Below are 106,734 nucleotides of genomic sequence, written 5' to 3'. Positions count from 1 at the left end.
GGATCCAGCGTTGCCATGATCTTTGTTGTAGGTCTCAGACACGTCTTGGATCCTACGTTGCTATGGCTGTGGTACAGGCCAGCGGCTGTAGCTCCGATTCATCCCTAACCTAACTTCCATATGCTGCAGGTGCGGCCCTAAAAAGTAAAAACAAACAAACAAACAAAACAAAACAAAAAAATGCAAATAGCCAATGCTGGAGAGAGTGTGGAGAAAAGGGAACCCTCCTACACTGTTAGTGGGAATATACATTGGTACAGCCACTATGGAAAACAGTATGGAGGTACCTCAGAAAACTAAAAATAGAATTGCCATATGATCTAGCAGTCCCACTCCTGGGCATATATCTAGACAAAACTACAATTCAAAAAGATACACGCATTCCTATGTTTACTGTAACGCTATTGACAATAGCCAAGACATGGAAACAACTGAAATATCCAGTGACAGATGAATGGATAAAGAAGATGTGATACATACACACAATGGAATACCACTCAGCCCCCCAAAAGAATGAAACAATGCCATTGACAGCAACATGGATGGAACTAGAGCTTCTCACACTAAGTGAAATAAGCCAGAAAGAGAAAGACAAAAATCATATGATATCAGTTATATGTGAAACCTAAAATATGGCACAAATGAACCTATCTCTGAAAGAGAAACAGACTTACAGACATAGAGAACAGTTGCCAGAGGGGAGGAGAGGTTGGGGAAGTTTGGGATTTGTAGATGTAAGCTATTATATTTACAATGGATGAACAACAGGGTCCTACTGCTTAGCACGGGGAACTATACTGACTATCTTGGAATAAAGTATAATGGAATAAAATATAAAAAATCATGTATATATGTATATAATGAGTCATGTTGCTATATAGCAGAAATTAACACAACATTGTAAATCAACTATACTACAATTACAATTTGTTTTAAATATCAGGTCTTTCTTATCAGCTTTGGTACCTGGGACAACTTTTCTGGGTGAGTTGCAAACACTTGGGGAAATCTTTTCACAAGTCAGTTTCTAAGAGCTGTTGAGTATTGAGTAGCCCCACCCTTCCCCACCTGTTTAACCACAGCTAAGCTTCCCCTGGCAACGAGTGATGGAGCTTTCAAGGCAGTGGTTTTAGACCCCCTTGTCCTAGGATCTTTCCAACATTCGCCCTGTTTTGTTCCATCTCTGCACAGTCGTTTGGACTTACGGCCCTTTTGGGCTTTCCTAGCTGTGATCATCTCATACTATCATTTATGACTTGCACCCACTGTCTTCTTCTTCTTACACCTGATTTCAGGTAACCATGCGCCTGGCTCATCTTCCAGCTCCAGCGGACCAAAGGGGATGTAGGATGCAGTAAAAAGAAATCCTTGACGGTCTTGAATCCAAACATCAACGATCCTTGGCCCACCATGGTTAACCATCATGTATACAAGTCTATGTTAAGGCAAACTGTAGGGATATGAACTTCTCAGGAATTGAAATGTATACGCATTTATGGTTGATAGCTGGTTAAATTTATTTTTTAAAGTATAGTTGATTTACAATGTTCTGTCAATTTTAGGTATACAGCAAAGTGACCCAGTCATACATATATATACACACATTCTTTTTCTTGTATTATCTTCCATCATGGTCCATCCCAAGACATGTTCCCTATGCTATACAGTGGGACCTCATTGTCAGCTGGTTAAATATTAAAGTATTTCCCTATCACTTGGTACTGCCATTGTCCCACTACCCTGACCATCTAGGCCTTTTCTCTGGATCTCCCTGGATCTTCCCCTAAACCTGCAGCTTCAGGGCAATGCCTGGCCAACCAGGGATGGTTGGGTTCCCTGATCAACATCTATTATGACTGGTCAATACCTGAGCCACATTAGTTGTTACATACCTCAAACATCAACCCTTTGCAAGTGAGCCACGGTCTTAAGAGATTTAAAAAATGAAGAAGAAAAAAGTCAGACAAGCGACAGCTGTGCCAGATACTCCCAGCCGTCAGCCTCATCTCTTCAAAGGCTGGCCCAGAGGTGTAAGGCTTGTTTGCAACAAGCAGATGATTTAGTAAATACTGCTTTTTGCCAAATCCCCTGAGGCCCTTGAATGTTGGGTGAAAATAAAGCTTAAGTTATTATTAGGCATGTGGTCTATGTAGGTCATTGCCAAGCGCTGGCAAAGAAAAGCAAAGAAAATGAGCTAACCCCAGCTAGAACATGGAAGAAAAATTGCAACCCTTTTCCAAATAGGAAACATGCCTACAATCTTCTTTGTCTCCAGAAGGACTTGGTTTCCTCACCTGTAAAACGAGGGTCGTATTAAGGACCCCCTTTACCAATGTCTCAGGATTTTGGACAAGAAATAGGTCTCTTTAGAAAAAAGTGGAGGAGTTCCCGTCATAGCTCAGTGGTTAATGAATCCAACTAGGAACCATGAGGTTGCAGGTTCGATCCCTGGCCTTGCTCAGTGGGTTAAGGATCCGGCGTTGCCGTGAGCTGTGGTGTAGGTCGCAGACGTGGCTTGGATCCCCCGTTGCTGTGTCTCTGGCGTAGGCCAATGGCTACAGCTCCAATTAGACCCCTAGTCTGGGAACCTCCATATGCCATGGGTGTGGCCCTAGAAAAGGCAAAAAGACAAAAAAAAAAAAAAAGAAAAGAAAAGAAAAGAAAAAGAAAAAAGTGAAGGAACCCACTGAGGAAGAGCTTGGGGAGATTCGGCTTCATCCTGTAGCTTTAGATCTTCCATCACTGCCACACTGCAGTGCTTGGCTTCTGTTTTACCTGGCAGCCCCAGCAAGGGAGCATGGCCATGAGTCGGGGCCGTCGGGGGCAGGAGCAGGAAACAGCTCCAGGAATTCAAGGTCTTGACTGAAGGAAACAGCAGATGTGTGCTTCCAGGTCTGCTTGGACACAGGCTTTTTTCCAGATGCTCACAGGAAGATGACTCGCATCAAGCTTTCAACCGTTTGGACAAAGTTCAGGATTGTTCTTCCTGAGCGATGAGGAACACACGCATTTCCCAAGCTTCCTGTTGGGCGGTGCTGTCCCCTCTTCATCAAGGCTCTCTGAGCTGGACACGCATCAGTGCAGGCAGGAGAGACAGCTGGAGGTGTCGGGGCCACATGTCTGGGTGAGGGAGGCGGGGTTGCAGGTGTCTCAGAGTATTGCTGGAACCTACCCTGGGGAGGAAGGGAAGGTAGGGCAGGCAAGGGGATGGTGTATCTGCCTGTGCTGATGTGACTTCTGACGGGAGCTTTCCAGGCTGAGTCATCCCTCCAGAACCTGGCAAAGAATGGGAAACCATTGGGAGAAAGAAGAACCACATTCAGGCCAAGCTGGCAGGAGTGGGCAGTATCTCGGGATTTCTGGGACAGTAACTAAGCCCTGAACATGCTCTCTTTTTTTTTTTAGACAAATTAAAACTCAGCTAATGTATGTATCCTCATGTTGTAAAGAACGTGTGAGTGAACCCTCATCTTTACTTTTATTTTTGGGCTAAATAAGCACTTGGAGCCCTTGTCCAGGGCCAGGCACTCTTCCAGAGTATGACAAATTTTAACTCATTTAGTCCCCAGGACAATCAGAGGTAGTATAATTATTCCCATTTTCCAGAGCAAGGAAACTGAGGCACGACAGAAAGGGGTGAGTGATCCTTCCCAGGCGAAGAGGCACCTGGGACTGGACTCCAGGTGGCCCGGCTTCCAAGTCCGTGCTTTCAACCCTTGAATTGATTTTTTTAATAGCCTTTATTTTTTTAGAACAGTTTCAGGTTTACAGAAAAATTTAAAAGATAGCACAGAGGGTTCCAATGCATCCCACAACCCATTTCCCCTGTAATAAACATCTTCCATTAAGATGGGATATTTGTTCCAATTAATGAACTAGGATCGATCACGATTATGAACCTAAGTCCCTCAGTTTATGTGGATTTCCTTCACTTATATTCAATGTCTTCTTCTGTTCCAGGATCCCATCCTTTTGTCTCCCCAGGCTCCTCTTGGCGGTGGCAGTCAGTTTCTCTGACTTGGTGTTTGATGACCTTGATGGTTTGGAGCAGTGCTGGTCAGGTGTTTGGGGAAGTGTCTGATGATTTTTGAATAATTAGCCTTGACTTTTGATGGTTATAGTAAGCTCTTGCAAGGCAGATGCCAACCTGACAGGGACATCTGCCATGATTTGGCAGAATGCCACACCAGGTTTTCTCTTTCCTTGTTTTTTTCGTACATATTTGTTTCTCTTCAGAAGGAAAAGGAGACTCCTGTTTTGTAGCTGTGCCACATCATCTGATTCCAAGTAAGAAGAGTCTTCACACCCCAGACTCTCTTGCTGGGGTAAAGCTTTCGGTCTACACTAGTTCCCATCATCCAGGGTTGCAGGGCGCGCTCAGTCTCTTCAGCCCTCCAGCCAGGGCCTGTCCATCCCTGTTAAGACTTAGACTGTGGCATAGAGAATGTCAAGGGACAGTTGGTCGGTCAGGGGCTTGGTCCTGGGGGGATCGCTTCCTGTTCCACTTGCTTCCTGTCAGCCAGCACTTCCTCATGCCTTGTCACTCCTCGCTCACTCCAGAGCCACAGCTCATGCCCCATGCATGGCCAGCTGCCTCCCAGCTGCCAAGTCTTGGCTCGGTCTCTGCAGCTCTCCAAACCCGCCATCTCTGGGAGGCATCTCCTCATCGAGCCCTGCACAGCTGAAAGAGCCCCCCCACTCCCCACGCCCCTCAGGTGCTGTCCTGGCAGATGGCCCCTCCTTCCTAGGCAACAGACCACACCATCAGACAGGCCCTGACAGTCCAGGCTGGGGACACATCCACTTGATCCTCCCAGGGAGAACTCTGATCATAGAGATATTTACACGAGGGATGTGCTTGAGATATGGTCATGAGATGATAAAAATACACGCAACCTTTTAAAACCATGGCAACACAAGAGGCAGCAACACAGCAAGTGAGAGTGCATTTAAAATGTGGCAACAGGCTGCAGGTTTGGAAAGAAAATGTATTAGGAAAACAACCAGAGGGAATAGAGTCCTGCCTTCATTCTCACTGTGTCCCAGCTCAGAGCCTCACCAAGTTCCAAAGCCAACCCCCAATAAATGCTGGTTGTGTGAATGAAGGGATCCAGGGTAGGCGTTTCCCAGCGGCCTCCAAAAGGTCACAGCCCGGGCTTCCAACCTCTTCCCTCCCCGCCTTTAGTCTGGACAGTCAGAGCGCTAACAGCTTCCCCACCCTCCTCATGCCAGGCTGAATTATTAGCCTCGATCCTGCTCACCTTCTGTGGCATCCACACCTTTTGCTGGTACCTTTGCAGATCCTCCCACAATCTGGGGAGGGAAACACTCCCCTGCCCCATGATTTGGGGCTCAGCTGGAGGATATGAGCAGATGTGACGCAGACAGTGGTTTAAAATGTGCGTGTGCGACTGGGTGTGTCCCCTTAAGGCCTCTCCCAGCACCCGGAGAACATGCCCCAGCGAGCTTGCCGGTCCCGGAAGGATGAGAGGCACGTGAAAGAGACCCGGCCCCAGACTGAGGCCTGGAACCCAACCCAGCTGATCCCAGCCAAGATCAGCCAAACCCCAGCTGAAATGTATGCGTGAGAAACAAATGCCCCTATGGTACGTTACCAAGTCACTGGCTACCAACAACAGCAGAAGGATACACGATTCCACCCTCCGACACTCCTGGAAACTGTGCAGGAGGAAGGTTCTTGGGAAGAGAAGCCTTCATATGAAATCTTGTCCCAGGAGGCCATTCCTTTCTTACATGAGTCTTGCTAGTGATGTCACAGCCACGGTGACTCACCTCTACCAGAAAGCCCTGGTGTGCTCGCAATGACAGTAATTAGCATTCACCTGGGGTTTTACAGGCAGGAGTTAGCTGCAGCATACAACCATCTTATGAGGTGGAGAGGCCCGGATGATCACATTCATTTTGCAAAGAGAAAATTAAGAACACAAGACGCGTTGGGTGACTCACCGGAACTGGACCAGAAGGCAGGCTGTCTGAAGGAAGAGTGACATAAGGAGCCCCTCCCACCCAGGGGGAAGGCACGGGCATGCACACACCTGCACCTTTTTGTAACCTTTTCACCATTAAGGGGATACACGCCAACTGTAGAGAAACAGGAAAATGCAGAAAGCATTAAAAAAAAATCCATTCTACCTAGTGATATTTTGACTTATCTCACTATTATTTTAAATGCATGTATACTTATGACGTATTTTTAGGTTACAAGTATACTGTATAAATAAGAACATTTCCCATGGCATTGAAAATTCTTTAACAGAGTAGTTTTTAATGCATAGTGTTAGTTCTATGACTTATTCTAATTTTTTGAAACATTCTCTTATTCTAAGAGTAGCATATTTCTAATTTTTTTGCCATTCAAAGCAATATCTTGGTGAACTCTTTGTGGGTACAGGAGATAATTTATGTGTTTAGTGCGTGGCACATGGTATGCACTTAATGAATGGTAGCTAGTATAAATCTTTGTCTAAATCCCTAATAATTTCTGAGAATCAACTTCCAGATGAACTTCTGGGTTAATGACAGTTTTTTTGGGGGGAGGGGTTGTTTGGTTTTTTATTTTTATTTTTTTACAGCTGCACCTGCAGCATATGGAAGTTTCCAGGCCAGGAGTTGAATCAGAGCTATAGCTGCTGCCCTACAGCACAGCCACAGCAACACCAGATCTGAGCCACGTCTGCAACCTACACCACAGCTCACGGCAACGCCAGATCCTTAACCCACTGAGTGAGGCCAGGGATGGAACCCATATCCTCAGAGACAACATCTGGTCCTTAAGCCACTGAGCCCCAAAGGGAACTCCAAATTTTAACATTTGAATAGTTTTTGATACATATTGTCAAACTGCTTCCCAGAAAGGCTGTCCTACTGCTACTGCCAATGATAGTGTTGTTAGTGCCCATCTCACAGCCTCCTCACTAACAGGAAGTATTTTCTTTAAGATAAAGCATTGCTAATTTGACAGATGAAAAATAATAGTTCACTGTCACATTTTTAATTTGTAGTGAGTCTCAAAATTCCCGCATAATTATTACTCATCAGGTTGGCTGTTCGATCCCTGGCCTTGCTCAATGGGTCAAGGATGCAGCATTGCCGTGAGCTGTGGTGTAGGTCGCAGATGCGGCTCGGATCTGATGTTGCTGTGGCTTGTGGAGTAGGCCAGCAGCTACAGCTCCGATTAGACCCCTGGCCTGGGAACCTCCATTTGCCACAGGTGTGGCCGTAAAAAGCAAAAAGCAAAATATACATTATTACTCATCAGAAACAGGATGACTGGGAGAAGGCAGCATTTGGGTTGGGCCTGGCCTAATAGTTTTGCCAGCAGTTTTGAATGAATGATCGGGGCAGGGGGCACTCTGCACAAGTAGAATTGCTAAGGACTGGAATTGTGGAGGCATTGACCATGTGGACAGGGATTTACTCCTGGTCCTTCCTTGATCAATTGAAAGTACTTTCAAACAGACAAAGTTGTGGGATAGAAATGAGGTTTGCAAGTGTCTTTTGGGGGATGGTACTGATTGCCAGGCTTTCAAACTGCCCCATCATCCAGCAAGAATGCTCATCAGGAAAAGGAGCCGGGAAGGCAGCTCCTGGTCAGGAAGTCGGGGTCTGGAGCTGCCAATGGTGGTTTCACATCTCCAGTCTCTCCTCTGCACCCCAAACACATACCTGTGCTTTTGGACTCCGAAGGCAATTCCATTTTCAGGGGGACACGAGAGCTGTGAGCTCCAGCTTTTCCATCTGACTGTGTCATGATATGACTCAGCCACTAGACGGGCTGAGCCGGATTAACCCCTTGCCCCACTGCAGTGTTTCTGTCCCTCCAGGCCTGACTGAGACCTCCTCCTTCCTGCCTGAGGCGGGAGCCCCACCCCAGCCCAGAGCACTCATGTCGTACCTATTACCCTGCACTGTAATTCTTCATTCACAAACCATATGCCTCTCCACGAAACAAACGAAACAAACTACCTGAGGGTGGAGACCAGATTTTATTACCTTTGTATCTTCAGCAGCTAAGAGTGTGGGAATGAATGAATGAATCAATGAATGCTCCAGGAGTACCCAGAGAACACCAAAAAAATAAACTAGGGCCTCAGAAACTAGTTGGGAGAAATAGCCAGAGATCAGTGTATTAATAAGTTCCATGATGGAAGGTTGTTGGATGGAGAACCTATCACTTGGCTCTTAGGCTCTGTGGTTGGTTGAGTTTTTTGTTTGTTTGTTTGTTTTTGTCTTTTTGCCTTTTCTAGGGCTGCTCCTGCAGCATGCGGAGGTTCCCAGGCCAGGGGTCTAATCGGAGCTATAGACTCCGGCCTACGCCAGAGCCACAGCAATGTGGGATCCGAGCCACGTCTGCAACCTACACCACAGCTCATGGCAACGCCGGCTCCTTGTCCCACTGAGCGAGGCCAGGGATCGAACCCGCAACCTCATGGTTCCTAGTTGGATTCGTTAACCACTGTGCCACGATGCAAACTCCAGTTGACTGAGTTTTGAACAGAGTCTACATCCCACATGCCTGGGCCCTGAAGTTTTCTGGTTTTGCTCTGATTTGACTTCATACTGACAGCCACGTCTCAGCAAAAGCAGGATTTTCTTTTTTTTTTTTTTAAACCATCTACACAGCTTTCTTCCAAAGCAGTGGTTCTCAAACCTCACTGGGTAGTAGAAACATCCGGAGTGCTTGTTAAACTACACAAAGCTGAGTTTCTGGTTTGGCATTTCTAACAGGTTCCCACTTGAGGCTGCTACAGGGGCCACACTTGGAGAACCACCAGTCGAAATGTTTTCATCTGGGTCCTGGACAAGATGTGCGACTGCATTATCCCAAGTCTAAGGAACTGGGTGTATAAAATGTTTGGTCCCTGAGCCAGGGCTCAGCTCTGTCCATCCTTGTGATAGTTTAAGCTGTCTTTTCTTGGCATAGGCAGATGGGACCATCCCAGGTGGTGTTCAAAGGCCACCAGGGCCTAAAAATGACTAACCTCATCAGTTCCAGAGAAGCACATGAAGCTTCAGGAAATGACATTTCACATCCTGGGAAAACCAGAAGCTCTGGGAAAAGGAACCAACCTTTGCAGAGCAGGCAGCAGCCAGGTGCCTCACCTGTCCCTGTTCAGAGGCAAAGCTCTTCAAGAGGAGACACCTGATGCCACCTGTGAGGGTCTCTGTGCCCTCTCTACCCTACCCAGTCTGTGTCTGTGCCCACATCCTACTTCTTTGCTGATCCTGACAGGCAAAGGTGGGAACCTGGGCTGAGATCTGCTTTCTAGCAGCTTTCCCATCACCACTCAAAAGCCAAGCTCCTGACCACGGGCTCAGCCCGCCTGGTACTCCAACCGCATCTCCCTTCTCTATAATGTGTTGGGTCCACTCTGACCTGTTGGCCTCCCCACCTGCCCCCAGACATCAACCTTGTTCCTACCTTGAGGTTCAGCTGCTGCCCTGCTTGTGAAGCTACGGCCGCACGTGGGCCAGGAGACTGGCTGTTCAGGCATCCCTTCTCCACAAAGAGCTTCCTGTTCACCCTCCATAAAGCAGCCCCACCTCCCACCTGGTCCTTTGGTCCCTGTCTTCAGAGTACTTGTTGCCATCTGTCATCATGCCCAGAATGGAATCCCCATGAAGGCTGGAAACTTGTCTGCCTTTTCCAGCTATGTCCCCCGTACCTGAAACATGCCTGGCACATTGTGCTTGTTCAATAAGGATTTCAGGAATGAATCTGTGGTTTCCACCAGGTAGGTACACCATGGAAGGCAGAACTGGGGTCTCCAATAGCAGAGCCCAGACCTGGGCTCTAAAATCCAGAATCTGGGAGTTCCCACTGTGGCTCAGTGGGTTAAGAACCCAAGTAGTATCCATGAGGATGCAGGTTCGATCCCTGGCTTCACTCGGTGGGTTAAGGATCCCGCACTGCCACAAGCTACAGCATAGGTCACAGATGTGGCTTGGATCTGGCGTGGCTGTGGCTGTGGTGTAGGCCAGTAGCTGCAGCTCCGATTTGACCCCTAGCCTGGGAACTTCCATATGCCACGGATGCAGCCAAAAGAAAAGTTTGGGGTCCACTTTCCAGCCATAGGAACAGTTGAGGGAAGATCTTAAAAAGCGATTTCAGTTGACTTCAGATAAGTGGCTCCACTGGAGAGATCTGAACCTCTCATGTGGCCTGCATGGAGTCCTCCATGGTTATCTGGCCTTCCATTTCTCACCTGGGTAGGGAATTAAAGGAGTAAAGTCCTTCTGGTGAAGCCCTTGCCAGATAACACTGGAGAAGAAAAATGCAGGATGACTAGTTCCACTTGAATTTCAGATCAGTGGCAAACAATGTTTTAATATAAGTGTATCCCACTAGATATTTGGGACATACTTATACCAAAAAAAAAATTATCATTTATCTCTGTGCCCTGTATTTTATCTGGCAAGGCCTGTTTTCATTGTCAAGTCTTAGGAATGGAAGGACAAGAAGGCTTGCATTTTTCCTGTTTTTCCCTACAAGTGAAAAAATTCTGCTATTAGTCTCCACTCACTCCAATCCCTTTTCCCTCCTTCCCAGCCAGTGGGTCATGGGCAACAGATGGACATGACCTTGAGTAACCCTGCCTGAGCTGCAGCTGAAATGCCGCCCACACAGCCACTTCCCTTGGCATCAGCAGGGCACTTACCAAAGCATGGATGCCAGAAAAATGCTCAAGTCCTAAAACAAACCAGGGCAGGAATGTTTTATAGCTGTTTGATTCTTAGATAAAGGGCCTTGAAGACAGGGAACACTTCCCTAAATGCAGAGCAAAATTCCTGTGTCAGCTTATTTATTTTGGTATTGTTAAATGCCACTTTTATTACTAATTATACCTCGCACTCATGTTGTGCTTTTCATCCAGGGATCACTAGGTACTATGCTGACATTAAGTAGCACAGCCTTGTAGCCCCTGGCTGATGTCATTTTACAGAGAACGTCCCTGTGGTGGAAACATTGAACCTTCATGGAACAGACTTGGACAGACGTTCAGAAGAGCTGGGTCCAAACCTGAGCTGGGTGATGGACATGAGGTATATATTCCCCACCCAACCCTATTACACTGTTAGCCTCTCAAGTATGAATCAGTGCTACCTCCTCCTCCTTTTTTTTAATCCCCTGCATTTAACACAATGACAGGCATGGCAAGTACTCAATAAATGTTTGCTGAATGACCAAACGAGTGATGAACAAGGAAATGAACCTGGAAGTAAACCTCGGGTTCCTTCCATTGCTTTCTTTTCCTGTGTGTGGGGTGTGTGCAGTGGCCGTCCATCCTGTGTTGATATCCCTCATATTGTGTAGCATTTCTGAGCGGGAGGTCTTTCCTGTAGCACCCGCATCCATGTCAGAGGATGGCCCACAGGCCACTGGGACAGCTTTGACTGTGTTCATCATATGTCCTGCCCCTGCAACCCTTAGTCAATCACGGAGGGGTGAAGGGCTATAAACTCTCCAACTCCCTCATCGACTTAGGTGTCTCCCTCACTGTGCCCCTGAGGGACTGTGCTGACAGTACCCTCTCAGGATGTAGCCTGACATCATATCCTTGTTTGTCCTCCTTCCCTTCCCAGTTCTGCTTTCCCACCCCACGGAGCATTTAGAACACCCGGAACACTTCCTAATGAGTCACCTTCTCTAGATTCTTCTCTCAGGGCCTGCTTCTGGGAGCCCAGCTTGATCCTGGAGCATTTTGGCTCATCTTCGCCATGATGCTCACTCTTTTTCTTGAATGAGGAAGGCGAAAACAATGATAGCAACAATAGCAACCAATCTTACTACTGGATGAGGAGCAAGAGAAGATGAAGAACAGTAAGGACTTGACATCCTCGAGGGCTGGAATATAGAATTTCAGCTTGGAATTTTCTTGAGCAAAGACAATAAAACTATGGGTCACTGCAAAGTAGGCTTCGAAAAAAAATTTTTTTAATGGCCACACCAGCACCATATGAAGTTCCAGGTCAGGAATTGAATCAGAGCTGCAGCTGTGACCTATCCTGCATGGAAATGCCAGACCCGTTAACCAGACCCTTTAACCCACTGCACCAGGCCAGGGATCGAACCTGCACCTCCACATCAACCCAAGCTACTACAGTCAGATTCTTAACCCTCTGCACCACAATGGGAACTCTGAGCAAGCTTTAAATTCTTATGTACACAGGCATGCAGCCCTCCCTACAGGCCTCCCACCTGGGGGCTACCTTCAGATAAAGCCTTGCAGGAGCCAGAAGTCAAGACCAGTGCTTACTAAATTATCAAGGCAGCTGCCTGTGATGGGAAGTCCTGCAGGCCTGGATCAGAATGTTTCTTTGCCTCTTTCCATTTAAATCAAAAGAGAACGGTAGCAAAATGGTAGGGGTGAGGAGACTGAGTAAATGTGATTAGTCAGTGGACCTGTGTCCTCAAAAAGACATTTTTAAGAGTAATTTCTGCAGAAGATCTAAATAGACATTTCTCCACAAACACAGATGGCCAAAATACACATGAAAAGATGCTCAACATCACTAAATATTAGAGAAATGCAAATAAAAACTACAATGAGGTATCACCTCACACCAGTCATAATGGCCACCATCAAAAAAGTCTACCAACAGTAAATGCTAGAGAGGGTGTGGAGAAAAGGGAACCCTCCTACAATGTTGGTGAAAATGTAAGTTGGTACAACCACTATAGAGAACAATAGAGGTTCCTCAAAAGACTAAATATAGAACGACCATATGATCCAGCAATTCTACTCCTGGGCATCTATCCAGAGAAAACAATAATTCAAAAAGATACCTGCACTCCAATATTCATGGCAGCACCATTCACCATAGCTAAGACCCAGAAGCAAACTAAGTATCTATCAACAGAGGAATGGATAAAGAAGACATGGTACCTACATACAATGGAATATTACTCTGCCATAAAAAGAATGAAATGACACCACTTGCAGCAACATGGATGCAACTAGAGACTCTCATACTAGGTGAAGTCAGACCGAAAGATAAACATCATATAAGATCAATTATATGGGGCATCAAAAAAATTGATACAAATGAACTCATCTACAAAACAAAAAAAGTCTCACAGGCTTAGAAACAAACTCATGGTTACCAAAGCGGACAGGTGGGGAAAGGGAGGGGTAGGTTGGGGGTTTGGGATTGGCATATGCACACTATAGTATATGAAGTGGATGGTCAACAAGGACCTGCTGCATAGCACAGGGAACTCTCCCCCATATTCTGTGATAACCTATATGGGAAAAGATTCTAAAAAAGAATGGATGCGTGTACATGTATAACTGAATCACTTTGTTGTACAGCAGAAACTATCACAACCTTGTAAATCAACTATATGTCAATAAAACTTTAAAAGAAGACAAAGAATCATTTCTGCATCCCCTGGGTCTTTCTGGTCCTAAGCCTTGTCATCTCTAGAAATCAAGTTCAGATATTTGGAGAGGTTATTTCTCTTTCTATCCAAGTGTTTCAGGCAGACAGGATGGGATAGCATTTAATAACTTTCTTACTGTATAAAGGGACAATGGCAGGTTAGGGGTCCCTGAGCTCCCTGAGATTTTTTTTTTTTTTTTTGGTTTGTTATATATTAAAGGGCTCTGGTGATACTGCCATAACCTATTTCGGAGGAAAACATTTATTATTAACATTGGTTTAACACTTAACTTTCTAGGGTATTTGCAGATGACATAGTCATACATCTGCCTTTTTATAGTGCTTCACAGCAGAGCACAAGACCTTCTGGCTGACACCTCATACATCACCAAAATTAAGACCTCCAGGCAAGCAGAAGAAAGTAGGACGTGGGTGGGGGTGGGGACAGCAACTGGGGAAGACGCTAATGGTTCCCGAGTTAACTTTCCTTTCGAGAGGGACCATTTCCATTAAGGAGCAAATTACTCTTAACATTAAAACATCCTTGTTTCCATGGAAACCCAAAACAACTTGAAAGAAATGGTCCTCTGTGGCCATACTGCAAGTGATGCTTCTGACCTGACTGGTGGCTGATGGAGATTAGCTCAGGGATAGAGGTCAGCCATCCAGGGGCCATCCTCCAAGTGCTGGGCATTCAACACCCCAGCTCTCCTGTGTGAAAGCCAGAAAATATCTGGAAATCAGCAAGCCAGGATGAGAGCCAGCCCCCTATCTTTTAGAAACATAACTGTATCATGATAATGTCAGAATCTTTGCTGGAGACTTTAAATGATATTAACAGACAACCATGAACAAAAGAGGAAATTAGATTTTTAAAAAATTATTATTGAACTTCCTTTTAAGGTCCAGCCCTGTCTGACCTTTTGGGGTCTCTTTTGCCTTTTTGTAAGAAGATGAGCAAGAGATCATCACTGTATGGTTTCATATGCACTTACACCCACGAGCCCCCTTGTCTCTCTCAAACTGGCCAGATGTGGCAACCCAGGAGGGAATTATTTTCACTGCTCTTTAGGAGAGATGAGATCTGTCCAACTTTATCTGGGCCACAAAACCTACTTTGTAACAAAGGATCCTGACCTTTATGCTAAAAGGGAGCAACAACTATTGTCCCTAAGCCCTGGAACCAGCAGCATTTGTGAGGAGGAAAAAAAAAGAGAACCAAGGAAAGGTAAATCCCCTGAGAAGTGAGTAAGAACCCTAAAATAGCCATTTACGGAATGCTCGCCTGACACAACAGAGGACCTTGCCTCTTTTCCACGGACACAGTGGGTGCTATTTGCTCTGGGCATCAGGAATGGCCTGCGTGGAGCATGAATTGTAACACTGATCCATCTGCCGGGATCCTTCTCTTGTCAACTGTGTGACATTCACAACACTGTATGACATTTGTGTCATGAATCAAATACACGCCTGATGATCTCCAAACAATACGTCCAGAGAGAAATAAAGCACTGCGACCTAAAAAAAGGACCCAGGAAATGAAAGCGGGCTCTGCTTCATGCTGCTGCAGGTCAGTAAAATTCCCCTAAAGGCACTGGGCATCAGCAAAGATGGGAAAAAGCAGAGAAAGGCTTCCGCATTCTGGGGAAGTAAAAAACCAACAGTGGAAAGAAACTGCAATGGCTGCTATGAGAAGGCTGGAAACAGCGCTTTAAGTCATAGCTTCCCTTCACCGATGTCCCTCCTCCAAGTCCACGCATCATCTGCAGGAGTCGCCATCCAGTTATGTTGTACACTCAGTCCCCCGTGTGGCGGGTTCCCCATCCCCAGATTCAAGGGAAGGAGAACCCATGGATACGGAGGACCCCAGTCTTACACCATTTTATAGAAGGGACTTGAGCATCCTTAGAGTTTGATGTCCTCGGGGGTCCTGGAACCAATCCTCGTGGATACTGAGGGTGGATTGCACTTTTTGGTTTTAATTCCTAAACAATGGGACATTCAAGTTTGTGTCTGTGGGAATGTTTATGGGAAAGACTGCAAACTGTGTATCAATGCACCGGATACAGAAGGCTTTTTTTTTTTTTTTTTTTTTTTTTTTGTCTTTTTAGGGCTGCACCCACGGCAAATGGAGGTTCCCAGGCTAGGGGTCAAATTGGAGCTACAGCTGCCGGCCACAGCCACAGCAACACAGGATCCAAGCCATGTCTTCAACCTACACCACAGCTCATGGCAACTCCAGATCTTTAACCCACTGAGCGAGGCCAGGGATCAAACCAGCAACCTCATGGTTCCTTGTTGGATTCGTTTCCGCTGTGCCACGACAGGAACTCTCAGAAGTCTTTATGGTGTGTGGGACTGGGGGTTTCTGCCCCATAACCTGCATGCTGAGAGAGCAGAGGCATGGCTCCCATCTGACATAACCCTGTTTGCATGACTAACCAGAGAGTAAATGCTACTTGGAAGCAAAGATAACAGACTTTGTTATAAAGATGACTGAACAGGACTAGATGGTTGGGTGATGATAAACCATTTCAGGCCAATCAATGTAAAATCACTGGACATCACGTGGCTCCCTCCATGTTTTGGGGACCTTGGGTGAAGTGCTATCTGATCCTGCACTTCCCTCCTCTGTGCGCCCTACCCCCAGCCCTCCATTCTGCTCCAGGACCCCCTGCCCCTGCCTTCTCCTAACGACACAAGCGCCACAGGGAGTTGTCACTTCCCTCCTCCCATCTGTCCTTCCTTCCTGCTGACGTCTGTAGGCCGGTGTTCCGAATGCCAAGGGCTTTTCCTTTGACCCAGTGAACCTGCTGGGCGACGCCTTTCCAGGCGGCGGGTGAGGAACACTTTGAGTCACACTGAGAAAGAGGAGGTGGTGAAGGGGCATGGTTTCTAAGAATGTGGCCTGGAAGTCACGTGTGTGCGTGTGTGTGTGTGTGTGTGTGTGTGTGTGTGTGTGTGTATGCACGCTTGCATGCACCATTTTCTAAAGGACAAGGAAAAGCAAGCCAAGGATTTCCTGGCTGGTTCCCACGCAAACTCCCCTACTCCCAAGTCCAACAACTGCTGGGAGAAAGAGGCTTCCTCCAATCCCCCTGCTGCCCTCTCCAACTTATCAGGACCCAGCAGATGCCAAGCCGTCCCACTGTGAACTGCATCCTCCATCATCTTTAAACATCACTAAGCCCCTTGATCAGGACTTGCACAAAGGTAACATTTTATAAAAGTAAAGTTGTGGATTGCCACTTGAATAGAAAGATGCCCTCCTGCCCCCAGCCCTGATACGGAGACCTGAATACAGACTCCGAAAGAGAAAGGTGTGACTCCCTCCAGGTCTCCCCTTGATTTATCCTGAGCAGCTGTTGAGCATAGGCAGGCCTTGGACTCCAGGGCCAGACTGCGCCTGCATCTCGGCTCTGCCAGTGGCATGTTCTGTGACCTTGGGCAAGTCATTTAGTCTCCCAGAGCCTCAAATTATTTTCTGAAAAGTATAAATAACTTACCTGCTGTGTGGGATTGTCAAGAGGGATTCAATGGATTCAAGCATACAAAGCATCCAGACCACGCCTGGCCGTTGCAGGCACACCACACCTTGCCTTAAATGCAGAAGGAAGAGCATGGTGTTATAAGAAAGACCAAGGAACACCTACCATGTTCCTCCATTTTCCTCCCTGTATTTATTTATTTATTTATTTTTGCCTTTCTGTCTTTTGTAGGGCCGCACCCGCGGCATATGGAGGTTCCCAGGCTAGGGGTTGAATCGGAGCTGTAGCCACTGGCCTACACCAGAGCCACAGCAATGCAGGATCCAAGCCACATCTGCAACCTACACCACAGCTCACCGCAATGCCGGATCCTCAACCTACTGAGCAAGGGCAGGGATCGAACCCTCAACCTCATGGGTCCTAGTCAGATTCGTTAACCACTGAGCCATGACGGGAACTCCTACCTCCCTGTATTGACCCTTTAACCTGAATAGAAAGAAAGAGCAAGAAAGAGCAACCATAGTTTCTTTTCTTTTCAGTCCTCCCCTACTCATCAGTAAGATGAGGGCAGAGAGTACTGGTAAAATGTATGCTTACCAAGAAGTGAAATAAGAACAGTCTGATGCCATATCCCCATTGTTCTGGTAGCGATGAACTAGAAATCCATGGATAAGTTGGGAAATAAGAATTGTGTCACTTTGGGGATTCCACATCGGAGTTAAAAGCTGTTCTGTGTGCATGTAAAACTGTCCTTGTATAATCTAAAGACAAAGGTTAAAAATCTTGCTAATAAAGAATTTTCATTCCTTCATTCATTTATACTTGCAACAGCATTACATAGCAAATAAAAAACACCATGACAAGTTAGAGAGAAACCAAAAAAGGTAAAAGTCCTTACTTATATTTTGGTACCTTTGATGACGCTTTTCCTGCTCTTTTGAACAAGGGGCCCCACATTTTCGTTTTGTACGGGGCCCTGTAAATTATGGGATGGGCTGTGCCCACAGGCCAACTCCTATGTGCTGCTTCTGATAAGCCCCTCCCCAGCCTGGTTTCTCTTACAGCTGGGAGAGCTGAAGGGAGATGGAGGGTGGGGGTGGCACACTGCTGGGGCCTGACTTCCCAGAGGCACCTAATGCCCCCAGAGGGTCCTTTGAGGTCCCTTGGCAACCTGCGGTCAGAGCTGTCAGCAATTGAGAGGATGGCATGGCACCTCCCACTCCCCAACCACAGCCTCCCCCCCCCCACTTCTGTGTTTGCCAGATGTCAGGTCTAAAGGCACCTTCAGCCAGAGGAAAGGGAAGGATATTCCACACCATGAACGGGGGTGCTGCCAGCCAGGCCTCAGGCCTGAGGGCCAGCCTGGTTCTTGGTTTTGAATGGCAGGAGCAGAGCAGGGCTGTCATTTCTCTTCCTGGGATCAGAATCAGACAAATCTCCTCTGTGGCTTACCAAGCAATAAGTGGGTAACGCCGATGAATGTCAGTGCAAATTACAGCTCCAGACTCCTGTCGTCAGCTTTGTGCTGCTTCTTGTCGCTTTAACGCAAAGAGACAGCCTGGAGCTGATAATAAGCCAGAAGGGTGGGGGAATCGGAGAGGGTGGCTCTGTCAGGGACAGGAAAAATGCATGTTGGAGAAACTTATTCAAGACAGTAAAACCCCACAGCAATGATTTCCTTGATTACCTGTTGGAAAGGGGGTATTTAAGGATGTTAGATGACTGGACAATGTCTCTCAGGTATTTACAAAACTGAACAGCTCTCTCACCCATACATTCACCCACCAATCCATCCATCCATCCATCTCCTCCATTAATAACAGCTGGACGGGGCCTCTTGGCACACTGGGATTATGAAGGACTAGTGGGACTCCATCGACTGCTTGCAGCCAGTTTCCTGGGGTTGTTTATAAGAAGAATTTTGGAGAGATCTTGGGAGGAAACACCCCCCTTCCTAGAAAAAAAAAGAGGAGGGGTGAATTTAGGGCCTTTTAAGCTGGAACAGCCCAGCTCAAAACTCCCATTCTACTCAATTAAATAGCATTTTCCAAGCTAGTGGATGAGTGTCGCTGTTTCAGAGACCTCCTTGGCTGATAGATGAGCTCTCCCTTCCAGCCGGCTGAAGGAAGAAGCCTCACATTTTCAAGTGCCAGAATTCAAATGTGTCCATCTGTCTTGAAGCCTGAAAGGGTCATTTCCTATTAACATGCAGCCTCACTGTATCTCTGCCCACATCACACATTTGAGGAAGCGATGCAGCCAAAACAAGAAGCCAAGCCTTCCTACAGCAGTGCTGGCAGGCTTGTATCTAAGGAATTCGAAAGGGGCCAAGAAGGTAGCCATGTGAGACACACACCTAGTATACCTTCTTAGGCTCCTCGGTGGCTATTCTCTCTCAGCTAGTGTCCCACCTGTCCCTGGATGGCATCCACTTTTGAATGTGGATGAAATTCCTCATGGGGGGCATGGAATCTGGCTTCCTGGACAGGTCGTCACGGCTGGATAATGCAAGGGATCTAACTCCCCGGGAGGTGAATGTTAACCTGGGAGGAAGAAAGTGGGAGGGCAGCTGATAAATTCCTCCACCATCCATTCTCCCATGAGTGACACTGGATGGCTGATTCCTTCTTGCAGCCTTTCTAGAGAAGCTCTGTGCTAAGTGAATCTGGTGCCCCTTCACTGCTCAGGGGGAGCTCACCACAGCAAAACAAGGTACCATATGACATGGTATCCCGTGACTTGTTTCCCTTACCTCCCTGGCCCTGGACCTGAACCTTCTAACCAAATCATCAGAACCTTACCCTTGCTTAAGGCCAGCTCTCTGGAGGACCTGGACTAAGGCAATACATAATATGTGTTCAACACCCGCTGTGTGCCCACAGGTGCCTTGAATACATTCAAAACCGATTATGGGAGTTCCTGCTGTGGCACAACAGGATCAGCAGCATCTCTGCAGCTCCAGGGCAGAAGCTCGATCCTGGCCCAGCACAGTGGGTTCAAGGATCCGGCATGGGTCACAACAGAGGTTTGGATCTGATTGCTGGCCTGGGAACTTCGTATGCTGCGGGGTGGCCAAAAAAGAAAACACAAACAAATGATTATGGAACTTGGAAAATTCATTCAGAGAGGAGGACATATATCCCAAGGTCACCTAGAAAATCAGAAGCAGATTGTGAGTGAAATTGTTGGAAGTGAGTAAAAAATAGCTGATGAGGAAAACAAGGAAAAGAGTTGGGGAGCTTAGCAGGGATGAGGTGACATCCGATCTGCTGAGGCCAAATGAAGAACAGAGGGGCTTCTGTATTCCTGGAGATTTCTGATCAAAATTCCAGGCCCCCAACTTGGTCCCCAAATGTCTGTAGAAGATGTAGCTTAGGCAGTACATTAGGGCTTTCTTCACAGCAGAAGTAATTAAAAGAGTGGAGGAGGGACAGCTTTCAGTACCATCACACTAGTTTTCCATCTCTGTGTAACTAACACATCATTGCAAAACCTAGTGATTTAAAATGACAGTACACATTGTCAGGGGTTTGATGGTAGCCACTGTGATGGATGTGTGGTGGAAACTCACTGTGCTTCTTGGCCTTGCCTTTTCCTCATGGGTGCTGATATGCAGCACCTTTTCATATACATATGCCCATTTGTTTATCCTTTTTGTGAAGTGCCTGGTCAAATCTTTTGTCCATTTTTTCCTGGTGGATTATATTTTTTATCAATGTACGGCCATAAGTTACACATCCTAGACAAGAGTCTTTTGTCAGATAAATCAATGGCAAATATGTACGCCCTCAAAAAAAAAAAAAACCCCAACAGTATAAAATTATTATCTCTCATAATTTCTGTGGGTCAGGAATTCAGGAGCAGCCTGGCTGGGTGGATCAGGCTACAATCTGTTGTGAAGTTCTAAAAACAAACAAAAAACACACAAAAAAAGGGAGTTCCCATCGTGGGGCGCAGCGGAAATGAATCTGACGAGGAACCATGAGGTTGCAGGTTCGATCCCTGGTGGGCTAAGGTTCTGGTGTTGCTGTGGCTGTGGTGTAGGCCCGCAGCTGTAGCTCCAATCAGAACCCTAGCCTGGGAAACCTCCATATGCCGTGGGTGTGGCCCTAAAAAAAAAAAAAAAAAAAAATCTGTTGCGAAGTTAAGTCAGATTGTGGCTGGGCTGCAGTCAAGTGAAGGTCTGACTCAAGCTGGAGGATCTGGTTCCAAGGTGGTTACTCACATGGCTGTTGGCAGGAGGCCTTAGCTCCTCTCCATGAGGACCTCTCCCCAGGGCCACTTGAGCTTCTTATGACATGGTGGCTAGCAATCTGAGAGACCAAAGCAGAAGCCACACTGCCCTTCATGACTTAGCTTCAGAAGTCATACACTGTTCCCTGCCTCCTGCTCTACTGGTCACACAGAAAGCCGGATTGCAAGCAGGCAGAGCATGTTCAAGGGCATAGATCCTAGGAGGCGAAGACTCTGTGGGGAAGAGGAGCATTTTGGAGGCCAGACCATCACAGAAGGCTGCAACCTCAAAGCTGGGAGAGTTCTTAGAGATCTTCTGTTTCAACAACGTTCAACAGCCGAGGAAGGCAAAGGTCAGGGACGTGGAGCGATGCACTGGAGGGTCGCATAGAGCATTACCTGTTCACACTAAACAGTGCCTGCAGGCAGCACACACTGCAAGGCCATGTAAGAATCACAGCCCAGGAGTTCCCACTGTGGTGCATCAAAAATGAATCTGACTAGGAACCATGAGGTTGCGGGTTCGATCCCTGGCCTTGCTCAGTGGCTTAATGATCTGGCATTGCCATGAGCTGTGGTGTAGGTTGCAGATGCAGCTCAGATCCTGCATTCCTGTGGCTGTGGCCTAGGCTGGCAGCTTTAGCTCCTATTCGATCCCTAGCCTGGGAACCTCCATATGCCACAGGTGTGGCCCTAAAAAGACAAAAAAAAAAAAAAAAAAAAAAAAACACAAAAAACCACAGCCCATGGTCAACCAGGGTCACTATGAGAATGAAGGCAGTCAGAGGTGGTACTTTAAGGGAGAGCTGCTGAATGAATCCAGTGCAAAGCTGATTACAGCAGTTCATTCATTCAAAAAAATATTTATTGAGTGCCTTTTTGATGCCTGGCACTGTTCCGGACATCAGCAAGGTAAGCAAAAACATGTTCCTGCTCTTACGGACCTTAGAGTGTAGGGAAGACAGACAAGCAATTGTGTAGCCCCAGAGATAATGGAAATATGACAACCATGGCAAGTGCTTTGAAGAGGAGGCTGAAGCACTGTGCAAACACAGAACACTGAGTTTGTTCCAGCCAGGGAGGCATCTCCAAAGAAGTGATGATTCAATTATCATTTGACAGCCTGAAAACTGAGTTTCACCATCAATGAGATGATGATTTTGGTTCACAATGTATTTGTTGTTTTTTTTTTCTCCACCTATTGTATTTTCCACCTCCAGATGTTCCATTTGGGGTTTTGTTTATATTTTTGATTTCTCTCGCAATTGAGTTCATGTTTTCCTTTAACATCCTTGAATATATAAGATTTATAATAATGATCTTAATAGCCTTGCCTGCTAGTTCCATCGTCTCTGCCATTTCTGGGCATAGCTACATTTTTTTTTCTCCCAGTTGCAAGTCATATTTTCCTGATGTTTTGCACGTCTCGTAATTTTCTGTTGAATGCTAGGTAAGGAGCACTTTACAGTATTAGGTCTCAGATTTTGTCTGACTCCTTGAAAGAGTGTTAGACTTTGCTCAGGCACACAAAGTTACTTGGACACAGTTTCATCTTTTCAGGGCTATTGCATTTCAACTTTGTTATGCTGCATCCAGAATAGCCTTTAGTCTAGGATCAATTTAGCTCTGTGATTAAGGCAATACCCTTCTGAGGACCCCTACCCATGTCTTACCAGGTCTGCACTTCAACTGGCGAGAATGCCAGCGATTTCCAGCCCTGTAAGAACTCCAGGAATTGTTCCATCTGCTCCTTGTAGGTGGTTCTTTTTCCTGACTCGAGGAATCTTTTCAATCCCAGGTGATGGTCAGAGATCAAAGACAAGGTTTCTATCCTGAAAATCTCTGGCGTTTTTCTCCATGTGTAGAACTCCCTTCTCTCTGGTACTCTTCCCTGAAAGTGGGAACTTCCTTGGTCTCCCACAACTCTGAACTTTGTCTCAAGTCCACAAGACTACCAGGTTCATCTGGGTTCTCTCTCAATGGTGAGCTGGTGCCAAGGCAAGACCCACTTTGCTTGTTTCCTTCACAATCCTGCCTTACGAATGTTGAAAGTTGTTGAACAATGTTGAAAGTTGCTGTTTCATTTTTTTTTCTTCTGATTTTATAGTTGTTTAAGGCAGGGATATATATCTAGTCCCTGTTGCTGCATCATGGCATATGTTTTCTTTAACTTTTCAAAAAGCTTTAATGAAGCATAACTGATATAATAAACTGCATACATTCAAAGTATAAAATAAACGTCTTGATGTATGAAACTATCACCACCATCAAGACAACAAACATATCCAACAGCCCCAAACTTTCTTCATGGTACTTCTGCAATCCATCCTTTTGGCTCCCTGGACCCTTCCTCCAAAGCAACCACTGACCTGCTTTTTATTCCTTTTTTTAGGGCCTCATGTGAGGGGTCAAATTGGAGATGCAGCTGCCAGCCTACACCACCACCATCACAGCAATACAGGATCCAAGCCACATCTGCAACTTACACCACAGCTCACCCACCGAGCGAGGCCAGGTATTGAACCCACATCCTCATGGACACTAGTTGGTTCATTACTGCTGAGCCACAACAGGAACTCCAACCACAGATGTGCTTTTAATCACAACGGATTAGTTTGCATGTTCTCAAGTTTTTTATATATTCCTTTTTGTCTGGCTTCTTTCACTCAGCATAATTATTTTGTTTCACTAGTTTCTCCTTTTTCGTGGCTGAGTAGTATTCCATTGAGTGGATATACCACAATCTGTGTGGTTATTTTGTTTGTGCCATATTTATTCATTATTGATGGACATTTGGATTGCTTCAATTTTAGCTAGTACATATAAAGCTGTTATGAACATTTATGTAAAAGTCTTTGTATGGACATGTGCTTTCTTTTTTTCTTGGATAAATACCTAAGGAATTGCACATATGGTGGGTGCATGTGTAACTTTTAAAGAAATTGTTTTCTAATGGCATTTGTTTTAAAGCCAGTTTTTGTTTGGTTTGGTTAGGGATCCATGTGGTGGTATGGTAAATCTGAGATGTTTGGTTATAAATGTTTGACTTCTCTTATGCTGAAGCAATGAGCAACTGTCATATTGATTAGTCTCAGCACCAACAGTTTGGAAAGCAGACTTTCACCACAAGATGGAAAAATAAGAGGAGAGAATATGAGGGGCTCCCAGCCTAGCTGACAGCAGTGGGAAAAGAAATAGAACTCCTGGATTTTTTTTTTTTTTTTTTGCTTTGAGGTATCTAAATGGAAATTGAAGTGAATTTGCTCTTTTTGGACAATTCATCCTTTTCTTGTGAATTTTGAAAATATAAAATGTTGGAGAACTGAGGTCAGAGCTGTTTTTTGAAGTTTGGGGCTCTTTCCTTGATGTTTGGACTTTGAAGCTCCTGTCTGTGAATAAATTCAGCCTTTGTTTCTCCTTCCCCTGCTGCACAATGCCACTGAGTTAGGAGACATCCAGTAGGGATAAGTCACCTTTCTTTGATCCATACACAAATGGAACTCCATTTAGCCAGCAGACGAATGGGATTCACAAACGCCTGTCTGGCTCTGAACCACACACCATGTTTAATAGAAGGGGCAGCGGCAGCACTGTCTATCTCTGCTCCCTCCCTCTTTCCCAAATGCCCAGCACAGATGGATCCTCTTAAAGGAGTTTCCTGGTGGCGGGCAATGCTGTTCTACTTCCATTAGTAGCCCATGCCATGTAAGACATCTGGCAACACTATTTCAGTGCAGAGACCCTGGGAATTTCATAGTTCCCCAGGGGTGGGGAAGGAACTCAGTGTGGATTGGGTGTCCAGCCTCCTCGGCCATCCTAACAATGCAGAATCAACTGCAGATCAAGAGTCCTCGTGTGCTGCCAAGGACCTCAAAGCAGGTGGCAGCAGGTGACTTCCTCTGACTCTGCAGCCAGCTCGGCTCACCGTGCAGCTTGAGGAAATCTGTTATAGAACATTCATGTCCATATTCCCAAACGTAGGACAGAAATGCTAAATGTTCCCCTTCTGGCCTTTTCTTAACCGGCTCTGGTAAATCTTTAGCTGTGTGATTTGGGCTTTAGCCAAGAACAGGGACCCTACTGATTATTCTGTTTCCCATTGTTGGTTTTAGGCTTTATGCTTAATAAAGATGCTGCTTCCTGGAGTTCCCGTCGTGGCGCAGTGGTTAACGAATCCGACTAGGAACCATGAGGTTGCAGGTTCGGTCCCTGCACTTGCTCAGTGGGTTAACGATCCGGCGTTGCCGTGAGCTGTGGTGTAGGTTGCAGACGCGGCTCGGATCCCGCGTTGCTGTGGCTCTGGCGTAGGCCGGTGGCTACAGCTCCGATTCAACCCCTAGCCTGGGAACCTCCATATGCCGCGGGAGCGGCCCAAGAAATAGCAACAACAACAACAACAACAACAAAAAAGACAAAAGACAAAAAAAAAAAAAAAAAAAGATGCTGCTTCCTGCGTTGTTATGTGGGGACCCACCTCCACCTTCCTGTCCACAAACATCATCTCGGTAACTTGTTTGCCCTGAGCCTTCCGGACCCTGCACCACCCAACCAATGCTGGCCGTGGCCCTGCCTATGCCTAGAGACAGAGACCAGTCATGCCAGACCAGGGCTGAGCCTCCTTACCTGGCCACGCAGCGGACTCCCAATGGCCATGGCAAGCTGGTCGATAGAGATGAAGAGTCAGACACTGAGTGCAGGTGACAGTGATGTCAAAATGGATGGCAGTTTGGAGACAGGAAGGCCAACCCCCACCAAGCATTCTAGTTCTCTAGCAGGTGACAAGCAGAGGACTGAAGGCATCTCCTTCTTGGCTTCCTCCTCCTTAGGGATACTGGTCATGCTGGGGAAATAAACACACAATTGATTTTGTTGTCTCCAAACCCCTGGTATTGTGGTTGAGTGGCTGTGGTTGTCATGGCAGCAAGTAACATTTTCATTATCATCTGTGGCCTTTTCCCCTCTCCTGGGAAATGTTTGACATGATTCTGGTTCTCCATGCTGGTTCTGTTCCTTGTCTTTTGGGGACAGATTCTTTCTCATCTCAGATTGGGGAGAATTTCTGTTGGTTTGGAGGGACAGGCTGATGTGTAGGAAAGATGGGGGCGGGGTGAGAGAGGGAATCGGAGGGGCAAAATTATGTGTATGAATAGGGGGAGACCAGAGCAAGGGGACAGGTTGTCACTGGGCAACAGAAGAGGGAGGGAGATGGGAACAAGAAGGGACACGGGGAGAGAAGTGATGCCGAACCCAAGTTCACTCTGCTTGCTGCACCACAGGCCAACAAATCAGGAGACAAGCTGTTGGGACAAAAGGAATAACAACTTTGATCAGAAAGCTAGCCAACCGAGAAGATGGCAGAATGGTGTCTCAAAAAATCCATCTTCCCTCAGTCCAAATTCAGGATCCTTTTATACAGAGGAAAGGGAGGGGGAGGAGCCAATGGTCACTCACTCACGGTTGCTAGCAGCGGGGGAGGGCCCACTGCAATGCCGACCCATGGCTGAGCAGGACCACTAAAGGTCACTCACTATGGGTTACTCGGTCACAGAAGCAGAGGGGGACAAAGGAAGAGGGACCCGTGCAGGGGAGGACACTCTGCCCTCAGAAGTCCCTTGCAGACATGCAGATCTGTGACCACTGTCAGCTCCCCTCCTGTCTGCCTGCCTGGGCTTGTTCAGTGTCCTCTGCCTGTTACCAGCCCACAAGCCTCTGGGAGGCAGCACAACTTTCTCCGCAGCCCCCACCCCACAGCCCCCACCGTGTGCCTCAAAATATCAGGCAATTCAATGCCAAATGAATAAATTCATGGATGGACATTCTAATGCTTTTTCAGATGGAAAACACTGAATAAGGCTTTGAAAGCGGACTGAAGGATGGGAATCAAAATCCTTAGAGACAGATGGTCAAACTCACCTGCCAGTTTGTGGGTTTATTCTGAGAAATGCAGCTTCAAAGAAGACTGGCGATAGATATTATATTGGCTAGAAAGAGGGCACTTTTCTCTGAGGAAAATTCCCCCTATTCTGAGCACCTGCCTGGGGCTATTTTGAATCACTGTTTGTGGCAGAAGAAAAGCAGGTGTCATTGGCTGATGTCTTCAGCTCCAAGCACCCCCACCCTGAGATGCTTCAGGCCCCTGCCCTCAGGACGGGGAGAGAGACTTGGAGAACGTGGCTTCTTATCACAGTTATTGTAGGGTGGCATCAGATAATGGCTGTGACCATGTTTGGAAGGGTATAAAGCCTTGTCCCCATTATGGTCCCAGGGCACCTTTTGGAGTAAGATCCTGACTGTTGTGGGCACAGGCCCTTCTTGCGGGATACTTGGAGGGGAGTGCTGATACAATGAGAAAGGAGAGAGGAAGGTGCCTCTGCATTTGCCTCTTGGGGATGCTCCATACAAAAGGCTGGACCTTTCTAATATGGTCAGAACTATGTGTGGCCTCATGCCCAAGACCAGATCTAGGAAGAGAGAAAGGTTTATAGTGGAAAACCCCAGCTTATGTCTACTGATAGCAGTTTCCAAACTATGGGAAAAAGCAGGGCAAACAGGGAGGCTGACACATACTGACCAAACTCACAGGGGACTGATGCATAAACCCAAATGCTACTTATTTGTGAGGCATTCTTCAAGTTCTTTGATATCTGAAAATCTGCCCTGTTTTTTTTTTTTAAAGCTTCTGTGTGACTAAGCACCTGACATTGTCTATAAAAGAAAAGAAGAAGGGTCCATTAAGTCTTATTCCCAAGAAAGGCAGGAAATGGGGCAAGGAACAAGTTTGTTGCTCTTTGCATTTATTAATCTTTCTTTTTGGACTCAAGCAAAGGAACTGCATTAGAGGGAAAGATAAATTTCCACTAAATGTCAACCCTAACACTTTTCTTTTGAATGTAACCCAGATATTAGCTACCTCCCCAACCTGGTAGAGATCCAAGTAAGGTTGGCTTGAGCCATCAGATCTGTGACCTTTAGAAACCTAGAGATTTCCCCAAGATTTCTGCACATCCTTGGGGGCCTGTGTGCTCATGGCTCCCTCTGTCTTTCCATGCCCTGCCCTGACTTCTGCTTGCCTGTATGTGGTCCTTTTTCTATACTGCTACAAGCCACAATGCTTGTCAAGTGTATCAAGATTCCCTCTCACACCAGGCATCTATGAGCTGAGCAGAATCCTCCAACTATTTCAGGAGTGAAAGGGCTAGAAGAAAAAACAAGGGCAAATTTCTATCATAAGGACACAACTACAAAATCCAATAGAAGAGCACCTCTGATGCTCAGGCAGCCTCTGGCCACCCCACACTGACATTCTCCCACTCTCTCCTGCCTCTCTTCATCTTGTCCTTTCCCTTGCTCCTTCTTCTTTTTTTCTTTCATTCTCTCCCCAACTCTCCTAGTGGCTAAAAAATTCCTCCTGTTTTATATATGGCAGAGTGGCTTCAACTTCAAGACCTCACATTCTACTTTAAGCATTTATTAAGGTCTTTTTTCCAAACAAAGTGCCTAAGAGGCACTCCCATACCATTAAACTAACAGCATCGCATCTCCTTTCCTAGACAAATCCTACTGAACTTCTCCATCTCAGTTTCCTTTAAGCACTCCAAGGGTTTAGCTATGATCAGCTCATCCCATTTCCTTTTAGGAAAGTCTGCAGACCAAACTCCTGTTTGTTACTTCCTAGCTGTTTGTGAGAGAAGCTGGCTATGGGATCTTGGACAAAGTAAATAAACCCTCTAATAAGCCTCCTTGGGGAAGGAAATGACAGGTAACATACAAAGCTATTGAAAAGATCAAGGGATGCATGTGAAAATGCTTTGTCAGCCACGGAACCCAGTAAGACTTATGACTGTTTACATATGGGACCATGCTAGCCAGGATACCAAGCAAGGCAGTCACTGGTTGTCTGAGTCTCTGTGTATCTTTCTTTCTCAGTGACAGCAGCTTGACTGATGCACTAGTCCAAACACCCTGGGGCTATTTTCTCATGTACAATAAGAGGCCATTTACTTGATGTGTATAAAGAGCACTAATGAGTATAGAACAATCTGTCCTACCAGAGGTGGAGCATCTTAGGATACAGAAAGTCTCTATTTGAGGGACAAAGAAATGCCTGCATGCCTACACACAATCCTTGCCCCTGAGCACCTTATAATTTAGAGCAAACATCACTTAAAAAATCTATTCCTCTTTCACTTCATTCCACAAACAATATATTTATTGTAGATTATTAGAAACAATGGTTGAAGAGAGAAAAAGATGGAGATTAATTCATCTGTGGCCTCCCTGCCTAGAGAAAACCACTACAACATTTTCATGTTTTTGCAGCCTGCATGTACTCGGTGTGAACTTCTCCATGATATTTGGGCACATGGTAGGTCATATGCCTTATTTTTACAATAAATTAAAACTATCTCAGTTGCCCAGCTTTTAGATCCATTCACTCTTTCAACAGGTATTTACTGAATGCTTATCATGCACCAGGCACACTTCCAGGTGCGGGGGAAATAGCAGTGAGAACAAAAATCTCTGTCATTGTCCAAGTGACATTCTAATTGAGGGAGAGAGACAATAAACAAAGAAAAATAGTACAACAGCTGGGCATAAACGCCATGAAAATATCACAACAGGGTAAGGGCTTTTGGAGGATTAGGCAGGCTGAAGTTTTAAATGGAGTGATCAGGGAAATACTGAAAGAAACAACCTGAAGAAGGCAAAGAACTGAGCCATCTGGAGACCAAAGGGAACGCATTCCGGCAGAGGGAACTGCATGTGCAAAAGCCCTGGGGTAGAAGTGTGCTTGGCATGTCATGGGAACAGCAGGGGGGTCAGCGTGGTTGGAAGAGTGGGTCATGTAGACAGGGTATAGGAGATGAGACAGGGAGGCACAAAGCCTTACTGTAGGGCCTTGAGGGCCAGTGAAAGGATCAGGCCATTCCCTGTTTAGTGATGGGACACTGCTGGTGTTTCCAGGATCGTAGCTCCACAGTCTGATTTAACATTACGAATGAGCTACTCAGGGGTCAAGCTAGGCACAGGGAACCTGTTAAGAGGCTACTGCAATAATCCAAGAAAGAGACGATGGTTATCTGGAGCAGGAGGGTCATCAGAGGTAGTGAGGTGAGATGGTGTCTTGATGTATTTGAAGACGGAACTGAAATGTAAGACGGGGGAGAAAGGTCAAAGATAACGCCAAGATTTGCCCTGAGGCATCTCAAGAATGGAGAGCAGGGGGGATGGGGGGGAGACTGTGGGAATACCGGGTGGAAGGTGGCTCAGACGTTGGTTTTTAACGTGTTAACTTTGAGATGATAAACGCCAAATGGGATATCCAGAAGGATGGTCTGCAGTTTGGGGAGAACCTGGAACTAGAGGTATAAATTTGAGTTCCAAAAGCAAAATGTTACTGCTTAAAGCCATAAGGTAGTATGGAAGGAAGTATCTGTAGACAACAGAAAGTATCCAGGAAGAGGCCTTAGATTAGCAAGAACCTCATCTCCCTCCTGGGGCTCCCCCAGATCCCTGGATAGTCCAAGAATAGACTCTGAGTTTATACCAAAATGGTCCCATTTCCAGTCTAAAGCAGGGAAAGCCATGACCCATAATGAGAGCCATGATTCACAGACATGGACAGCAGACTTGTGGTTGCCAATGTGGAGGGGGAGGGAGTGGGATGGACTGGGAGGTCGGGCTTAATAGATGCAAACTATTGCATTTGGAATGGATAAGCAATGAGGCCTGCTGTATAGCACAGGGAACTATATCCTATCACTTGTGATGGAACATGGTAAAAGATAACACAAAAAAGAAAATGTGTATAGATGTATGACTGGGTCACTTTGCTGTATAGCAGAAATTGACAGAACAGTGTAAATCAACTATAAATTAAAAAATTAAATAAACAAACAAAACAAAAAGAGGGCCCAGAATGTTGAGGTGTTTGAGGAGGGCTGGCGAGTAGCACTCGCTTTGTCACCTGCTCACTTGAGTGCTGAACTGAGAAACAAACAGGAAGAGTAAATCAGATGGAGACCAGAAGGTCACTTACACAGAGAAAGCTCATACTGGAGACAGAGGTTTGGATCAAACACTGAATCCCAGAAATAAACCATCTCACTCACCCCATTATGGCAGAGCTGGACCAAGAGGCCTGGCCTTCGAGATACAACATGGGAGAATAGACCCGAGAGGATTTGGGCTATTACTGCCCGGCTTCCCCTTCCAAACTCACCATCAGATTAAGTCGAACCCTCCACTCAGGGAGGGTGACAAGGATGGGGGGCTGGAGGGATGAGGAAAGTTCAGGGGTGTCGCACCAGGGGCACTGCCTCCACTTAGCTGGAAGCATTTTGGGGAAATAAGCTATCCCCACCCCCAGTCCCATCAACACACACACCTTTTGACAGACAAAAGGCCCCTGTAGAGCCCTTGGAGGAGGTGATTCACTCCTCCAATGGTGAACAAGGGGCTCTGCACAGTTCTTGACACCAAACCCCACGTCACGTGTAGACACTGCTATGCAGAGAGAGGTGTGTGCCTGTGTGCACACACACAGGATCATACCATATGATCATAGCTTATTTTACAACTGCTCCTTTCACTTAATAATATCCCAGGGCTTACAAATAACAAATGCTGGAGGGGGTGTGGAGAAAATGGAACCCTCCTGCACTGTTGGTGGGAATGTAAGCTGGTACAACCACTGTGGAGATCAGTATGGAGGTACCTTAGAAAATTATACATAGAAATACCATATGACCCAGCAATCCTGCTCTTGGGCATATATCTGGACAAAAGTTTCCTTGAAAAAGACACATGCACCCGCATGTTCATTGCAGCTCTATTCACAATAGCCGAGACATGGAAACAACCCAAATGTCCATCGACAGATGATTGGATTAGGAAGATGTGGTCTATATACACAATGGAATACTGCTCGGCCATAAAAAAGAACAAAATAATACCATTTGCAAGAACATGGATGGAACTAGAGACTCTATGCTGAGTGAAATAAGTCAGAAAGACAAATACCATATGATGTTACTTATAACTGGAATCTAATATACAGCACAAATGAACATCTCCTCAGAAAAGAAAATCATGGACTTGGAGAAGAGACTTGTCCTCCCAGGGGGAGAGGGAGGGAGTGGGAGGGATCGGGAGCTTGGGGCTATCCGATGCAACTTGGAATGGATTTACAATGAGATCCTGCTGAGTAGCATTGAGAACTACATCTAGATACTTTCAACAGAACGAAGCGTGGAAAAAAAGTGTGTACATGGAAGTGTAACTTGGTCCCCATGCTGTACAGCGGGGGAAAAAAAAAAATCATGGACTTGCAGAATAGACTTGCGGTTGCCAAGGGGAGGGGGAGGGAGTGGGGTGGTTGGGGAGCTTGGGGTTGACAGGTACAAACTATTGTCTTTGGAATGGATTAGCAATGAGATCCTGCTGGGAACTATGTCTAGTCACTTATGATGGAGCCTGATAATGTGAGAAAATAGAATGTGTACATGTATGCTTAACTGGGTCACCATGCTGTACAGTAGGAAAAAATTATATTGGGGAAATAACTATTAAAAAATAATAAAAAAATCTTATGAATAAACCCATAAAATCTTAGCCAGTTTTGGAAAATTTTTACATTTTACATTTCACTGCCTTTTGGGGAACTCATTATTTTTGGATATTATAATTCAAAGCAAATAAAATTCTCTTTTCATAAATAATAATAATATCCCAGGGCTCCACTTTCAGTAAATACACATTTACCAAAAAATTTTTTGGCCATACCTCCAGCATGTAGAAGTTTCCAGGCCACGGATCAAACCCGTGCCACAGCAGCCACGTGAGCCACAGCAGTGACAATGCCAGGTCCTTAACCCACTAGGCCACCTGGTAACTCTTATAAAATCATTTTAATGGCCAAATATTACTCTATCGTGTGGCATACCCATCTTTTGAAAACTAGGCCCCTATTGTTGGTCATCTCGCTTGTTTCCAATCCTTTGCTGCTATGGAAAATAAATTAAAAAAATTTTTTTAAATCATATGAACCATCTTGTAGCTAAATTGCTTCACATGCTTGATTATTTCCTAAAGCTAAATTCTTGAAATTGAACTTGCTGGGTTAAAGGGCAGGCATGTTTTTAACACTGTGGTTACATTTTGCAAAATTCTGTGCTACATGCCACTGACATTAATATGCAAAGGGAAAAAAAAAAAAGGCAGAAGAGTCCTTTTACCTTGCAAGCTTCGGCTCCCACACTGGACTTCCTGGGTCCCCCACGGGCCCCTGCCCCATGGTGGGTACCCCAGAACTTCAGCTCATTGTGCGCAGGCCCACAGGCTGAAGAGAACCCATGGAGGAGGTGGTAGGTCTGGGCCTTCCGTCCACAGCAAAGGCAAGTGCATTTTCAAGGGTGAGCAAGGGCACTCCTGGTTGCTAAAGGTGACATGATGGTTCCCAGGCCAGCCGCCCATACTCTTCCTCTGTGCCCGAGCTGATCTCAAATCAGAAAAGCAATGTCCTCTGGCTTCATTTGTCATGAGATTCTCCCAGATGACCTGGTCCCCAAACAGCTACTTGTGGGCTCAAGGACGGACATGGTGTTTGCTTTGTCCTCAGGTCTATGCCTGGAACCTTGACCCTCATGTGCCGTTTTCACCCTCGACGATTCCTGAGATGCTTGGGCCTCTTTGGATGGCATCTCTGAACAGTTGTTTCATTCATGGGCTAATATTTTCCGTGAAGCGCCTCCAAAGAAAACTTGAACACACACAGTTGCACAAAAAGAGCTGATTGCTGGTGCTCCTGGGTGCAGGAAAGCTGTGCTGGTGGCTGAGACTAGAAGCTGCTGAAAGAGTTTCAGTTTTCTGGAGACAGAACTGAGGGAGGGTCTCTCTGTGCCCAAGGAAGGTGGCCACCTGGAGCAGGGAGGTGGGCTCCATGAAGGAAGGAGCTTTGACCTTTCCCAGACCTCCCAAAGCATAGTGGAGGGCTTAGGAGTCGAACAGGTCTCTGTTCAAAGCCCAGTGCTGCACACCCTCAGAATAGGAATATGGGCAAGTGACCTGCCCTCCCTGGGCCTCAGTTTCCTTAGCTGGAAATAACAGGAGCAAAACTTTGCACCCAGGATTGTGTGAGGATCTAACTGTGTAACAACGTGCATATAAATTACATGGTAACTGCCCCCAAAGTGGTAGATGTTACTCTAGCATCAATACCACCAAGTGCATACAGAAAAGAAGCCAGACTAGGAGTTCCCGTTGTGTCGCCGCGGCAGAAACAAATCCAACTAGGAACCATGAGGTTGCAGGTTCGATCCCTGGACTCGCTCAGTGGGTTAAGGCTCTGGTGTTGCCGTGAGCTGTGGTGTAGGTTGCAGACGCGGCTCAGATGTGGCATTGCTGTTGCTCTGGCGTAGGCCGGCAGCTATAGCTCCAATTCGACCCCTAGCCTGGGAACCCCATATGCTGTGTGTACCACCCTAAAAAGAAAAAACGCAGCAGCAGCAGCCAGACTAGAATCCCCAAAAAATGGATAAAAGATCACTGGACAAGGAAGAGAAGAGGGGCAGAGGAAAGTTCAAATATGGGATTAAGAGATCCACGCTCCTGTGTATAAAACAGATAAGCATCAAGGATATATTGCAAAGCAGAGGGAATTATAACCATTATCTTGTAATGACTTTTAACAGTGTATAATCTGTAAAAATACTGAGTCACTCTGCTGTAATCTGAAACCCATACTGTAAATCAACTATACCTTAGTTGAAAAAAAAAGGCCATTGGACATCTCTCACATCATTATGGCCCCAGGGCAGGGCACCTAGTGAGCACTCAGTAAATATTTGATGAACTCGATGAATGAATATGTGCTAGGCCACGCCACCCATGGAGGTAGCAACAGCAGTGAGGAACTGGTCCCTGAAGAAGTTAAGGAGACAAGAATACTCTTCATAAAAGTAGCAGGTGATTATACAACACTTAGATGCCTGACTCTAAATCTCACATCACCCTTCTGAGGTGGTGCTTCACCTCCATTTCCAGGAGAGGAAACTGAGTCCCAGAAGCCACATAACTTGTCTCATGTTGGGCAGTTAAAGAGGGTGGAGCAGCATCCACGTCTAGATCCTGGGGCTGGGGACCCTTCGGGCTGGGGACCCTCCAGGCTGGGCAAGGAGAGTGAACTCAGCTCACGTGGAAGGCAAGGAGGACCACGGTTCAGAGTGATGGCACCTGCCCACCCAGGAAGGGCAGAATGGACTGTGACCATAGAGACAGGTGGCAGAATAGAGAAAAAACAAAAATGGGAGGAAGCTGTTTCATCTCTGAGCTGTAAGATAGGAGGACACCTTTGCTCGGGGCGCCCTGGGCCTGTTCTCAGGTCTTCATACATATTAACTCTCTCGATCCGCCCCGCCAGATGGACTGCGCTCAGGTTTGCTCAGCAGAACTGCAGTCGGTTTGCGTGATCTTTGTCATCCAGGTGATCCGTTTGAGCTCAAATTAACAACATGCAGCTTGAACTCCTCTACTGATGTTCCTATTGCAGACAAATGGCACGACTATTACAATCTCCAGCCCTTTTTCTTTTTCCTGTACCTTTTTTTCTTTCCTCTTTACACTTGTCTTTCTCCCCAAAGCCTTAGAGTACAACTTTGTTCATGTGAAGTTTCTTAGGGGCGTTTCTATCACCTCTACTTGAGGACAAACAGGAAAAACATCAGGACCAACAAATCCTCCCAACACAGCCAAAGGTGCTTAATGGGGAACCATCAAGGGGGCCTGGTAGGATCAATGGGCCCCATTTTGAGGGAGGAAAGCCATTTGCTCCATAATTTGCTTGGACTACGGCTGTGAGGGCCCAGCCAAGCCTTGGCCAGCTCCTAGGCTGCAGCCAGACTTGTCAGCCAGGATGTCAGCTAGTGTGTCCCAACCATCCTGAGGGAAGGCCGGGTGAAGAGCAACCCAAGGGAGCCTCGCCCATCATGGGTGGCTGACCCATGAACTGGGGAGGTCACTAGAGCTGAGCCAATCACATGGACCCCCCCCACCTAGGATGTGATTCAGAAGAGAGAGACTGGCCCACTGGGAGCAGCAGGACCTGCAGGGCCCCAAAGCTGCCAGGGGTTGAGGCTCCCTAGAGAATGGGCCTATTCTGGAATCATGGCCTTTGACAGTGATCAACCTTGCATCTGAGTCTTCAAGCTTCCCTAGTTCACAGCGAGGACGTGCCATACTCAGGCCCCTCAGTGTCACTTCCCAGAACATCTGGGCTGAATACCCCACTTCCTTCCCTCCCCTGTTCCATCCCTGGTCCCCTCTGGAGCAGGTGGGAGGGGTCCACAAGTGGGCAGTGTGCTCTGCGTCAGTGTCCAAAGAAACTTTCTGGGCCATAAAGGGACCACTTGTGGCTCATCATTCAGAAAACAGTTCTTCCTTCAAGAGTCTACTCAGAAACCTGGAGCACCTAGAGTCTTTCAGCAGCGAAAGATAAACTAATGCGTACAAGGTTTGCCTGTGCTGCCCTTGACCTGCCAATAAGCCCATGGGGATGGTTACAGAGCGGTGGCCAGCCCTTGCCCGAGTGCCATGGCCTCTCCCAGCCTCAGTGCTCAGCTCTGGGGTTGGGGCTCTGGTTTTGTCTCCAAAACCAGCACCTTGGAGCTTGTAGGAAATGCAGATTCCCAGGTCTTGTCCCAGATCTGCTAGGTCAGAATCTGCCCTTTAATAGGATCTTGGTTGGTCAGCATGCAGTGGAAAGTTTCAGAAGCCTTGGCCTACACCTGCCTGTTAGGATCACCCAGGGAGCTGTCATAGCATACCGCTGCCAGTCTCAGGTGGTGGAGGGTGGCGCCTGGGAATCTGTATTTTTAAAAAGCTCTACCACCCGATTCTGATGTGCAGCTACTGGCCCAGATGAAGGGGCAGTAGGAGAGAGGGACTTATTAGCAGCTTCCTTAAACAATCCCCCTCCTGGTTTCCCCCGGGACAACAGAATCAGAACTTCCTTCCCCTGCCTTTGTACTGTTCACTCTTGCCTTCCTTTACTCTGCTGATTGCTGGGGTTGTTTCTCCTTCTGCTCTGGGCAGAGTCAGGAGAAATTCCTTGGATATGGGGCTTGTTTTTGCCCTTCGGCCTTGGCCTGACTCTGGCCCACCCTACGCAGAGGCTCCCCCTGGATCTGACCTAAGTGCTCCCAGCCACAGAACATCTTGAGAAGGCCTGACTCAGACCCAGCAAAAGGCAGATCAGCCCAAAGTTCAGCCTGTGGTCGGACCAGCAACCCCACCACCCACACGCTGCCCCCTCCCCCCCTCCTTGTTTTCAGGCTGGGCCACTGTAGGAACCCTTCCTGGTCTCCATCTGGGACAAAGAGGTGGCAGTGAGGTCCCGCCAGGGCCTGGCCCATCCTCCCGCCAGGCTTTTAAGCCCCTTAGGGAGAAAAGGTCACATAGAAGCAAAGAGTAAACTTGCTAAGCACCAAGAAAAGGATCCTACCTACCCTCTTTCTCTGAAAGCAATGCAGGAGCTGGACAAGCCAATCCCAGAGTCTTTCATTGTTCTAATCAAGGTCAAAGCTAGAACATGAGCCAGAGGGACGTACAGGTGCCCTGAAGGGGGCAGGGGTGTGATGGGGCCCAGCTTTGGGTCACAGAGAGAAGGGCCTGGGTAGAGCCCTCGGGGAGGATGACCCCCAATCCCTGTGGCCGCTGGTACCTGTCCTGACCCCATCAATCAGCCAATCAATATTCATAGGTTCCGCCTGGGTCTGACCAAATCTGATCGCCCACTGTACCGGGCTGTCTCCTCCGGCCCAAGTCTCCTCATCATCCAGGACACTTTTCCACAGCTTGGGTTTTTCTCCTGAGCTTTCCCGTCTCTGAGCCCCTGGCGGAAGGATAAAGCAAGCCGTTCCTGCAACTGGTAAATAGATCTGTTGTGATTTGCAGGCAGCCAGAGACTTGAGACCTAATTTGCTGTAACTTCAAGCTGCTTCTCACTCACTGCCACAGTTGGCTCCAGAAAGAGGGCTTTGAATTCCCTGTTTTCACCATTTCTTTCAGCTCTTTCTCCTCTTCCTTAACTTTTCTGTCTCCCTCTTCCCTTCCTCTCTAATCACTTTCCTCCTGGAATCCCAGTCCTGCCTCAGTTTCCTTATGCCTGTGGGGCAAAGTGTTAGTAGACTCTCCCCGAGGGGAGGAGCCCAGCCTTGGCAGGTTACCTGTCACAAGGGTGAGCCTGAGGGCGGCTGTCACAGGGAACCCAGAGACCCTGGGCCAGGCAGACCCGGGTTAAACTTTCTCAGCTGTTCGACTTTGAGCTCCTTGTTTTCTTTTAATGGGCTCCAGTTGCCTGGTCTGTAAAGTGCATGCTAATCATCGTCTCCTGGGGTTGCTGTGGAAATTAAAGGAGATCCTAGCCCAAGGGCCAGCCGGGGTAGGTGCTCAGTCATCCACATGCTGTCCCCGAGTGCCTGCCTCTCCTGTCCCTGTGCCTGGAGTCTGTTCTTCCAGGAGGCCATTCAAAGGCCAGGCAGAAAATAGAAAAGTGTTTCTGCTGGAAGGCAGCCCTTCCTGCTGCCCCCCCACCCCCACCCCTGAGGATCCCAAACTCCTCTTTTATGTTATTTTTTATTTTTGAATTAAAGTATAGTTGGTTTACAGTGTTGTGCCAATTTCTGCTGTATAGCAGTAACCCAGTCATATGTATTATGTAATATACATATTCTCTTTTTCTTCTATTATCTTCCATCAAGGTCTCTCCCAAGAGAGTGGATATGGTTCCATGTGCTGTGCGGCAGGACGTCATTGCCAACTCCTCTTCTAGTTTTGTTCTCGCTTTTCAGTTTCCTTGGTGTGTCTTCCCCTCTGGCCCCACTAACTGTCTGTAAATGACAGACAAGGCCACCCACAGGGGGTCGGAGAATGGGGAGTACCTGTGCCCCTGTTCCAGCTCTTACCTTGAGGGCAGTGGTTTCATTCCCCGACAACCTAAGCAGGTATCGGGAATATAAATTCAGGCCCGGTCGTGGGGCTTCTGGGCAGAGGGGGCGCTGAATCAGACAATAGTGCCTGGAGCCAGGCTGACGTGTGGCCCCTAAACTCCATGACCGTAGGCAGTTCTTTATCTCCTGCAGTCCTTATCTATAATTGCTGGTGATAACCTCTTCCTTAAGGGATTGTTGAAAGTCCTGAAGGAGGTCACCTCTTCTGACCTATAGCACGTGTGCAATAAGGCTTCCCTCGGCCCATGTGATCTCCACAGCCTCACCAGCACCCTTCATAGCACAGCTCCCTGTGCTCTGTGCCCCAGGGTCTTCCTAGTGCCTGGCATCCCTTCTCACTTTGTGTTCCCATCATGACCCTAAGAGGTTGCACTTTTGAAGTGTTACAGCCTTTCTCCTCTTCCAGATAAGAAAAGAGAAGTAAAGTCACCTGCTCACAGTGACCCAGCAGGGAGTGACTGTCACTGCGGTGGGAGGGCCTTTGCAGCTTTATTTGCATGGGAAGTTTTCCCAGGGAACTTTGAGGGGGGTGGGAGTCCTACACCCCAAAGTAGACAGGGCTCCAGAACCTTCCGTGGCTCTCTTGCAAAACGAACCCGCAAGGAACGCAGGGGTCAAATGAGGCCAACAATTCAGGGACTTGGCAGGTGCTGCCGGATTTGTGGTCATCAGCCCCTGCTGGGCCTGCCTTCCTCCTCCATTTCCTGGGCCATCTTTTATCCAGGATGTCCCCTTTTCTCCAGAACGCCTTCCAGCAAATCCAATAAAAGCAGGGACCAGGTGAGCAGGAATAGCCTGGATGTCAGAGATCAACAGACATCTAGCCACAAAGCCCGAGCATATTTGCTTTGTAACCTGAAATTATTATTTTTGTTTCAAAGGCTTTAATTTAGGAAGATCTAGATGTTCATCAAGGCTCCAACTGCTGAGGAAAGTGTATTTTAAAGGCCAGCTGCAGAGGCAAACACACTTTGCCTTTGCCGTTCTGTTGGGGCTGCATCCAGCCTTGACATTAAAACAGTTCCGTTTCTGTGCTGACAGCGTATGTGGACACAGCCAGGATTTCCCGTGCCTCCACCCTGCCATTTCCTCTCTGCGTCTGAGCTGCTCTCCTCCTTTCCTCTCTCCCTCCCTCCCCACAACTTACTCAGATCTGTGAGTAAATGTTCAGGAATGTTCTGGAAAGTGGGATCATTTAGGCTCCAGACAGGCAGGGGTTCAAAGTCCAGCTCAACCATTTCTGGGCTATGCACACACACGGCCAGTTCACCTCTCTGAGTGTCAGATGTTCACCTGGAAACTGAGATCACATGAAGGTGGATTTGCCCGGAGCCTGGCACAAGGTAAAGGGGTAATAAATGGAATCAGGCAATATGCCTTTTGACCAGGAGTTCCCATAGTGGCTTGGTGGTAATGAACCCGACTAGAATCCATGAAGAGGCAGGTTTGATCCCTGGCCTTGCCCAGTGGGTTAAGGATCTGGCATTGCTGTGAGCTGTGGTGTAGGCCAATAGCTGTAGCTCTGATTTGACCCCTAGCCTGGGAACCTCCATAAGCTGTGGGTGGGGCCCTAAAAAAAAAAACCAAAAAAACCCTTTCAACCAAAGCCAAGTGTGAGTCTGGGGCACATGTGTCCTTAGCACTTTCGAAGGACCTGCTTCCCCTTTGTCTCTCTCCATAGCCTTGGCCTCAACCGCAGATGCCTCCTGCCTTCAAGTCTGCCTCTGAGATGACCTGCTCCACATGTCCATGGCTGCTTCTGTGACTCCCTCCATCCCAAGCAAAATGGATCTGTGCCACTCTCTGCCCAGCGTTCAGCTGGGCTGATGAACCAACCTTGGCTGACACTTCAACGGAGAGAGGCGATGTTTGACCAAGACCCAGAGACAAGGCATCAGGGAAGCAGAGGCTGCCAGTCACCCATATTTCCCAAATATCTGGGCCAGGAGCTCACTCTTGCCAATGCCACTAAGAACTATGAATGGTAACCATTTGGGCAGGTTGCAGACCTATGGCAGAAGGAAGATGTCCGTCTTTGAACTTGAGATCACACTGCTTAGGCAGCTGCTAGGCCAATCTCTGTCCATGATGCCTGCCTTTCCACAGCAAGCAGAGGGCCATGGAAAGTGAAAGAAGGATGCCCACATGCCCTCCCCCCACTCCCTCACTGCCAGGCGAGGAGAGACGCTGCGCCAGGGTCCAGAGATCAGGGCTTGGACATCACTCTGCTCATGACTCATGCACAACACAGGCAGGTCATTACCCACTGTTGTGGCTAAAAGGCTATAATAGCACTTGGCCTCTCCCTGCTTCATATCGGTGACTCGGAGGATTAATGAGGGAATGAGTGCTAAGCTTGGTAAATGCAGCTTTATTCCCCCACTGGTCCCTCTGATTACCCCACAAAGCTGATGGGAAATAGCAAAGGTCAAAGTTCGCTTTAGATGAGGTTGAGGTCCTCTCCCAGTGTGGTTCTGAGCTCTGCGTCTGTGTCACCCTCACCTGGGTGAGGCCCTGGGGTCAGACTTAGAAAGGGGTGGGATGGGAGGGGGAATATCCTCCAAGCTCTGGCCACAAGCCTGGGGCATTTCATATGGCAAGTCAGCCAAAGGAATGGATCTTACTGGGCCTTTTGGAAACTTCCAGTGGCAAAACCCACAGACGGGACAGCACCTGTCAAGGCTGGAGTGAGCAGGATGGAAGCTGCCTCTCCAGGATGCTGGCTTTCAGGGCTGGTCCCCCTTGCTCTCTACCTATATAATTTGATTCTGTGATCTTTCCTGGTGGACAACCTCTAAGACACTGGTGGCTGAGGTCAGAGGCCTAGAAGGTCAGGGGGAGGGAGAGAGGCCGATGGGATGCCTGGCTGTGGCCCTGCTTGATGGAGACAGCTAGGAGAGGCCACTTCCCACAGGGCTGTGGCTCTTTCCGCGCAAGATTTGGAGCTTTCTCGGGGAAAGGTCAAGACGGGACTAAACCAACTCTGCCAACTAAGGAATGCGGCTTGCCATCCAGCTCTACAAGGATTGAGTCATTTGCCTTTGCTATCACTGACCTTTAACACACACTGAAAGAGTTCAGGGCAGAGATCAGGAACACGGCACAGCACTCCAGGCTCTGGGAAAACTAGCAGAACAGGCCTTTCATTAGACATTTGCGGGAGAAAATTTTATGAATCCAAGTTCTCACATCTTCCTACACTTGGAAAAGCACTGAAATCATTAACCAAGATGACTGTTCCTCATGACAAGTAGTAACCTTCTACCGAGATGTGTGCTTGGTTGCATGTACCCTTTTCTAAATTCATAGATATGCTGACCTTCCCCCTTTCCCCCTTTGGGACAGTTTCTCAGAGCCTGTGAGAGACTGTCTTCTGTGCTACATTCCTCGCTAAGTCCCCAAATAAAACTGAAACTCACGACACTCACAAGTGTCTTCTTTTCTTTTTTGGCCGTGCCTATGGCACGTGGAAGTTCCCGGGCCAGGGATCAAACCTGAGCCAAAGCAGTGACAACACTGAGTCCTTAACTGCTAGGCCACCAGGGAACTCCACCTGTGCTTTTACTTCAGTCAACAATCCTCCAAAGAATCCATCTTGGGAGAGAGAAGATTCTTCCCAGTTTAACTTTGGTCTGATAGATAATAATTCACATGGTTCAAAATCAATATAAATTAGATACAATGGGAAATGGAGCTCCACCTCTGCCCTGGTTTACTGATTCTGCCCATGATGCCTGCTACTCTTACTGGTTTCTTATATATCCTTCTAGTATTTCTTTCTGTAAATTCAAATGTGTGTTTTCACTCTGCCTTCTCCCTCAAGTACACAAAAGTTAGCGCATGGTTGTGTCCTGGCATTGGTCAGGGTCTCCGTGGGAAGTAATTGGCAGCTGGATAACTGAGGAAGGGTTCATGAAAGACTGTGGACAGAGGTGTGGTCCGGCTGCAGGGAAAGCAATGGGAATGTGCACTTCGCCAGGGCTGAGGACCATGGGGAGCCCCAAGCCTGCAGAGATCAGGGACAGGAGATGCTAGGAGCCAGAGATGGGGAGGGGGAGGGAGAGAGGGAGAGAGAGGACACTTTACAGAGAGGCCTCAAGGAAGAGGGACAAGGCACTGCAGTGCAGGGAAGAAGCCAGAGACTCAAAAACCGCCCTCACTGCCCCCTGCTCTCTGGATCTTTTGTGGGGCCCCCACTGGCCCATCCCGGCCAGAAGTCTGGGACTAGAAGGTCTGTGGGTGTAGACTCTAGAAGCCAGCCTCCGAAGACAAAGATCAGGCTGAGAAGGGTGTGAGTGTCTGGGGTGGGAGGGGTGGCACGTGCACACCTGGAGAGCACGCAGGTCACCTGCCCAGGACCTTGCTCCCTACATCACCTGACAGCCAATCCTGGCACTGGTTCCGTTTTATTCGCTGATGTGGCTTCTAGCATTGCTTGGATGCACTTCCTCACCTTCCCTGCCAGCACTGCCACCAAACTTCTTAGCCGCCTGCTGCTCCGCTGTCCAGAAGGAATCACGACACCCAGTGTAACACCATGTAATGCAGCCTAGGGTCCAGGCACCAGCCAGCCTGCTGCAGTGATGCTTCCCTTCAAAACCAAACAAAAATCTTCAACCAGCATACACCTCCCCACCAGCAGCCCAGTGCTCTTGGGGACCCTGCCAAGGAGGTCTGGGTGCCTGACCCCTCACCCTGCCCCCCTGGCTCCTCACCTTCCTTCCTCGCCTCTGGCTCCCCAGGCCATTGTTGGCCCCTGACTGTCCCCATCCAGCCCTGCTGTCCAAGCAGGGACACAGCTTCCCTGGCCCCACACAGTCTGTCCTTGGGGCATGGGGACAGCAGAGGGGTATAAGGGCACAGATCAGGAACCCATTTAAAATGTATCACCAGGAGTTCCCATTGTGGCACAGCAGAAACTAATTCAACTAGGAACCATGAGGTTGCCAGTTCGATCCCTGGCCTTGATCAGTGGGTTAAGGATGCGGCGTTGCCATGACCTGTGGTATAGGTCGCAGACACAGCTTGGATCTGGCATTGCTGTGGCTGTGGTTAGGCTGGCGGCTAGAGCTCCCATTCAACCCTAGCCTGGGAACCTCCATATGCCGCGGGTGCGGCCCTACAAGGACAAAAGACAAAAATTAAAATAAAATAAAATGTATCACCAGACCTCAGTGCTGGCAGAACTCACTGCCGGCCCTGCCCCAGGGGCTCAGGGAGTCTTTCCTTGGCCATCTGTCTCCCTGGCCTCCTGCTACTGCCGAGTTCCTGAGCCTGCCTCCCACCCCTCTTCATTTCCTCTCTCCCCTGAGACAAGCCCCAGGCCGCCCTTGCCTGTTCACATCCTAGTCTGTCATTTTCCCTTCTCCTTTCTCACATGGAGCAGCTGGGCTCCATTTGCCTCCACGTCTCCCCCAAGCCTGAGTCCAATTACTTGTTCTCTCAAACCCAAGGGCTGTTTTCTCTCCAGCTGATTCCCACTGGATCAGTGTATCCAATACAAATAGAAAATGCACCCTACATAAAACGTTAAATTTCCCAGTAGCTACATTTAAGGAAAATTAAAAGAAACAAGTGACATTAATTTTAGGATGCTCCATTTCACCCCATACATCCAAAATATGATCAGTTCAACATGACTCGATATAAAATTATTAATGAGATGTTTTAATTCTGGCAAATAACGAGATATTTTAAATACGTCTTTGGCACTGACAGCACATATCAATTCAGACAAACCACTTTTCATGTGCTCAGTACCATATGCGGCTAGTGGTGACCGTGCTGGGCAGAAGAGCCCTAGAAAGACCTGCAACCACCTTTTAAAAAATAAAACCAGACTCCACCACTTAGTGAGTTCCATGAGTTCACATTAATGTAACAACCCCTGTTTCACTGCCCTGGCTTCTTTCACCAGGAACACTTCCAAGCCTCTTTGCAGCTCACTCAGGATTTTCTGGAGGGGAATCTCATGCTTTTCTTCCCCCAACTCCTGTGTCTTTGTATTCATTCATTCACACATGTAAGTACCTATGGGAAAACAGATTTGTTTGCAGGTTTGTTTTTTACGTAGCATATTGTACGTATTGTTCTGGAATTTTCTTCTCCACTGAACACATTTTAGAGATCTTTTCATATCGGCATGTCAGCATCTCAGTGTTTTCAACTGGGCCATGGAATCTCATGGTATTTACTGGACCATTCCCCTACTGAAAACCACTCAAGGTGCTTCTGATTTTCACATTTGCGACCCAAGTTGCAGGAAACCTGTCTGTGCACACAGGTGAGCCCAGCTGACCCTGAACAACATGAGTTTAAATCTGATTTTCACATTTGCGACCCAAGTTGCAGGAAACCTGTCTATGCACACAGGTGAGCCCAGCTGACCCTGAACAACATGAGTTTAAACTGCAGGTCCACTTACTGGTGGATTTTTTGCTATAGACATTATCTGAGGTTGCCTGAATCTGTGGATGCAGAACCGCTGATATGGGGGGCACAGAGGGTAGGGAGGACCAACTCTATGTTATCATCTGATTTTCCACTGTGGGCGGGTCAGCGCACCTCATCCTGGCTCCGTTAAGGGTCACCTATATTTCTCCAGGGTCCAGAACTAAAAAGGTAATGGTTAAAGGTTATGCACATTTAAATTTTAAAGATGATGTCAAGTCACCCTCCAAATGCTTATCAGTTTATACTCCCACCAGAAACATACAGAGAACTCACTGTCCTATACCCCCGACAGCTCTTGGAATCATCAAACTTTAAGTTCCTTGCTAACGGGAAGACAAAGGGAGCCAGAAAAGCAAACTAGAGCCAGCATCATAAAAGATAGGCACCAGAGTTCCCTCGGTAGCACAGTGAGTTAAGAATCTGATTGCAGCAGCTAGAGTCACTGCAGAGGCACAAGTTCCATCCCTGGGCCATCAAAGTGGGTTAAAGGATCCAGCGTTGGAATTCCTGTCGTGGCTCAGTGATAATGAACCCGACTTGCATCCATGAAGATACGGGTTTGATCCCTGGCCTCGCTCAGTGAGCTGTTGTGTAGTTTGAAGACGAAGCTCAGATCCCACGTGGCTGTGGTGCAGGCCAGCAGCTGTAGCTCCGATTCGACCCCTAGCCTGGGAATTTCCATATGCTGCGGGTGTGGCCCTAAAAAGACTAAATAAATAAATAAAAGAGCCAGCATTGCAGCAGCTGAGGCTAGGATTTGATCCCTGGCCCAGGAACTCCCATATGCTGTGGGTGGGGCCAAATGAATAAATAAATAAGAGATAGTGCACCTGGCCCCACATGGTTGCGCCCAACTGCCCAGGAAACAAGGTTAATAGAGCAAGTGTAAGGAAAAGTTATCATTTACAAGTGCAGTTACTTGCCCCAGAAGAACTGAAGAGGACATTACCTCCACACAAGAGCAGGCTGATGTGAAAATAGAAACAGAGATCATGAAAATAAAAGTTTGATTCTTAAAAAAATTCAACTCAAGCGTTTTAGTGGAATAGCTGAGGAGTAAGTTATTCCTTTTAAAATCTAGTCGAAGTTTTTATCAGAAAGGGCACACAAACGGGCCAAGATGTGGAAAGTACTGGAGGGGGAAATTAAGAGACACAGGTCTGGAGTTCCCACCGTGGTGCAGTGGTTAATGAATCCGACTAGGAACCATGAGGTGCTGGGTTCGATCCCTGGCCTTGCTCAGTGGGTTAAGGATCCGGCGTTGCCGTGAGCTATGGTGTAGGTTGCAGATGTGGCTCAGATCCTGCGTTGCTGTGGCTCTGGCGTAGGCCAGCAGTTACAGCTCCAACTGGATTCCTAGCCTGGGAACCTCCATATGCCGCAGGAGTGGCCCAAGAAATGGCAAAAAGACAAAAAAAAAGAGACACAAGTCTAAACTCACACAGTGTGGTAGGTCACTTATATGTCAAAAACAAATGCATGGATAGGGCAATCGGATCTATGGTTATCAGAAGTGGGGTGCAGTGAGGGGACTGGGGGATGGTGGTCAGAAGGGACAAAACGTCCAGTTATAAGATAAATAAGTACCAGGATGTCACATACAACAGGATATATGTAATTAACTTTGCTGGATGGTCTATGTGAAAGTTGTTAAGAGCAAGTCCTACCAGTTCTCATCACGAGGAAAAACATGTGTTTCCTATTTCTTTAATACTGTATCTCTGTGATTCACTAAAATTATTGTGATACTCATTTCATGATGTATAAGTCAACTCTGCATGCTGTACACCTGACATGGTACTGTAAATCCGTCATATCTCAATAAAACTGAAAGAAAAGACAGAAAAAATATGGGATGGGATCCTGGGGAAAAAAAGAGAGATGTAGGTGTACAAGTTTAAACATTCACCTAATAGGATTCTCAGAGGAGGAAAAGGAATAATCAAAGGAAACTTCCTGGGACTGAAGACACACTGGCAAGAAGAAACTAGACCCACACTTCAACACTGATCACTGATTCTTGTTCACTTGGAAATTTTCCTTTCTTTTTTTTTTTTTTTGGCTGCACCCGAGGCATGCTGAAGTTTCTGGTCCAGGGATTGAACCAGTGCCACAGCAGTGACCCAAGCTACAACAGGGACAACTCCAGCAACTCCAGATACATAACTCACTGAGTCACCAGGGGACTCCTGGAGATCTTCTTAGAATACAAATATCTACCTCATCCTTTTTGATGGTTCCATAGAAGTCAGTAATGTATGCATGTGGACATGATATACACACATGTGTGTGCACACACCCACCCCATAATTCTTTCTCTGTTAATGAACACTTACATGATTCAGTAGTCACTATTATTAAACAATGTCCTAATGAATATTTTGTCCCTATATCTTCATATGATGGCTGCAGAATGGATTCCTAGAAATGTAAGTGTTGAATTACATTTGAGGATTTCATAGCTGCTGCCAAGATGCTCCCTGGAAGGCTGTCACAAATGACATTCATGAAATTGCTGATATATCAAGACATCACCAACACCGGGTAATAGGGTGGCTTTCATGTAGGCCAATTGGATGGGTGCAAAGTATAATTTGCACTTCCCTGGTGATGTGTCAGATTCTGCTCTTTTCACCTGTTTACTAGCCATATTCATATTCTCTTCTGTGAATTACCTGTGCCCTTTACCCATTTTTCTATTAGATTGACTGTCTTTTTTTTTCACCTTGAGTTTTGGAAGTTGGCTTTGTATTCTTGCTCAGTTCTCAGTAGTTCCTCTTCTATCTGAAGTGTTTCTTTGGCTTGAGTACATTTTTTTCCTACAATATCTTTTTATTTCCTTCTCTCCATTCTCTGTTCTCTCCTCTGAAGCTCCTATAAGAAAGGAATATCAGTGTTTGATTCTATACTTCATAACACTTAAAAAAAAAAAAAGTGGTATCACGGAGTTCCCTGATGACCTAGCTCACTGCTATGGCTTGGGTTTGATCCCTGGCTTGGGAACTTCTGCATGCATGGTGCCAGCAGAGCCAAAAAGATACAAAAAACAAACAAACAAAAAAAAATGACATCTCTTTAATTTTTTTTTCCAGTACATTTTTGAAGAATCCTTTAGCTCAGAGTCCCTGTTGTGGCTCAGCAGAAACGAACCCATGAGGATGAGGGTTCGATTCCTGGCCTCGCTCAGTGAGCTAAGGATCTGGCATTGCCGTGAGCTGTGGTGTAGGTCACAGACATGGCTTGGTTCCCACTTTGCTGTGGCTTTGGTATAGGCTGGCAGCTACAACTCCAATTAGACCCCTAGCCTGGTAGCCTGGGAACCTCCATGTGCCACCACAGGTTCAGCCCTAAAGAGAAAAAAAAAAAAAAAAAAAAAAAAAAAAAAAAAATAGCATCTTTTAGCTCAGTCTTCCAGCTTACCAATTTGGTTTTCAGTTATCTATTTAGCACAGTTATGGAGTTTTTTAAAAAAAGCTTTGACAGCCATGGTTTTAATTCCCAAGAACTCTGCACCTTTTTCAGAGAGGCTTTATTTTTTAAGTGGGTGTGATATTCTCTTAACTCTCTCTGGGAGAGTCATTTGAATGCCTTCAAGTTTTCTTCTCTTTGGGGTATTCTGTTTTCTTGGAGGCCATTCTATTTGTGCGCCTCCCTCAGGCTCTGGTTTTTCTGAAATAACTGGCGACTCTTACATAGCTGTCAATATTGTAGACGATCGTTGGGGCTGAACGTTGTCAGCGGCCGGAGGACATTTCCTTGCCCCCATGAGACTCCCATTCCTCAGGAAGCACAGTTGCTGATAGAGGACCAGCCTCAGGGGAGTGTGTGTGCAGAGGAGCAGTTTGTGGGCAGTGGAAAGGAAGCACTCTCCACATCCCCACCGCCCGTCTTTAGCTCCCTTTTGCACCCAGGTCATGTTGCCTGGAGTTCTGCTGGGAGGAGTCACTCTGTGCTGACTGCACACTCAGCTCTGGGGCTTTAGCACTTGGTTTGAATTTCTTCACCAATTCGTTCTTACGTTTGTCTTCTATTTCCCAGAAATTCCTTCATCTTCTGGATGTTGATCTCATTCCTCCTGACTGCTCACAACCACTAGCACTCTTTTTATTTTCTGAATTTCTTCTGTCCTTTCAGTGGGATTTAGAGACGTGCGGTACACACCAGTGTGCTCAGCCATGGTGAACTCTGAGACACCTTTTCTGCCCTTAGAATCAGTTCCTGAAAATGGGTGTCAGAAGTGGGTTCGTTGGCTCCTGCATTGATGGTGGGAATGGAAACTGGTGTAGCCATTATGGAAAACAGGATGGAGGTTCCTAAAAAACTTAAAATAGAACAACCACAGGATCTAGCAATCCCGCTCCTGGGCATATATACCAGACAAATCTTCCATTCAGAAAGATATATGCACCTCTATGTTCATAGCAGCACTATTTATAACAGCCAAGACATGAAAACAACCTAAATGTCCATCGACAGATAAATTAAGAAGAAATGGTACTACATACCATGCAATACTACTCAGCCATAAAAAAAGAACCAAATAATGCCATTCGTAGCTACGTGGATGGACCTAGAGATGATCATACTAAGGAAAGTCAGAAAGAGAAAGACAAATACCATTTGACATCATTTATATGTGGAATCTAAAATATGACACACATGAACCTATCTGTGAAACAGAAACAGACTCACAGACATAGAGAACAGACTTGTGGTTGCCGAGGGGGAGAGGGAGGGAGTGGGATGGACAGGGAGTTTGGGGTTAGTAGATGAAAACCATTACATTTAGAAGCAATGAAGTCCTGCTGTGTAGCACAGAGGACAATATCCAGTCACTTGTGATACAGCATGATGTAAGATTATATGAGAAAAAGATATATATACATATATATATGTACATATACATGCATACATATAGGACCGAGTCACTTTGTTGTACAGCAGAAATTGACACAACAGGAGTTCCCGTGGTGGCTCAGTGATGAACGAACCCAACTAGTATCCATGAGGACTCGGGTTTGAACCCTGACCTCGCTCAGTGGTTTAAGGATCCAGCATTGCCTTGAGCCAGGGTGTAGATTGTGGATACGACTTGGATCCTGCATTGCTGTGGCTCTGGCGTAGGCTGGCAGCTGTAGCTCCGATTCAGCCTCTAGCCTGGGAACCTCCACATGCCATGGGTGCAGCTCTAAAAAGACAAAAAAAAGAAAAAAAGAAAAAAAAGAAAAGAAAAGAAATTGACACAACATTGAAAATCAACTATACTTGTATTTTAAAAATTAGAATGAAAAATAAATATGACACAAACTAATCTACAAAACAGAAGCAGACTCACAGAGAACAGACTTGTGGTTGCCAAGGGAGAGGGCTGGACTGGGAGTTTTGGATTAGCAGATGCAAACTAGTATATATAGAATGGATAAACAACAACGTCCTACTGTATAGCACAAGGAACTATATTCAATATCCTATGAAAAATAATAATGGAAAAGAAAAAAAAGAAGTGGGTTCGTTGGGTCAAAGAGCAGAAACATTTTTTGAGGTTGTCAATTCATAGCTAAAACTGCAAAAACTGCTCACTAGACTGAGGAGCAGAAGAGAAGGAAGGCCCCAGCTTTGGCAGAGAGAGAGCTTCCTTACAATCAGAGTTCCTTCACTTGCCAGCTGGGTAACCTGAGGGAGTTAGGGAACCTCTCTGAACCTTGGTTTCCTCATCAGTAAAATGGGCACAATAATGGTAGCAGCATTTAGCAATACTGTGAAGATGAACTATACAACGCATCTTCCCCAGAATCCAGCCTATAAAAGGTGTTCAATAAATGCTGCTAGTCAGCATTGTTTCAAATAAGTAGTTTGTCAGCATCAAAGAACTGTGGATTCGATTGGGTGCTTGGAAAAGCTGTCCCTTCTTGGTCACTGGCATCTCACACTCTCAGATAAATCATTTTCCAGCTTGGTGCCTCCATCTCCAAAGAGAGAAGCCTCCTTCCTACTGCCTCTCTGTGAAGGCTTCTGTAAAGCTTCCTGTTATTCAGAAAGCCCTATGAGATGCTCCAGTGAGAATCCCTGTGCATCCCTGAGGTTCTTTTCACTGGATGGGTCCTGAGCCCCTGCCTCCAGCTCCAGACTGAATCTCTATAAGACAGTTCCTCCTTCTGAGCTTGGTCAAGTGTAGCCTCCTGTGGAAGAAAATATCTGGCCCTCATTCTGGGCCAGCTTCCAGAAATGCAATTTCTTCCTCAGCTGGGACATTGGGTCTTAGGACTCCCTTTCCTATTTGACAACTTATTAATCAGAAATCCCCAGCAAACCTGCTCCAGGGAGGCAGGCTAAGCCCTCTCCATGGCCACATTCCAGTCCAGGCTCAGGATGCCAGTACCCAAGTGTTTATGCCCAGCCCAGAGGAAGGGACGGAGGCAGCTCTCCTTAGAACCTCTGAAGTCACTGGCCCAGGGGTGCAAAGGCTGGGGTGGGGGACAGGTGGGAGGAGTGTCAGAAAAAACCAGCTCAAGGGTAAAGAGAGAAAGAAGTCTATACTGTAGAACCAAGGCAGGCCCAGCACAGAGGTTGGCCAGGGCCAGCACACTGAAGGCCACCAGGGCAAGATTGCAACAGATCAGAACTGAGGCAAGGGGTGGGGGGTGAGGGGTGAGGGGAAGATAGGGCGGCAGCAGTGGGATGAGCTCATTTGAAGAATTAACTGGAAGGTTGGAGGGCAACCACAGTGTTTGCCAGGTTGTTTTTGTTTGGATTCAGTAAGCAGTAAACAAGCAGACAAATAAGGTGCAGGGCATGAACTTGACAGGGAGCTGGCCTTTGCGCAGAAAGAATTGTCACTATAAGAGTCTCTTCCTTTCTCCCCATTCGCGGCAGGGCTGGTGGCTACTACGCTAGAATGGGGCTAGATGGAGGCAGGTAGAGCCAGAGAAGATGCCTTCCAGAAGCTGAACAAATAGAAGGCAAGAAGGACATCAGGTACAGGTGAGCCCCTCAAGGAGGAGAGGTTCACTCCCCAAAGGGGCCTTCCTGCCCCATCCCTTTAGCCCTTCTCTCCACACAACTGGCCCTTCCCTTTGCTCCCTGAAGGGCTGTGTGCAGCCAACACATAAGTCCCATCTGGCAGCCTCTGCAGTAACAAGAGGACCATGATGGTGGCTAAATATGCCCCCTGACTTCCTCCTGGTGAGACAGGAAAGTAAGGCACAGAAAGGCTGAGTAACATGTTCAAGGTCACACAGCAAGGAGTAGGAAGCAGAAATCCAAACCAGGTGGTTTCTTCAGAGTATAGGTTAAATGATCCCATGGGGTTCCCGCAGAGGTGCAGTGGGTTAAGAATCCAACCACAGCAGCTCAGGTTGCTGCCGAAGTGCAGGTTTGATCCCCGGCCCAGCCAGCACTGCCACACTATGGTGTAGGTCGCAGCTGTGGCTCCAATTCAACCCCTGGCTCAGGAGCTTCTATGTGCCTCAGGTGCAGCCATAAAATGGAAAGAGAAAAGGAGAGGAGAGGAGAGGAGAGGAGGGGAGGGGAAGGGAGGGGAGGGAAGGGAAGGGAAGGGTAGGGAAGGGAAAGGGAAAGGGAAAGGGAAAGGGAAAGGGAAAGGAAAGGGAAAGGAAAGGAAAGGAAAGGAAAGGAAAGGAAAGGAAAGGAAAGGAAAGGAAAGGAAAGGAAATCCAACTGCAGTGGCTCAGTTCCTCTGTGTAGGCATGGGTTTGATCCCAGCCTGGCTCAGTGGATTAAAGGACCCAGTGCACAATAAGTTGCAGCTGTGGCTCAGATTCAGTCCTTGGCCTGGGAAGTTCCATATGCCGCTGGGGGCAGCCATTTAACAAAACAAAAGCAAAAACAAACGACCCCAGAACTCCAGGAGGAATAAATGGTAAGGTTCCCAGAAGCCGCCCCCCCAACCCCACCCCTGAGCACCCAGCATGCAGCTAGGGCAGCAAGTCCTAGCTAGGGCTGCTGGGAGAGCAGGGGAAGACTGAGAAAGTGAAGGTAGGAACAGCCCTTGGGGAATGAATTCTGGCTCAAATTATCTTCATATTTGGGGAGATTATAAGAGTGGAAAGAAGGAGAAGGAAGGATTCTTAAATGCTCTCTGGGCTCCCTCCTAGGTTGCAGCCTCTCTCCTGGGTCCCTGCCCAACGGAGGAGGGCACCCCCTCTCTCTTACTGACCGGCTTTCGCATCCAGGGTTTCTGGGCCTCCACGTATAACCTGCTCTGGGCGCAGATGTGCCCACCCTCCTGGAGATTCACCCTTCTTAGATCTGAATCCTCAACACAAGTACTTCTTTGGGAAAAATAGCTTGATTTCTTTCTCACTGCAAGTAAAATACCTGCCAAACACACACACACACACACAAATAGGAAATGCATGAACGTTAAAGGACCTTATGGATGGTACATTTACAGAATGAAGAGCTATCCAACCATAGAAAGACTGAAGACTTTCGTTATATCTCAACAGGGACAAGATTCCTAGTTGTGTGAGAAAAGTAAGGGCCTGGACAGTGAGGGGGTCCTCCACTTGTGTCACATTCTCCCAAAGGATTCTCAACCCGTGAGCGACACTAGTTGCCTCTAGAAGGAGAACTGGATGGCTTGCAGGCAATTTTTCACTAGAGAGTCTTTATTTCATTTTATCTTAATTTTATTTGGTTATATATATTATTTTTTTAAGTTTTTAAAAAATTTTTTTCCATTATAGTTGATTTAGTGTTGTCAATTTCTATTGTACAGCAAAGTGACCCAGGTTTATGTACATATATATATATATATATATACATACATACATATATATTCTTTCTCTCACATTATCCTCCATCATGTCCCATCACAAGTGACTAGATATAGTTCCCTGTGCTATATAGCAGGATCTCATTGCTTATCCACTCCAAATGCAATAGTTTGCATCTATTAACCCCAAACTCCCAGTCCATCTCAATCCCTCCCCCTCCCCCTTGGCAACCACAAGTCTGTTCTCCAAGTCCATGGGTTTCTTTTCTATGGAAAGGTTCATCTGTGCCATATATTAGATTCCAGATATAACAGATATCATATGGTATTTGCCTTTCTCTTTCTGACTTACTTCACTTAGTATTAGAGTCTTTAGTTCCATCCATAGAGAGTCTCTTAGAGCTTTTGATTTTTATGCCATGTGACTGTATTACTTTTGCAAAGATTAAATAAAAAATTGAAAAAGAGGATTTTATTCTGCAGCACTCAGTGAAAAATCACTTTCGATATGTATCCTTCCAAATTTTTCTTTCTGTACACACACAGACACATATACATGCATTTTGTTTATTTCTATAATATTGAGATGTTATAATGAATTATAATTGGCCTTATCCCTCATTTACTATATCGTGGATACATTTCCATAATAGTGTATATAAATCACATTGTTAATTTAAGTAGCTGCAGAGGAATTCATGGTATACTTTCACCACATTTTTAACTAACTCCCTATAATTTTTGTTTTATTGACATTCACATAGCATAAAATTCATCCACATTAACTGTATAATTCGGTGGGGTTTAGGATATAGTCACAGAATTATGCAAGCATCAGCACCATCTAATTTCAGGACATTTTCATCACCCAAAAAAGGAAAACCCATGCTTATTCTTCCCCCTCTCCCAACCCTAGGCAACCACTAATCTACCTGCTATCTCTATGGATTTGCCTACTCAGGACATTTCTTATAAATGGAATCATACAATACATGGCCTTTTGTGTCTGGCTTCTTTTACTTACTAACCTGTTTTCAGGGTACATCATGTTATAACATGAATCAGTATTTTACTCCTTTTTGTCGATGAATAATATTCCATTGTGTGGATATTTCACATTTTGTCCATTCATCAGTTGATGGATATTTGGTTTTTTCCCAGTTTTTTGGCTCTTATAAATAATGGTGCTATGAACCATTATTCATAATGCAAATTTTTGTGTGAACATGTTTTCAGTTCTCAATTATATGGAATGACTGGCCATATGGGATAATATGTTTACTTTTTGAGGACCTGCCAAACTGTTGTCCAAAGGGGCTACCTCATTTTACATTCTCACCTGAAATGAATGAGGGTTTCAGTTTCTCTTGTCTTTACCAACTCTTGTTAGTTTCAGTGGTTTTGATTATAGCTATTCTAGCGGATGTGAAGTCTATGTTATTATTATTATTATTATTTGTCTTTTTAGGGTCGCACCCGTGGCATATGGAAGGCTAGGGGTCAAATCAGAACTATAGCCGCTGGCCTAGGTCACAGCCACAGAACCGAGCCATGTCTGAGACCTACACCACACTCATGGCAATGCCAGATCCTTAACCCACTGAGCGAGGCCAGGGATCAAACCTGAGTCCTCGTGGATGCTAGTCAGACTCATTAAATGCAGAGCCACGATGGGAACTCGCCTTTGCTCAATTTAAAACTGGTTTGGGAGTTCCCGTCGTGGCGCAGTGGTTAACGAATCCGACTAGGAACCATGAGGTTGCGGGTTCGGTCCCTGCCCTTGCTCAGTGGGTTAACGATCCGGCGTTGCCGTGAGCTGTGGTGTAGGTTGCAGACGCGGCTCGGATCCCGCGTTGCTGTGGCTCTGGCGTAGGCCGGTGGCTACAGCTCCGATTCAACCCCTAGCCTGGGAACCTCCATATGCCGAGGGAGCGGCCCAAGAAATAGTAACAACAACAACAACAACAACAACAAAAAAGACAAAAGACAAAAAAAAAAAAAAAAATCTCAAAAAAAAAAATAAAATAAAATAAAATAAAACTAGTTTGCCTTTTTATGACCGAGTTATAAGAGTTCTTATATACTAAGGATACAAGTCCTTTATTAGATATGCAATTGGAAAATACTTTCTTCTGTTCTGTAGGTTGTCTTTGCCTTTCTTAATGGTATTGCTTGCAGGCATAAAAAAAAAAAGTTTTGATTTTAATGAAGTCTAACTGCTCTACCTTCCACTTTTATGAATTGTGCTTTTTGTGTCATGTCCAGCAGACCATTGTTTGGTTAAATGTTTGGTATAATTCACCGGTAAATCTATACGGACCAGGGCTTTTCTTTGAGGGAAATTTTAAAATGACTAATTCAGTATCTTTACTTATTATGAGTCTGTTTATAATGTCTATTATTTCTTGAGTTCATCTGTATAGTTTGTGTCTTTCTGAGAATTTATTCATTTCATCTTTGTTGTCTAATTTGATGGCATACAGTTATTCATAACATTCCCTTAAAACCCCTTTGTTTTTGTAAAGTCAACGGTGAAGTTCCACTTTCACACCTGACTTATGCTCTTCTTTTGTTCATGTTAGAGCCCCTGTCCATACTCTCTCCCTTTCCACTACCCTCGGTGTAGGACCTGGACTCTGGGAGCTTTCATTCCATTAATTGCCCTGTAAACTAATATAGCTAAGTGCCAGAGGAAAACTATCTTAGACCATCTCAGAAACGCATAAGCAAAACATCTTGGCACAACCAAGATATTGCAGCTTTAGCATCAGAGGTGCCACTAATTTGTACGGTTGCTTGCACAGACCCAGTTTCCTGTGGTGGCACCCTAACAGAAATCAGTTTTTCTGCCTCTGAATGCACGTTAGAGCCACTAATTCTGTCCATCCCACTGCAAGCTATTTGTTAGCTCTTTCCCTCTCTAAACTGAGAGAGTGGGAAGATAATCCAGATTGTCTCATGGGCACAGGACAGCCTGCAGCAGCCCTGCCCAGAGCCTGGACGCAATGCTCTATAGCTTTGGGGGGCTGTCTTTCCTTGAGTCACTGTGAGGACCTGCTAAATGTGAGGATCCATCGCAAGGTCTGTCACTGACCCTAGAGGAAGGGGGGTCATCCTGAGGCAGCCTTCCTGCTTCCTGCAGAATCAGCTTGGTCGACAGAGAGACAAGGGGTGGGACCAGCTGGCTTGAAATCCTGTCCAGCCCAGCCGCTTAGGCTAACCAATGAATATGCAGAACTTCCTTGGACATTCTGAGCCTGGGGAAACTCACTCTCCCCCAGGCAGCATTCCCTGGTTTCATCTTGAGAGTCAAGCGGCCTGAGCTAGTATCCCATTTTTATCTTCTCCTACAGGCTTGCGTGTGACCTTGGAGAAATGATTTGCTCTCTCTGTTCCTGGTGTTCTTTATAAAATGGAGACAACACAAGTACCTGCCTGGGGCAGTTGCTGGAGTGGTGGTGAATGAGATGACATAGAGAACACATACCTAGCCCTGCCGACTGTGCCTGGTAGCCAGTCTGCCCCTTTAAGCTTAGCCGTTGCTCCGAGGTCTGCCCTCTGCAGCAGTCATCTGTCCCAGCCGGAGAAATGAGCGGGGCTGCTATACAGACGAGGACTGTGCCAGGCTGCCCGCTGGCAGGAGGAGAAGGGCTGATGGGATCCCAAAGCGCTGCTCCTGAACTGTGTCGACGGAGGGGAGTTCAGACCCTACTGGAGTCCAGAACGCGGGTGCACTCTGCCACCTGCTCTGCATGAGCCCTCCCTGAGGGCGAGTTCCTCAACCTGGGACTGTCGATTTGTTCACCTTTTCAATGGAAGTAACATACCCACCACTGTGTCAGGGAAAGATGCAACTGCTAATACCTAAGACGTGATAAGCACACGGACTGGCACCTACTAAAGATTTATTTCAGATTATAAAAAGTTGCTATTTCTGCTCTTAACTTTTTTCTTTATTGTAAAGTGCTCCCCTTCCACGCCCACCACCCTGTTTCAAACAAAGAGCACACCAAAGTTTCTGTAAATCTGGTCCTGTTTGAACCCAAGCAGACGTGACTTTAATGTGATATCACAAAGGTTCAGACCAGGTCCTGTGTTACCCAAACTGCCTCCTTGTTGGCTGATCACATGACTGTCATTCCCTTCACATGCCCGGAGCTCAGGCTGCGAGCTAAAATCAGAATGAGCCAAAGGTTTCCGGTCAATTCAGCCTAAGATTCTTCCCCTTGTGACGACATCGGGGCCTCTGCATCATGAGCCGGGGTGCGGGGGAGGAGCCTGTGTGGTTGTACTGGTACCCCTCGCCCACCTCGCCCCTCTCCCCCCTCAGTGGCCCTGGGACCCAGGGCGTGAGAGAGGGAGAAGGTGTGCCAGTCCTCAGAGCCACCTGCAACCGCACAGACAGCACCCCCTACCCGACTCTATCCCCAGCCCAGGACCACTTTGCCTCCACAGAGATCCAGGCGTCTTCCTTAGTGCAACCGGGCCAGGGGCTGTGCCTCTGCCACTTCTCCAAGCTGGTGCCCAGTGGAATTGGCCAGGGATGCAGTGGCTCTGTTGGCAGCCCCGAGGGGCAGAGGGGCATTCTGTGCCATTTGGACAGAGTCACATTTCCAACTGGATTGAAAGTGGAATCTTTAATAATATATAGATTTTTCAGTGACTGAAGCCTTGCTCTTGCCAAATCCTAGCATAAAGCATATTTTTACAGCTGGGATGATAAATCCCTGAAAGACGGCACTTACCATGGAAACGCTGACACAGCCTTTCATTCCCTTCGCAGTGATTAAAATCCTCATTTCAATTTGTTTTCCTTTATTTTGAGCTGGAGTCATTTGCAAGTCCTAGGAATACATCTCCTGGTGGTGGTAGAAAACTAAATGCTGCCCTCTGTCAGAAATCAGAGGGAACTGCTCTTCACTCCCTGGAGTGGAGCAATGGCTTGGAGGATTATGGAAACCAGGAAAACAGGCCTTCTTACTAGGAATCTTACCAGGAGAGAAATTCCTGCAGGACTTAACCCAGTTTCCTAGGCAAAGGGAGGCAGGGAAGGGAAGGCAGCTAATAAAAGGCTTGTTAGCAAACCAGAGGCCACTAGGGGCAACTGGAGATTCGGCCCACCGGGGAATTCTCTAAGCCAGTATGGACTTAGCACCTCAGTCATCCTGCTGGAGAGGCAGGAGAGTTCCTCGTTGGTTGCGGGCTGCTGGCCATCAATTCTTAGGCACTTAGGGCCTGACGGCCTTCGCAGGTTCCAGGCAGAGATGCGGATCTTGGCAAATGGAGGGCCAGCCCTTGTCATGTTGAGGCCCCAGCAGATATGGGCAGCCTCCCATCTGTCTGCTGCACCCACTCTCCATTGCTCCTTTTATTCTCCTTTGGACCATTTCATTTGCAGGGATATTTTATGCCCTTGGAATTAAGGGGTGATGCCTTCTGTTTAGTCATGGCCTACAGTCTTTGCTGAACCAAACGCCCAGTGTCCTACCAACTAGATGCTTCAGGATGTTTTTCTTACTTTCCAGGTCCCTTAATTGATAATAAAATCTGTCATGGGCCTGACCACAGTTCTTAATCAACCAGTGAGACTGCAGCGGCGCCCCTGGTCTGAAAGCCCGACGCAGTCTCAGGTTTCTTCTTCTAAAAAGGCATCCCCATCATTCAGCTGTGCAGATCTCACGAGGATGCAGCCTAATGGGATTGGGATTGTTTCTCCAATTCTGCTCGCAGGCAGTGCTTGGGGGAGCAATTTTCCAAAATGTGTCCCACAGACACTCAGTGAACAGAGATACTCTTCACAAGAGGGCTTCAGAGATCGGTTACTGTTGGTAAAATTGCTAGAAACAGCCCCTTCTTAAAGGTCACACTACCTGCCAGCATCTTAAAGGCTCTGAGAGGTACTGCAGGGAGAAAAATCCAAATAGCTTTGCTTAACTCATTGTTTCCCAACTTATTTCATCACGAGACCTCTTCTTGGGGAACATCTGTTACCATCCTCTGACACTAGGTTGTGCTACATGTAAAATGCCTTTATTTGTCCTTTTCCCCCTTATCTTACTAAATTTTAAAAATATTTTCATTATATAAACATTACATGTTCATTGGAGAAAAACTGGAAAATGCAAATAAGCAAAAAAAGGAGACAGATCTGGCGTTGCTGTGGCTGTGGTGTAGGCCGGTGATCACAGCTCCAATTAGACCCCTGGCCTGGGAACCTCCATATGCCCCAAGCGTGGCCCTAAAAAGTAAATTAAAAAAAAAAAAAGGAGAGAAGGAAGCACTGAGGCCCAATTACTGTGGATGTTTGGGTTCTAATCCAGCACATGTCTGTGTAGCCCCCTTCTTTTGTGGGAGAAGGGTTTTGCTGTAGCAAGAGTCCATCCGTGTTTCCTGGACTCTGTTCAGTTTTATGATCCCTGATTCTAAAATAGCAGGTTTCTATAAAAGAAAGCACACATTTCATCCAACAGTGGCCAAAGAATCATTTTTGAACTATTTCCAAAATGCCCGGAGGAGGAAAATTCCTTTACCATATGTTACCTCTCTTATGCGGAATGGCAGGCCAAGAAAATCAACAAAATGGTAGGAAGAAGGGGAAAATGGTATAAAATCATTTTATATTTATATATAATATAAATATAATTTATGTTATATAATACATTATATAAGTATTATATGTATTATATTTATATATAAATATATATTTTTTATATAAGCTATGTAAAAATATTTGTTATAATACAGACAGGAATAAAATACACCCAAGAATTAGGAAGGTTAGGTCTGGAATATGGGCTTCAAGGTGACTTTTATTTTCTTTGCTGCTGTAAAAGCAAAAGTTAAAGATAAGTATTTTTAAAAGTACCTCCCTACATACAGAAGGCCACTTTTGGTGAGGAGTAAAGCAGATCAGCAGATGCTGAGTCTGGTGGGGGGGGGGGCCTCTTACCTGGAAGGAGAAATTTCTTGGGGGTAGGGAGCCCCTCACATCTCTCCCACCTGGGAAGCAGTAGGCTTGCTCCAAATAGCATCACCTCCTTTTCCTCCAGATGCAACAAGTCATGTTTAGGGGTCATGGGTGGTTCAGGGTGAAACCAGAGTTTCAGCTGTTGCATGGACCTGCAGAGCAGTTCCAGGAGGGAAGTGCCTTTATTGACCCTTTTCACAAATGCCCCCTGAACATGTGCACTCATTTCTGCCCAAGAACTCTGGTTGTTCCCTCAGCCTGGGATACTCATCCTTCAGGACTCAGCTCAGAGAAGGTCTGTGAGGAATCCAAGAGCACACAGCACCAACATCTGCCTGACTGCAAATCTCACAAACCCAAGCTGCGCTCGAAAAGTGTTTCCAATAGTTACAGTTCAAAAGGGAAAAATTCCTGCCCCAAGTTTGCCATAGGATGCCAGGCGCTACCCAGACCCCTGGGGAGGACATCTGATGTGTATTCCAGAGCTTTTTTTTCTTTCTTTTTCTTTCTTTTTTCTTTTTTTGGCTGCCCTGTGGCATACTGAGTTCCTAGGCAAGGGATCAGATCTGAGCCACAGTTGTGACCTATGCTGAAGCTGCAACAATCCCAGATCTTTTAAGCCACTGTATGGGACTGGGGAATTGAACCTGTGCCCTGGGGCCACAGAGATGCCACCAATCCCATCATACCACAGAGAGAACTCCCAGACCCTTTTTTTTTTTTTTTTGCTTTTTAGGGCCACACCTGCAGCACATGGAGGTTCCTAGGCTAGGGGTCAAATTGGAGCTGCAGCCACCAGCCTACACCACAGCCACGGCAACGCCAGATCTGAGACCTACACCACAGTAGGTACGTCTGTGACCTACACCACAGCTCATAACAATGCCGAATCCTTAACCCACTCAGTGAGGCCAGGAATCGAACCCACATCCTCATGGATCCTGGTCAGGTTCACCACCACTGAGGCACAATGGGAATCCCCCCAGACCTTCTTTTAAAGAGAATGTCTTGCCTGAAAGGCTGAGGATGATGCTGATTCCATCCTTTAGTGGCTGGAAGGCTGTTTTGGGGATACAAGGTCCCTGTGCACAGTCAGATGCCACAGCCCCCTTGCTTTCTGCCCAACTTCTTTGTCCTCTAAGAACAAGAGCCAGCCGGAACTCTGGGTTCTGCAGCCACACTGCACATGCTGCCAGCCCAGGGGAGGCCTGCCAGGCAGAGCCAGCCACCCACTAGCAACAGCCAGCACTCACTGTCAACCAAGGTGCACAGCCTCGTCCTGGCTTCGGACTCAAGAAAACCTGCTCAGCTGAGGAAATGCCTTCATCTGTATCATGGTCTTAGGTCACCTCCTCACGAGGCCCTCCCTTATGTCCGTCACAAAGCCCTGGTCCCTGTTTCTTTTTCTTCCTAGCGTTTATCATCCCAGAGTGTTATATTTTCTCTCTCTCCTTCAGGAAAGAGAAGAACCGTCTTGTTCCTCTCGATTCCTCAGCACCCAGAACATGGCCAGACACAGACAGATGCTCTATGAAGACCAGACCTGCTGGTCAAATATCTACGTGCCATTTCAGTAGGATGGGTACATACTCAAGCATCAGGGGTCCAGGTAGGGGCAGGCTAAACACAAGCTCTCTGGGCACCATCACTCTTCCCCCTCACACCACTCGCATTCTGTCCTGGATTTCTGCTTTGTCTCAGCCTGGAAGATACGCCTCACTATAAGAAGTCCTTTATGGGGTCAACAATGTATATTCACAATGTCTAAGTTCCCCCTGCAGGTGTTTACTATCCACCTGGGTAGCTAATAGCAAAGCCCCCAAATCAGCATTTAAACACAGAAAGCTCTTCTTTTCCTCCTGCCACCTTGGGGTTGCTGCTGCCCACAACTTACAGCCACCATTTCAGAAGGAAGGTGTAGTCTTACCTGGCCTGACGCAGCTCCAGCACTTTGGCGCTTCCAAGGAAAGAAGACAGCCAGAAACAGGATTGCATTTCACCCTCAGCATCCCATTGGCTGTGAAGATTTCATTTTACCTCTGGGACAAGCCAGGCACTGCCTGAAGGTCAGAGACTTGCCTGGGTGTTTGGACTTCAAAGGAGAAAGGCTGGCTCCATGACTAAGAGTGGAGGAGACCTGTGACCCCTCAGATCAGGAGAAGGACTTTCTGAATTCATGCTTCAGCATATTAGCTTGGTTTCCTAACACATGTGGGACTGAGCAGTGACACATCCTTCAGGAGCTTCTGTCCCATTCCTTCTCCCTGCATCTCTTGACTCTAGAAGTATCTAGACATTGGAGTCTTGCCCTGAGAGGCACAGAACCAGGTCTCTATTTGTCCTTTGCTTCTTTTTCTGGGGCTCGGATTCTTTAGAATCCAATGTGTTTGCAGTGATAAACAGCTACAATAGCCAAAACCACGTGGCTGGTTGTGGACAAGTTTCTGTGATGTCTGTAGTTAAACCCTAAGGGTGCATTCTCAGAGGCAGCCAGTTTCCCAGGTTTGTAGGTGGTTATAGGCCTTAGAGATCTTCTGTGACTGTAGATTAGGAAGCTCAAGTCCATTAACATGGGCTAAGACCCAGGATAAGTCATGAACCCCCTGTGGGTCTCAGTTTCTTCTTCTATAAAATGTGGTGGCTGAATAAAATTACCTCTCCCATCTCTGACACCCACCCAAAGGATGCCTGCCTTGGCAAGGGTTTACTCTTCCGCTGAAGAATAAGTAAGCCTATGATCGCAGTGATCGCAGTTCCATGGGTCACCAGGAGAGGGCAGCAAGCAGTAAACAGTAAATGACAGGTGCTGCTGGAATTCAGTCGAGGAGCGCTCCAGACACAGGATTTCCAGAGAGAAAAGAAGTAAGGCTGTGGCCAGCTCTGACTGCTTCTTGTCACAGTGTGGGCTGGTGCATCTCCCACTCCCGTGTCCTCTGATACCTGATGGTTCCCCTGTCCTTGCAGGTTCCGAGGTTCTTGCCTCCTGCAGGGTCTCCTGGATTCCAGGCCTCCTGCAGGTTGTAAGCGCCCCCTTACGGGCATCCCGCCTGCAATGTGCCTGCGCTAGTTTTTATCCTCACAGCCACGCCCTCCATCCCATCATCCCATCATCCCATCATCCCATCCTCTGCTTCAGCTTTGTCTCCTCCACCGGAGGGGAATGCGAATGCGGACAGACGAAAGCGCCCCCCTAACTGGGAGTGATCAGTTGCAGTCACAGCTTCCAAGGAGAGCGGCTCAGGGCTGATCCTCAGCTGCTGACTCAGTGGCTCATTTCCAGAAGCTCCAAGGGACCTCACGGGAGCTCTGTGCTCCTCCTGTACCTTGTGCTCTGGAATTTCAGCAATCAGCCCCTGCGGATCCTTTTTATAAACATTAGAATCTTTTCTCACATCCTCTGCTTGCGCTTCCTAACTGGGCTGGGCTCTCCCTCACCTCCAGGCCTCCTCACCTGCTGCCCCTTCTCCCCGGAGGCCCTCTGTCCTTTGGTCTGTTCCCTTGCCAGCTCCTTCTGCTTTGAGGCTCGGCTTCTTAGGCCTCCTCTTTGGGACTGTTTCCCCATTCCTTGCCTGTGCCCAAGCCCACGTTCAGATCCTGATTCAGTTAAAACAGCAGACACCCAAGCTGGCTGGGCAGAAGCAAAATGGAAAGTTGTTTTGGGGACACAAGAGGTCTCAGAGTGCGGACAGAACGCTGGAGAATCAGATGTGGGAGGGAGGCCTCAGAGACGACCTGGGCATCCGGGCGAGGTGCTGTCCCTAGAATGGGTGGGCTCCCTCCATCATTTCATGTCACCCCTCCATCCAAGCTGCAGAGGCCTGGAAAAAGTACACCTGGTTGGGGCCATGTGATTGGCCCTGGGGTGACAGTGGGTGGGTCCCCTGGGATGCAGCCCCGCTAAGATTGTACACCCCCAATACTGTCATGACAAGGGGAGGCAACTTCAGGGTGAGGACTGGAGGAGGAATGGATGCCAGAGGCAGGAAGGCACCCAGTCCACCACAGGGTCCTTCCTGCACGTTCCCGTGGATCTCCCTGTGGGCAGCACTTGGCAAGCTGTGCCGTAACACACTGTTCATCAGCTGTCCCACACTGGACTGTGACTGTTCTGAGGGAAGGGAGGCTGTCCTGCCCATCTCTTCAGCATCAGCACCTGGGAGTGTGCCTGGCACATGGTTCCTGCTCAGTAGGCCCTGCATGAGCAGATGAGTGGACAGGGGTCACCTTTAGCCCATGTCATCTAAGAATCCCACCACTTCCCTGGTACTCTCCAGGGACTATAAGCCCCTTCTCAGACCTGGCACAGTGCCTGGGACTCTCTGGTCTTGCTGGGCCCAGGGACACATCCTGCTTTTTTGCAACTTTGGCAGCAGCCATCATTCTGCCCTTTGGGGTTTATGACCTCTCCTCCTGCATCTCCTCTCATCACTGTGCTAGCCAAGTTGGCATGGGAAGTATAACAACAAACCTGGGGCTGTTACTGGGCTCATGCAGGCAGGGTTAGTGGACCTATCTTCCCAGGGCTGCCATAACAAAGTACCACAGACCAGGTAGCTTAAAGCAATAGAAATCTATTCTTTCAGTGTTCTCAAAGCTAGAATTCCAAAATCAAATCATCAGCAGGGTTCATTCCTTCTGAAGGCTCTGAGGGAGGGTCTCTGCCATTCTCCCAGCTTCTGGTGGTTGCTGGCAATCCTTGGCTTGCAGATGCATCACTCCAATCTGGGGCTTCATCTCCACTTGGACTCCTCCCCTCTGTGGCTGGATCTCTGCATCCAAATCTCTCTGTTCTCTTATAAGGACACTGGTCATTGGCCTACTTTTGAGAGCTGTGGTTCCATTTCATTTTCAGACCCTTTGTGGTGCAGTTTGGCCAGCTGGGTATATGTGGTGCTGTTGGGGCTCCCACTGAACCCTGCTGATACTGTCTGAGGGGCCAAAGGTGCTTTCCCAATCTCAGCCACCTGCTGCCCCTAGTTAGGGAAAGGGAGTCTCTGGCCCACAGGGACAGAGATTGCTTTCTGGCACATGTGTCTGGTTGTTCCACTTTTAGTAATGCTAAGATTAGTGAATTCAGGTGTTAACCACCTGACGTATCACATACAGTTCCTTGTCAACATTTCACCCAATGGCCTCCATTAATGATTGGTACCCAAACACATCACTTTAAAAGACTTACTAATTTCCATCTGCATCCATTCGCTGGAAGTCTCTACAAAGAACTTTCATCAATTATTCAGGTACCCTGAAAAAGAGTTCATGAAGGAAAGACAGGACAAATGCTTTGATTCTTTCCCCTTTTTTGCTGGGAACCCTAGCAACATTCACAGATTAATCAGTAAAATTTTCTTCTTTTAAGTATCATTATAAATGCATGGATATTCATTCAGTCCATTGTAATTTCAGTCTATTGCATTAATTTTTTTGTAATATTCCACTTGAGCCCGTGGGAGGTCCTCCAGTTGACCCCTGGGTGCCTTTGATATGATTCCATTAATATTGACAGCTTCTTCCTTTTCCAGCATAACCATGTGTCCCAGGATCATCCAGTGCATTTTCTGCCTCAGGTGTGGAATCAACCATTTCTCAAGGAGCCTTGATTCCTTTGAGTGGAAAATGGCACTTGGAGACTACAGTTCAGGTGGGAAGACCATTTATTGCTATTAGACATTGTCAGCAAACAAAGCTAGGAAATCCTTCTTTTTCCAAAGAAACAAAAGAAATAATGAGTTATTGATGTTTTCTATTTAAATTTAAGGTTACAATATCTTCCTGTTATTACTTTGATTTTCTGTCTTCTTATGCTCCCCACCCCTTTTTTGTGCTTTTTGTGCCTCCTTGGTTTTGGTTGTATAGACCCAAGACCTAAACTCAAGTGGGTTCAGATCTATCCCCCACTCCCCTCATCTTACATTCCCCTCTGGGCACTTTCCACCTTTGAAATGTACAGTAGAAATAAGATGGACTTGAGGGGATGTGGTGAAAATCTTCCTACCCAGGACCAGGTCAAGGTCATTGAGCTGCTAGATTCCCTAACACCAACCATTCCTTGCAAATGCTCCTGGCCTTCCCAGGAAATCACTCCTGGCAGAGACGTGTCTCCAGGGAAATCACAAGCAAAAGTAATTAAATGAAAATGGTAGTTAAGAGCATATCACCGGAGATCCCGTTTCCGATAGTCCCCTGAGACAAAGCTGAGTGTTTTTCCATTCGTTCTTTTTTAAAAATCTGATCCAGGTTAAATTATGTTCCATGGCAACTTGCGTCAAGGGAGTTGTCATGGTTACAGGTGAACCTGAAAGCGAGCTGTGACAGCCCAGGCTCTGAGCTCTCCGAACTGCCTGTCTTAAAGAGACATCCACTTGTCTTCTTGTCCAGGCTAGAAATGTAATGAGATGAATACCCTTTCTCAGTGAGGCGTAGCCTGTGGACTGACCCAGGCCAGGGGAAGGGGGAGCCACAGGCCTCTTCAAATAAGTGTTCTCCAACAGCCAGAGTAGTGTCCCAGGACACATCACCAAATTCCCCACACAGGGCCTTCATTAGCCCATACATGGGGGATGGGAGCATCACTGGGGGATGGGGGCATCACTGTGTGCTGGCAGCTCTCCAGTGGAGAAACCATGAGCCACTCCCTGGAAATCTCCTTAGAGGAAGGGTAAGCCACAATATCTCCCTTCATCTACGACAGTGCCGTCCAACAGAACTAGAATGCAAGCCACACATGTCTTTTTAGGACCGTATGCACAGCATATGGAAGTTCCCAGGCTAGGGGCTGAAACAGAGCTGCAGCTGCCAGCCTATACCACAGACACAGCAACGCGTGAGGCAAGCCACACCTGCGACCTACACCACATCTCACAGCAATGCCAGATCCTTTAACCCACCAAATGAGGCCAGGGATCAAACCAATGCCTCATGGATCCTAGTCGGGTTTGTTACCACTGAGCCACAACAGGAACTCCTAGTAGCTGCATTTTTAAAAAGTTAAAAGAAACAGGTGACCTAATTTTAATCATTTATTTTGAACCCAAAAGATCCGAAATACCATTTCAACATATACCTAATATAAAAATTATGAGATATTTTACATTCTTTCTTCATACTAAATCCTTGACTTCTGGTGTGTGGACATTACACTTAAAGTACTTCTCAATTCAGATGCTAAATTCTCATTGGAAATACTTGATCGATATTGAGATTTCATAACATTTACAATTGAGAAATAGTCAAGTCACATACTTAAGTTAATCCAATACTTTAAAGTTTTTCAATAACAAATAAAGTAAGTTTTACTACAATGAGGTACCACTTCACCGGTCAGAATGGCCATCACTAAAAAATCTACAAACAATAAATGCTGGTGAGGATGTGGAGAAAACGGAACCCTCCTACCCTGTTGGTGGGAATGTAAATGCAACCACTACAGAAAACAGTAAGGAGGTTCCTCCGAAAACTAAAACAAAATTCCCATATGATCCAGCAATCCTACTCCTGGGCACATACTCAAAGAAAACAATGACTGAAGGGGTACATGCACCTCTATGTTCATAGCAGCAAGACTTGGAAATAACCTAAATGTCCACTGACAGATGAATGGATAGAAAAGCTTGCTGGGGGTGAGGGATGGACTTTTGTTTTCACAGAGTTTTCAAATAATTAAGAAACACAAACTCTAACCAAGCCCTACTGAAAAATCAAAATGCTGAAGGAAAGCAAGCTATTCCTGTACCCTGATTTGTAAATTCTGTGTGCATGGCAATGAGCACAAACAATCCTGTACAGACAGCAAGCACCAGTTGGCCAGAGTGAGCATGACGCGTTGTCCTTGACCCCAAGCCATAGCAAAATGTGTCCAGATTTTCTTCAATTTATATTTTCTACCAAGATGAAAATGGTGAGATGTTTTACCTTGCTGCAGATCAAATAACACCATACCTTAACCACTCAGAATTTTCATGGTTGATTCCATACCACTTTTACGCCACCTTCAGGCAATTAGAGTTGTGTTTGTCTTCTAGGAAGCCAGCACCCCCAGCACACACCCTGGATACCTCTTTCCCTCTCCCCGAGGCTACACATAGCTCCAGATATTTATTTATTTATTTGCTTATTGATTGATTGATTGATTGATTTTAGGGCCACATCTGCAGAATAAGGAAGTTCCCAGGCTAGGGGTCGAATCTGAGCAGCAGCTGCCATTCTATGCCACAGCCACAAATGCAGGATCCAAGCCACATCTGCGATCCACCACAGCTCACACCTCACAGCTCACAGCAACACCAGATCCTTAACCCACTGAGTGAGGCCAGGGATCAAACCCGCATCCTCATGGATCCTAGTTGGGTTCTTTAACCGCTGAGCCACAAAGGGAACTCTGCTCTAGATATTTAGTCAAAGGCCAGTCTATCTATCTGGAAGGAAGTGGGTGGTACAAAGCCAGGAGGACACTGGTGAAGGACAACAAGCCCTTTTGTAATCGCTACATTATTTTTTTGGTGGTAGAGAGAAACTGTCCCCTTTAAAATGGCCCATGCTGCTCTGCCGAGGGCAGGCTAAAGAAAGAAGTGATGGGAGAGGCCAGAAACCTCAGGGAAAACCTTCTGGACAAGCCATTCCTCTCCCCATCACCCATTTGTCCCTGGTGGAACCAGCTGAAAACTACCCCAGAGAAACCAGTGGAAACCCAGCAGAGGCCAGTCCAATTCTGCTTCATTTGCCCACATCAGTGGGTCTCCCCTGGCAGCACATTAGAAAGACCTGGAAACTGTGGGAGGAGAGGAATGACATCTATGATCCCAACCCAGAACACTCAAATCAGAATGTTTGAGGGTAGGGCCCAGATATGGGCATTTTAAAATGTGCGACCACTGTGCTGGACCAGTGGTTCTCTAACTCAGATGTGCATCAGAATCACCCAATAGCCTTGTTTAAAATATAGGCTGTTGTTTACCAGAGCCTCTGATTCGGTAGCTCTGGGATGGAGCCCAAGTTCTCAGTTGATATTGATGCTGTTGGTTGAGGACAACTCACTGAGAATCATGCTCAGAAATATACTTGCAGTGTCCAGTACCTTTTCCCCTTGGCCTGGCCTTGCCCATCACCGCCTGCTCTACTTCTGTGGTTACAGGCTTCTGATCCCTGGCTTCTCCCTGGACCAGACTGTAATTTGAATTCCCCAGTTTCACCCTCAGTACGCCCTCTTGGACATGTGTTTATTACTCACTCTCCTTTCTTTTCCATTACTGGTAATGTCACTAGACCCCAACCCATCCTGGGGATACTGGACTATGTCATCAGTCCACCTGACTGTAGTTTCTATTGTGGTTGTAGAGATTCCTGTAAAGGGAAGGAGGTTTCCGATGGAGTGGTTGTTCACATCCACTGTCTTGTCACGATGCTACAAAATTCTCGAATCTTTCTGGCCACACTATTCCCAGGAGACAAAAGCATTTGGAAAATGTGCAAACCATTTCTGTGGTCTTAGGATGTGTCATTTGCCTAAGTGCTATGACCCAAGTTCAATTCCATCTATGACAGACCTTGATTTTCTGGCCCATTAAGTAGGAGGACTGAACTAAAAGCATTGCTAAAGTCTCTTTAACCTTCCATAAAATAATTTCTCTATGATCTGAAAGTGAGCAATTAGCTCACAGTACTGATACAATGACTCACCCCAATGTAATAAAATATATCAATCTTGGACCAAGTAAAAACATGCACCCATAGCAACAGAGAAAATCACGGGCTTATTAAAAATAGAAAATGATAATTTAAAAGTGTCTGCATTCATCTCAAGGCACTCAAAGGAAAATGGTTTTGGCCAAGGCAGATGAGTCAGCAACCTCATTCCAATCTATGTGTGATTCCTGTGAGAATTACTGTCACTTCCCAAATAATGTTCTTACTAAGAAGAGTAATGTATTGGCAAGTGAAAAAAAGCAGGTTCCAAAACAATGCACACAGTTTAACCTCACTTTGGATACTGATGTACCACACAGAGAAAGCCGTTTGGATGCTGATACAGCAAAAGGCTAGCTGTGGTGCTCTCCGGATGGTGAAATTAAGGGTAATTTTGAAATGCTTTAGCGGATAGTGGCTTTTACTTTTGCCCACAAGGAACATATCATTACTGCTTCAATAAAGGAATCACAAAAGGATTTTAAAAAAACTTTAACTTCCCAACTTGTATGTCCCGAGTAGTATAAGCCTTGTAGACTGGAGACTGTGTCATTTTATCCACAGAAGCAGGCTGTGCTCCCTGGGGAGGCAAGGTCCAAGCCATTATTGCCTCCAAGCTCCCACCCACAGCATCTGTCTATGACAATCTTTATGAAAAAGCGAGGAATGATCGCCACATGTTTTCAGGCTTCTGTAATATGTAGAAACTTTGATTAGATGAGGGAGCTTTTCCAGCCTTTAATTATTATGGCATCCATACATTTTTTAAAACAATGTTTTCCCCTAACTCAAACAAGATGCATTATGTGTTACGTGTAGAGACTTTGGAGAATATAAGAAAGAAAGTGGTATAACTTTTTGCAGTGGTCTTTTTCACTCATACTTTCTTGTAAGAAGCATATAATTACATCTTATCCTCCTTAATCCAGTCTTATCACCTTTGTCCTTTAGTGAAGAATGTAGGGCATTCCCACTGTGGCTCAGCAGTAATGAACCTGACTAGTACTTATGAGGATGCAGGTTCGAGCCCTGGCCTTGCTCAGTGGATTAAGGATCCAGCATTACCGTGAGCTGTGGTATAGGTCGCAGATGTGGCTTGGATCCCACAGTGTTGCTGTGGCTGTGGTGTAGGCCAGCAGCTGTAGCCCCGATTTGACCCCTAGCCTGGGAACTTCCATATGCTGTAAGTGCAGCCTTAACAAAGAAAAGAAAAAAAAAAAAAAAAAAAAGAAAGTAGTATGTTCATACACACACACACACACACACACACACACGCATAATTTATATACTTGGATTTCATAGAGCTTCATGTTGCCTTTCATCTAGTTGGATGTCTTTTATCCATTTGGGAAGATAGTTGGTTATTTTCTCTTCAAATATTGCTTCTGCATAACTGTGTCTCTCCCTTCCAGATTTCTGATTATATACTCATTAAACCTTTCACTATATCCCATGTATCTCTTAAATATTTTCTACATATTTTTTTATTTTCCTCTCTTCATGTTTCATCTGGGTATTTTCTATTGGCTTACTGTTCGCTATCTCTCTCTTCAGAGAGATGTCTCTAATCTGCCATTAAACCTACCCATTGAGCTTTTAAATTCTAGAATCTCCATTTGCTTCATTAAAAAATATATTTCATTGCAACAGAACAAAGGGTGGGGGAAAAATGTAATTGTAATGTATACATGTAAGGATAACCTGACCCCCTTGCTGTACAGTGGGAAAATAAAAATATATATATATATATATATTTCATTGATAAATCTCTTCATTTTGTCATCTATTTTCTCTACTTTTGTCTTTTTTTTTTTTTTTTTTTTTTGTCTTTTTGCCTTTTTCTAGGGTTGCTTCCACGGCATATGGAGAGTCCCAGGCTAAGGGTCTAATCGGAGCTGTAGCCACCGGCCTATGCTAGAGCCACAACAACTCGGTATCCGAGCAACCTACACCACAGCTCATGGCAATGCCGGATCCTTAATCCACTGAGCAAGGCCAGGGATCTAACCCGCAACCTCATGGTTCCTAGTTGGATTCATTAACTACTGCGCCACAGCGGGAATGCCTGTCATGTATTTTCTTAAATAAAGTATTTACAGGAATTTTAAAGAGCATGTTTGATAGCTGTAATATCTGAATCACCTCTGAATCTATTTTTTTTAATTTATCTTTTTGAAGTATAGTTGATTTACAATGTTGTGTTAATTTCTGCCAGACAGCAATGTGATTCAGATACACACACACACACACACACACACACACACACACTCTCTCTCTTTCCCATTATGGTTTATCACAGAATATTAAACAGTTCCCTGTGCTATACAGTAGGACCTTGTTGGTTATTCATTCCACATAGAATATTTTGCATCTGTTAATCCCAAACTCCCAATCCATTCCTCCCCACTCTCCCTCCCCCTTGGCAACCGTAAGTCTGTTCTCTAAGACTGTGAGTCTGTTCTGTTCCATAGATAAGTTCATTTGTTTTATATTTTAGATTCCACATATGTGTGATATCATATGGTATTTGTCCTTCTCTTTCTGACATACTTCACTAAGTATGAGAATCTCTAGTTGCATCCATGTTACTGTGAATGGCATTATTTCATTCTTTTTTATGGCTGAATAGTATTCCATTGTATATATGTACCACATCTTCTTTATCCATTCTGTTGATGGACATTTAGGTTGTTTCCATGTCTTGGCTATTGTGAATAGTGCTGCAATGAACATAGGGGTGCATGTATCTTTCTAAATTATAGTTTTGGAGGTGAGATTAAGATAGTAGAGTAGAAGGACTGGAGCTCGCCTTCTCTCATAAAAACAACAAAATTCCAACCAACTGATGAACAACCTTCAACCAAACAGACTGTAAACATCAAAAAAGATATCCTACTCCAGAAGATAAAGAGGAGGCCACATCAAGACAGTAGGAGGAGTGATTATGTGATATAAGCAACCCGATACCCACCCGGTGGGCAGCCCACAGACTGGAAAGTAACTGTATCACAGAGACTCACCTACAGGAATGAGAGTTCTGAGCCCCACGTCAGGTCCTCACGCCTGGGGATCTGGCACTGGGAGAAGGAGCCCCCAGAGCATTTGGCATTGAATGTCACCAAGGCTTGTGCGCAGGAGTTCCACGGGACTGGGGGAAACAGAGATGGCATTCTTGAAAGATATACATGGGTTTTCACGTCCACTGGGTCCCAGGGCAAAGAAGAAACTCCATAGGAATCTGGGTCAGACCTATCTGTGGTTCCTGGAGGATCTCCTGGGAAAACAGGGGGTGACTGTGGTGCATTGTTGGAGAAGGACATTGGAGGCAAAGTTCTCAGAAATCATCAGTGTGTGTTCCTCTAGAGGTGGCCATTTTGGAAAAATCTGGCCCCAGGCCAAACAATAATCCAGGTGGGATCACAGCCCCACCCATCTTTTGGCAAACAGTCTGCCTAAAAACCCTCCAGGCACAGAGCCCCTCTAATCTCACTGAGACAAAGCCCCACACACCAGAGGGATAAGAATCAGCTCCACCTACCAGTGGGCAGGCACCAGTCCCTCCCATCAGGAAGCTTACAGCAAGCCCCCCCCACCCCTGTACCAACTTCAGCCACAACAGGGGAAGACATCAGAAGCAAGAGAGACTACAACTCTATTGTCTGCAAAAAGGAGACCACACTAAAAATATATACAAAATGAAAAGGCAGAGAACAATGACTCAGATAAGGGAGCAAGAAAAAAAACCAGAAAAACAGCTAAGTGATCTGGAGATTATCAGCCTCCAGGAAAAACACTTTAGACTGATGATAGTGAAGATGGTTCAAGACATTGGAAATAAACTGGAGGCAAAGATTGATAAATTACAAGAAACACTGAGCAAAGAAATACAAGATTGAAGGATTAAGCAAGCAGAGATGCAAAATACAATAACTGAAATAAAAATATTCATTAGAAACAACCAACACCAGAATACAGGAGGCAGAAGAACAAATAAGCAAGGTGGAGGATAGACCAGTGGAAATCACTGATGCAGAACAGAAAAAAGACTGAAAAGAAATGAGGACAGTCTAAGAGAACTCTGGGACAATGTTAGACACGCCAACATCTACATTATAGGGGTACCAGAAGGAGAAGAGAGAAAGGGCCAGAAAAAGTATTTGAGGAGATAATAGCCCAAAACTTCCCTAAGAAGTTGGGAAAAGAATCACTCACTCAAATCCAGGAAGCACAATGAGTACCATAAAAATCAACCCAAGGAGGAACATCTGAGACACATATTACTCAAACTGACCAAAATTAAAGACAAAAAGAAAATATTGAAAGCAGCTAGGGAAAAGAAAAATAATATACAAGGGAACCTCAATAAAGGTATCGGCAGATTTGTCAGCAGAAACTCTGCAAGACAGAAGGGAGTGGCATGATATACTTAAAGTGATGAAAGGAAAAACCAAGATTACTCTACCCAGCAAGGCTCTCATTCAGATTTGAAGGAGAAACCAGAAGCCTACAGACCAGCAAAAGAGAATTCAGTCACTAAACCAGCTTTACAGCAAATACCAAAGGAACTTCTCTAGGTGGAAAAGAAAAGGCCACAACTAGAAACGAAAATATTAAAAATGACAAGGCTCACTGGTAAAGGCATACATATAGTAAAAGTAAATTATAGTTTTGTCTAAATAGATGCCTAGGAGTAGAATTTCTGGCAGTTTTATTTTTCGTTCTCTGAGGAACTGCTGTACTGTTTTCCATGGTGGTTGTACCAATTTACATTCTCACCAACAGTTTAGGAAGGCTTAGGGAAATCTATTTTTAAAACTGCCTTTCACTTAGTCACTAACAAGGTTATCTTTACAATTATTTACTGGTCATTTGTATTTTACATTCTGTGAGTGATCCTTTTCTTTTGAGATGTTTGTTCTTTCCTTGTCAATTTTTTACAGATCTGTGAGTCTAATTAGTAAATTTATTAGAGATCCGTGAATCTAATTAGTGTCACCAATCTTTTTGTTGTTAGTTATGCGGTATTTTCTTCCAGTCTGTCATTTGTCTATTGACTTTGTTTATGGAGTTTTTTGTCATGTGAATTTTTATTTCCATGCAGTCAAATCTGTTTATCTTTCCCTTTAACTCTTCTGAGTTTTATGCCTTCTTAGAAAGCCTGTCAGTATTTCAAGACTATGGAAATAATCTCCCTTTTTCCCTAGTATGTATACAGCCATTTATTTTACATTTACTTTAAATCCACATAAAATTTATATTTGAGAATGGTGTTAGTTTAGGGATATAATTTAAGTTTTATTCTCTCCCCTTCTATTGTGGAGTTCCCATAGTGGCACAGCAGAAACGAATCCAACTAGGAACCATAAGATTGCTGGTTCAATCCCTGGCCTCACTCAGTGGGTTAAGGATCCAGCGTTGCCATGAGCTGTGGTGTAGGTCACAGACACATCTTGGATCTGGCATTGCTGTGGCTCTGGCATAGGCCGGCAGCAACAGCTCTGATTAGACCCCTAGCCTGGGAACCTCCATATGCTGCAGGTGCGGCCCTATAAAGACAAAAAGACAAAAAAAAAAAAAAAAAAAAAAAAAAAAAAGCTACTCTTTCTCAATTGATCTGCAAGTATACTCTTAACAATATACTTACATTTCCACATGTACAGAGGTCCATCTGTAAACTTCTTTTCCACTAACTTGTTTTTTCAGTTCTGGCATCAATATAACACTGTTTTAATTAAAGTTGCTTTGATATTATGCTATTTGATAGGGCAAACTCTCATCTTTTTCTTTAATTCCCTTCTTTGCTATTTTTGTGCATTTTTCTTTTTTTTTTCCTTTTTTTTTTGCTTTTTTATGGCCACACCCATGGCATATGGAGGTTCCCAGGCTAGGGATCTAATCAGAGTTGCAGATTCCGGCCTACACCACAACCACAGCCACACCAGACCCGACCCATGTCTGCAACCTACACCACAGCTCACAGCAACACTGCATCCTTAACCCACTGAGCAAGGGCAGGGATCGAACCAGCAACCTCATGGTTCCTAGTCAGATTCGTTTTCACCGTGCCACGATGGGAATTCCTGTGGATTTTTCTTTAACAAAATAGTGTCAATCTATGAAAGATACCACTCCTTCCCATTGTCCTCAAAATTCCTTTGGTGTTTCTCAACTGGAATTGCAATGAATTTATAAATTAATTAGGATTTTGACTATTTGCAATTTTGAGTGCTATGATTCAGGGATAGGGTTTACTAATCCATTTGTTGTTTTATAACTTCCAGTAACATATGAAAGTTTTCTTCAAGAAATGAGGTCATTTTTAAGATACCGTTTAATTTTTGTCTTTCTTTTTTAGCTTTTTAGGGCTACACCTACAGCACATGGAAATTCCCAGGCTAGGAGTCAAGTCAGAGATGTTGCTGCCGGCCTACGCCACAGCCACAGCAGCGCCAGATCCCAGTCGCATCTGCAAACTATCCCACAGCTTGCAGCAATGCCAGACCCTTCACCCACTGAGCAAGGCCATGAATAGAACCCTCATCCTCATAGGTACTAGTCAGGTTCTTAACCCACTGAGCCACAGTGGGAACTCCAGAGAATGAGTTTTTTTCCCTTGATTCGATTTTTATAGATAGATTTCTAGAGCATACCTTGGAGTTTTTAAGTAGAAAGTATCTTCAAAATAATGATAATTTTACATTTTTATTGCACAAACATGTGTGTGTGTTATTATCTTCAATTATTTTTGTAATCTTACTACTTTGGTTGGGATCTCAGGAGGAAAGCTGAGTAACACAGTAACAACACCAAGCATCTTCATCTTATTCCTGACTTTAACGAGGGCACCTCTAGAGTTTCACCAGTGACTGTTATCAGTGTTAAAGAAACAGTTTCAGTTAAATATCTTTCATTAGCTTAAGGAAGTTTTGTGTTTTTTTATTCTTAGCTTACTAAAAGACTGTTTCAAAAATCAAGAGTGGGACGCCTTGATTAAATGCCTTTGTATTGTCTACAGACAATTTTATTAAATGCCCTTTTACTGTCTACAGAACATATAGTTTTTCTCGTTCATGTTCTAATGCTAAATTATCTTTAAATTTCCAGAATAAACCTACTTGGGTAAAGTATATTAGGAACAACAGTGTTTAATTTGCTAATATTTTATTTAGAATCTTTGCATATATATTCACATGGTATAAAGTTTTCATTTTTTGTGTGTGTGTGCTCCATGGCTGACTTATCATTAAAATTAAGCAGCCCTCATGAAATTTTTCCCCATCTTTGTGATGCTCTGGAACAACTGACACAGGAATCATGTACTTCTCAAAGGTTTGAAAGCACTCTTCCATAACACCATCTGCTCCTTGTGTCTTTCTCTAGATCTTTTATAACCTTTCTAAGGTGCTTCCAACCTAGTATGGGCGAGGGGCAGTTAGGGGCTGATATCAACTCTCATTTCTGGCATCTTCAGCAGGCATGGGGATGCAGAAATGGCCTGTTCCACTGATTTGGTTTTTTTGTTTGTTTGTTTTTTCAGTTCTGGCATCCACAGATTTAGGCCCTTGGAAGAGGGAGTGTGGTTTCAGATGGTTCAGGTACTTCTCTCTCTTTCTCTCTCTTTTTTTAGGGCCACACCTGCAGCATATGGAAGTTCCCAGGCCAGGGGCTGAACTAGAACTGTAGCCACTGGCCTCCACCACAGACACAGCAATACCTGATCTGAGCCACATTTTCAACCTACACCAGAGCTCACAGCAACGCCAGATCCTTAACCCACTGAGTACAGCTAGGGATCGAACCCACATTCTTTTTTTCTTTTTTCGGTCTTTTTGCCATTTCTTGGGCCACTCCCGCGGCATATGGAGGTTCCCAGGCTAGGGGTTGAAACAGAGCTGTAGCTACCGGCCTACGCAAGGGCCACAGCAACGTGGGATCCGAGCCGCGTCTGCAACCTACACCACAGCTCATGGCAACGCTGGATGCTTAAGCCACAGAGCAAGGCCAGGAATCGAACCCGCAACCTTATGGTTCCTAGTCGGATTTGTTAACCACTGAGCCACAACGGGAACTCCCGAACCCACATTCTCATGGATACTAGTCAGGTTCCTTACTATTGAGCCACAACAGAAATGCCAGTTATTTTTCTTAAGATCACTAATATGTTTGTCTTCGTTTGACTTCCTGTATTTTCTCTCTTTCTCTTTTCTTTCCAAGAACAGCTTTATCAAGCGATATGCCTCCCCTCCTGGACTCAACCAGGGTTAACAGACCTCCTCTGCCGCCTGCCTAGAGCATCTGTTCCCCTCCTCCTGCCTGATGGGCCTGCACTCAGCCAACAGTGAGAGTGAGACAACTGCTACTCTAGGAAGTGCTAAGGAGACAGTAATATGCAAAAGCCTTTCATTGGGAAAGCAGAGTTAGGCTCCCATGTCAGAATGAGGCTCGTTCTAACTCTGTGACTCAGACTGCCCCTTTTGACAAAGACAGCGGGCACCGTCTTGCTGCTGAGAAACTGACTATATAAACTGACCACAGCCAGACATCTGTGACAACAGAACTAACACACAAACTCTGCAGCCATCAGCTTAGGAACGCAAACCACAACATCTGTAGCAACTGGCCCCGAATGATCAGGACTTGACCATAACGTCCAGCTTCACTATTTTTTGTTCCCACTTTCAACTCAGGGCCAACCAGAGAAAGTCAAAGATCCCCCTCTAACCAATCACACAGGATGCCCCTCTTCAAGTTAGCCCACAGCCCAAGTTAGCCCTCCAGTCAGGGCATCCCTGAAGCCAATCCTTTTTTCCACTAAAAAGCCTTCCCACGCCTTGGTGTGCCTCAGGGTCCCTGCTGAAAGCAAATGCTGGTCCTGTCTCCTTTGCTGTAGCAGGCTTTGATTACAGGGCCACTATTCGGGTGATCTCATTTGGTTGGCCTTTATTTTCACACTGCTTGCCTATGAGGCGTAAAACAAAGTTTGATGGTAATCAGGTGAAGGCAGCTGGCCAGTGCCCTATAGGGAGGCAACTGAGCCATATGCCCTAGAGCGGTTCTCCTCTGCATTGAAATAGGTCTGGGTGGCTGCCTGGGAAAGGAGGGGACATATACCCAGTGGAAGGAGGGTGGGGCAGCTGATGGATGTGTGTGAAGAGTTTCTCTGGACACCAAGCCAGAATCTTTCTCTCCATGAGCAAGTCCCCAGGCTTCCAGCTGGCACTTCTGTGTCCTGATGTGGACAGGTCTGCTTAGCACAGAAGGGGGGACACATGGCAGGCACTGTGGGCCCCTCCCAGCCTGCCCAGCTCATGCCCACTGCCCATGGCACTGTGGGACAGGGCCGTTTCCCTCTTAGCCCCCTGCACAGAGATGCCACCTTGGACACTCCCCCAACACTGGCCTCTTCCTCCCTGGGGGATGCATATGTGGAGGGGGTGCTCCAAGCCCAGCTCTGCCTGAGTCCACAGAACTCCAGGGTCAGGCCTCAGCTACCTTCAGCTGAGAAGGGCTCCAATTTGGGGGCAGAGGCCTCTCAATGTGCTGATCCCTACCTCCTGGCTCTGAACGTCTTTTTTTTTTTTTTTCTCTCTCTCTCTCTCTACATATCCTTAAAAATTTTTCCAAATAATTTTGACTTTCAGAGGACTGGACTTGAGTGCAGTTTTCCAAGCACTGGCTATAATAACCCCAGACACTGAGTGATGACTGTGTGCCAGCACCATGATCCTCTCTGCATGGATCAGAGCATTTAAACTCACCACAACCAGTGCGGAGGTGTGAGGACTGCTACCTCCAGTTCACAGATGAGGCACAGAGGGGATAAGGGACTTGCCCAAGGTCACCCAGCTGATAGGTGGAAGAGCCAGAATTCAAGCCCAGGCAGAACGTGTGCTGGCAGGTCTTAAACTCAGGGCCACCACTCAAAGGTGCTCCCACTGCCCTCCCCGCCTCTCTGACAGCTCCTCTTCCTCTGATGCCCTTGGACTCAGAGCTGATGATGAGGCAGGGCCAGTTCCCTGGAGTGTGAACCGCAAACTGTGACTCTGGTCAAGCACATTCACATGCATTTGACTCCCTGCCCATTGCTCTTCGCCTGTGAAAGTCTGTTAAGTCTACAAACTGTGTCTTCTCTACAAATTTGAAACTTCAAGTACTTTTTATCCTTTTCAAAAAACCACCTCAGCCTCAGTGAGTGCTGGGGCTGCCTGCCCCTCATCTCCCCAGGCGTTACCTCTGGAATGAGAACCATGTGCCAAGGGAAGCAAACGGCAGGGGATGGTGAATCAGGACATTCCCATCCATCAAACAGAGAGGCTGCCAGGCCAGGAACTGGGCGATGGGTCTGCAGTGTGGGGGCCGTGGGGGTCTGCTCAGCTACAGGCAAATCTGAGAAAGAGACTGGCCAAGGGGCTCTGTCAAGGCCATCAATGGTGGAACAGCAGGCCTGACCCCTGACCTCGGCATTTCCAAGAAAAATGATGGTGTTTCCGAGCAGGAGAGGCTGATGATTCACAGCTCTCTAAATGCAATTCCAACAATCCCTCAAGCTCTGAAAGTCAAAAGCTTTTTCTTACATTTGGTGCCAAAACTCACGTCCCGCTTAGTGTGAGTATTCATACATTTCATCACAGACATACCAATGTGTTTGGTGACTGGGTGTAACCTCAGATCTTTCTGAGATTCTAGCATAATACACAGTATAGGCACCAGATTACCTCTGAAAACTCAGAATCTGGAATCATATCTGGCCTCTAGGGTTTGAGCATGGGATTCCGGATCTGTAATAACTAATGTATTGCACATCTGGCATGGTGTTAAAGCTTTACAAGGGCAAGTTCTTGAATGCCTTACCACAGTCCTCGCTCTATGATTCTCACCCTACAAAGAACCTTAGCTGGGGAGAGAGCAGCTTGCTTGAGACCACATGGTTGGAGAAGCACTGCCTGGCATGAGCAGAACACATACAGTGCCTCCGCTGTGCCATGAGCTTTACATAGGTTCCTTACTGCAAAACTTCACAGCAACTCCTGAGGTAGGCATTATTGCTCCCACCATCAGAAAATGAAACCGAGGCTCAGAGAGGTTGAGTCTCTTGCCCAAGGTCACAGAGCAGGTAACTGGTGGAGCTAGGATCTAAACCTAGGCCTGACTCCAGAGCCCCTGCTCCCAACCACCATAGCATCCTTCCTTTCTTCCTACATTTATCCTCTCAATGTCTTTTTTTTTTTAATTCTTTTTTCTTTTCTTCATCTTTTTAGAGCTGCACCTGTGGCATACGGAAGTTCCCAGGCTAGGGGTTCAATCAGAGCCACTGCTGACCTACACCACAGCCACAGCAATGCAAGATCTGAGCCATGTCTGTGACCTACATCGCAGCTCGGGGCAATGATGGATCCTTAACCCACTGAGCAAGGCCAGGGACTGAATCAGCATCCTCATGGATACTAGTTGAAGTCTTAATCCACTGAGCCACAACAGGAACTCCTCAATAAATCTTACTGAGCAAATTCCCCCCAGAGAAGTCAGAGTGTGAAAAGAGCTAGAGGTCATGTGCTGTGGTGGCCACAGGTTCCAGGTGTTTGGAAACAGGCCCAGTTTTACACCTTCTGTCTGACCTGTGACCTGGTGTTCTGTATGCTAAGTGAGGCCTTGGGAAGTGTGGGGCAGCTCTGTGGGCAAGAGGGGGCAGAGAAAGAGCTCTGCCTGGGTGCGGGAGGGCACAGGACCTGCAGGAAGGGTCTTAGGGACATCAAGAGATGGTTTGCCCTTGGCCTGAGCCCTTGGATGAGTGGGTGGTCCCCACCTGAACCCCTGAGGCTTGCCCGCCACCTCAGCTAAGACTTTTCCTGCACCCCCACTCCTGAATCCCTGGCAGTCAAGGGCTGTCTCTCCAGGTTTCAGGCTACGTGAGAGCTGGGCTCTCAGCCAGTGACCAGGATATTTACCTAACACACACCTTGGCCTCAGGGGCTCCCCATCAGCCTGGCACAACTCTTATAACCAAGCTAAAACCTGAGACTCCACCTCCCAGAAGCCCCTTTCCCTCTCTTCTTCTCGGACATCAGACCTGCATCACATGGTCTCCCTATGGGAAAAAAATCTAAAACTCTCTCCTTTTCTAAAGACAAATTTGATCTTAATTTTCTGTTTCCACAGAAGATGGATAAAAGTTCAACGTCAGGTGTGGTACTCAGCAAAACTGCGCATGGTAAAGATGACCTCTGAGAAACAGCATCTGGACTGGAAGGACCCAGAATGAACTAAACTATCTGGTAGGATACCTGAGCTGAGGCCTCCCTCAGTGCAATAGCTCCTATAACCGGGCAGGTTTCTCTCGGGACCCTGGGGACTTGACTGTGGGCTGTTTGAAAGATAACTGCTCCTATATGGCTTCTAAACCACCAAAGTGGCTCCCACAGCTACCAATGGGGACGCCATCCCCTCAGCCTTGAGCCGTCAGTGGGGGGAGAGGGTAAGAGAATGGCCCCGGGACCAGTGTGAGGACTCCTTCTGTGGAAGAAGTCACTTGATGCGGCCATGCTGACTTGCTGAGAGTCGTGTCCTACATCCTTCTAAGTGAATCAGATGCATGTATCCACCATGTGCCCAAATGTCTAGTGAAGCCCAAGCAGCCCCTCCCCACTGCCTTCTCCCACCTAATTCCAGGCTTCAGCCCACACAGATGGAAACATAATACTCACCCAGCATCAGGACGGAATCCAGCCAGCCTGCACTGCTTCCCAGGCCTCGACGCCTTCCCTTGGCCACATCTCCTCAGCTGACAATCTAGATGAAAGGGCATCTGGGTATTGGCTACCAGTCCCCCTTCCCACTGTCCAATAAAAGACTTGACCACGATATTTATAATTATTTAATGAATGTTCCAAACACACCCTTCACGGGGGCTATAGGTGAATTTCATGATGATGGAAGCTGAGGTGCCTCCCGCCCGAACAACCACATGATTACCTGCAGCTTCCAAAAACCCGGATACCAACCAGAAACGCTCCATAGGGAACGGCATGATCACTGAGCCAGAGGTTCTTTGGGATTCTTACCCTCTCTTCCTCCTCCCCATAAGGACCTTCTCCAGGGGTAGGATGCTCAGGACGGGAGAAGGGGGTGGGGAGGCCCCATCATACCTGTGCAAAGAGGTGCGCTGGGAACCCCACACCTCCAATGCAGTAAGATGACCCAGAGGCACAGGGCTGCTCAATAAATAAATAATTCCCAGAAGCCACCCCCAGGGACTGGTGGGCCCAGGGATGCCGAGCTGGAGGAACCACCCTGCTGACACCTGGCCAGGCCCACTCGCTACGTGTTGCACACAAGCACGTCTGCAAAGGGTCCCAGGAGGGTTTTGTTGAAGATGCAACGGACCCACACCAGGTAAGTGGTGAAGGGCTTGATGTTCTCAGTGAAGGTGTGGTTCTGCAGGGTCAGGATGTAAGGCACGTAGGTGTTCTCTCCCTGCTCCTGGAGCCACACTTCATACTTCACCTCCCTCACCTTCAGGTACTTGAGGTTCCACGGGATCTGCCAGGAGACGGTGAGGCGGGCCTCGGAGGCGCCCTGCACCGACGACTGGCACCGCGCCTCCCGCACCTTGCCGGGGTACAGGCTGACCGTCCACTTCTGCTTCCGCGGCCCCGGCCGGCCCTTCACTACGCGCCGTATGGTTTGGATGAGGGACGGGATGTCCACTTTGGTGTCCTGGTAGATTCGGAAGAGCCACTCGGGGTTCCGGCAGCAAAGGTGCCGCGGGACCTCCTGGCTTTGCAGGATGCGAGCCTGCTCTGCACGGTCTAGGTGGGCGATGCCCCCCTGGTCCCAGGGCCGTTCCGGGTGCGTGACTGTGTTCTCGGGCATCGTGTTCCGCCAGGCTATGTACTGGAGGTCCATGCCAGGCAGCGTAGCCAGCGTCTTATAGGGGGTGTAGTGGTCAGGGTTGACGGCGTAAGGAAAAAGTTCCACCACGGCGGCCCCTCGGGGCAGAAAAAGGGCAGTGACCAGCTGGGCCCCGTGCATGCTGACCAGCATGGAGGCGTTGCTGACCAGTCTCACGACATCTGCAAAGGCATGGTCCTCCAGGGACACTGTCACCGTCTTCATCTGGAACTCCTGCGCCAGGGCCAGCAGCAGCTCTGCCTCATTCAGGATGAGTCTGTTCTGGGTGCGGCTGAAGACCAGGATGTACTCCTCGCCCAGGGCGCCCCCTGCGTGGCTCACATTCAGCTTTTCCGTCAGGAACCGTGCAAATTGCCGGATCTCGTTGCCTGAGACAAGGATGTTGGCCTTCGGGCCCTGGGGCTGGACAAAGCCGTACTGGTACCAGGTGGTGACCTTGGAGAGGCCCACAAAGGCGTGGGAAAAGCACAGCAGTCGGCCCAGGGCCTTCAGCTGTGCCCGCAGGAGGGGCTGCTTGGGGCTGAGCAGCTTATAGAGGTCAAAGTGGGCGCCCTCACCCCAGCCCTCCATGAAAAAGAGCCGGGCCTCACGGGCCAGCCCGGGGAACTGGCGCAGCGTGTAGAAGAGGGGCAGCAGGTCGTCGTGGAAGACGTGCATGAGATTGTCGGGGTTGAAGCGGTTGGCAATCAGGGCCACGTCGGGCACGAACACTGGCTTGGGCATGAAGCGCAGGGCGGCGGCCGGCAGCTCCACGAAGTTGAAGTACTGGGTGTTGTGGTCCTCCACGGTGGATAGGTCAAGCAGGGCCGGCTGGAAGCGCCGGGAGCCCAGGCTGGGCAGCATGACAGAGGCGTTGCCGTGGAAGAAGATGAACTCCTCGGCCTCGCTGGAGTAGCAGAGCCACTTGAAGCGGCAGATGCGGTCAGTGTGCGTGCGGCCGGTGCACACCATGTGCGTGCCACCCTCTGTCAGGATCTGCAGAGCCTTCGGGTAGTCGATGCGCAGCGTAGGGGCCGGCTCAGGGGCCCGACGGCCGAGCACCAGCTCCTCTTCCAGTGAGGCTGCATGCTCGCGCAGCCGCACATGCTTCCACAGCACCGCCGCCAGCACCGACACCAGGAGCGCATTGAGCACGGCTGAGAGGTGCATCCTAGCGCTGCTGAGGGACCCTAGTGGGACAATGGCCCCTGGGAAGTGCCAAGGGCCTGGAAGGCCTTACCCATCCCTGCCGGCAACCTGAGGACCAGCCTAGGCCTGCAGAAGGAGAGATGGATAAAGGAAAAGGTGTTGGCTGGGTGTATCTGGAGTCACCCCAAGCACCCACTCCATGCCAGGCACTGTGCTGGACTCTGCTCTGGCCCTGGACCCTTGCACCATTTTGTACACTGGAAGACAGCATACATTAGACCTTTCAAAACTTCACCACCACCCCTCTCTTGTTTCCACGGGATGCCTGCACATGCAGCGGGGTGGGGGGTGGGGTGGCGGGGATACATTCCTGAACCTTGAGTGTGGGCTTAGCCATATAACTTGCTTTGGCCAATGAGATGTTAGCAGAAAAAAACATAAACAGCACTTGCATCACTGGCCTTGCCTTCTTTACACTTAGGGTATTGCCCTGAGGAAAAAAATGTGTTCAGCCTACCTTGCTGGTCCCTCCCAGCCATGTTCCATCTGGCTCAGATGACCTTCAGATTTGTAAGTAAGCCCAGCCAAGATCATCAGAACCACCGGTCAAACACAGTCAAAACCATGTGAGATATCTGAGCTGAAGAAGTCATTCATTCAGTTCTTATCATTGGTCCCTGACATTCTGGGGCTAGAAGCACTGCTGCAGTGAAAGGTAACCAACAGAGGTTTGTGTGACAAGAGGCCTCAGGGAAAATCCCCGCTAGGGGCTGACGTGCCTGGTACTGCTAGGTAAGGACTTTGCCTTACCATGGGCACAAAGGGGACTGAAGGCCTGTGAGCCCTGTTCCCTGGCTGCACACCAGGACCCAGGTGCCCCTTCCCGGGACATGCACCACACTCGCACCACAGAGACAGCGAACATCTGCTCTCACTGAAAGCTACTGCCGGGAAATTATGCCTGCTGGTTTTCAGACCTCCTTGGAAAGATGGGTAGAAATGTGTCCCCTTGGTGGTCCAATTGTGTTTGAGTGTCACCACAAAATCTCCAAAGGGTTAAACTTCCTGTCCCACACACACACACACACACACCTACAGGGAGGCCTGGGTGCGCTGCAGGCATTTGCTCCCATTTTTCCACCCTACCAGGAAGAATATTATACCTGCTCTGAAACCTAGGACTGTTCAGACAGTTGAAGAATCTCACCCTTAGCCTGCACGGGAACAGCACAGGGAACACCTGACATTAGCCAAGGGGTCAGAGGACAGGGCACAGCAGCTGCCTTCTTAGCTGGCTGCTGTGCCTCCAGTCAGCCCTGTTCATCTCTAGGGCAGGATCTCTATGAGCTCAGAAACCATGTAGCTGAGAAATCCGCTTAAGCGTCAGTGTTTTTTAGTCTTTTCAAACCCATGCACCTGCTGATAATAAAGGGGAAATCTTTCATGCCTCAAATTCAGCATCCCCTTCCCCCAAGAACTTCTCATGCACAAGTCTCTCTTCTGCAACACCTGCTCCCCAAGACAACAGGACTTCATCAACTTCTACTTTCTGAAATTAACATTTTATATCTATACCTGTATCTGTAAAATGACATTGGTGCATGTATTTTTCCAAATATATGTGTCCTCATCTAGAAATTCTCCACCCAGCCTCACCAGCTAGGTTGAACCATGTTAAATTGCTGATACTTGACAATTTCTGACCAATGTCCTTTGGTCCCGCTATGGGAACCAACTATCCTTACCATCACCATGGTCCAGATGGTACAAAGGCTGCTCACAAAGAGGCTGGAAGGAGAGAGAGTTAATTCATCTTTAAGGTGGGGAGAGGAACAGAATTGAGAAAATAAAGGAAAGGACAAGGGTTTAAGAAGAAAATGCAAAGGAAGGGAGGGCAGGGTATCTCACCAGGGGTTGGTGAGACCACCTTGAGGGCCTCAGCTCAGATCTGAGCTGGAGGACTGGAGAGGGACTATGCCAGAATGACAGGGGGCAACATGAACAGGAGGAATGGCTGGGTGTAGGGATCTATCCACAAACATGTGGCTCCTAGTTCTGACCACTGGGGAGTCTGACAACAATGACACCACGGCAGCAATGAGCCCACCCAGCACTCAGATCTTGGTTTCTAAATATCATTCTTCAGGAGTTCCCATTCATGGTTAACAAACCTGACTAGCATCCATGAGGACTCAGGGTCTATCCCTGGCCTTGCTCAGTGGGTTAAGGATCCAGCATTGCTGTGAGCTGTGGTGTAGGTCGCAGATACGGTTCAGATTCTGCACTGCTATGGCTGTAGGGTAGGCCAGCGGCTACAGCTTTGATTTGACCCCTAGCCTGGGAACCTCCACATGTCGCAGGTGAGGCCCTAAAAAAAAAAAAAAAATACTAAATAAATAAATATTATTCTTCATTAAAAGGAATCAGAGCTCCTTGAAGAAATAATTGTTTACAGGGCTGGGAAAGGGAACATATAAAATAAGCTTAAAACATCTTACAGTGCCACAATGTAAGCAAGTTCTCAAGAAATGATGGGCATATATCAAAAGGGCACAGAAGCCAAAAGGAAGGGGCTCCCAATGGCTAAATATGGGACAATCTGAATAGAAAAGTTAAAAAGCAATAGTAATGGATTATAACCCATAGAATAAACTAAATATCCATGAATCAATATTGATATGAATAAATTATTGAATAAATAAATAGGGGAGAAGAGACAGATCTCCCTTATGGTATAATAACTGTAGAAAAAATGGTGCAAATAGAAACTCATCATTAAAAAAAGAAGTCATCATTTGACGAACACCACAGTGATAACTGTTTCAGACAAGATCCACTGATGGATGCTAAAATTAGTGGGTGAAAGTATGATGAGAAAAAGGAAATGTTCCCATCTCCTCCAAGTATCTCCCTATGAGATACATATTAATTACAAAGGTAAAAATAGAAATTTTACAGCAGAGGAGTTTGGCAGACAGCCTCTGAACCAAATAATCAACATTAACATTCCCAGTAACAATATACTGACATCATGTACCTTTTACACACAGCGCTGAGAAGGGTAACCTCATTTCTGCAGCTTTCTTGCCCAAAATACATAACTTCAATTTGTACTTCTAAATTGGGGAAACTTGGGCCTAGTTCCAGCTCTAGCTCTGAATATGGTCTGTAGATTAGTTAATAGAGAAAACATTAAACCCAAATTGAAGGAAATTCTATAAAATACCTGACCAGGACTCTATGAGAGTTTAAGTCATAAAAGACAAGGAAAGACTGAGGAGGTCCCACATTGGAGGAGACTAAGGAGACAGGACAACTAAATGCAATATGGGCTCCTGGGCCAGAAAAAGGACATTAGTAAGACAACCGGCAGAATTTGAGTGAGGTCTGTGGTCTAGTATTAGTGCTGTGTTAATTTCTTAGTTTTAGTAATTACACTGTGGTTGTGTAAGATGTTAACATCAGAGTAAGCTGAGTGAAGGAGCATTTTTGGTAACTGTTCTGTAAGTCTGAGATTATTTCAAGACAAAAAGTTATTTAAAAATTAGATAAGAGGAGTTCCCGTCGTGGCGCAGTGGTTAACGAATCCGACTAGGAACCATGAGGTTGCAGGTTCGGTCCCTGCCCCTGCTCAGTGGGTTAACGATCCGGTGTTGCCGTGAACTGTGGTGTAGGTTGCAGACGCAGCTCAGATCCCGCGTTGCCGTGGCTCTTGCGTAGGCCAGTGGCTACAGCTCCTATTCGACCCCTAGCCTGGGAACCTCCATATGCCGCGGGAGCGGCCCAAAGAAATAGCAAAAAGACAAAAAAAAAAAAAAAAAAAATAGATAAGAAACAAGAGGAGCTCCCTGGTAGCCTAGTGGTAAAGGGCTCACCATTGTCACTGCTGTGGCTCAGGTCACTACCATGGCTCAGGTTTGACCCCTGGGGCCCGGAAATTTCTGCATGCTGCAGGTGTGGCCCGAAAAATCAAGGGAACATAAGTATTTATAGGCAAAATGACATTTATGTGGTTTGTTCTAAAATACTCCAGCAAAGAAGGAGACAGATGGAATAAGACAGGAGAACACTGGTAATTGTGGAAGATGATGATGGGGTCTTTTTTTGGATCCTCTTTTATGTTTGTCTGATATTTTCCATAAGAAGAAGTTTAAAAGGAAATGATAAAGAATCAAATAAGTCACAATTACAAATGACAGAATACTGGAAAGTGGGTGAGTAATAAATTAATACTCAGAAAATATGAAATAAAGCTTTCCCTGGAGAGATGGGAAACAGATGCATGAGGCATGAGTTGATGAATATATTTTGCTCTGATCGTAGACAAAAAAAGGCTTCCAACAGCAGCTAAAGCTAAAAGAGACACACCCAGGCAATATCAGAAAGCAAGACCCACCTTCAGCCTGAGTGGGCATCTCAGCCCCGGGATCTCATCACCTCTCTAGAGAGCTTTCTGCTACCTGCCCCTCTCCTAGGGGCTCCTGCAGTGAAAGGCTGGCTTGGCAGCAGGTGGGGAAGTGAGGTGGGGGCCACAGGCAGCAAAGAGGACTAGGGGGAATAAGTGTGCAGCAGTCAATCCCAGTCAAGTCACTGAACTTGGGACAGAGCTTATGGGAACCAGGAAACATGGGCTAGGGGCCTTGTGGGGCCAGTACACAACTAGGCAGAGACTGGGTTTGGAGCCTGGGGAGTGAGGAGGGTTGTTTCTAATCAGATGCTTGGTCCTCCACCCATCCCCAGGCCCTGCCAGAATGGTGTTGACAGAAGGCAGGAAAAATAGAGACTGGCCCATGTGGACCTTGCACGGACACTTTAGGCTCTCCAGCGACCCTTCCAAAAGGGAAGATGGGAGGGAAGCTTTGCTGGGGATGGACAGAACATTTCCCTAGAAATAACATGGTTGTTAAATTATGGGACCCTGAGGTCAGACTGCCTCAGTTTCTAACTTTACCACTTTCAGGCTGGGCAGCTTGCGCCACCATCTGATGGGAATGATCATATAAATCCCCCAATCCCATTCTCCCTGGGTAAGAGGGTTCCAGGTAAGTGTGCTCCATAGACTCCCAGAGTCCCCTAACGAGCAAGTGGATTAGGCAGCTGCCCAGAGTGGTAACTGGTCTTCTTCCCTGCCCTGTCATACTCACCCCCTCCCCCGGCCTCCCGGTCATGTTTATTGGGATTGAGTGTAGATAATCTACTTGCACTTAAATCCTTATCTGAGAATTTGCTTCTAGGGGAACTTTTTGTTTTTCCTTTTAGGGCCGCATCCATGACATATGGAGGTTCCCAGGCTAGGGGTCAAATCGGAGCTGTAGTCACTGGCCTACACCACAGCCACAGCAACTCAGGATCCGAGCCACTTCTGCAATCTACACAACAGCTCATGGCAACTTGGGATCCTTAACCCACTGAGCAAGGCCGGGGATCAAACCTGCGTCTTCACAGTTGCTAGTCAGATTTGCTTCTGCTGAGCCACAACAGGAACTCTGGGGAAGTTACTCTGGGGAATGTTAATTAACACAAATATTATTGTACTTTGCCACTGGAGAAAGATGGAAAGCTGCCCTTGCACTTTTACCTGCTATGAAATAGCCAAAGTGTGACAGTGAGAACGCCAACAAGAACTATAAAGTTCTCCAGTTTGTTCCCCACACTCCCCTCTGCGTCTGTCCACACCCCCCCACACCAGACCCACCTGCACTGTAGCAGTCTGCAGACACTAGGAGAATGGAAGCGTTGGGCAAAATCCTCAGACATGTTTTCAAAAGATAACAGATGGAGCGAAAGTGTACATTAATCAGACCCCGAAGAAGCCAAGATCCTCCTAAGTCCTGTCTGCTGGCTGAAGGGACACAATTTTTCCGTACCAGGGACCAGGCTGCTGGGAGAGGAAAGCAGGGCCCCTGTGGAGTCTTGTTATGGAGGCAGATTAAGAGCAAACCTGGCCAGGGGCAAGGAGGCACATAAAGAAGCCAGCTCAATGGCCTCAGGGGCCCCTTCTCTGCTTGTAAGGTAGAGGGCTGACTGCAGAACCTGTTCTTTGGAAATAAACTCATTACATGGGAAAGACAGTCCTCTTGGACTTTCAAGGCATGGCATCAATAGCTTGGGTGTGTTGCCTTCAACACATGTAGTCTCTGGGAGGGGTGGAGCCTGTCACTTACCATGACCAGACCACTCTTGTCTCAAGTTACCTGTGGGGTCATGGTCCTAGACAAAGCCAGAATAGGTGAGCAGCAGAGGGAGGACGCCCATGCTAAGAAAGAAGAGCCCTCAAGGCTTACAAAGGCACTTGCCCAGAGCACCCATCTTCCAACAAGGAGGCAAGCTCTGAATAGATCCCCAAAGGAAACCCCTCCTGAGGCCTTGCTTCGTGCCACATAGTAGAAAGGACATAGGTCCCTAAGGTCCCTACTTCATTCTCTTGACAACAGGGTCTGGTGAGACATGGACAGGTGCAGCACTGACCTGACATAACCATCAGTGTGGTGCGGAATGGACACCAGCTCCCCCAACCCCCCGCCCAGAGGGCAGCACCAGCGGGGGTGCTGGGCAAGGCAGCCTGACTGTCCCCCAACTTCACCTACAGGAAGATGAGGTGTGTGAGGCTATCTCTAGCCCTGTCCATGCCTCTATCCATGTCTACCTCCATTCATGAATCTAAGTCCAAAGACTTAAGAGAACATTAAGAAAACAAGGGAGTGAGGCTTTGCCTCAGCTCAAGTGAGAGTAGGGTATGTACAAGAGATTAAAAAAAAAAAAAAAAAAAAAAAAGACATCCCTGACTCAAGGTTCCCCCTGTGGCAGAGGAGACAAGGGACTCCTAATGTGGCACCTGATGTGGCACAGCTGTCACAGAGGCAGGGGCTGCATGCTCTAGAGCACTAACGGAGGAAGCCTCTTCACTATTGGGGGGTAGGGTGGAGCCACCAGTGCTAGAGGTGACAAGCTTTCTTTGTTCATCAGGACCAGCCCAACCCCTCATCTGATCATCCCTCAGGTCATCCTGATGAGATAGTTATTTGGCCTCTGCTCAAAAATCCCTTTCCCAGTGATCTCACCCAAAAGGCTCCCTAGAGGAAGAGCACATCCATCGGGTGGCTAAGAGGAGAGCCTGCTTAGGAAGTGGGAACCTCTCGCATACCATGTTAGTGCATTCCATCTGGGCCAGCGTGGGCGTCAGGACACACGCAAGAGGCAGTGGAGACTTCACGCCTCCTTTGTAAAGGTGGTGCTCAAGACTTCTTCCCAGGGTCAGGCTCACACTCACCTGCCTTCAAGACCACATGTGAACAGCCTTTATGATCTCGGCAGGTCCCTCTACTGCCTCAAGCCTCCATGTCCTCCTCTGTACAATGGGAAGTATAACCTCCTCAGGGTGTCATGAGAATAAGTGAACTAAGGCATGTAAAATATGTAACAGGCCGCATAACACATCTGCTGTCATAATTTATTTCCATTAGGGCTCCTAAAAAGTTTTTTAATTACTCAATGAATTGTATTACATTTATAGTTGTACAATAATCATCACAACCAAATTTTATAGCATTTCCATCTCAAACCCCCAGCGCATCCCCCCATCCCGCAAACTGTCTCCTTTGGAAACCCTAAGTTTTTCAGTCTGTGAGTCAGTATCTCTTCTGCAAAGAAGTTCATTGTGTCCTTTTTTAGATTCCACAGGTAAGTGACAGCATATGATGTTGGTGTCTCATTGTCTGACTGACTTCACTTAGCATGATAATTTCTAGGTTAGGGCTCCTAAAATTAACAGCAAACGAAAAACAGGTACCACACCGCACAACCCCAAACCAATTCCCAAAGGGGCCGAACCCCCAATAGCTTTGTGGGGCACTCTCACAGCCTCCCAGCTTCACTCCATCTTCCTAATGACTTGCTTCCCTGCTCTGGGAAGGTGGCCCCATAAACTTAGAAAAAGCCTCTCCCTGGTGAGCAGCCAGTTTTCAGTACAAAATTAACAATCAGAACCCCTGTCACTCCCAACATTCTATGCTGGCAGTGAACTTAAAAATTATTTGTGCATTTTCTCATTTAATCCTCAAACCAATATTTAAGTGGCTAGCAAAGCAGCATTAACATTTTCCCCATCTTACAGACTGGAACACAGAGGCGAGGAGAAGCTAAGTACATGTGTCCCAAGGCCCCTGGCCTGCCTGGAATGGCATCAGGATTTGAACACAGAGCGTGTAAGCATGTCTACACTAACAGCCCAGGCACCACTGGGCCCTCATCTCTGCATTCAGGACAAAGTGGTCCTGGGGACTCAAACATCACCAGATTTGTCATTCTCTGCCTCCTTTCCCTCAGGCACAAGATTTAGGACCCAGTGGGTATGGGGTACAAAGTGCTTACGGGCTCGGCCAGGACAAAGACTGATAGCGCAAGAATACTTTCCTTTTCTGGCTGCCATATGCGGCTTGATGTGGAATCTCGGTTTCCAGACCAGGAACTGAACCTGGGTCGCAGCAGTGAAAGCACCAAGTCCTAACTACTAGACCACCAGGAAACTCCAAGGAATGCTTTTCAGTGGTATATTTTTAGTGTTAAAATATTTTCGTCAAAAATGTACTCTACTTAAATATGGTAGATAAAAGATATTGAGCTAGTTTTCATTTAATTTTGCTGACAAGTCAATAACTAGAAGAATGGGTTCAAGCTAAAAAAAAATACGTATTTTCAAAAGAAAAGGAAAAAAGAAATAAACAAAAGATTAAAAATCTGCTTTAAAAAGCCCTCTAGAAACTGAGGCAGACAGAAGGATGCTGCCAATTCCTCCATCAAAACTGCTTCCCTTGGCTCCTAGGCCAGATACTACCAGATTTCCACAGACCTAGCCAACTCTCCTTCCCGGAATCCCATCTATTCCAGGAAGCACAGGAAGAAAGTACTGAGGATGCTGCCACAACTGCTGACACGGTAAGAGCTGGGCACTGGGGAGGAGCTGTCACTGTGGGGACACATCACCTCAGGCTGTGCATCTAGCATGGGGAGCAGGCTCCACTCCTGGGGGGCCTTGCCCAGCTCCAGACACAGGCACAGAGAAGACATTCACAGGGGCCTTGGTATCTGATAAGGAGTAGAAGCCCAGGAATTCTAGGCCTAGAGCTGCGTACAAATTAACATGCTGAGGTCAAGAGCCAATGGGGAGACTGAAGCCAGGGGTGAGCAGGGTGACCCAGAGACAAACACTCAGGATAAAGCTCAGGATGATGAAGGCCTGGCAGGAAAGTGGCCTGGTTGCACCTACTAGTATTAGTCTGCTCCAGCTGCCATAACCAAGTACTGCAGACTGGGTAACTTAACAGAAATTGGATCCTGGGAGTCCAAGATCAAGGTGTCAACAGGACTGGTTTCTCCTGAGGCCTCTCCCCTGGGCTTGCAGACAGCCACCTTCTCACTGGGTGCTCCCATGACCTCTTTGTGTGCAAAGGGGAGAGTGAGATCGTGAGTCTCTCTTCCTCTTTTTATTAGGACATCAGTCCTACTGGATTAGGGCCCCACCCTTTTGACCTCATTTAACTTTAATTACCTCCTTAAAGGTCCTATCTCTAAATATAGTCACATTAGCAGTTAGGGCTTCAACTATGAATTTGCAAGGATGCAATCCAGTCTGTAACACTACTCTTCTGGCTTCTCCAGAGATGCCAGAAATCCACTTAAAATGTGAAATGTCCTAATCTGTCATTTCTGGCAACTTTTCACATTGAGTGAAGCTGATACATAGGCCCAAGGACACAAGGGGCCCAGGGTTGTAAGCTCTGGTCTAAAGGGAAGTGCTCTCCTGCTGGCCTGGTCAGCTGCACTGGGTTCCCAACTGTCAGGACCAGCTGCTGTTCACCAATCACTCCCCTAGGAGAAAGGCTGTGGGGGTCAGGGTGGCTGGGACTGCCAGCACCACCTCCTCCAGACCCAGGTTCAGAAGACGAGCAGGGCCCAGGTCAAGAGGAGGTTTTATGCAAACAGAATAAAAATTTCACTTTTTGTTTGCTGGGGGTGGGGTGGGGGGTGGGGTTTCTTTTTAGGACCACGCCCACATCATACAGAGGTTCCCAGGCTAGGGGTCAAATCAGAGCTGTAGCTGCTGGCCTACACAGCCACAGCAATGCCAGATTCTAGCCTCGTCTGTGACCTACACCACAGCTCATGACAATGCCAGATGCTTAACCCACTGAGTGAGGCCAGGGATCGAACCCACGTCCTCATGGATACTAGTCGGTTCGTTAACCACTGAGCCACAACGGGAACTCCAAAGACTTCATTTTTAAGGGTTGTTCACACTTCTGACTGAAAATCATAGAATCCTTATTTTGTCATTGATGGCAAAGTGCCTTCATCCTAAACGCTGCGCTGAGTTATGGAATCTTCCCGCCTCGCACCAATGAGTCTCACATGTTGTGAGTTAGTAAAGAGCAAACAAGTTCCAATAACTCAAACAGCCCCAGAATGATCTCTTTCCCTGCTCCCCCGCCCCCTGCCATTTATCGCTACCAGAAGCAGCACATGGAATTGGTGGTACTCCTAACGTACGTTGTATATGCTCCCAAGTTAGATCTTCATCCAATGCTACTGACAAACCTGAACAAACAGACAAGGCATCAGGTTTTCTGCCAAAAGCATTTACCCTTTGGCAAAGTGTCGGCAGTCTCTTGAGTGCTCCTTGTAAAATCTAACATTTAATTGAACAGGCATATTTAACATTTAGTTAAGAATGCATCTTCTTGGACTAAAAACTTAATGTGGCTAATAACATTTTGCTTTGAAGGATAAAGCAAGGCAAACGAGAGACATTAATCCTAAATCAACAGCTGCAGATAGGGATTACTTCCTTATCTGTAAATGAGGATGGAACTCCTTGGGTGGGGGGTGGGGTGGGCAAGAGAATTCCAGTCTGTGTGACTCTGTGTGATGGGCGAGGTCGCACTTTGCTGAGGACAGCCAAGATGCCAAGGCGCTCGGCACAGGTGGGACAGCTGAACAGGTGAAGGTGGGTCCAGCCTCCCACTGGCCTGCCTGCAACCCTCTCACCAGTTTTCAGCTGCAACCAATCACCAGTTTTCATCCTCCCACTGACACGGAAACCATTGCTGTAACATCGTCTGGCTTTTGCAGGGCACCCATGGGTCACTTGCAAGTTAGATCTGCCTGTGTTGGTCCTTTCTGGCTTAACAGGAAAGCACTACTAGGCAACAGCATGGTCACAAACAGGGACACAACAGAGAACAGAATCATGTGAGTCTCTGCTGTGATGCTTATGCAGGTGACACAGAATACACCTACACCAGTTTTCCTAGTGAAACTGCCAACTCAAATAAAAGCAATTCTTATAGGAAACCCTCGGTTCCCAGTTGGGCCCTCAGGATTGAATTCATTAAGAGGATTAGAAGACTACTCACTACAAGCATAAAACATTTACAAAGAATGAAGAAGTATGCACAACAAGAAACGGTCCTGTCCGGAGCTGAGGCCAGCCAGGGCAGCTACCTGGAGGGTGAGGGAGTTCTGGGAAAGGTTTTGGAGGGTTTTGGTGATTGTGGAGAAAAGATAAGCATCTCTGTTGGTGTCCCTGTTGGTGATGACTGACACAAAGCTCTGTCTATAGCAGACATTGCTGTGTCCAGTTCTCACATCCATTATGTAAGCCCCAAGGCCACTCAGCCATGGGGCTCCTCTCATATCCCAGGGGAGTGACGGCCAGGCCTGAAGCCATGCACAGCTGAATGGGCACTGCATTACAAGACACATAAAGAGAGGGGAGCCTGGGCTGCAGGGCAGGTGAGGGCACTGCCAGGAGAAGGCAGGAGATGAAGATGCCAGGACCTGGGTTTCACCAGTGGAGACCTGTGGGCTCAGATGACCATTTGTGAAGCCTTTTGCAAGGTGAAGCCATGCAGTGTCCAGATCACGGCAGTCCCTGCCAGACACCCAGGGAGCCTAGAGCCCAGCATAGTGAGTGGAAGGAGGTGACAGGCCTCAGCTTGGGTTTTCCTTTGGTCTCATCACCATCACCCTCAACTCCTCCCTTTCATCATAATCACCACCACCATCATCATATCAGAGCCAACATCCACTGGCCAATCACTAGGTGCTGGGTTCTCCACTTGACATGATGATCTTCATTTTACAGATATAGAACCAAAGCACAGAGAGGTTAGAAACCTACCATGGGTCACACAGGAAGCAGCAATGAAACTCTAATGTAGGCAGGCTAGCTAAAGTTGTCTGTCATCTCTGTTATTTATTTATTTTTTTAACCTGGAAATAATCCCAGACTTAAAGAGTTGTATGTATGGTACAAAGAACGCGCCTACATCCTTACCCAGATCCACCAATGCTAATTTGACACATTTGTTTTACCATTCTTTTTCTGAACTGTTTAAAAATAAGCTAGAGACATTTTGCCCCTTGAGCTCCTAATACTTCAGCATCTATTTCCTAAGAATAAGGACATTCTCTCATATCACATAAAATCAGGAAATTAATACTGATAACATACTGTTATGAATCCATGGTCTCTATTTTATGATCCAGAATCCAAACTGGGCTGAAGTCTGCCAGCCCAGTAGCATGTCTCTCTAGTCTCCCTGGATCTTGGCAGTTTCTCAGTCTTTCCTTCCTTTTCATGACCTTGACAATTTTTAATAGAATCAGATATTTTCTAGTCTGTTCCTCAGTTTGGGCTCGCCTGATGTTTCCTCGTTAAACTCGGGACATGCACCTCTGTGTTGGGTCAGAGTCCACATGCTTAACTGTTAATATGACCCTATTCTACCTGAGTCCTTCTGGGACACTTCACAGTGAGGCAGCCAGGATCACCAAGGACCCAGAAAATCCATCCCGTGTAAGATGCTTGAAGGAGTAGGGCTCCTTCCTTGGGGAAAAGGAGCCCCTGGACCCCGGCTATTCTTCAAACACCCAAGGGGCTGTGTAGCAAGAGTGAGGCTGCTGCAGAGGGTGGGCTGCAGCCCTGTCTAGCTGAATGGACCATGTGCATGATGGTGACACATGCAACGCAGGCCCCCAGGCTTAAGGTGGACTTCAGGTACATGTCATTCCCAGCAGCCGGCTGCCACTCTGCCCCTAGCACAGCTGTGTGGGCCACTCCAGGGCCCTTTTAGGCCTGTGGAAGGAAGTCACAGTTGGGGGGGGGGGAGTGCTGTGTAAGAGGTAAGAAGAGGACTTCTCTAAGGGTTAGAGCTGTTCTAACATGAGGGTCAGCTACTGCCAGGAAGGGGTCCAATAAACCAAGGTCAACCTGTGAGGTGGGGATGGGGGCTAGACAGCAGGTAGTCCCCCAAAGCAGAACTCACTCCCCTAAAGCAGTATCAGCTTCACCTGGGATATGGGTAATGCAGAATCTGGGGCCCCCTCCAGACCTGCTGCACCAGAATCTCTGGGCAACGGGGGGAATGTAGGAACCTGTTTTTCTAATAAAGCTTTCCGGTGATTCTAGCGTGCATTCAATTTTAAGAACTCCTCTGAGGTTTTCTAACACTCCACAATTCTGCAGTTCCCTGCTTCAAAACACCCAGCAGGGCATTTCTGTCCAACCCAGAGTAAACAACCGAGGACAACCTCCCCATCAACAAAGGCTAGTAAACCGTGTTCCCAGCCTCTGCTAAGATGACAAATAAGCCTATGTTCTGGGACAGACTAAGAGGGCTGTCAGACTCTAAGCCCTCTTTTGAAAAAAGTTTCCCCAACCCACACCTTCTCATACAATCTGAATCACTTATAATGCTGAAGTGGCAGAAAACCAGCGCAGGTCTCTCGGCCCCGGCTAAATGAACAAGAGGTGGAGCTTGGGTCTAAAGAAGCCACCAGTGGGAGACCCTGGAGAGGTCAGATCCAGTAGTGGTCCTTGTATTGCACGGCCACACTCGCAGGCCAGTAGAGAGAAGGTAGGTCCCTGAGAAATGAACCACTGAATGAAGCAAGGCTAGACTCTTCTCTGGTTCCTTATGGTGACTGGCCACCCCTCTTGGAGGCTCTGGGACCCAGTATAACCATGGTAACTCCTAAATCCCCCCAACCCCAGGATGTGTCATGATTCCTGACACAAGCCCCCATACTGAAGGATCCTGGGTGTGTCTTGTCACTGGGTGTGTCTAAAACAACCTGATCCAAGGGTCTGTACTGGGAACAGCAGTAACAGTGGCAATATAGTTGATCAGGTCCCCAAACGCTCCCTGAAACCTGACCCAGGGTTTAGTACCCATTGGCCGGCCAGAAAGAGGCGCTATGTTATGCTTTTCAAAGAGGAGAAAAGAGACAGCTCCTAGTATTAAGACTGTACCAATGAGGAGTTCCCATTGCAGCTCAGCATAAACGAACCTGACTAGTAGCTATGAGGACAAATGTTCAATCCCTGGCCTTTCTCAGTGGGTTAAGGATCCAGTGTTGCCATCAGCTGTGGTGTAGGTTGCAGATGCAGCTCAGATCCAGCATTGCTGTGTCTGTGGTGTAGGCCGGCAGCTGCAGCTCCGATTTGATCCCAAGCCTGGGAACTTCTATATGCCTCACATGCGGCCCTAAAAAGAAAAAAAAAAAAAAAAAGACTACCAGTGAATGGCTTAAAGACTTGAATAGGGAGTTTCTGTTGTGGCGCAGTGGTTAATGAATCCGACTAGGAACCATGAGGTTGCAGGTTCAGTCCCTGCCCTTGCTCAGTGGGTTAACGATCCGGCGATGCCATGAGCTGTGGTGTAGGTTGCAGACTCGGCCCGGATCCCGCGTTGCTGTGGCTCTGGCGTAGGCCGGTGGCTACAGCTCCAATTGGACCCCTAGCCTGGGAACCTCCATATGCCACAGGAGCGGCCCAAGAAAGAGCAAAAAAAAAAAAAGACTTGAACATAAGACAAGACACCATAAAACTCCTAGAAGAGAACACAGGCAAAATATTCTCTGATATCAACCAAACAATTGTTTCCTTAGGTCAGGCTCCCAAAGCAATAGAAATAAAAACAAAAACAAACCAGACTTACTCGCTTTTACACAGCAATGGGAACCATAAAAACAAAAACAATGAAGATGAGGGTGTGATCCCTGGCCTTGCTCAGTGGGTTAAGGATCCAGCACTGCCATGAGCTGTGGTGAAGGTCACAGACATGGCTTGGATCCCATGTTGCTGTGGCTCTGGAGTAGGCTGGCAGCTACAGCTCCAATTGGACCCCTAGCCTGGGAACCTCCATATGCTGCTGGTGCGGCCCTAAAAAAAGACAAAATGACCAAAAAAAAAGACCATGCGCCCTTATGCTCACTGAAGCATTGTTCACAACAGCCGAGACATGGAAACAACCTAAATGTCCATTGACAAATGAATGGATTGAGAAGATGTGGTACATATACACAATGGAATACTACTCAGTCATAAAAAATAATGCCATTTGCAGCAAAATGGATGGAACTGAGATACTCATACTAAGTGAAGTAAATCAGAAAGAGAAAGACAAACATCATATGAGGTAACATGTGGAATCTAAAATATGGCACAAATGAACCTATCTACAGAACAGAAATAGACTCACAGACATGGAGAACAGACTTGTGGTTGTCAAGAGGGAGGGAGCGAGTGGGATGGACAAGGAGTTTGGGGTTAGCAGATGCAAAGTATTACATGTAGAATGGATAAGCAATGAGGTCCTGCTGTATAGCATAGGAAATTATATCCAATCATTTTTCCCCCCATCACTTGTGACAGAACATGACAGAAGATAATATTAGAAAAAGAAAAAATATATATATATATGAATGAATGACTAGGTCACTTTGCTGTATAGCAGAAAATTAACAACACTGTAAATGAACCATATTAAAAATATTTTTTTAAAAAGACTGTACCGATGGCAGTCACCACTGGCAGAGTGAAAGGTCTGATTCCCAGGTGGACCATGGGCCCTGGGTGTGTACCTGTGAGGACATGGGAAGCCAGACAATGCTACCATCATCTTACTTTAGTGAGCACCTATGTGCCAGGCACTGTTCACTTAAACCTCACAAAAACTCTCCCGTGTAGGTACTTATATTATCTCTACTTTCTTTAAATATGAAAAACTAAAGCTTAGTGGGATTAAGCACTTTCCTCCAGGTCTTGCAGCTGAAGCAGAAGCACCAGGATTCAAACCTGTGTCTGACTCCGGGGTTCACAGTGCTTCAGACTCAGAGGTACAATCAGTGATGGAGAAGCAGGGTAGATCTCAGAGCAATGAGCTTTCATTGCTCAAGGGCAGAGCAGGTGTGGCTAGCTCTGGAAACACAGACCCACAGGCCCTCAACTGTAACTTAGCAACCCAAGGCTTCTCATGTAATTACTCACCACCCAGCCAGGCAGAGAGATGTGTGGCAGGTGGGAACTGTGGCCATTCTCTCACCCAAGGAAGGTCTGGGGAGCACAGTGGGGTAACAATTATCCCACCTGCCCTGGTGCTGTGCTGACAGGGTTAATCTACCAATTGAGAATGGCAAAACTACTGCTTTTTAGAGCTCAAAGAGCCCTTAGAAATATTTCCTCCAAGTCTTTATTTTATAAAAGGTCTTGAGAGGCAGTGGGAGCTCTCATAGGCAGCTGAAATTAAAACAGCAGAATGCTGGCTCAGTCCAAGTCCCCCTTTCCTCACACTGTGGCTCGAAGGTGACCCTCCACCCCAAAGCAAAGATCAAGCCCAAAAGTACAGGCCTCCAGGACTCTCCTAGCCCCTAGAGAAGATCATTTCCTTTTCATAACCAAGCTGTACAGATCTCACCCAGACTACGCCCTTCCCCAGGCCTGTGGTCCAGGGATGAGAGCCTCTAGGGGCCACAGGGCTTGCTTGCCTTGACTCTTCCTAACACCTCACCCTCCAGCCTTGGCCAACCTCAGACATGGAGAGGAAGCACACATGGCCAGGCTGCAGGGCCCTGCCTCTTCCCCAAGCAGTTCCCCTGATGTAACACTGGAGACTGCCCCAGGTCATTGGTGGACTCCGAGAACTGCAAAGATCCTGGGCAGCAGAGCAGGTGAATTAAATGGTGCCAGTTCTGGAGCTGAGATGCCAGGAAATGAGCTCTGGTCCTGTCACTTGGCAGCTACATAGCTGTAAACCAATTCTTGTCTCTTTTTAATGTTTTGACATACCAAAAGGTGTACAGGGAGTTCCCGTCGTGGCGCAGTGGTTAACGAATCCGACTAGGAACCATGAGCTTGCGGGTTCGGTCCCTGCCCTTGCTCAGTGGGTTAACGATCCGGCGTTGCCGTGAGCTGTGGTGTAGGCTGCAGACGCGGCTCAGATCCTTCGTTGCTGTGGCTCTGGCGTAGGCCGGTGACTACAGCTCCAATTCGACCTCTAGCCTGGGAACCTCCATATGCCACAGGAGCGGCCCAAGAAATGGCAAAAACACAGAAAAAAAAAAAAAGGTGTACATAATTAATGTATATGACTTGATAAGTATGGAGATAGGTATACACCCATAAAATCACCACCGTAATTTATGCCATAAACCTATCCATCATCTTCCAAAGCTTCCTCTGCCCTCTAATTATTTTTTTGTGATAAGAATACTTAACATAAGCTCTACCTGCATAGTAAAATTTGGTGTATAGAATACAACATTGTTAACTATAGCCTCTATGCTGTACAGTAGATCTCTAGGATTTGGTTGTTTTGTCTATCTGACACTGACTAATACCTTCCCATTTCCCTTCCCCCCAATTCCTGGTAACCACCATTCCATGCTCTGCTTCTATAGGTCTATTTTAGATTCATATTTTAAGTGGTACCATGTAGTATTTGTCCTTCTGAGACTGCCTAGGCCAATTCTTAGCCCGGGCAAGCCTCCATTTCCTGGTCTAGAAAACAGACACAATTATACCTACTTCACCAGGTGGTTTTGTGAATTCAAAGAGATGACCCAGGCAAAGCACAGTCTGACAATTATTTTTATAGGATTATTATTAATCATAATAATGCTACAACTCCCACTCACTGGCTCTGATTCTGTGTCAGGCACAATGCTAAATGCTTTACATGAATTATCTCATTTATTCCCTCTTACAAATCTAAAATAGTGTTACCAATTTCACTCCACATTTGAGGAAGTATGCTCAGAATTGTTAAGTGAATTGTCCAATGTTGCACAGCTATTAAGTGGTGAGGCTGGGATCTGAACCCAAATTTGACATCCAAGTCTATGATGACATTTTTGAGCTCTGCCTTTCACGTTCATGACTTTGCCCAATTAAAAAAACCCATCAGGTAGGAGTTCCCATTGTGGCTCAGTGATAATGAATCAAACTAGTATCCATGAGGATGCCGGTTCAGTAGGTTGCCATGAGCTGTGGTGTACGTTGCAGACAAGGCTCAGATCTGGGTTGCTGTGGCTATGGTGCAGGCCTGCAGTTGCATCTCGGATTTACCCCTAGCCTGGGAACTTCCCTTTGGCTCATGTGCGGCCCTAAAAAGACAAAAAACAAACCAAAAAAACCTATCAGGCAATAGGCAGGTCCTGGGGGACAGTATCCATTGACAACCAACTGAGAGTGAGTGATAAGGACCCTTGGGGACTAGAGCATTTGGTAATTTAATTTTCTGGTTAGCTAATATTCACTAGACTAGAAGCCTTTGTTTATTGCTAAATATTTTCTAAAGCAAGGCTCAGAGCAAGAACTTGCCAACCAGAAGGTCAGCTTGAAAAATGCTCTGACATCTGCCACATCAAGGCCACCAAGACACTCACACAGCAGTCACCTGCACCCCATCCTCCTCTTTGCTGAGGATTCCACTCTGCTTCTCCTCACCCTCCTGGATGGGACTCAGGAACTTATGTGCTGTCCAACCCTGGAGAAGAGGAGACCTGTGCTCCTTCCTGGCTCTGCCACCCAGCAGGACTTGGATTTCTCGTTTGTAAGTGAAAGGATGAGTTGGAAGATCTCCAAGATCCATGAGAGTCAGAGAGAGCAATTAGTTCCAGTGCGACGGACTTGGGTTCCAATCTCACCTTTAACGTTTTCTGTGGTTAAGCAACCACAAGCGCTAAAATTTGCTACACATTCACTGTGCACCAGACACTGGTCTGAGGACTTTTGCAGCATCATTTCATGTAATCCTCACAGCAACCCTGTGATTGAAGGTGCTTTTACCCCCATTGTGCAAAGAAACAGAGGCTCAGAGAGGATAAGTGACTTGCTCAAGGGTGCACAGGTAGTGAACATGTTACGTAAACCTTTGTAAATGAAACTTATTCTGCCTGTGCTCTTAGCCAACAAGTCCTACGAGCCCATTCCCATTTCATTCTCACTTCCCTCAAGAATAGTTTCTGAGATTTGGTTGGCATAAAGTAAACAAACCCTACCCCCACCACCAGGTGCAGGACTCTGGCCTGAGGACCCCAGACCTTAGTATAGAATTCCCATCACTGACAGGGATATGGGTTCCTACACACACGCCTGGGACCAGGAATTCTCCTTCAGAGGGTACCCCAGCAGGTTGTGAGAGGCTCTCATCACAAGACACACAGTCGGCACCCTACTGAGCCCCAAACGACCCAAGATCACTTGTGGGCTACCTAAGTACTGCCTTCAAAGGGAGCTCGCGAGGCCCAGGCCCCCTCCGTGCACCGTGCCTGCTACCCCCCAACCCACGACTCATGAGCACCTCCCAAGCGAAAGGGCGCGGGAACCGCTACCGCTACCAGTACCAGCCCCGAGCAAAGGGCTTCAGCTGACACGCCAGGGCCCAGTGCACCTAGACCCCGAGGGTCCACATCCCCTCACCCCCGCCCACCTCTCGCACCTCCTTCGGCCCGCATCCCACGTCACTCCCGCCCATCTGCAAACTCCCCCCCCACCCAGCGCTCCGGTCATCTCCACCTGGGGGAGATCAGGGGGGGTCTATCCCTCAATTTCAACCCAGGCGAGTCGCGGAACCCTAGCCCACCGCGAACGCGCGCGTCTCACCTGCACCCGTAGCCCGAGTTCCGCTGGGCTGAATGAAGCTTCCAGGCTGGCCCTCCGAAGAGCTGTTTTTGGCCGAAACCGCCGCCGCCGCCGCCCGCTCTGAGCCGTGGAGGCCCAGGCAGGGAACGCAGGCTCCGCCGCGCAGACCGGTCCGTCGCCACCCGGCTCACAAGAGCCCTCCGTGCGTCTCCCCAGCTGACGAGCCCCGTGAGGAAGCTTGTGCACGTGCGCAGGATCCTGGGTTCAGCCGCCCCAGCCCGAGGCCAGAACCACCCCCTTGTCTCGCGGAATTCTGGGAATTGTAGTTGCATCCATTGACAGCCTGCTCCTTCAACCCGCGGAATCCTGGGAATTAGAGTTTGCTCCCTAACTGGCAAAGTTTTGCTTAGTGTTAGGTTTGTGCAATTTGGGAGGCCTCATAATAAACTTAAGTGCAAGTTAAGCCAACAAACATGTTATTAATCAAATCAAAGTAGTTAATACGTTCACATGGTTTTTTTTTTTTTTTTTTTTTTTTTTTTTTTTTTTGCTATTTCTTGGGCCGCTCCCGCGGCATATGGAGGTTCCCAGGCTAGGGGTTGAAACAGAGCTGCAGCCACCGGCCTACGCCAGAGCCACAGCAACGCTGGATCCGAGCCGAGTCTGCAACCTACACCACAGCTCATGGCAACGCCGGATCGTTAACCCACTGAGCAAGAGCAGGGACCGAACCCGCAACCTCATGGTTCCTAATCGGATTCGTTAACCACTGCGCCACGATGGGAACTCCCGTTCACATGCTTTTA

General features: G+C 47.0%; 1 protein-coding gene and 1 long non-coding RNA gene across 11 annotated transcripts; one reads left to right on the top strand and one right to left on the bottom strand.

Moving 5' to 3' along the window:
- Nucleotides 1-1,492: 1,492 nt before the first annotated feature.
- Nucleotides 1,493-106,178, bottom strand: LOC110256581 (protein O-linked-mannose beta-1,4-N-acetylglucosaminyltransferase 2). Of its 10 annotated transcripts, XR_014822863.1 has the most exons (12): nt 105,950-106,178; nt 84,478-86,130; nt 83,670-83,754; nt 43,584-43,721; nt 25,749-25,965; nt 19,694-19,953; nt 18,662-18,846; nt 18,345-18,499; nt 17,490-17,653; nt 16,911-17,003; nt 5,651-6,102; nt 3,722-4,967 (listed from the first exon to the last, which is right to left on the bottom strand). XR_014822863.1 is itself a non-coding variant. In XM_084987973.1 (3 exons), exon 3 carries the CDS (start codon nt 86,023-86,025, stop codon nt 84,283-84,285), a length of 1,743 nt encoding a protein of 580 aa, XP_084844099.1. In that variant the 5' UTR covers nt 86,026-86,130; nt 100,354-100,550; nt 105,950-106,178; the 3' UTR covers nt 83,822-84,282. The 10 variants fall into 10 exon arrangements, 3 of the variants coding, with proteins under 3 accessions (XP_084844099.1, XP_003132189.3, XP_084844100.1); XR_014822862.1 differs by lacking the exons at nt 19,694-19,953; nt 43,584-43,721 and adding an exon at nt 73,993-74,116 and having other exon boundaries at nt 1,493-6,102; nt 18,345-18,579; nt 18,678-18,846; XR_014822864.1 differs by lacking the exons at nt 3,722-4,967; nt 5,651-6,102; nt 16,911-17,003; ... (3 more) ...; nt 19,694-19,953; nt 25,749-25,965 and adding exons at nt 34,592-35,664; nt 42,186-42,256; nt 48,309-48,457; nt 73,989-74,116.
- On the top strand, nt 37,901-42,557 carry LOC146397279 (uncharacterized). Its single transcript, XR_014822924.1, has 3 exons — nt 37,901-38,049; nt 38,882-40,473; nt 40,812-42,557. It is a non-coding gene; the product is annotated as an uncharacterized LOC146397279 (long non-coding RNA).
- Nucleotides 106,179-106,734: the final 556 nt, after the last annotated feature.

The sequence above is a fragment of the Sus scrofa genome, chromosome 13, assembly GCF_054392235.1.
Source record: "Sus scrofa isolate SSC_HxYL_T2T_F1_AM1 chromosome 13, Sscrofa_HxYL_maternal_Yorkshire_Landrace_v2.0, whole genome shotgun sequence".
NCBI classification, from domain to species: domain Eukaryota; kingdom Metazoa; phylum Chordata; class Mammalia; order Artiodactyla; family Suidae; genus Sus; species Sus scrofa.
This window is presented reverse-complemented; position numbering and strand designations above follow the sequence as displayed.

Bases quoted from the DNA above. Each gene is read 5' to 3' on its own strand.
- LOC110256581 (XM_084987973.1), bottom strand. From the start codon at position 86,025: ATGCACCTCTCAGCCGTGCTCAATGCGCTCCTGGTGTCGGTGCTGGCG.